At 40.9% G+C, this 115,484-nt stretch overlaps 5 protein-coding genes across 25 annotated transcripts; 1 reads left to right on the forward strand and 4 right to left on the reverse strand.

Moving 5' to 3' along the window:
- Positions 1–1,756: 1,756 nt before the first annotated feature.
- CPNE1 (copine 1) lies at positions 1,757–36,820 on the reverse strand. Of its 6 annotated transcripts, XM_082746188.1 has the most exons (17): positions 36,619–36,697; positions 30,649–30,701; positions 7,529–7,657; positions 7,251–7,430; positions 7,029–7,103; positions 6,876–6,947; positions 6,643–6,723; positions 6,384–6,473; positions 6,202–6,288; positions 5,978–6,064; positions 5,825–5,884; positions 5,612–5,745; positions 5,472–5,526; positions 5,171–5,222; positions 2,679–2,812; positions 2,293–2,529; positions 1,757–2,093 (listed from the first exon to the last, which is right to left on the reverse strand). In XM_082746188.1, exons 3-17 carry the CDS (start codon positions 7,655–7,657, stop codon positions 1,953–1,955), a joined length of 1,614 nt encoding a protein of 537 aa, XP_082602314.1. In that variant the 5' UTR covers positions 30,649–30,701; positions 36,619–36,697; the 3' UTR covers positions 1,757–1,952. The 6 variants fall into 6 exon arrangements, with proteins under 6 accessions (XP_082602314.1, XP_082602316.1, XP_082602315.1 ...); XM_082746190.1 differs by lacking the exons at positions 30,649–30,701; positions 36,619–36,697 and adding an exon at positions 36,737–36,820; XM_082746189.1 differs by lacking the exon at positions 30,649–30,701 and having other exon boundaries at positions 36,660–36,790.
- RBM12 (RNA binding motif protein 12) lies at positions 22,804–27,954 on the reverse strand (the record flags this gene model as incomplete). The annotated part of the gene is made up of 1 exon (XM_082746186.1): positions 22,804–27,954. The coding sequence occupies one exon, from the start codon at positions 27,952–27,954 to the stop codon at positions 25,108–25,110; it is 2,847 nt and encodes a 948-aa protein (XP_082602312.1). The 3' UTR covers positions 22,804–25,107.
- A 3,955-nt stretch (positions 36,821–40,775) lies between the features above and the next one.
- NFS1 (NFS1 cysteine desulfurase) lies at positions 40,776–65,955 on the reverse strand. 2 transcript variants are annotated; one of them, XM_082746194.1, is made up of 13 exons: positions 65,826–65,955; positions 64,666–64,775; positions 63,836–63,952; positions 61,604–61,687; positions 54,562–54,714; positions 50,840–50,933; positions 49,992–50,126; positions 47,011–47,168; positions 46,480–46,585; positions 46,319–46,400; positions 45,577–45,660; positions 44,912–45,001; positions 40,776–41,449 (listed from the first exon to the last, which is right to left on the reverse strand). In XM_082746194.1, exons 2-13 carry the CDS (start codon positions 64,690–64,692, stop codon positions 41,386–41,388), a joined length of 1,194 nt encoding a protein of 397 aa, XP_082602320.1. In that variant the 5' UTR covers positions 64,693–64,775; positions 65,826–65,955; the 3' UTR covers positions 40,776–41,385. The 2 variants fall into 2 exon arrangements, with proteins under 2 accessions (XP_082602320.1, XP_082602319.1); XM_082746193.1 differs by lacking the exon at positions 65,826–65,955 and adding an exon at positions 65,391–65,523.
- ROMO1 (reactive oxygen species modulator 1) lies at positions 65,392–67,210 on the forward strand. Its single transcript, XM_082746195.1, has 3 exons — positions 65,392–65,650; positions 65,841–65,971; positions 67,019–67,210. The coding sequence occupies exons 2-3, from the start codon at positions 65,841–65,843 to the stop codon at positions 67,125–67,127; spliced, it is 240 nt and encodes a 79-aa protein (XP_082602321.1). The 5' UTR covers positions 65,392–65,650; the 3' UTR covers positions 67,128–67,210.
- A 2,117-nt stretch (positions 67,211–69,327) lies between these two features.
- On the reverse strand, positions 69,328–102,200 carry RBM39 (RNA binding motif protein 39). 15 transcript variants are annotated; one of them, XM_082746258.1, is made up of 18 exons: positions 101,750–102,070; positions 101,057–101,120; positions 99,249–99,298; positions 95,903–95,978; positions 94,602–94,793; positions 92,216–92,281; positions 92,066–92,119; positions 89,487–89,604; positions 88,866–89,018; positions 85,061–85,198; positions 82,357–82,422; positions 80,311–80,515; positions 79,632–79,709; positions 75,776–75,826; positions 73,647–73,728; positions 70,990–71,095; positions 70,400–70,478; positions 69,328–70,310 (listed from the first exon to the last, which is right to left on the reverse strand). In XM_082746258.1, the coding sequence occupies exons 3-18, from the start codon at positions 99,265–99,267 to the stop codon at positions 70,210–70,212; spliced, it is 1,584 nt and encodes a 527-aa protein (XP_082602384.1). In that variant the 5' UTR covers positions 99,268–99,298; positions 101,057–101,120; positions 101,750–102,070; the 3' UTR covers positions 69,328–70,209. The 15 variants fall into 15 exon arrangements, with proteins under 15 accessions (XP_082602384.1, XP_082602381.1, XP_082602391.1 ...); XM_082746255.1 differs by having other exon boundaries at positions 75,776–75,808; positions 94,602–94,796; positions 95,907–95,978; positions 101,750–102,069; XM_082746265.1 differs by having other exon boundaries at positions 94,602–94,796; positions 95,907–95,978; positions 101,750–102,069.
- Between the last annotated feature and the right edge of the window lie 13,284 nt (positions 102,201–115,484).

Raw genomic sequence — 115,484 nt, forward strand, 5'->3', positions numbered from 1 at the left:
TAAATGTACAGAAATATTCATTACAACACTTTGTAATATTGTAAAATTGGAGGAGACCCAAATCTCAATAAGTGAAAGACTGGGGGCGCTTGGGTGGCTCAGTGGGTTAAAGCCTCTGCCTTCAGTTCTAGTCATGATCCTAGGGTCCTGGGATCGAGCCCCACATCGGGTTCTCTACTCAGCAGGGAACCTGCTTTCCCCGTTCTCTCTGCCTGGCTGACTACTTGTGATCTCTGCCAAATAAATAAATAAAATCTTTAAAATAAATAAATAAATAAATAAATAACTGGCTAAATAAGCTGTAAGATACTCATACACAGAGTAATTTATGCATTCAAAAGAATAAGGTCACCAATAAGTTCTAATAGGTAAGGCACCCAAAATATAATAAAAACAAGGTACAAAGAGTATGAGTAATATAATATCCTAATTAAATTAATTAATTTAATAATCAAATTAAAATAATATAATATCCTAATTAAAAATTGTCAGACCTAGGAAAGATAGGAACCCTCACCTGCTCAATTATCTATTTTATAAAATATTTATATTTGAAATAATTTTGTACTAACATGCATTTTAAAGCACGTTAAAATAGTATGTATAATATGACCCCATATTTGTAAAATAAAAAACATGTATAGGGCGCGCCTGGGTGGCTCGGTGGGTTAGGCCACTGCCTTCGGCTCAGGTCATGATCTCAGAGTTCTGAGACTGAGTCCCACATCGGGCTCCCTGCTCAGCGGGGAGCCTGCTTCCCTCTCTCTCTCTCTGCCTGCTTCTCCATCTACTTGTGATTTCTCTCTGTCAAATAAATAAAATCTTTAAAAAAAAAAAAAAAGAAAAAAAACATGTATAGATTAGAGTTTTGCAAGACAGATTAAAAAATATCCCCAAATATTTTTTTGGCATATGGGAGTCTGCATATTTTTTTTTTTCTGTATTCTTGCTTTTATAATAAAAATACATTATCAATTTTCTAGTAAAAAAATTAGCTGTTAAAAAGATTCAGGATTCGGGACGCCTGGGTGGCTCAGTTGGTTAAGCAGCTGCCTTCGGCTCGGGTCATGATCCCAGTGTCCTGGGATCGAGTCCCATATCGGGCTCCTTGTCGGCGGGGAGCCTGCTTCTCCTTCTGCCTCTGCCTATCATTCTGTCCGCCTGTGCTTGCTCTCTCCCTCTCTCTCTGACAAATAAATAAAATCTTTAAAAAAAATAAAAATTCAGGATTCTAGGGGCGCTTGGATGGCTCAGTGGGTTAAGCCTCTGCCTTCAGCTCAGGTCATGGGCTCAGGGTCCTGGGATCGAGCCCCGCATCTGGCTCTCTGCTCAGCAGGGAGCCTGCTTCCCCCCTCTCTCTGCCTACTTGTGATCTCTCTCTGTCAAATAAATAATTAAAATCTTTAAAAACAAAAAACAAAAACCACCACTGCTCCCTCCTCCAGAAGACTAGCATAGTCCTTAAACTCATCCCTCACCTAGCATGTTCCACCTTATCTGTGTTCCCAGCTCAGCCCTGTCCTAAGGCAGGGCAAGCTGGCTGTTTTGCTCACATTTGATCCTTGTATTTTAAAAACAGAAGCATTTCTAGACTTTTGGCCTGGCATACCGAATTTCTTTGCCTAGGCCTATCAGAGGTATCCTTCACTCAACGACTCTAACGGGATAAACCAAGGCTCAGGAAAAATAAATATGGCTAAAAGTCAAAAGTCGGACTTTTTCAGTCCCACTCAAAAAGAGAGTGGTGGCAAATCAGTTGGTCTTCATTGATCTTTATTAAATGAAGGACTCCAGGTGCAAGCAGGAGGGATCAAGAGCAACAGCAGGAGCAAATATAAAAGTATAAAATGTAAAGTGCAGCACTGGGGAATATGTGTAGGGCTGAACCATGCCCACAGAGACCTTGGGGACACAAGGCTGAGGACCAGCCATAGCCCACCCTCTGAGGGAATCTAAGCCTGAGGAGCATGTGCAGGGCTCTTGGCTGAGGGTGGAAGTGGCTTGAATGGGGCCCAACCTTGGGCCTTGAAGTAGGAGACGAGTTGCGTGGGTACTTCTGCAAGCACAGTCTGTGCCAGTGTCTCCCGAGGGGCCTGCCAGGAGAAAAAGGGCAAGGTCAGTGATGACCCCTGACAGCTTCCCGAAGTCTACATTTCATACCCAAAAAAAGGATACAAAGAATATAAACCCCAACACCCAACCCTGCCCCAGTGGAAAGGTGAGAATTCCCACTCAGAGAGGTGGAAAGATAAACTCCCAGATCCGGTCTGCCTCCAGGCTTGCCCCACTTACATTCTGGAAGCGGCGGTAGGGCACAAACTGCACTATGTCACGGGCAGCTGCCTCCCCAGAGCGTGCACGCAGGGGTCCACCATCAGCATCCAGCTGCTCCATGGCATCGAAGTCAGCACCACCCACACCCACGATGATCACTGACATGGGCAGGTGGGAGGCATGCACCACAGCCTCACGTGTAGCCTCCACATCTGTCACAGCACCGTCAGTCAGCAGCAACAGCACGAAGTATTGCTGGGGATAAGTCCATTCACAAACTGAGGCAGACCTTCTAAACACCCCAGCCACACATTCCCAGACTGGTAAGAAGACTATTGTTACATATCCCTGAAGGGAACCCTTGACCAAGACTGCCCACCACCACTACCTCCAATGATCCTCACCGAGGCAGTCCTTTGATGTGCAGCCTGGGTTGCCAACCTAGCCACATGGTTGATGATGGGTGCAAAGTTGGTGGGGCCATAGAGGCGAACTTGGGGCAGGGCTTGGCGGTAAGCATCCACAATGCCCTGGATGCCTAGAAAAGGAGGGCAAAAAACACTGTAAAATACCAATCCTGACATCACCATCCTGGCAAAGCAAATCTGGGAACTAGGGTGCATTTCATTCAATCACCACTATAAACCCAAGGTACTATACTTTATCCTAATGATAAAAGAATTAAGACCAAAGAGAAGGGCACTTCCCCTAAATCACAACTTGACTTAAATCTGATTGGGGGGGTCCCCTGAAAAATCTAAGATGGTTAAGCATCAGATTATAACCTGCATAATAAAATTAATTATAATCCATTTAACAAGAACCCCTAGATAAGTAATTAATGGGAAAGAAGAGAAAACTTTTTTTTTAAAGATATTTATTTATTTCATGGGGCACATGGGTGGCTCAGTGGGTTAAGCCGCTGCCTTCGGCTCAGGTCATGATCTCAGAGTCCTGGGATCGAGTCCCGCATCGGGCTCTCTGCTCAGCGGAGAGCCTGCTTCCCTCTCTCTCTTTCTCTGGCTGCCTCTCCGTCTACTTGTGATTTCTGTCAAATTAATAAATAAAATCTTTAAAAAAAAAAAAAAAGAATTTAAAGATATTTATTTATTTCACAGACAGAGATCACAAGTAGGCAGAGAGGCAGGCGGGGGAGGGCAGGCTCCCTGCCGAGCAGAGAGCCAGATGGGGGCTCAATCCTAGGATCCTAGGATCATGACCTGAGCGGAAGGCAGAGGCTTTAACCCACTGAGCCACCCACGCGCCCCAAGAGGAAACTCTTAATAAATGCAGGAGGAGGAATTACAAAATCATCTGACAAACACTGCAAAGATCATCAATGGGTGCTAATACTATAAGATACTAAAACTACAGGGTACTAGTTAATGAGTAACTGGATATTGATATAGTCTCAAGGCATCTTCCCCAAAGACACTTATTAATTACAAACAGTGGACAAACCTGGCAGACTCTGCCTTAACCAAATGATCAAAGTTAACATGACTAGTAATAGGATAAATCAACATCAGGGCCTCCTGACATGGTATACTGAGAGAACACATAGCATTGCTTCTATAATATGCCCACCAGAAGTACATAATCTCAATCTAATCATAAATATCAGATAAACCCAAACTGCAGGACATTCTACTTATCTAGGCTGTAATATTAAAATATTTCAGCATCATGAAAGATAAGAACTCTGGAAGACAGACAAATGGATTATGTAATCTGAGATTTTCTTTAACTGTAAAAGACAACTGGCAAAACTTGAATAAATTCTAGACTGGATAATGGTATTGATGTTAATCTCCTGATTTTGAGAATTGTACTGTAGTTACATAAGAGAATGTCTTTGATTTTAGGAACCATCCACTGATAAACAATGAAGGGCGCAAAGTTGGTACGGTCATAGAGGCACACTTTGCGGAGGGCTTATTCACTGTAACTCTCAAACATTTCAGGAAAAAAATGTGTACACACACACACACACATATGTACATGCACCTAAAGATGTAAATATATAGCTATTTATATACATAGCACAGGGGATAGGGAGGGAGAGGAAGGGAGATAGAGAATCTGAGTAACACAGAGAATCATGAAGCAAATGTATTTATGGTTGGAGAATCTGTGACCTAGGGCCTGTGCTGAGCTCCAAAGACCTAAAGCCCCTATAACTACTCTCACAACTTTTATCTAAGTCTGAACTCATGTCAAAAACCCAGATCAGGTCAGGTCAAATTTTCCCATTTAGTTTGTTGCCCACTTGGGGGTACTGGGGTGCTACAAGGTTTGGCCCTCTCTAGACAAGAGTGTGGGCAAAGGGCGCCCTGAACGCCCGGACAGGTACCAGTGAGCTTCCAGGCAAAGGTAAAGTGGTAACAGCTACCACTGCTTAGAGAGAGCTTATACATATCCTCTCCTTAAATATTCAACATCCTTTAATATGTATCACTTTTATGAAGCCAAAGTAAATTGGCCCCAACTCACATGGTTTTATAAAGAGGCAAGATAAAAGACCTGAGATGTAGATTTGAGTCTAAAGACCTAGCTCCAAAATCCCCTCCTCTGGGGACGCCTGAGTGGCTCAGTAGGTTAAGTGGATGCCTTCAGCTCAGGTCATGATCTTGGGGCCCTGTGATCAAGCCCTGCTGAGCAGGGAGCCTACTTCCTTCTACTGCGTCTGCCTGCCACTTTTGCCTACTTATGCTGTCAAATGAATGAATGAATGAATGAATGAATGAATGAATCTATCTTTGAAAAAATAAAATCTACTTCTCTGGACAACAGAATCAGATATCTACCACATTACCCCCACAATCCCTTGTCTGCATGGACTGGGCCTTCTTGGTGTAGACAGATCTGCCTCACAATGGAGTTTGAAGGAACTTACCTGTGCAGTAGGGGTTACTGGGGTTGAAGTTCAAGGCAAATTCATGGGAGACCTGAGGGCAAGAATCAAAAGGAGGTTCTTTTCCGATGACCATCAATGTACAAAGAAAAATGACACTGTGGTATACAGCAAGCATTGTGGGGGAGCTATGTAGTCCTGAACAATCGTTGTACATGTGTCTGTAGGGATACATCCCTGCATCACCACATAAAGCTGGGTGCCACACAGCAAGTCAACCACATTCCCCCAAATCAGGACGCTGACACTGAAAATAGGAGTTGGGGAAGGAAAGAGTACTCACCTGCCAATCAGGGGGTACCTGGGCCCCAAATCCAAACGCTGGGAATAGCTTGTCCCTGTGGGAAGACAGTGAGTTGAGAAGAGACAGAGAGGGGACTGTGAGTCCAGAGGCTGAGGGATGGGCAAAAGAAAGTTACTCACGAGTCATAGTCCTGAATCACGCTGCCCACACTCCACAGTGCTGTCAGGTACTCGTTGACCCCTGTTGGGCTCAGGTAGTGCAGGGAGTCCGGGGAGGAAGGATCTCCATTGGAGCCCGTGAAATCAATGCCTACCTAGGAGGAGGAGAGGAGGGGAGCTGAAGGCCACTCCGAGACCCAGATCTGTTCTCTTATTCCTGATAAAGCAACTTACAGTGAAGTTGATTTGACAGCCTCCCATCACATAATCCAGGAATGAATACTGTGTTTCTACCTGCAGATGAAACCAGGATCATGGCTGGGGTGAAGGGGTTGGGGCCATGGAGCACAGAGGTCAGAGCCTGGGTCCCATGGGCTATTGCCTCACCTGGCAAATCTTGACACAAACAGTCCCAGAGTTCTTGTAGCTTTTCTTTTTCTGCTGTTTCTCAGGGTGGATACATTCAAACTCAGCCTGGTGAGGAAAGAAAAAATTAGGGCAGGAAACTCCCAGAGCATCAGCTGGAACTGGTCTGCCCCCCCCCCCTCTCTCCCTGGGGCTGCAGTCCTTTAGAGCCCACCTCCGCACTCCTGAGCAGGGCTGGCACTCACCGGGACTGCTTGCAGCTGGGCCAAGCTGGTGTAGAAGGTACCAATAAGATCATGCGAACCATCACTGTCATAGTCTGAGCATCGCACCTGTGCGTGAGGAAGGTGTATGTGTATACAGAGACCAGGGATGGGGGCAGGTGAGAATAAATCCCTCCCCAGGTACATTCAGGAGGCAAACTCACCTGGATGGGTGTGTTGGGATCTCCCCCACAGAAATGCTGAAGGGGAACAGAAAAGCGCTTCCATGTAGGGTTCAAGTTGTTCTTGATTACCTGAAGATGGAGGGTAAGGCCTCTAGTGAGCTCTGGGCTGGCAATATGGGGAGCTGTCACTCTTCTCTATCCATACGCAGTCTATTTCTCCCTGTTCCAAACCTTGGTAATCACAAGCCCCAGGAGAGTCTCTCCTATCCCTCTTCACCCAATCCCAGGGGTATCACACCTCAGATCTGTATGTCAGGTGCCATTTCCCATCACCCTGACGGAAGAACTCCAAGAACGGATCCGATTTCCCCAGGAAGTCCTGTCAATGACACAGAGACCCCAGTGTAAGACTCAGGGAGAGACAACCATTTTGCCAGTCCCCAGTCCCACCCCCGTAATTCTTAACCCCCCCCCCAAACACCATTCCTGCCCCTTAATTCTTAACCCTCCAGGGCTTCTTTCCAGACACACCTTCTTATCTAGGTTTCTGGCCTCCACCTCCATGGTCACTATACGACTATCCTTCATCTCCAGAGCAGATACCTAGGAAGGGGAGGCAGGAGACTGTATCCTTCATGAATTCCTCACTGATATAATCCTCCTCTCCTCAGAGTTCTTTCTTACCGTGATGGTCCCCCGCCCAGCAGGTCTTCCAGGCTTCAGCATCAACGGCAGAGTTACTGTCTGGCTGGACACTATCTGGGGCAGAGTAGAGTGGATGGGGGAGTAAAATCTCAGGCAGGGTTAGGTCTTGCTTACCCCCACCTTCACGTTCCAGACAGTCTAGGCTGTTAGGGCTCTTACTGAACATGTGTCTAAAGTATTTTAATCCCTAGCCCCACATACCTGTCCTAGGGAACACTCAGCCCCTCCTAGGAAATCATCATCCCCCAGCGCAGGTGTCTTGTTGTCTATGTCGTAAATGCCAAATCGGAGCTTCTGGACTGTTTCAAAGTGGTACTCAAGCTGCAGAGTCTTGGAGAACTCAGGGCTCGAGCAATTCCGTACTCGCTCAGTTCGGCCAAGCTGTGGGCAGAGGCCAGCAGTATCACAGTCACATACCCTCCACCCCCAAAAGAGTTCTAATCTTCCTCCACAACATTAACCCCCAAGACCCTTCTCACCTCAGCCCAGCTGCCCCCTCCCACATCCTGTAAAAGGACGCAGAGTGGGTCAGACTTGGAGCCGATGTCCTTGTCAATGAGGTGGTCACAGGAAATGGAGAGCTGAACCAAAGTCACGCAGTGGGCCATCTGGGAAAAAAGGACCCAAGTCAAGCACTGAGGACCCTTCTCTACCCCTCCCTGACTATATGTCCCAGCTTGGGAAGCCCAGTAGGCTTCCCTGCAGGCAGGGCTGAGCCTGTATCCAGCTCCATGACACCCAAGAGAGGATCTTAAGAGCTTCCATACTCCTCTATTTCCCTCAGGTGAGCTCAATGGGACAAGACACAGTGAGTACAACCAACCCTGGTATGATGGGAAGATGTAGAAAAAGTACACTGGCCTTGATTGACAACTTTGAGCCCAAACTGGTCCTCAGCCTAAAATCCCTATAATGTTCTCAAGACCCAGAATCCAACCCTGATCTTCTGAGACCAATGAATCTCACTCTGACCCTTTACTGAGCCCAGATCAGACCCTAATCCCAACATGACCATGATCCAGATACAACTCCCCAAAAAGTTTCTTCCTCCAATGATTTCTCACTAACTCTCAGGCCCTGCATCTTGAGGTGGTGTTTGGATTCCCCCAATTGATTCTCTGAGCAGGCAATCAGCTGCTCATGGCCAGCTCCTCACTAGTATCACTGCCACCACCCAGTCCAAGCCACTGGGCTTATCGCATTAGCCTCTTTACCTGGTCTCCCTTATCTGCCATCCCCACCTCCACCTCCCTCCTCACACCAACAGACTACTCTCAATACAGCAACCAAGGAGATCCTGTTAAAACGTAAGTCAGGTTATGTTACATGTCTGCCCAAACCCTCTAATCATTATTGCCCATTACTTAGGAAAAAATACAAATTCTACCATGGTCTCCAAGGTCTTAAAAGATCTAGATCTCTCTAACCTGATTTCCTAACACCTCTCTTGCTCACTCCATTCTGAACACACAGGTCTGCTTGCCTGCCATTCCTCAAATAAACTTGATTCTTCCTTCATATTATCCACATTGCTTAGTGTTTCTTCACTCCTTCTAGATCTTTATTCAGAATCATCTTATTGTGAAGAAAAAGGTTCTCCTTTTCTAGGTACTTAACATTTCAACCCTACTGATGCATCACATACCCCTTTCCTGCTTTTTCTCTTTAGCATTTATCACTTATTGTCTAATATATAACCTCTCTTGCCCACTAGAATGTAAACTGAGGGAATGTAAATGTGGGGGAAGGGATATTTTGTCTTGTTTATTGCTCTATCCCAAGCACCTAGATAATATTTGCTGAATGAAATCCAAAAGGCCATCTTCAGTCTCAGCTCCCAGCTCAGTCACTGCCAAACTGACTGGCAATCAAGGAACACGAATTTTTCCAATTTACCCATCTCCTTGGCTGAAACACTATCTTCTTGCATGGATCTCCTTGACTCCCATGTAACCCCTCCTCCTACAGTCCCCATTAATAATTACCCTCAGACTCCTTACTATCCCTGTGTCCCCGCTGACTCATACACCCGCTGACTGTACCAAAACTGCACTTGACGTCAGATCTCTCATCCAGCTTCACTCAGCACTCCAGACTTCCCAGCACTATACCCCAGGATGCCTCTAGCCTTAGCCTCCCCTAAACTGATCCTCAATCAATCCTTCCCCCAACCCAGTCCACAGTTTGTGCTGTTCCCATCTTGGTGTCTCATGGTCTCCATCTGGAGTGCTATTATCTACCAACGTTAGAATGACTCTTACACTTTGGTTTGCTTCACATATTGCCTGTTCATAGCACCTCAGTCTGTGCTTGACAGCATCCAATGATGGAAAATCCACCACTCTTCTAATCCATTAGATAGTCCTGCTTCAAAAAGTCCTACCAAACCAACTCAAGTCTGTTAAATTCTCATTTCTATGTATTTGTCCTATTTCTCCCCAGTCTAAACTTTCACAAGGAAAGCCTCTGAGAAACCATCTGATACTTGGAAGCAGTGAAATCCCCAGCTAAAAATCTAGAAAAAGAGCCCCCGTTCTTTTTGAATGTTGCCCCTCGTATGTGGCTTTTAGACTTTGACCAGCCTTATCATTCCCCCTTTGGAGGTCCCTAAGAACAGATCCAAAGAAGAACACATACTCCCAAAGGAGTGGGACCACAACTTCCCAAAGTCACAATCTGACTCCAGGCTTCTCACATCACATGTTCTTCTGAAGCAATGTTTGCACACAACAGAAACAAACGAAGAACATTCATTTCACTATTGCTGAGAAGAGTAAAACACCCGAGACTGCCAAAGGTCTATCTATTGGGCACCAAGTAAATTACAGTACATTAAAACAATGAGATGTTGAGCAGCAGGTAAAATACAAGGCAGAACTATATTATATTGGTATTCTATGAAAAAATAAAGTCACAAAAAATGGTAAGTAGGACTCCATTTTAAACTTTAAGTGTATGTGTATGTACAATAGATTTGAATAGGTACACAAAATAAATACACAGAAAAATGGAAGGCACACCAAAAATTGCAACTTTTAGGTACACCTCAGGGAAGTGGAATGAAGGTGAGGATTTTATAATCTATAAACACTTATCTATTATTTCAATATTTTAATTTATTTTGTATTTTTAAAGGACACCATTAGCTTTTTCCCCCCAATCCACAACTCAAGTCCTCTTAACTATTCAAAGTCCAAAGCCTCTACGTCTGGTTTAACAATCCCTAACTTCAGGGCTCAGTGTCTCTTGCCTCTTCACTGGCTTCTCAAGGCTCCTTAACAATGCCTCAGCTAGTCTTCCTGTGTCAGCTTCCAGAGTCTCTACCTTAACTAGAAGTCCTGCATAGATGCCCATGGCCCTTAGGTTCAGAGCCAAGCTCCCTAGCAAGGCCACCTTGTGGCATAACTCCAGACAGTACATCCATACAGAATTCAGTAGGTGTGTAATATGGTGACCCTGCATCCCTAAGTGAACCTTCAAAGCCCTTCTCAGTCTGCTTTACCTCCTGTTATTCTACCACCCAACCAACTAGTCATCCAAATCTATTTTTGGCTCCTGGAACATACACATGCTGATACCTCTGACTTTCCTGTCTAACATATGCCTTGTCATCCAAAGTTTTGCTAGGACATTATTCCTTTATGAAGCCTCACCCAAATTCCCCAAGTAAAATTTATCATCTCTCCTCTGGATGATTACATGGTCTCCTCATCACATTCCTGCAAACACACACAGACACATTTCTGTGCTTATTAGCCAAACAGAAACTAGACCATACCATTTCTTCATTTAAAACTCTGGAATGGCATCCCCAAATACTCAAAGCCCAAAGTTCTTTCCCTGGTCTACAAGGCCTTCCCTCAAAGACCTGACACTTAACTAATCACCTAGCCACATAGGTATGTTTCAGCCATGTTTCATTTCTGACCCTCATACACACAACTTCAATCTCATTCTCCTTATCAGGGCTTCTGTGGTGTCTTTATCCACAAACACCCAAGAAAATAAGCTGGATTAGAGTAGGAACCACGTGTAGTCTGCCTAATCTATCTCCAGAATTTTTAACAGTACCTATCCTATAGCAGGTACTCAGTAAATATTAGTGATATAACACTGAAACTGCCATATCAAAAATTTGACTTTTGTCTGTCTATTCTCATTATCTATGGCCTCCTTGGAACTAGGGTTGGGTATGACTTCTGTATCCCTAATACCAGTGCTTAGAACATAGTTAGTACTCATAACCATTTGCTGAATAAATGGTAACATGTGTTTTTGCTCAACTCAAATTTTGAGGCCTTTTTCATTTGAATTACTGTCCCAGCAATAAGTCTTCTCTATCCTTATCTTGTACAACTGAGCTTTAAAATTTAAATGCAGGACTCCTCCAACTCAATGACAATTTAAAATGGGCAAAAAATCTGATCAGTTACTTCATGAAAGAAAACAGAATTGGAAATATGCAAAGGAAGAGTAATCAAAAGCACTAGTCATCAGGAAAATGCAAATTAAAACCACAAGATATTATCACATACCCACCACAAGGGCTAAAAGTAGAAAAACTGACAATGCCAAATGTTGGCAAGGACATGGAAATCTCATACATTGTTAGTGAAAGCATTAAATATACCACTTTGGAAACTGTCTGGCAGCTTATTAGAAAACCAAACACACATCTAGTCCAAGACCAATTTCACTCCTAGATTTTTATCCAAAAGAAAACATTATGTCCACAAAAAGATTTGTATAGGAATGTTCATAGCAGCTTTATTCATAATAGCCAAAAATATGAAACAGCTCAAGTGTCCATGAATATGAGAATGAATAAACCATGTTTATACATGTAATAGAAAACTGCTCTGGTAACAAAAAAACAAACTATTAATATCTGCAACAAGGAGGAATCTGAAGTGTAAAATACATATATTCCACTTATGGAGTTTTTAAGACAGACAAAACTAACCTACAGTGAAAAAAATTCAGAATACTGGTTGTTCCTCCCATGTACCCTGAGGGCAGGTATCAACTGAGAAGCAGCAGGAGATAAGGGGGAGCGGCAGACAGAAAAGTTCCTTATCTTGACAGGAATGTGAGTCATGAACACATTTTTCATTTTCATCTAATGGTACACTTAAGGTGTATATATGTTATTATATATGTAAAGCTTACCACCTCCCCCTCCCCAAAAAACCTACATGAAATAATGAACGCAAGACATGATGAAATATTTATGGGTGAGGTGTGATGTTCACAATTTCTTTGAAACGCACCAAAAAAGTAAAATGGTATGTTGAATGGATACGTGGTAAAACACATATAGGAGCATTTAAATTGTAGGATCTAAATGGCAGATATATGGTTATTTCCTATATAATTTTTTTAAAACTTTTCTGTACGTTTTAAGTTTTCACAATAAAATGCTGGGGAAAAATTTAAGTGGAGGACTCCAAGTGGAGAACTCGGTGTTTATTCCTGACACTTTGTTGTTAAGTACAGAAGTATTGCCAGGAATTATCTGTAGTGGTGAGGTTACAGGCAACAACGGGAACTGCTGCCTTTTCCACCACTCTTGACTTCTCAAAGATCCCAGAAAGAGGCTTTTCATCTGGGGAACACCCATTAGCAGTGGGTCAGGTGCTGCTTCTGGTAAGGCCTCAATTTGTGGTAGACAAGAGCATTCTTTCCTAGTCTATTAGCATGTTTACCCTTTCCCTACAATTGGTTCTGTTCTATACTTTTTCAGTTTCTTCTGGGATCAAACTAAAATCCCAAACAGAATGATGTGGGCCCACATGTGCATATGGGACTGGAATCAATTTCTAAGAGACCACAGCTTGCTGTCCTACCAGTTGTTTTCTCCTCAATCTCCCCGCTTTGCTTCTCATTGGAATTAGCAATCCTTTATAAGCAAATCTTTACAATGTACACTCTTCTATCCTTTGTCATATTCCCTTTAAATTATCTAATGCTTGGGATTATTAATCTCTCCCAAATCCTAATCTCCTTTAAGATCTATTTCCAAGCCTACCTCTGTTTAGAAATCTTAAAGAATTAAAATTCCTAGTTCATGTCACGTTTCCATCCTATATCCTTTGAACAGCTACATCCTTAAGCCAGACTCACTTACTTTTCATCTAGTGCCATTACAATGAATCTCATGGGACTTTCAGCCTCCTTTATGGGACTCAAATTTTATAAAACCATTTTAAATATGACATTTAAGTGAGTCAATAAAAATCTCAGAAATTTTATTTATTTTTTAAGACAGGTCTAGCTAATATTTGCCAGGTCTTTGTGTCCAGTCTCTTCTGAACCGACATATCTTGCCTGGATGTCTCTAACAGTCTTCTAACTAGTCTCTTCATTTCCATTCTCAGTTCAACCAAGTCGAAGACCCTCCCTGACTCCAACCCAACGAAGCCCAGCTTCTCACAGACCTATCAAAATGTGCAACTTGTTTATCTGTTACATCTAATAGACTATAAATGCAACAAAAGAAGGGACCAGATCTGTCTTGCTCCCATTCTAGTGACTCACACATAGCAGGCACTTTGTAAATATTTGTTGAATTACTGCTAGGAAAGGAGTGATAATCCAAGGATCCTTGAAATGACCCAAATATAGACCTAGCCTGCTGCCAAAACCATCAAGGGAGAAATGAGCTTTTTAGGAACACTTAACACAAGAGACTAGCTTATTATTTCTATGTGCTCCCAACACTCCCAACCTTTCTATTTGGTGCTAGTCAGGAACTGCAAACAGAAACAACCAAGTATATAGGACCGATCTTTTCTGCCTTGTAGGCTGTTTTCCTCTGCTTTTCTCCATTGACAGAAATAAAAAGGAATTGAGTTATCATTTAAATCAAGTCCTTAAATTCAAGACAGAGAGGTAAAATGTGATTTAGCTAAAGCCACATACACGGCTAAACAAAATGAGGACCAAAACTCAAATATTCTCCTACCTCGTGTCTAGAACTTTGGAGTACAGTCATACCATCCTCTCCTGAAGAACTTTCCTTCTTATATCCAACAGCAGTGTGATGTAGTGGGCAAGAGCATGGGTTCTGTTGATGAAGTGATCAGGCCCCAAATACTGGCCTTACTTCTCTCCCTAGCCACAATGAGATATCACTACACACCCACCAGAACAATTGTTCTACCTATGAAACTTAGGCAAAATACTAAGCCTTAAGGTTCCTGAAGAGTAAAGCGGGGGATATGATCTTTTTTGGAAGATTCATATAATGTATGCAAAGTGCTTAGCACAGTCTGAACTATTATTACCAGTAAGTGTTAGCTATTATCATCCTCCTTCAAGCTCAGCTCTCAGATGCTCTTTTTCACAGTATCTCCCATCACTCAAAAATTTATTACTCTGGCTACTATACTCATCCACACCACAACTGTAGTGTCAATGTTTCTAGCTCAACTGTCTGTAAAATAACATCTTTAGAACATTGCTATGCATCTCCTATTTCACACAGCACAGACCTAACCATATGATAGCAATTCAAAGCACCTCAAGGAAAGGTTACAGCAATGTGCTGGAGCAGGCTTGTATGGTTTCACAGCATGTCTATCCATATTTTAAGCCACAGAAATTGGACAAATGCTAAAAATCAGAGCTTCCCTTCCCACAGCTAGCTGGTTTACCATCGTTGATAGGGAAACCCGCTCTGGCAAAAAGGGAGTGATGTGTCCATTTTCTAGGGCATCCCCTCCACGGTCTTGGAGATTCTAACTCTGCTCTTCATAAATCCATGAACACATCACTCCTCTTAGATCCAGTTCATGCCAGTCAAGCTGAAATTCATTGGCCTTTCATGCTCAGGTATTAGGCTACCATCTTCCCTTCCCAAAAGACTAACAAAGAAAGGAACCAGCTTCCAATTCCATTTCCAGGCTTTGAAAAGGAAGAAGAGAGCACCAAAATGTCTGGGTGGCAGGATCACTCCAACAAACCAAAGCCATGCTCACACTCCTGTTGCCTACCTTGGCATGCTGGAGCAGCTCAGATGCTCAATCAAGTCTTGAAAGCCAATCAGGAAATTCTCCACAGGCTCCCAAACGGCAGAGCACCACCCATGGAATATATTCTTTTCCCTTCAGATTAAAAGGATGAACTACGCCCATCACCATTGTTCCTTTCCTTCTCTGCCTCAAGGGACATGAATAAGGTTGACAAGTTTTTCTTTACCCCTGCTTCTCCCTTTATTAGCTCAGAGATGCCCCAAATTTAACAGCCCCCGAAGACAGTCACAAACGGAACCAATTATGTAAATCCCTACCATAAAACTGTATGTTCTTTATTCACACATATGACTACAGGCTACAAAAATTGTATTTAAAACTAAAAGTTTAAAAAATAATTTGGTTTAGATCCTTATAATACTAAGTAGTCTGGCTGCCACTGTATTTGGCAATACTATAAAGCTTAAAAATGTGAACGTCACACAAAAAGTGAAGCGCAGAAAATATGGTACAGTAAATGGTAACAGGGTGTCCCATCCTGCTATATTCTGTGAAGGTCAAAAAAGTTTGGAAGTCGAACTACAATATCCCAAGAAGACTTATCCCAAGTTGAACTACAACCTGTGTTCAACTCTTCAAAGAGAACCTAGCTTGAGCAGCAAATTGGGTATGAGTAAAGAGGTAAACTGAGGAAGAACATATGGCCTTCAAGCAAGATAGGACAGTACTGGAACCAGAGTTTTTCTCTGCCCTAGAACTCTGAATGTGTTTACATGAAGCCTCCACCTGCCTACTTCAAAATAAACATTGGTCCAGAATCCTTTCCCAGCAGGCTCAAGACCCCTGACAGAAGAGTGCTGCCAGCGGCCTCCCATGTCTTCTCCCAAAAGTTAGGGACAGGCAATGGTTGAAGGAGGGCTCTGCTTCTGGAGTCATGCAGACAGCCTATGACTGAATCATCTCTGCTTACCCTTACTATTAATTAGACTTCGAGCAAGTTATTTTGCTTCTCTTCCCCTGATTTCCCCACTTGAAGGTAGGGAAAATAAGAATATCAACCTTACAGGGTTTTTGTGAGGATAAAATGAGGACAACCATGCAAAGTATCCCCTGCCTGACACTAACAGAGTAAGTGTCGAATAATCGTTAACTGCTCCTCTTCTCAGTGCTCATAAATGGATCCTTTGTACTATTATCTAACTAGCTGGTTCATGGACAACCAAGAAAAATGCCTCTGGGTCCACCTGCCCCAGAGGACCTAGCTGGTGGGAATGAAGAATCTCCCTACTTTTCTCTTCTAATGAAATTGTGAAGCTGCAGTGTGACTGCTGTCAAACTCAGAAATGCATCAAAGCAGTACCAGACCAAAATACTGAGTTCCACGGGCTTTTCTGTAGTTTAAGGTTCAAATTACCTACAAACTTCCATAAAGAAACAGAATGGCTGGGTTCGTAAAATCACAGAAGCTTGAAACTGGACACAATGAGATTCTCTCATTTAATCATATTGCTTAAAACACTTAGGCCAGAGAAAGGAAATGACTGATCCTGGGACATATAGTAACAAATGAACCACAACTCTGAGAATATGATTTCTATTCCATCCATTTTAGCAACAGGTCACACCTTGTAATCCAGTCCAATCTGAAATCAATCTGGACACTCCACATGAGGACTGAGGCTCACGTGGCCTCTTCCCATGACCTATACCAACTAGCCTTATACTAAGATGGAAAAGAATTCTGCATCCACCACGTTTCCTCTATTTGTCCGTCAAGCAGGAAAAGAGGAACTGCTAGATTCTGCATGTATAGGACTAGAATTTAAGTTTATTCAAAGTAATAAACCTTAAATAACAAGCGCCCACTCTGCAAATAAAGTAGAACTCAGTTCAGGAAAATGTGATTTTTATCAAAATTTTCAGAGACTACCTATTAGGCACCCAATTCTGCCCCTAGTCAGCTCTGCTGGAACCTACACTCAGTTGATCTACCTTCTTTTAACAAGACCACTGCCTATCATCTGCAGAGTGTAGAAGACAATAGTACTGGACCACCTTCCTAAGCATCTCCAGGGCAAGGACATCAACAAGAGCTTGTGCATTTCCAGTGTGCAATGTGATCTATGGCATAAAGAAGCCAAGTAAAAAGCAGCAGACCAGAGCCCTGGAAAAAGAAACCAACCTAATGTTCATAGTGCAAGTTCCTCTTACTGGAAAAAAATAAATCCACTTGGGATACATAGGAGATCTTAAAATGGGTTGTTCTTCAAATTTTGTGTTAGGCAAGTTGAGAAAAGAGAGGGTCTGAACAATAAAGAAACTGCATTACACACACACAATGACTTGCTCACTTCCCACTGTAGGTGGGGTGCAGGGGGTGGGGGTCAGCAGGGGATAGGGAAGATTCTAGTTCTGTTGCTGAACTCTGGTGGATTAATTTCACAATAGAAGACCCAGTTAGCCAGTGAAAAAGTTCATTGTAGCCCATGAAAACGGGTAACTGAGGCATGTTAACCCCTTCAAAAAAACTGCCAACATAACCGGAATGGGAAAGGTTAAGAGGAACGCAACAAAACTCAAATACTGAAAAGTAAAGAAACAGCTGAAAAAGGCAACACCGCTTAGAGAGAAATGACAGAGGATAACCTAGCTCATAAACTAAATCTGTACTGTCCAGGATGGCCTCCTACCCACAAGCAGATACTGAGCACTTGAAATATGCATAGTTCAAAAGACAATGTGCTGTAAAGTATAAATTGGAAACAGTATCCCCCCAAAATCTTAATAATTTTATAGAGTATACACTGAAATAGTAACATTTCAGATATACTGGTCTAAAATTTATTATTAATTTCACTAGTTTCTTTTTACCTTTTTCATGGCTACTAGAAAAATTTAGATAACATAAATGACTCTTATTTCTATTGGTCAGTGTTACCTAACATGGTGATCTCCAAAGATCAGATATGAAGAGGAAATTTTCTGTTCTGTGAATCTAGGATTGCGCTGTTCAATAGGTGCCACTAGCTTGCTTTTTAAATTTAATAGTAGCTACAGTAGCAGGGCCCCTGGATGGCTCAATCAATTAAGCATCCAACTCTTGGTTTTGGCTCAGGTCGCGATCTCAAGGTTGTGAGACTAAGCCCTGCTTTGGGCTCCATACTCAGCATGGAGTCTACTTGAGATTCTTTCTCTGGCCCTCTGCATCCCCCCTCTGCCTGCTCACATGCACTCTCTCTCACAGAACAAATAAAATCCTTAAAAAAAAAAAAGTAGCTACAGTGGCTAAGTAACATGAGTGCTAATGAGAACATTTCTGTTGGACAAAATTCTTAGAACAGCACTGCTCTAGAAGAAAAAGAACAAAGAGGTAAACATTTTATACAAAAAAACTAAAACTATCAAATCAATGCAAAACTGGAAAAGAATCAATTTCATATAGTCAACTGTGTAAGTAGTGAAACTGATGGGAAAATTTACTTAAATCCAGCATTTATGAATGTCTTATTAGGCCGTTTGTTTATAAGAATTGGTACATGGCAGCTGGTCAAAGGGTTATTAAAAAGATAAAATGTTCTATCCCTCTGATAGGTCAGGACACCCCTAGTACAGCCCTCACCTGCCTGCCTTAGTCACCATTCAGCTCAGTCACGCCACTCAGGTTACACTGTTAAACACAACTTTAAGAGCTTCCAGGACAAACACCATTTTAGGGAGTGCCAGTATTCTCTCACACTACTAAACATTTCATTTTACTAAATTAACATACTCAGCTTACACCCAAGGCTTCCATTATACTTCCATTACACTTGTTCAGCAACTAGCCAGGAAACCCCTCTCCATCCAGTTCCTGTAGGACATGAATGGTCCTCGTACATGCGCAAGTACAACTGAGCACTTACTTGTATTATTTAAAACCTTAGGTTTTTAAGAACAAGCATCTTATTTTGCTTCCTTTTCTATCAGTGTGGAAGTGTTGGGTGCACAGCACTGCTCAAAAAATATAGTTAACATGGGTTACTGCTATGGCTAAGGTATTATCCATGTGAAACTGTCTTAAAAGCTTGGAGGCAACAGACATTTCCAATTCTAACCCGTCAATTCAATGGTCATAGAAGCAAAGATAATTGGCAGGATCTACTTCAGAAAGTTAAAAGCTGCATTAGTCTTTCCACTATAGCCAGATTTATAGCAGAGGGACCCTACACCACAAAAGAGAATTATGTATAAAGGATATAACCATCTCTGTATAGCAACACAGTATGTGGGAGAGTACAGTGGAGGATGGCATTCACTCAGAAGTGCAAAAAAAAAAAAATGACATCAGCAACAGCACCAATTAGTATGATTTAAGATCCCTTAAGCAGCTGAGTATCTCTACCCTTAAACATTCTTCACTCTGCAAGGACTAACAGGTGACTTACAGTAGTATCACAACGTGGTTGGTTACATCTGGCATGTAACACAAATGCTTAAGTGACAAATCTTATTCACTAATCGAGAACTATGAATGAGCTCACATTCCCCCCTACCCCCCCAAGTTAGGCAGCCAGGCTACAGAGATAGACAGCAGTGAGAAACTCATAGCCCTGGTTACCAGCCGACTTACTAATGAAAGCAGGTAAAAGGGAAAAACTGGCAGCATCAGAATGGAGAGGGGATGAAACACTAAGGGGCAGACTGTTTGAATATAGCACATTCCTGGGAGTGTCTTATGCTTCTTCAACATCTGACTGTCCATATTAAATTGTGTTTTCTTGCTGGTCATGGCTGTTTTTCTCCAGTAGTCACTTCCTCCTCCTCTCAACATGAAATAGCAAGCCACCTGCTGACTAGGAAAAATGATTTGAAATATTAAGCTACTAAAATCAGAATCCAGATGTCTGGTACAGCTGGGATGCCAATTCCAATGTCTGCTGTGTCATTTAACCCACAACTTGGGTTTCTTTAGGTTCTAGGACTTAACTATCAACTTTTTCACCAGGGGAAGGTCCCTGGGCCTCTGAGAATTAAAAGATGATGGTTAATGAGGTTTTCCCCAGCACTATTTGCTGCCCCCAGATTTTTAGAGTGCTGCCCTTTTGCCCCTGGGGCTAGAATGTTTTCTTTCATCAAGTGGCTTTTTTGCCCCTTCTGGACTCTTCAGTAGTAGAGCAATATGTAGAAAAGCACTGCCACCTTAGTTGTTCATTGTTAATTATTATGATCCAGAAAAGGAGCCAAATTCTAAGATGCTTGAGAGATCCTCTGGCACAAAGTAGTAAAAGGCAACAAGAATAAATCCAGGAACAGAACAATAAAGAATTAACATTTACAGGAACAGGCACCATTAAGAGATGAACTTGCTCTTACTGTTAAGAAGTGTTTTTCCAGAAAAGTCACTACAGCATCAGAGAACTATGCCACCACCAGAATACACTCTTTCCAGAAATTTCAGAGTAAATCTAAGTGATCTATCAGATTTTATACTAAAAAGACAAAACTGAAATCAAGCAATTTTTTAATTAAAAAGATAGTCGTAAGTTTGGACTCTACCATATCCCATAAAAGCTCTAATGTGGGGGGGGGGGGTAAGGAGAATGGTGGCGATGCACGTAACTGATAAACCATTTCCTGCTGTAAAACACTGGAAAGCAGACAACAATGAATTAAAGTGAGTTTTCTCCTGAGCAAGAAAACAAAACATATTATTAGCATCAGTCTATCCTTTTTAAGATGGTAAAGACCATTCTGGGTATCTGTAGGCAGCTGATTTCACTCTGTGATTTTTCAAATACTTAGTCAAACCTTCATAATTTTAGAACAATTCAGCAACCACCTAGAATTAAGTATGTTTAAGTCTAAACCCCTCTAAAACAACCTGGGTATTGAAACTCAAAAACAGGCTAAAAACTCTTTTGTGGTAAAGGAAAAAGTTATATATATTTTTCAAGAGCATTGGTTAAAAGGAATAGCACACTAATTTCTCTGCAACTCCAATCCAGAATTTTTTTTAAAGGACTCCAGAGTTTATGGAAACTTCTCATTTGCTAATGTTTGTCTTTTAGCAGCTGAACAAATGTGGAAGGGACAAAACCAGAGCATCAATGTCAGAAAGCACCAATATTTTTGATTCCTCTCCCCCTTCCCCACCTCAAAATACCTCACATACTAATTCAAGAGTAAGTAAACAAAAAAAGAGAAACCTCTAATTAGAAATATGTGCAATTGACAATGTATTCTGAAGATTTCTTTTCCCATTTCTTAATCAGTTTTTTAAGAAGACCATCACAGCCCCCTTTAAGACACCTCTGTAAAAAGGAGCACCTGGTTTCTGTTTCTTTCCAAGTCCACAAAACGAAGTGGCTTGCTATCAAACCATACAAGATTAAAGTCTGAAAAGGTGGATACCACAGATTTGACCTAGAATCAAGTTTCCTCCCTGCCGTTCCAGGTTATCTTCTTTCCACACTTCAGCATTAGCAGACAAGGATAAACAACAATGGTTACCTCTGAGATCACCAAATCCACCTTTCCAAAGGCACAAAATATTTGTAGGATTTAAAAAAAAAATAACAAAGACAACAACAAAAACCTGATGGTATAGCTCAGTGGAGTACTTTTGTGTAAAGCATTAAAAGCATCAGCCTCTTTTATTTTGTGACAAGTTTATTGAACAGTATTCAAGACTTCATCTTTATAAACAAAAACCTCTGCTGAATGATGCCAAGGCAGTATTTGCTGGCAATGTTGTGGCCATATTGGCAATGAATCATTTTATTGTGTTTGGACTGCTTGGACTACTACAGAACTGCCAGTAAAACTAAATGTGGTTAATTTTGCAAGAGTGGGAAGTTTTAAAAGTGATCACTGCTAGAAATCCTTTACAGATTTAACTAGCAGCAACTTTACGGCTTCTTTACTCATTTTTAAAGTATTCTTGAAATTGAAGAGTGGATTTATTTTTAAACATTTGACCCACACCTGTACACAATGACAGAATCCAATAAAAAGGACTTTGAGTTTGATTAAGGCTTTCATGGATCCTTATTTCATCCAAGGTATGCTTGTTTATGTCCATACACACCCCTAGATTTTCATCCAGTGGGTTAAGACTAACTAATTACACTGGACATTATTCTCTGAAATTCTGAATAAAAATTTCCCTAATGAAATTTTCATGGTTGATGCTTTGACAACTTGGAGCACAAAGCTAGGAACTATGTTTCACTCAACAGTGTTGCATTTTTTTAAAGCCACTAATAATTAATTGTACATCCAAACTACAGTATTAAACACAAAATACACCTCCAAATTTTGCTTGTGGACTAAATGTTTCACTAAAGTTCAGAAAAAGTTTACAAATTTGCTTATTTATAAAATACATTTTGTAGTATCTCTAATCCTTTAAACTAAAAAAAAAGAACAAAACCCAAAACAAAAACGCCCAGGCAAGGGGGTGGGAGGAATTAAACCTAATGGAAAAGATTCTCTTCCATTCATGTCAGTCACCAAAGACAAGATTTACACATAAAATTGAAAATATCATGATAGTGTTTACAAATGCACACAACTTTGAGCAAAGCTTTACAAATCCTTCATACCATACAAAGCAAATGAGAAAATTCATTTTCACCCCAAACCTAGTTCTTCTGAGAAAATTTGCAGGAAGAGAGGTATGAGTGATTGCACAGAACATATTTTCAAGAATTTTTTTTAAACTCAAACTCCAGTGCCCAGAACAAGATGAACAGTACGCTTAGCAGTTAGCACTATATTAATAAGTCTCAGATACACAAATATCAAGTTCCAGAGGGCAAAGCATTTAATTACATTTCACAACAAGAGAAGCACTGTTGTGACTCAACCAAATATAGAACATAGTTCTCTCCAAATTCTACACAAACCACTATTTTCTTAATTTATTTAATTTGATGAACAATGAAATCAAGTTTTCCTTTTCAGCATTTATCTAAGATGTAGAAATAACAAAGTAGTTGCAATAAAGTATATGAAATATTTAATAAGATTGTACGAACATATAACCAAAATAAACTGTGAAAAAAGATAAAAGGCTTTCATCTTCAAACAACCCATTTTTCTAAAATGAAAACAGTCAGCTCTCCAATGGGGAAAATAATCTGCAGTTGAAATAAGACTCCCAAGCAGCGCTGAAGTTTTCTGCACTCGGTCTTTGGAATGAGAAATGATTACTTAACAGAAAACCTAAATTGAACAGCATATATAAACATCATATTGCTTTTTTTAGTTGAGGAGGCAATATCTAGCGATCTGTCAAAGCAAATTTGTATTCATAAATTGTCAAAAGACCCACAACACAGCCATGTCTTCTTTGAAAGTCTAAACAATCCTTTCCCTAGACAAAAAAATCCTGTACTGTCAAACCTCTAAGATTGTAGTGATGAAAAAAGGCTTTCCAAATCTTATCACGCAAATGAAACTGCTGCCACTCTTAACTCTAAGTTACACGAGACGCTGTATTTCAGTGTTCCACTGACTTGCAACACCAAAAAGGCACTACTTTTTTTTTTTAATAGGAAATAACTCTTTTAAAAGGCTGACCCCTTTGTAAGTACATTGATTTGCAGGAAATGTTGGGGATGTTTCAAACCAAGACAGAGGCCCATGTTAAAGACAAAATTTGTTTTTCATGATATCTCACCAATCTCCTATTTCATGTATGTTTATAATATAATGTGACACATCTTTCTTTAGAGCATTTTAACTAAGAAGGAAAGTAACCATAAATAGAGCCTTTTGTAGCAGTGGGCAGGATCTTGTAAGGCAAATGTTTTTATGACAAGGACACTTACCAACCAGAACCCACTTGGTCCTCCTGCCTTAGTGTCCTGAATGCCAAAGAAGAGTATTAAAGGGCAAAGAGTCTCAATTCTCTCCCCTCTGGCAGCTGCACTTGTAGTCGGTATGAAGAATTTTTATGAACAGGCTCCTGATCAAACAACTAGACCAAAAAGCCTCCAAATAACAGGATTAAAATGCACATCTATGGAACAGCTTATGAATCTTTTATTCTATAACACTACTGCTAACAAAGCTAACAATTTCAACTTCAGTTTTTAAAAAAACATAGATATAATGCTCTTTCTTATAAATGGACTCTCTTTGTTTAGTTACAGGCCAAAATTTCACATAAACTTGGGACAGAAGGAAACTGCCAGAACATTAGTCCACCATGGACAGGACTTCAAATCTGGCATTTTAAACAATGATCATTAGAAGTGGTTTCTGGTTTTCAAAGCCATCCAAACATGAACAATTTTTAAACTTACTAAACTAAAACATGGCGGTCAAACCAAAAAGGCTCTGGTAGGTAGAGGACTCTGTATTTTATTTTTGTGGCAGAAGTTCTTATTTCACACAGTTTTAAGTGTGACATTAGAAATCAAAGTTCAAGGTTATAGCACAAATCAAGTGTGGAGTTTTATATTAAAACAACAACAACAAAACAGTTCTGCTCATTTACAAATGAGTAAATTAGGCAAACAAAAAAGCAGCAACTTCAGAAGCAGGACTGTCTATACAGCAAGAACCCTCAAGAAGCAATAAAGGTACATACAGTGAATCTGTATACAGAGATTTTATTCAATTTTAAAAGAAAATGAGGACTTTAGACAAAGCTTTGACCCTATAACAAAGCAAATCTGTCCAGCTTTAAACCAAATTCCAAGAGTAGCCAACTTCTATTTTTCAGCAGCTGGCAAGAGCACCCTTAATGAGCTCTATTGACATTTCTATTTTCTTCATCCCATATGGTATAAAACAAAACCAATCTAAACTCCTTGATAAGCTTTATGTGGTCATTTGTATTTTACAAATGGTTTCTCTAATGGTACGCCAAAATCATTTTGTGTTCTCTCCAGACAGCTTTACTGTAACATACAGCAATATTTATCCTGGTAGTGAGTCTTCTGTAAACAGTCAACCAATGCTCTATGTTACAGAAACCAATCTATATGCAATTGAAACAATCCACAGGTTCTAACCTGGAAATACTAGGAAAACAATCTGGATGCATTAATCACAGCACTATGAAGATCTACCCTATAAAGAATTTATGTGAACAGCTACCCTAAGACAAGTTTTACTTTCCTTGAACCTATAGGTCTGTCATTTAAGTCAATGACAGCAGCTGTGGCTTCATCCCGAGATTCGAAGGCCACCATGGCTTCGCCTGTGGGCATACCTTTTTCATTGTATTTTAAACACACTGAGCCTGGGATCACTTGATAGCCATAAAAGAAATCTAAAATCTCATCAATAGACACAGTGAAGGGCATATTCTGAACTTTAATTACTGTTGGTCCTGGTTTTCCAGAACTAGATCCAAAGCCAGGGGGACCACCAATGTGAATTGGGCCAGGGCCAGGGCCAGGCCCAGGCCCAAAGGCTGGTGGCCCACTCAAATGCCCAGGGGCACTTCCAAGACCAGGAGGGCCACTTCCAAAGCCCGGGGGGCCACCTAAACTACCAGGGCCATTTCCAAAATTCTGAGGGCCTCCTCCAAATCCTGGCCCACTTAAATTATTTGGTCCACCTCCAAACCCTGGAACATCCAGTCCTAGACCAGGCAAACCACTATTTCCAACTGAAGGCATAGCAGGCCTAGCATCACCAAAGGCTCCTCCTAATCCTGGAGGAGGGAGTGGTGGCCCAAAGGCATTGGACCCACCAAAATTACCAGGAAAGTTAAATGGAGGCCCATTGTTGGCCTCCTTAGATCCTACAGTCAGGAAGGCATGCTCTTCACCTCCTGCACCAGGCATTCCTGCACCAGGCACTCCTGCACCGGGCACTCCTGCACTGGGCACAACGGCGCCGGGCACGCCTGCGCTGGGCACGCCTGCGCCGGGCATTCCTGCACCGGGCATTCCCGCACCGGGGATGCCCGCACCGGGCATTCCTGCACTGGGCATTCCCGCACTGGGCACTCCCGTACTGGGCATTCCCACACTGGGCATTCCTGGAACTGTAGGATTACCTGGCACAGGCATCTTTAACCCTTTTTTTCCTTGGGCAGGGGGATTTTTTTCAATCTCTCTCATATCTTCTAGAGTAACTACATGAACAAAAGCTTCTCTCCCATTAAGTTTTTTACGGTGTAAGCGTTCAGACTTACGTGCATCATCTTCATTTTTAAACTGAACCAATGCCTGTCCTAGACCTTGCCCATTGTTATCAACAAGAACATGTACAGCATTTTCATCCACTGGGATTCCTTCTAGGAACTGAAGAACATCCATCTTGGTAATGCTGAATGGAATATTTGTTATGTGAGCACAGACTTTGGCAGAGCTGACATCCCCCTCCGGATTTAACATCATTTCCCTCTGGTCATAGCTGAAGTTCTGCAGTCTTTTACGAATCATATCTATCTTTTCTAGCATACCTTTCTTAGTAATTGGATGAACTTGAATAAAGCGATTGCCCATGTATTGTTTATGACGACACAGAGCAGCCTTATAGTCAGCCTCATTCCTGAATTCTACGAAGCCTTCACCAGTTGCTTTCCCATTGGGTCCATAAGCAATATAAATACTATCTTCCACAATATCCAACTTTTTAAAAAAATCAATGACATGTTTGTTTTCCGCTTCAAATGGCAGCCCTTTCAAGTAAACACAAAAACCAGCCTCATGTGGTGATCTTGACCTTGACCTTTTCTGCCCACTGGGCGATTTTGACCTGGGAAGTGTCTGAGGAGGGGGATGGGTTTGTCCAGAAGGTCCTATACTTTGCTTAAAAGTGATATGGCCTCCAGCAGCTACCCACTGTCTCTCTGTGGCAGGACTAACTTCCACATAGCGTTGAATCATCAGCATTCTGTTTCGTTTCAAAGCTTCAAATGTATCTTGAGGGGAGAGAAACTTAACCAATCCATTCCCATTATTTCGACCTACATGATCTTTCAACAAATGCACTGCATCAACACGGAGCCCATGGAAAAAATCTCTGACATCATTTTCCATTGCAGAAAAGGGCATTCCATGCACACTGACATATAGATCATCGGGGTTGATGGGAAGTGGTTTCACACTGCTTTGAGAGTTCATCTGGATAGGGTTAACAGGATTCAGTGGACCCAGAAACACAGGGTTCAGGTTATTGTTCAGATTCATAGGTGCTCCAGAGCCATTCATTCCAGCAGGCAGAGGTGCCACAGGTGGCGGGTTCAAGGGTGGCATGCCAGACATGGGTGGCAGTGGGGTCATGGGTGGCACAGAAGGGACTGGGGGAATTGGGGGCACAGGAGGCACTGGAGGCAATGTAGGTACTGGAGGAGGAACTGGTATTGGGGGAATGGACGGCATTGGTGGCAAAGATGGCATCGCTGGGATTGGAGGAATTGGTGGTGGTGGGACTGTGTTCATTGGAGACGCTGTGCTCGGAATGGTTGAGCTAAACGTTGGGCTCCCAAAAGAAGCCCCCATATTTGGAGGAGCCGATCCTATGCTGGCTGTGGAAAATGTCTGTATATTTTTGTTGCTTTCATGAACAGACGTGGCGGCAGTAACTACACTGGGTGAAGGATTATTAAAGTTAGGTACTGTTGTAGGCAAGTTTACCCTGCCACTCATTCCTGAGCTAGGCGGCGGTCCTGATCTACTAGCATTTGCTGGTGGTATATCTAAGTTGGCAGTTTCAAAACGCCTACGACTCAGTTCAATCATATTCTGCATTTCCGTTTTACTACTCAACAAAAGTGTTACTTTTGACCCTTTAATTGTACCACCTGTGCGCATCATACCAAGCCTTGCATCTTCATCAGTGGCAAAAACGATGAAAGCCTCACCCAGTTCACCCCCTACAATATGCACGCCCCCATCAGGGATGGTCAATCCAGAGAAGAAGTGGCGAATGTCCATGGTCCCCGCCACAATTGGGAGACCTTGCAAACGGATGACCACAGCCATGCTGCGCTGAAACCACACACACCTGCAGATGAGAAAAGGCAACGGCCAGGTCAGACTCCTGTTTATCACACCAAGTTTTTAACTAAAAGAATGACCAGCTACCATACTAGGCCCTCAAATATACCCTCAAACTATCACAAGCAATGTAGATTTTTTTTTATTTGAGTATTCTAAAAACTGAACATTATAGGCCATTTACAATGTAAAACCTAGACAATTTCAACTTCCAAAGGCATTAATTCTGTGAACAATTACAAGTTCAGTGCCATGACTCAAAGTTTCAGGGAAAAAAACCACCATAAGAAGTAGAATCACCAATAACATTCAGACCACTAATTATTCAGTAAGATTTAAAAGAAATGTGTAAGTCAAATCAGGACACAAAGTTGAACAATCTGCAGGGGAAAAACATGCAAAGGATGTATCAAAGTTAATATTTAAAAGTGGCTTAGCATTTTCCTTATAAAAATGACAACTGTAGAATTATCAGGGTCATTTTATAACACTCAGTCTCAGAAGGCAAACAGAAACAGAAAACTGCAATACTAATGAATTACAAATAATACTTAACAATAAACTAGGCTCAAGTCTCAAAAAAAAAAAAAATCCATATTTCAACCTAAAACTCTTCAAACTGCATTACAGCTCCATTTATTAAGGAAAACTATATATGGAATTCTTTATTACAAAGTTAACACACACGAAGAATCCAAAGTAAATACTGAATAAAATAGCCAAAATCTTAGTTATCTATATTCATCACTCCAAAAAGTAGAACCTGGTTGCAGTGCCATTCACCACAGCTGTTTTAATTTAAACTCAGATCCAATGACTCATTTCCAAACTCACCATAAAAATAATAATACACACACACACACACACTACCCCCCCAAAAGTCTTGTTTTCCCCAAAGAAGGACGATAACGAAAAAAGGGTATTATCACGTTTTGCTTTTGTTTTAAAAAGAACTAGGGTATGAACTTTTATTCAGTGGCTGTTACAGTCTCTACTCAACATAACTCCTGTGGAATTTCTGGGAGCTCACTGCTGTCCTTAAATAATGTCCCATTCTGAACTTTTCCTTTTAGAGACGTTTCTCCCAGATTTAAGTAAAATTTCAGTATTTCAGTTCTTATGGCTTCCAAGAGCAAATTCAAGGGAAGCCCTTTGTAAAGCGGTATAAAATGAATTCTTGTGACTGGAAAATATTAATTTGAAATTTATGTGATCAACAACATAGGGTGTTTTCCAAGCCATCTTATAAATCAATATTTAAATATAAACCTATTAAACTAGTTCTGTGACTTCAGAAAATTTATATGATTTGAGCTTTGGTTTTATCGCTTCTCAAACAGGAATAAGAAAAGAGCAAAGTTTCCTGCTGAAAGCTCTAAGAATCCTCTAACTCCATGAAAGCAGTTTTTCCATGTCAAATACTGTGGGCTATTAATTTGATACAACAATACCTGTAATTCTATCTCAACTATTATGACTGCTGTACACAAAACAGAAATATGTTGTTTGGCTTCGACAGTTTTCTCACACGCATACACAAAAATAAAAGCCACTTTCAAATTTAATCCAGAAAGATGGACTGGCAAACAGAAAATGCTCTTTGAGGGACCACTATAAAACACTAGAAATTTGGGGGAGAAGGGAAGCTTTTCATTTTTGGTTTGCAAGAGTCAACAAAAAAAATAAATACTAAAAACATAAATCACACCAACAAACTCTTTTCTTTGTATTTACTACTATTTAGCAGTCTATAGAGAAGCTCATCAAAATAATTTCAAGATATTAAATCAAATTCTCATTCCCTACTGTCTGTAGCATATTGACTATGCAAAATTAAGACAGCATTCCTGTTCAACTTCAAAAAATGTTTAATAACTTTATCACATCTTGGGGAAGTAATCTAGGCACCCAAAACAACTTGAGAGATAGGGACACTAAAATGGGAATTTGATACAGTCCCAAGAACACAAAAATTAAACACAGGGCTAAAGTGACATACACAAGAATTCTTCAAAAACCATCTGCTACTAAGAGAAGGGCTTTAGTTGAAGTCTGCACAAGGTACATTTGAAAACATGATATTGAAAAATCTGCCCAGATTACCAGTTAGAAAAGGGCTGAGAATTAAACCAAAGAACACATGAATTATTCATAAAGTCATCTAAAGAGAAAATCAGTTTTTAGGTTCTGAAAAAATGTGAAGTAAGATCTGCTATTCTTCTAAGTGCCTATTTGGTAAGTCATTTCAACTATCTGGAGCCTACCTTTGTTACTTAACAAGAGGGTTAGAGTCCAATCACTTAATTCCATCTAAAGTCAAAATAGGTACTCTAGAACATAGAACCCATTACCTCTAAGGAATATTAAAAAACCATACCAATAACAAGCACCTACATTTGCAATTAGCCTGGAATGCTACACTGAGGGGAAAAAAAAAAAACAGCCTACTGCCTAATAATCAGCAATTCAGCAAAAGAAATGCATCCATAAAAAACTGAACCCTGAAGAAAGCAACAACTGTTCAAGGCACCCAGTCCACCCCATCCCCATCCCTTAGAAAAGACTGTAAAAAAAAGAAAACCCCCCACAATTCAGTTACTACACATATTTTCATGTTACTAAATAAGCTGTCTCATTTTATTTTGAATAAAAACAAACCTTCTATTCAAAATCTCTTACCTGATAAAACAAGAGATGTATTTTCTTAACAAGAAGTAGAGGCCAAGTCAATCCTGTGGGCAACCAATTAAAACCAACTTTTAGACTGCAATAGAGAATAAATGGAGGCAAAAATCAATGCAGGAAACACAAAACAACACGCACAGGCCACACTGAACTGTACATTATGAAGGCGAGTCTGAAACCACCAGAGTACTTCGTTAGAATGCATATTTTAAAAAACGACAGAGAAAAGAAAGAAACACGTGTACCAAAATCCCACACATGCGTTACTTGGTATTGCTTTCAAATTTGGTATCTCTCAAAACATATATATTTACATATATCAAGAATGTGCCATAAATAAGTCCAAGAATGAATCAATTAAAAACTAAAACAGTCATAAACCTCAGCTTCACAGCTGGTAATTACTTTTATCATTTGATGATTAAACCAGTCCAGAAAATTCCTTAATACAAGTCCAACTACAACCTATTTCCTCAGGTCCCACCAAACACTTGATGAAAAAGCACAAGTTCACACATAAACAGTTCCAAGACAAATGACAAAATCATCAATTCAAGGGTACTTATGGAAATTCTTGCAGTTGCTCTTTCAAAATATTTTCCTTTGTACCAAAATAGCATCAAGCATCAAGAAACATAAATGAAGTGACAGTTCAGGCTATAATGATTAATTCCTACTTAAAACCACTGGGGTTCAAAATCTTAAGGAAAAGTGCTTTTTCTTCTAACACCAAAACTGTTCCAAGAAACTTGTAAAAAAAAAAAAAAATCCCTAAAAATGGCATATTAAGAAGACTTCCCAAAGTAAAAATGAGTCACTTATCTCTTACTGGAATTTCTCCCAAATCAGTGAAATTGTGAACAATTCACAAGCAATATATAAGACCAAATAATTAGACAACTATATGCAAAAGATCATTTTTGAATTCAGAGAAAGAAGAAATCGTCACTGTTAAGTATAAAGATACCAACAGAACACTACTTAGAATGATGCTCATTTTTTAACTATCTTTCAAGTTCGAGATATCACCTGTGAGCTTCATATTCATCATCAAAAAGTAAAACGTATTAAAAAATTCTAGTGTTACTCCACATTTTTTCTAAAGGACAAGCTAAACATCTTCTAGACAGCTACTCAAATTACTGAAGATTGTTTTGCCACAAAAGCTACGTACGTATGTCATAAACAAGCCTTTCAAAAGCCCAAAGCACTGTATTAATTTTTTTTATGTTGTACAAATCAGTTCTAATTAGGTCTAAAGAGTTTTAAAACTCCTTAAAAGACACACCTAGAAGTTCATCTAACAGGTCACAAAGGGAAACTTGAAATACCAAAAAAAGCATGCTTTTAGGTAAAGGCTATGCTCAGTGAGGAAGAGCATGAATTCTGCAATATTATTCTCTAAACATTCAAGTTTGACTCTATAGCCAACAGAACCACAGTAGTTTCCGAGTTAAGCATTTAAGATTAACATATGATCCACCACTGGAAATTCCAATTCAAAGGGCCTGGTATGGGGCCAGGATAAGTGCCCTGAAGGGAAACAAACAGGTTCCTCAGCCTCTTCCCTTCCACACCCAAGAAGACTCCAAATGTCCATCTGGATAGCAACAAGTTTAGAGTCAGCTAGTTATGCCCAAAGGGAACAATATTAGACCTACTATCAAAAATTTCTAAAGGGTTCCCAGAAGTTACTGTAACAAGAAGGAAGTCTCATGTCACAAGAAAAAGTTTAAGTTCCAGCTTAATTCGGCAAATGGCTCATTCAAATTTTACGTTGTTCAATTTAAAGTAAAACAATCAATCCATGGGCGCCTGGGTGGGTTAAGCCTCTGCCTTTGGCTCAGGTTGTCATCCCAGGATCCTGGGATCGAGCCCCTCATCTGGTTCTCTGCTTGACGGTGAGCCTGCTACCCCCGCTTCCACGCCTGCTTGTGATCTTTCTCTGTCAAATAAATAATATCTTTAAAAAAAAAAAAAATCAATCTAGGGCGCCTGGGTGGCTCAGTGGGTTAAGCTGCTGCCTTTGGCTCGGGTCATGATCTCAGGGTTCTGGGATCCAGTCCCGCATCGGGCTCTCTACTCAGCAGGGAGCCTGCTTCCTCCTCTCTCTCTCTGCCTGCCTCTCTGCCTACTTGTGATCTCTGTCAAATAAATAAAATCTTAAAAAAAAATCAATCTAGAAGTAAATTCATGAATCTTATCTATTTAAGCAAAGGGGAAGGCCCACATCAACCCATACCAAAGAAAAGTACCCAGAAACTTCAGGCTTGAAGCTAAAACTTCACAACTCTTGGTGTTACGCTTCTTCCTTGATATGGACAACGTAAATAGAAACCGAGACTGAAGAAGTACTTTTGTTCTCACCCCCCCCCTTTGTAAAGAGCACAATATTTAATAGAGGCACCACTGTTCTCCAGGAACTACTCATTCCTGTGTTCTAAGTGTCAGCTAGCAACAGAATGCAGGATCCCAAAATGAAAATTCCACTCCAACCACCTAAGACTTGGTGAATTTTAGTTAGAAGGATAAGACAACCAATTGTATGCAAAAAAACATCTAACACACGTTTTACCTATTTATAAAGTATAAAGGTACAAAGGAGAAAATGGGCCTGATTTGCCACTGAATTCGCTGATATATATCAGAAGATCTAGCTCACTTTAGGGTACAGGTTGAAAAGGCGCCTCCTCCTAGTTCTCCGCCATCTTGTCTCCCTCCCCACCCCGTATCAGAAGATCTAAAAGAAGATTGCTCTAGTATACTTTTCCACTTCGTTAGGAATTAGTCCTAACATAATGGCTTTGCTTCAGCTTTAGAAATACCACATACATGAACAAATTATAAATATCTGCTATGAACATTTTGCATATTATCATGACACGACATATATTCTTATTTACTAGTCATTTCAATCACTTGGAATTTCAGAGTAAAATGTCCGACAACAATCCTCTTTTATCAGAAAGCCAAAGCACAAACCAGTTCAACTTAACTGTTTCACTCTTCATCTGGTGATAAACATCAAAAAGTGAATTTTAACTCTGTTCAGTCGTCAGTCTTTAATCAAAAGTAACCAGGGTACAGCAGAGCTCAGTTCTTTAGATTCAAAATAGAAAACCAGCACCCCTCAAATGTTCACCCTCAGAGATGAGCAACAGAGAACCAATTATAATGGGCACAAAGCTATAAGCCGCATAATCACATTATGGAAAAAAACCACAACTTCATCCACATGGTTTTGTCCCCATCCCCAAATGAATCACATTTCAGATTCTGGGATCATTCTTAATGAAACAATACTTCTGACACAGAGGGACATGAATCCTTTAGACAGCTTGTTATTCCACTTCCCCATTAAGCTCCAGAAAGTTCTCAAAAGTGGCAAGCCGAAAGACATTGCTAAATAAGATACATATATTCCTCCTGCCAAAAAGACTATAATATTAAGTTATTTTTCAAACCCTCCCCACAAATGCCAACAAATATGTTCACTGTCTTGACTTAAAAGCAACAGTATCACTTCTAACCTAGCCAAGCACATTTACCCTCACTGTTGGTCTTAAAACTTAAAAGGTGGCCAGAAACTTAATGAAATAAACTCGTTGCAAACCAGAAGGTTTATGAGTGGTGGTAGTAAAATCTGATAAACTATAAATCAGATGAGGTTATTTTTCTGCTTAATTCTAAACATTTAACAACATTCATTTATACCACGAACAATTATTAAGCATTTGTGGCAGGGACAGGAGATGTAAGAATGGAAAACAGTCCCTAGATTTTAGGGAGAGGTATCTAAGAGCATCTTTTGTGCAATTACGGACACTTAGAAATTCTTTCTACAATATCTGCATAAGAAAATATTCATCTAAACCAAAAGATGGAGTAGCTCTCTACAAAATGGAATAAACACGTTATGAACATGGTCACTGGATTCCAGCACCTGTAACACACTGGTCCACAAAATCAAGTTTCACATCTAAAAATTGTACCAACAACCCCCAAACTCTCAATATGCAATCATAAAAACATTTGGCATGTCACAAGAAAGTGAAAGAAGCCAGAAATAAGCTGATATTAGCACATAACAATAGGTTCCAAGGAACAACCATTTTGGTTTCTAAAGCTTCACATTTTCACCTAACAGATATGAACTTAAGAAAAACACAAATTATGCATTACAACCCATAAACAAAATATTTAATTGAGCATATAAAGATGATATAAAATGCATTCCCTGTTTCATCAAAAAATCTTCCAGGAATAATACTGAGCACATCCTCAACCTTTATATAAACACACCAAACATTTCATTTCCTTAAAAAATTACCATAAAATTATTTTAACCACCTGTAACAGTTCTTCCCAACTTTTTAATATTCTTGGAAAATGCCTGAACACAATTACTTCCCACTATCTAGCCAAAACCACCAAAGCTCAAAAATGATTACAACCAGTCTTACTTTACATTTCTATAAAACAAAACAAACAAAATCAGCCCGTATGTCCACGCTTGTAGGACATTTCTGAACTGCAAATGCTCTGAAATACATTAACAATATAAACTATGTAACAAAGTCTAATGCAATTCATTTTACTAATACTGCATTTAACAAAAACTACTCGATTTTAAACCATTCAAGCAAGAAGCTCGAAGAATACTCCAGCTGTAAGTTCCTCTTTCAACAATCTCTCAGTTGCAATTACATTTTCTTCTCAGATTATACTGGCTGGATAGTACAGAACAGTTCCTGACAACTGTCACAATTTACATTAAATCATCTCTGGAAATTGAGGAGTCAAGGACAGTTTCAGAGTCCAGAAACCTCTCCTACGAAGCCTGCAAGTCAGGGTACAAAACTCCCAGCATGTTTTGTTCTGAATAACGCAAAGTTACCTTCACCGAAGCCGTTGAGATGTTTCACTACAGAGTACACATTACTGGCAAACATGAAATCCATGCATTTACAACCTGGCAGCTAAGCGTCCTGCACTGTCCATCCCCGACACTAACCTGTAGATTCTCAAAGCCCCACCCACCTATTTCACGTGGCTGCCAGCTAAAACCTCCAGCCTCCACTAAAGAAACTCAATTCACTCATCGAAAGCACCCTCCTCCACCACCTATTGGGCCTGCTCCTCTTCCAGTGCTGGAGGCTCTCTCCCAAGGGATATGTTAAAGGTGGTGCTCTTTGCAGGCCCTTCCCTGCTTGGGGTTCAAGGGCCTGGCATCTTACTACAATTCTTAGAGGTCTGGGAGGCGTACTCACCCCCACTTTCTCGCTACAGAGGCCGGCTTCTTAAATCGCCGACACCCTCGAGGGTAAGCCCCGCCCAACGCTGAGCCCTGGGAGCATTTCCCTGCAACCCCGTCCAGGCCACCACGGCGACCAGCTCTAAGATTTCCTTGCTAGACTCAGAGGAGTGTACCGACTGCACCTTCTTCCCCACAGGTGTGTCTAGACTCGAGTTCCCTTTTCCTGTTAGGCCACGGGAGCCTTCCTTCCACCTCAGATCGAGGGAGTGTCCTCACTACGTTTAATCTCCTCACTACTGGGCACAGAAATGCAGTTTGAATCCCTGTCCCTTTTGGGAAGCAAAGAAAATCTCGCTCATTCGGGATATAGGTGTGCTTTTACTGCAATCCCCGTTAATTCGCAGGCCGCTGGGCCACCCAACTGTGGCCTCCTCCCTCTCAGACCACGGGGGCGTCCTCCCTATGGCCTCGTCCCCACTGCGGTATGCAGGCTCATCCTCTCCTGCGTCCTTCCTGCATCCTCTCAGGCTTCAAAGGCGCAAGCGGCTCCCCAGGCCCTTCCCCACCCCGGCAGCCAAGCCGCGACCCTTTTGTGTGGGGCGCTCGCTGCGGCGGGCTCGGAGGCCTCCGAAGGCCCCGCCCCGGGCCACCAAGGGGCGGCTCGAGCCCCGCACAGCCCCGCCCGTTCCGGGCTGCAGGAGTCTTACCGGGGAGAGCTGCGCGGCACCCGAACCCAGACCCGAGTTACCCCCCGCGCGAGTGCCTCCGCCCCGCGGCCGACAGCCCCAGCCCGAACGGCTTCCCGGAGCCCACTGCAGCCACCACCTCTTTCGCCGCTTCACAAAATGGCCGCCAGCCCGCTCAGCAGCTCCGCGTTCCAAAAGGGGAGGGACGGAATGGAGACGTCAGGGGGCGGGGAGGCGCAAGCGCGCTACGGTTCTGGGCAATCTCCCGGAAGTTGCGGGTGTTTGTGGCGAGAGGAACTTTGAGTCTGAGTGCGAAGATTTGCGCACTAACCCCGCCTAAGGGGAGTGACGCTGTGGTGGGTTGGGTTAAGAGTGCTTGGCTCTGCCCCTCCCTGCGGGACTTTGTGCAAATTACTTGTCTTCTCTGATCCTCTGAGAAGGGGAAGAATAGTGCTTTCCTCATGTGATTGCTTTAAGGATGAAATGGACCACAAAGTATTACCTGGTACTATTGATGATGCCCTGGCAGAAGAACCCAAACCTGTTTGTTTTTTTCCCATTTAAAAATATCAGTCCAGGGAGCCTTACCGGCCAGTCCTCGTTAACTCCATCCACGGTTGCCCTTTAGTATTATTTTATTATAGAAAAAATCATTCTCGGGGCGCCTGGGTGGCTCAGTGGGTTAGGCCGCTGCCTTCGGCTCAGGTCATGATCTCAGGGTCCCGGGATCGAGTCCCGCATCGGGCTCTCTGCTCGGCAGGGAGCCTGCTTCCCTCTCTCTCTCTCTGCCTGCCTCTCTGCCTACTTGTAATCTCTCTCTGTCAAATAAATAAATAAAATCTTTAAAAAAAAAAAATCATTCTCATCCTGAGTTGGTCCTAGCCTCCCAAATTCCACTGCCCCTGCCTAAACTGTTACCGTGATTGAAGCCGCTATAGAAACATAAAGATGGGTAGAAATTAAGATGGAGGGGCGCCTGGGTGGTTCAGTGGGTTAAGCCGCTGCCTTCGGCTTCCCTTGCTTCCCTTCCTCTCTCTCTGCCTGCCTCTCTGCCTACTTGTGATCTCTGTCAAATAAATAAATAAATAAAATCTTAAAAAAAAAAAAAAAAGAAATTAAGATAGACACACTAATGCTTCAGCAATACTTTTTTTTTTTTTTTAAGATTTTATTTATCTGTTTGACAGAGAGAAAGAGATCACAAGTAGGCAGAGAGGCGGGGGGGGGGGGGGGGACGCCGGCCCCCCGCTGAGCAGAGAGCCTGATGCGGGGCTGGATCCCAGGCCCCTGAGATCACAATCCCAGCCAAAGGCAGAGGCTCAAACCACCAAGCCACCCAGGCGCTCCCAAGACTGACTTTATTTTATTTATTATTTTTTTAAAGATTTTATTTATTTATTTGACAGAGAGAAATCACAAGTAGATGGAGAGGCAGGCAGAGAGAGAGGGGGAAGCAGGCTCCCTGCTGAGCAGAGAGCCCGATGCGGAACTCGATCCCAGGACTCTGAGATCATGACCTGAGCCGAAGGCAGCGGCTTAACCCACTGAGCCACCCAGGCGCCCCCCAAGACTGACTTTAAACTGAACAATTTTCCCCCTCTCTTACTGATTCTTAAAGCTTTTCTTTTCCCTTCACTTGTTTTTCTGTCGAATCCTTTGTTCCGGGAACTCTGCGTCGATGTTGACATCTTGCTTACCTCAAAGTATACTTAGGAATGAGACGCAGATGGCCATTGCCAGGGCTAATCATCAAACCACTTTGAAGACATAACCAATAGGACTGGCAGTACTAACAGATTCCTATCCAAACCGCCCAGACCCTGTGTTTTCCTTAAAACCACTCAGCCTTTTACCCAGAGCGGGTCTGCGGTTTTGAAGGCATTAGCCTGCTGCAGCCTCTTTTGCCTGGAAGTAATAAAACTGTCTTTCCTCTTTACCCCAAAGCACTATCTTTGTGTTAACATTTCAGCTCTGGAGCACTGAGCCCAGTTTTTAACAGCATGACTATCACCAATACTGAACTAATCTTCCAAATCAGAAAGTGAGGAGTCTACTGAGCAAGAAAAATCTGGGACTAAGGTCCCACGATTCCAACAACTTTTGGGGAAGATTTGTGTGGCAGACTTGCCTGGTACTAGCCCAGTATACCAAAAACAGCAAACTAGAAAACTAGGCCACCTTTTAATGTTTTTATTTTATTATTTTTTTAAGATTTATTTACTTATTTATTTATTAAGATTTTACATATTTGTTTGACAGAGAGAGAGAGTGCTTAAGCCGGCAGAGGGGCAGGCAGAGAGAGAGATAGAAACAGGCTCCCCGCCAAGCAAGGAGCCTAATGCAAGACTCAATCCCAGAGCCTTGGGACCACAACCTGAGCTGAAGGCAGCCATAACCAACTGAGCCACCCAGACGTCCCCTAGGCCACCTTTTTAAACAGGACCTATACTTTGTTATATATACTCTTTGCAGGTATAGTAGAGTGCATTGAAAACAAAACCTACATGCAATGTTGTATTGGGATTGCCTCCTGGAATAGAAAAGGGGCATTAGTGAGAAAACTGGTGAAATCTGAATAAAATCTGAAGTTTAGTTAATACTAATGTACAGATGTTACTCTCTTAATTTTGACAAATATATCATAGAAGTTTTATATTAGATGTTAAAATTAGAGGAAATTGGGTGATGGACATCTAACTCAACTATTTTTGCAAACTTCTCTAAATCTAAAATTATTCAAAATAAAAATTCTTTTTAAAAAACCTTCTTCCTGGGCACCTGGGTGTCTCAGTCATCAAGCATCTGCCTTCAACTCAGGCTCAGGTCATAGTCCAGGGGTCCTGGGATGCAGCCAGTGGCCAGCTCCCTGCTCAGCAGGAAGCCTGCTTCTCCCTCTCACACTCCCCCCTACTTGTGTTCCCTCTCTCGCTCTCTCAAATAAATAAAATCTTAAAATAAAATAAAAACCTCCTTCTCCTATCCATCTGCATTTACATACTGCTAGCTAGTAGCTTTCAAAATTTTTTACCATCACTCACATAATACATTTGCAACCAGGTATACACATTTAAATATATAATCAAAATAAAATGGTTAAGGGGTGCCTGGCTGGTTCAGTGGATGGAAAACACGACTCTTAATCTCAGAGTTGTAGGTTGGAACCCCACATGGATGTAGAGATAACTTAAAAATAATTAAATAAGGGGTGCCTGGGTGGCTCAGTGGGTTAAGCATCTGACTCTTGATCTCAGCAGGTCTTGATCTCAAGGTAAGGGATTCAGGCCCCACATTGAGCTCCACAATGGGTGTACAGCCTACTCATAAATAAATAAATAAATAAATAAATAAAATCTTTTAAAAAATACCAAAATAAAATAAAATACTTAAAATATGTGTGATATACTCTAATGTATTCTTTCTCTTGCTTTTTTTTGTTGTTCTGGTAACTATTCACCTACAGTGTCATACCCACAAATGGAAAAACTACTCTAGCTATATTAGCCTATTGGTTTCTCAAACGTATCATGCTTTTTTTTTAAAACTCAGGCCCTTTATTCTTCCAGCTCCTTTTCATTTCTCATTCATCTCTAGCTCTTTCCATGGCTGGAAATCACATTTTTTTAAATTTTTATTTATTTATTTGACACAGAGAGAGAGAGGGAAAGAGAGAATGTGTGTTAGTATAAGCAGGGGGAGTGGCAGGCAGAAGAAGCAGCAGACTCCCAGTGGAGCAAGGAGCCTGATGAGGGGCTTGATCCCAGGACCCCGGGACCATGACCCAAGCCGAAGGCAGACGCTTAAACGAATGAGCCACCCAGGTGCCCCTGAAAATCACGTTTTTGCTTATGTAATATCTCCTTCAAAAGTTACCTACAAGGTGCCTGGGTGGCTCAGTTGGTTAAGCGACTACCTTCAGCTCAGGTCATGATCTCGGAGTCCTGGGATCGAGTCCCGCATCGGGCTCCCAGCTCCATGGGGAGTCCGCTTCTCCCTCTGACCTTCTCAGCTCTCATGTTCTCTCTCACTCTCAAATGAATAAATAAAATCTTTTTAAAAAATAAAAGTAAATAAAAATTTAAAAAGTCATCTACAGGAATAAAGTGGTGTGGTAGTTTGCTCCCGGTTCCCAAGGACAGGTTGAAATTTTCTCTGAGATTTTCATAAAGTCACAAATTAAATAGAGGAAGGTGATTTTATTTCTCTAATCTGCAAATTAACAATTTTTAAAAAGAAACATAAATTATTAGAATAGTGGGTGGAGTCATAGATATTTCTAGCTCCATTCGGTCAAAAAAAATAAAGAGGGACAAGAACAGGAGATAAGCCTTCTAAGAAACTTGCTTCAGTCTATAATCAACATGAAGAGGTGGACTGTGAAGACAAAAAAGAAATTAAATAGTAGATTATGCTTGTTCCTGAAGGAATCAGTCTTGCTGAGCAGTAGTAATAATTCAAAATGTCCACACAAAGCACTGAGGTCTCTGAACAAAGAACCTTCTTCCAGTTGCTCTGGCTCTCCACACCAAGAACATCCATTCACTGTAAGACAAGAGGACTCCTGGAGAGAAATGGTGAGTGTTCCCCACCAAAGGAGCTGAGGCTCAGGAAAGGTATTTTGTGTTTCTATTTTGGGTTGATGGTGGCCTGATGCTGAAGTCAACTGGGCTACAACAATTCTGGTTTGAACATGAAACACCCACTGGGTATAACAAGGTACCCAGATGTTCATGGCTTGGTGAGGCAGGAGGAAGCAAGGCTGGCACAAAGTCAGAGTCCCAGCCCATTCTTCTAGTGTTGGGTCCACTTGATGCTCTTGAGATCAATGCCATCCTGCACCATCTCCCAGAGAGGGCTGCCAAGGAAAAGAGATATTGGGTGAGTAAAGGCTTAGATAGGAAAAAAATAACATTGCTCTCTGACCCTTCAGTCCTGAATTATCTCCATCTATTCTTCTCACTCCATTTTCTTGCCCTGAAAGACCCAACATGGTGGTTAGCAAGTCTTTCCCAACTCTCTCTCTTTAAAGATTTTATTTATTTATTTGAGAGAGAGAAAGAGAGCACGAGCAGGGGGGAGGGTGAGAGGGAGAGGGAGAAGCAGACTTCCTGCTGAGCAGGAAGCCTGATGTGAGACTCAATCCCAGGACCCTAAGATCGTGACCTGAGCTAAAGTCAAATGCTTAACCAACTGAGCCACCCAGGTGCCCTCCCAGCTCTCTTTGAACCCTTGTCAGCTCTAGCAGATCCATAGCTGCCAACAAACAATAACTGAGTACCCCAGGCTCAGCTCCAGTGGGGCCAAGCCAGTGGCATAAGTTTGTAGTTATATTCGAGAAGCTCTCATCCCATTCGTGAGAGACTATGGACACATTTTCCCTGGTGGAACCAAGACCACTGGAACTGTGTAAGCAGCAAGTTTCAGCCTCTACTCATCCCCATCACACAAGAACCACTTTCAACACTTCTCTCTGGTTTTTGCTCTACTTCTCAGTTAGTTCTAGACCTTAGTCCTAAATTACCTAGGTATACAGCAATCGTAACCAATTCCTATCAGGCTCATCTCCCCAGAGTTGGACTGTGCTTCCAACATCCCTGGTTCCAATTCAAAAGTACCTCTTGGATATTAGACCTGAACATCCCATCTCACACAAGAACTACTGCTGATAAATCTACTAAGCTCCGATTCCCTTCAGCTTCAATGCCTTAGATGATATTCCCAGAACAGATATTACCTTAATGTGTTATGACTATGAGATTCTGGTTTGGATTTTCCCAGTTAATCTTCTTCTACCCAATTTCATTCTGTTCTTGCCTTATCTCTCTCCTTTATGTCATGCATTCCCAGCATGCCTTTTTTTCTTTAAGATTTTATGTATTTATTTATTTATTTGACAGACAGATAGCACAAGAAGGTAGAACAGCAGGCAGAGGGAGAGGGAGAAGCAGGCTCTTCCCTGAGAGAGGAGCCTGATGTGGAACTAGAACCCAGGACCCTGGGATCATGGCCTAAGCCGAAGGCAGCCACTTAAGCGACTGAGCCACCCAGACACCCACCAGCATGCCTTTCTATTTATGACATTTTCCATGGCTTCTAAAGTTAGTCATCTCCTTTCTGTCCTTTCTCTTAAGAGATCACTTACTGTCATAGACGTACATTATAAAGCTTCAGATGAGGGCTAATAAGACCAGGCTGAATTTAGTTTGTAATGGTCAGAAGAAATAGGGTGGAGACACTGAAGCCACAGATACGAAAAAAAGGCTTTGCAGTATGGTCTGTGGAAATGCCCCTTCAGTGTGCCAGAGAGTAACAAAAGCCAAGCCAAGGAGGAATCTTTTTTTTTTTTTAAGATTTTATTTATTTATTTTACAGAAATCACAAGTAGGCAGAGAGAGAGGAGGAAGCAGGCTCCCCACTGAGCAGAGAGCCCGATGCCGGGCTCCATCCCAGGACCCTGGGATCAGAACCTGAGCTGAAGGCAGAGGCTTTAACACACTGAGCCACCTAGGCGCCCCAACCAAGGAGGAATCTTAAGCCTAAGAAAACTAAGCAACCTGTAGATATTTAAGCAATACAACTAGACATTGGGAAGGAAAATCCAGAGCCCAGAAAGGCCTAGTAAAGTTCATAAAGGGAAGAAGGGAGTATATCCGAACTTCCTCACTCAATAACTAGACCAAGAGAATCCTGAAAGTTGAATTTAAGCAGAATAGAGTCAGACTCTGAAAAACTCCAGAGGCCTCAATGTCCCCTCAATGTTGGAGGAAGTGGAGCTCTACAGCTACTATGGGAAGCCCTGGTGGCAACAGCTGACAAAGCATCTCTTGACCTTGTTTATAAAGCATCTTTACAAAGAGCACTCTTAGTAGTTCCCAACCTTTTGAGAATTTGATGAAAACTATGAACTTGCTTTCAAAAAAAAAAGCAAAACAACACAATATTTAGAATAAAATTTCAGGGCTATCATGTGCCTCCTAAAGTTGAGCCACAGAATCCAAATTAAGAATCATCGGACGATGGGGCCCCTGGGTGGCTCAGTGGTTAAAGCCTCTGCCTTTAGCTCAGGTCATGATCCCAGGGTCCTGTGATCGAGCCCTGCATTGGGCTCTCTGCTCCATGGGTAACCCGCTTCCTCCTCTCTCTCTGTCTCTCTGCCTACTTGTGATCTCTGTCAAATAAATAAATAAAATATTTAAAAAACAAACAAACAAACAAACAAAAGATCCCAGGGCGCCTGGGTGGTTCAGTTAAGTGTCTGCCTTTGGCTCAGGTCATGATCCCAGGGCTTGGCAGGAGGCCAGCTTCTCCCTCTCCCACTCCCCCTGCTTCTGTTCCCTTTCTCGCTGTGTCTCTCTCTGTCAAATAAATAAAATCTTAAAAAAAATTCAGAATCCCTATTTTTCTTTTTTTTTTTTTTTAAAGATTTTATTTATTTATTTGACAGAGAGAGATCACAAGTAGGCAGAGAGGCAGGCAGAGAGAGAGAGAGGAGGAAGCAGGCTCCCTGCTGAGCAGAGAGCCTGACGCGGGACTCGATCCCAGGACCCTGAGATCATGACCCGAGCCGAAGGCAGCGGCCTAACCCACTGAGCCACCCAGGCGCCCCCCTATTTTTTTTTTTAAATAGGGATTCTGAATTTCTTTATTTAAAAAGAAAAATAGGGATTCTGAATTTTTTTTTAAGATTTTATTTATTTATTTGACAGCGAGAGAGATCACAAGTAGGCAGAGAGTCAGGCAGAGAGAGAGGGGGGGGGAAACAGGATCCCTGCTGAGCACAGAGCCCAATGCGGGGCTCGATCCCAGGACCCCGAGTTCATGACCTGAGCCGAAGGCAGAGGCTTAACCCACTGAGCCACCCAGGCGCCCCAAAAATTCCTATCTTGAAGGGAATTTATCTCTACTTAGTCTACAAATCACTAATTTTGTATTGATAATAATACTATAATAATGAAAAACATCTGAATTTATGTAGTTCTTTAGTTTTTAAAAACTCTTTGTCCTATTCTGAAAACAAGTAGCCAAAATCATCCACTACCAGGTTTTGTGGAACTTTTATTTATTTATTTATTTATTTATTTATTTATTTAGTAAGCTCCATACCGAATGTGGGGCTTGAACTCACTGCCTCAGTATCACGAATCACATGGTCTACCAACTAAGCCAGCCAGGGTCCCCAACTCTGTGGAACTTCTAAGTCCTAAAATCCAAGTATTCTCAAAGGCTGGTTTGTGGCAGGGTGAACACACAGCCTGAGGACAAGAGAGGAGCCAGCATTACAATCTCTTTCAAAGGCTCTCTGCTACATAGTGCATACCTCATTTCTCGAAGACGCTTCACATGGTGAATGCACTTCTCCACTGTGTAGTCCACTTCCTCCTCTGTGGTGAAACGGCCAATGCCAAACCTGAAAAAAGGCATAAGAGAAGAGCTCCACATCTGAACTCTGGCACCAGGGCAAATTCATTCAGCAGATACTCAATGAGGATCTATTCCACAAAAGACATGAAAGAACAAAGCCAGAGCATCTCAGAGCGTGGGTCTGTGGATCACCCACATTAGTATCACCACAGTTTTCTTTCTTTCTTTTTTTTAATTATTTGAGAGAGATAGCATGAAAGAGAGAACATGAAGGGTGGGGGATGTCAAAGAGAGAAGCAGACTCCCCGCTGAGCAGTGAGCCCGAAGTAGGACTCAATCCCTGGACTCAATGGTCATGACCTGAGCTGAAGGCAGTCGCTTAACCAACTGAGCCACCCAGGCGCCCACCAGTCCTAGTGAATCAGAATCTCTGAGTGTGGGACTCAGAAAACTTCACAAATTTCCCAAGTGATACTCAATGAAGTCTGAGAGCTGCTGCTCTAGCAACTTTCAAGAAGAATCAGGAAGGGATAAGGAAAACAAGTCTGAGGAGACTAAAATAGGAGATGCATAACATGAAAGAGGATGCTTTTCATAAATGTTGCCTCTCAACTGACTGACCTGATAGAAGAGTGAGCTAAATCCTCATCAGTGCCAATCGCTCGGAGGACATAAGAGGGCTCCAGGGATGCAGAGGTGCAGGCACTGAGGAGAAAAACAAGGAGGCTTGCTCAGTTCATCATCAATGTCTGCTTTTAGCCACAAACCTCTTGATCCCACCCCCAGGTTCCTGAAGTCAGTACGTGGAGATAATAGAGACATTCTCATCTGGTAGAGCCAAAGGGCCTGATGCTGCCTCCATTTTCTGGAATGTGACCTACCTCCTCTGGCCCTTGTGGAGGATATCCTCCTTGAGCAAGGACATTACCAAAGCACAACAGAACACGACACCACGTGAGCTGGGTCTGACCAGCAGAAACAGCGGAGAACCAAGTGCTTACTCCCCTAGGATTGAACACACCATCAGTACCAGCCTAGAAGGCAGCTAAACCCTAGGTGGTCTTTCGAGCATCATTCAGTTCTGGAGGTCTGTAACAGAACTGCCAGTGTAACACAGAACAGATACATGCATCTCCTGGGGCCACAAAAGGCACAAAATTCTACCCCAGGAAGCCCTCTTATGGTGGCAAACTTCAGCTAGTGGCAAGCCAGCTAAAAAATCAGCACTTATAAAATACCTCTACTTAACCTAGAGCTCTTGTGCGTGTCATCTCCACACTAGGAAGCTTAATAATCTGTTATACCACTTAGAGGCCAGGCTAATGAGCCCTGTCATAGTTCTGGTCTATCCAGTCCAACTCACCTCCCTGAGGATAAGGCGACATCCTTGAGAGCCATCAGCAGACTCTCCCCCTCCACATATGCAAAGGAGAGGTTGATACAGCCTGGAGAGAGAATTACTATGAAAGGAGGTTCAAAGACTCAGACTCTTCCAGAACGGGGATAGAAAGGGCATGTTCATACCTGGGTAATGGTGCTCAGGGTCCCCATTCATCACCACATCTGGAAGGCTCTTCATTATCTTCTGTGTGAGCCGCTCTGCTAACTTGGAGATCCGCTTATGGTCGTACTGAGGAGCAGGTAATGGAAGACTAAGCATAGTGACCAATAACAGCTCAGAAACACACAAGATGAGGAGTCCTTTCCCTGTGCTCAGAAGTGATTGGGCATCAGACCCACCTATCATCCCATATTACCCATGGAGACCACTGTATCCTCAGCACAGAGCACAGTACCTGGCATGCAAAGCTGCCCCATAAATGGACTCATGGTTCCAATAAGCTAGAAATAAATGAGCTGATAACTACTAAAAGGACCCATATTTTGGAGCCCATAACACCTCCCTCAGAGCAAGATGCCAGCAGCCCTGGGACAAGGACGGATTTTCTAAATCTCCTCTTCCGGCAGAGATCGGACTCAGTTGTGCTGAGAAGCCTCTAATGGGAGACCCAGCACAGGGCAAGAAGTTCAGGAAGGGAACTGCTCTCCCCATACCTCCATCTCTTGCTGTGCCACCTCACATGCGGCCCCCAGCCCCACCACCAAGGGTGTGGGCACTGTCCCAGACCGCATACCCCGCTCCTGCCCCCCTCCACTCTGCAGGGCCTCCACACGCACACGGGGCCGGCGGCGAATGTAGATGGCACCAACCCCTGGGAAACAAAGTTTGTTACAAAAGAGAATAAAAGAAAAACGCGAGTGAAACAAACTATCACTTTTAAAAGGAGTCAAAATATTCTTTCAACTTTTCTGTAAGCTTGAAACTTTTCAAAGTAAAAAAAAAGTGGAGGAAAGGGAGAAACAACAGTAAAAGCATAATATTTATAAAAATTATTTACCATCACGAAGGTAAATACTAAGAGTAATGACCACATGGTTTAAAGTAGCTCCCTATGAACATCTGAAATGAGATCATACAACTCATCATTATTCTTAAGAGCGAAATAACCAGAAACAACTCAGATATTCATCATCAAGGGAATGGGCAAATAAATTATGATACAGTCAACACAGAGAAATACAAAGCTGGTGTATACAAGAAAGAGGAAGCACCTTGTGTACTGCTACTCTAAAATCGCCAAGGTGCATTGTTAGAAAACAAGTGAAATCTAAATAAAGTCTGTACTTTACATTAAAAAAAATATGCATTATTAGGTGAAAAAAGGAAGATGCAGAACAATGAGTATACTATGCTATTTTTTGAGTAAAAACAGAGAAGGAGGAGGGGTTAATATATATATATATATTTGCAAAAGCATAGAATAATTCGAGAAAAATATTCAAAAAACAGCCTCCCCAGAGGAGAACTACATTAATGGCAAAAAGAGGTGACAGACTTTCTGGCATTGTACTTTTTATAGCTTTTCAATTTGGAACCATGCAAATATATTACCTTGTCTAAAGAGAATAAAAAAATTTTAAGATTGATTTATTCATTTGAGAGAGAGAAAGAGCAGAGGGAAGAGTGAGAGGGAGAAGTGGACTCCCTGGTGAGCAGGGAGCCTGACATGGGGATTGATCCTAGGACCCTCGGATCATGACCTGAGCCGAAGGCAGGTGCTTAACTGACTAAGCCACCCAGGAGCCCCCAGAATAAAATTTTTTAAAAAGGGGCAGGTAGGGGCACCTGGGAGGCTCAAATGTTAAGAGTTTGCCTTTGGCTTAGGTCATGATTCCATGATTCTGGGATAGAGCCCAATTTGGGGGCTCTATCCCAGGGCTTCCTGCTCAGCAGGAAGCCTGCTTCTCCCTCTGCTTATGTTCCCTCTCTCTCTCTCTCCCTCTCTGTCAAATAAATAAAAAATAAATCTTGAAAAAGAAAGAAAGACAGGCACCTGAGTGGCTCAGTGGGTTAAAGCCTCTGCCTTCAGCTCAGGTCATGATCCCAGGGTCCTTGGATTGAGCCCCACATCGGGCTCTCTGCTCAGTGGCGAGCCTGCTTCCCCCGCCCCCCTGCCTGCCTCTCTGCCTACTTGTGATTTCTATCTGTCAAACAAATAAATAAAATCTTAAAGCAAGCAAGCATTAAAAAACAAAAACAAAAACAAAAACGGTGGGGGGCAGGTCCCTGGCTGGTTCAGTCAGTGGAACATATGACTCTCAATCTTGGGCTTTTAAGTTCAAGCCACGTATTTGGTGTAGAGACTACATAAAAATAAAATCCCCCCCAAAAGAAAAGAAAAAAGAGAAGAAAAGAAAACAGGTCCACCTGGGTGGCTCAGTGGGTTAAGCCTCTGCCTTTAGCTTAGGTTATGTTCTCAGGGCCCTGGGATGGAGCCCCACACTGGGCTCTCTGCTCAGCAGGGAGTCTGCTTCCCCCACCCCCTGCCTGACTCTCTGCTTACTTGTGATCTCTCTGTCAAAGAAATAAATAAAATCTTTAAAAACAAAAACAAAAACCAGAAACCAGAAAACAAAAAACTGTGGGGAAAAAAACAGAGAAAGATCAGAGTGGATTTAAAAATTACCACAATCTCCCAAAGTGTATCAAAGCTTAAAAATGTATATAACTTAAGGGGCAGTTAGGTGGCTCAGTCGGATGAGTGTCTTGACTCTTGGTTTAAGCTTGGGTTATGGACTTGGGGTTGTGGGATTGAGACCCAGGCTCTACACTCAGCAAGGAGTCTGCTGGAGATTATCTCTCCCTTCCTCTGTTCCTCCCCCTGGTTGTGCACTCTCTCTCACTATCTTTCAAATAAATATAAATAAAATCTTTAAAAAAAAAAAAAAAAAAAAAAAATATATATATATATATATATATATATATATACATACATACATACATATAACTTAAGACTTGCAAACTAACTTACAGGAATTTCATGCCAAAATATGAGCATGAATGTGCAAAGATATTCACAAAATAGTCACAGGTTTTAAACAGAGTGGCCACTTCATCTTCTTCTACACAGAACTTCTTAGGCAAAGATGGTAGTTACTACCAAAACTAAGGCAGTACTCCCAAATTTATGACAAAGGACCCCAGTTTTGAAATAATTTATGTAACAAACTACACTTAATTAAGAAATATTTTGGGGGCGCCTGGGTGGCTCAGTGGGGTAAAGCCTCTGCCTTGGGCTCAGGTCATGATCCCAGGGCCCTGGGATCAAGCCCTGCATCAGGCTCTCTGCTTAGCAGGGAGCCTGCTTCCCCCACCACCACCCGCCTGCCTCTCTGCCTACTTGTGATATCTCTCTCTCTCTCTCTCTGTCAAATAAATAAAATCTTTAAAAAAAATAAATAAATACAATTAAAAGAAAAGAAATATTTCATTTCCTCATCAAATATATACAGTTAACTTCAAGAGCCTACAAACAAGTGTTCCTGGTTATTGCTAAAGGACACTTGCATTCTGCAAGACACTATGAATGTAAACTTCCTCTGAGAGCAACCGTAGTCCCAAATGAGTTCAAGGAACTTCTGTCAAGGAGTTTACTAGGAGGTCTGAGAGAAGGAACTCTAGGAGAGGCTGGTACCTTTGGGACCATAGATTTTATGACCACTGATGCTCATGAGATCAATTTTCATGTCATTGACGTCAAGTGGGATTTTTCCAACAGCCTGGGCTGCATCGGTATGGAAATATACCTTTCTGGAACTGCAAATCCGCCCTAAGGAAACAATAGAAGAGAAGAATCATAGCACAATGATGGGAAGTCACCTGGCAGTGACCTGGCAATGTACCTTGAGTTCTAAGGCAAAACTGCATCTGGCACTAGCCTCTAGCCATAAAGTAAAGAACTTCTCGTTCTGTCTCTTCCTTTCTTTCCCTCTCTCCCTCCCACTCTCTCTGTCATTCTCAGCTAGCTTCCTTTACTAGAAAAAATAATACACATCACCAAATCAAAACATCCCTGATATTCTGATGCCTAAGACTCTTCTTACCTTGTTAACACAGCCTTTTGATATACCAGATTAGCTTTTATATCCCTCTTAATTTAAAGGAAGCAAAGATTAGCAGATCTATTGGCTAATGTGCCTTAGGGGTTACAGAGTGAGTCTCCAGCTGTAAGTGAGCATAATAAAGAGATGTACTGAAGTGACAAAGGTGAAAGAGGAAGAGAAGAAAGGGTGGTGTTGTGTTTTGGGCAGCAACTGCAGTTAAATGAAAAGAACAAGAAGAATACTAGACCCAGATTCAAATACTGCTATGCCATACACGGGAGGTCTTTGAACAAGGATCTGAAACTCCCTTTCCCTTAATCTCTCTCCACTGCTATGCCATACACAGGATATCTCTGAACCTCCTTTTCCCTTAATCTCCCTCCCAGATCATATGGATCCCAGTGGTGGGCAAGCATCAAGGTCTACCCACAGTACTCACCTATTTCCGCAATGGGCTGCTTCACTCCAATCTCATTGTTCACAGTCATGACTGAGACCAGGCTGGTATCTGGCTGGATGGCAGACTCTAGTTCCTAAGATTATCAGGAGCAAGGAGACTATATAGATCCAACAAAATCCTCCCTAACTCAGAATGTAGGCAAGCTTAGTCTTGGAAAGGGGCCTTTTGCCACCCACTTACCAGAATGGTTAAAATAAAAATGGTGACAACCCAAAATGCTGGCAAGGATTCAGAGAAACCGCATCATTCACACACTTGGTTATTACTATTAGTAAGAAAGCAAGATGGCATAGCCATGCTGGAAAACAGTTTTGCAGTTTTTGTCTCCTACTAAACATGAAATTACCATATGGCCCAGTAATTGCACTGCTGGGCATTTATCTCAGGGAAATGAAAACAGATTCACACAAAAAACCTACACATAAATGTTCATAGCAGCATTTGTCAAAAAAGCCCAAACCTAGAAACAATCCAGAAGTCACTCAACAGGTGTATGGTTAAACTGTGGTACTTCCACCACATGGACTATGACTCAGCAATGTGGGGGGTGGGGGGAGAAGCAGGCTCCCTGCCGAGCAAGGATCAAGATGCAGGGCTCTGGACCCTGGGATCATGACCTGAGCCGAAGGCAGAGGCTCAACCCACTGAGCCACCCAGGCGCCCCCGACTCAGCAACAGAAAGAACAAACTACTGAGTCATATAACAACCTAAATGACTTGCCAAAGTCATTTAGTTATGGCTAGAGGCTAGACTTGTGGTAAGTAAAAAAGGCTAGTCCCAAAAGGTTACATACTTTAGGATTTCATTTATATAACATTATTGAAATGAAAAAATTAAAGAAATGGAGATCACATTAGTGGTTTTAAAAGAACAGCATGACACATCACTGTGATGATGACACTAATTTGGTGGTGGCAGTAGTTACACACACCTACACATGATGAGTGAGTCCAAGTTAAACTGGGGAAAGGAGAAGAAGACTGGCAGACTGTGTCAATGTCAATACCCTGGTTGTGGTATTGTACTATACTTCTGTAAGATATTATCATGGGGGAAACTGGGTAAAGGGTACATGAGATCTCTCTGTACTATTTCTCACAACCACATGTGAATCTACAATTATTTAAAAATTCAAAGTTTAATTAAAAAAAGAGAGGGAGAGAACCTTTCCTATGTAAGGTTGTCAGAGTAAGCTGCAAACAACAAAGTAAGTAACAAAAAACAAAGTTATTGGTGACAACACTGAGGAAGGGACCTCATCAGACTAAAATGTTCCTCTTAGTGGAATTATTAATCAGCCTCCCAACATCTTGCTTTCCCAGACACTGGTCTATTAGAGGGGCTCAATGTCATGTTTCTTTCAGCTTCTTGTTTGCTTCCTTCATAGCATTTATCCCAATTTCTAACTACTTCATTTATATGTTTGTTTATATGTTAACTGTCCCCTTCACTAGAATGTAAGCTCCCTGAAGACAGGAACTAAGCTTGTCTTGTTCATCCCACTAACCCTAGTGCCAAGCACTATGACATAATAAATATTATAAGGTGAAAGAAAACCAAAGCCATTAAGGAATTTAAGAAATTTAGTTCTTTAAATTATTAAATATATTTATTTATATAAATATAAAATATTAGTAGGGGTTGGAGCAGCCAAAAAGATTTCAGCAAAAGAGCAGAACTTGAGCTAAGTGGTTAGAAGAAGGAGAGAATTAAGGAAAGTGCAAAGAAAAGAAGAAGAGCTCAAAGGTGAGGGGCTATGTGAGAACAGGCCCACAGCAGGACTGGCCAGGGCCGATCAGGGAGATATGAAGGCAGTGTGGCTGAAGTGGAGGGTTTTAAGAAGGGGCACAGTGGTCAACAATACTGAAACACTAGGTGACAACCACCATGCCTATTCTGAGACCATTATTACCCTCATATCCAAACCAGACAAAGATACCACAAGAAAACTACAGATCAGGATCCCTGATGACTATAGAAACAAAAATCCTTAACAAAACACTAGCAAACCAGATGGCTCAGTAGTTACACATCTGCCTTTTGCTGAGGTCATATTCCTAAGGTCCTGGAATCGAGCCCCATATCAGTCTCCCTGCTCAGCTGGAAGCCTGCTTCCCCCTTTTCCACTCTCCCTCCTTCTGTTCCCTCTCTCACTGTCTCTCTCTGTCAAATAAATAAATAAAATCTTAAAAGAAAAAAAAGAAACACTAGCAAACTGGGGCACCTGGATGGCTCAGTCATTTCAGTGTCTGCCCACAACTCGGGTCATGATCCCAGAGTCCTGGGATTGAGCCCTACATCAGGCTCCCTGTTCAGTGGGGACCCTGCTTCTCCCTCTCCCACCTGCTCTTACTCTCTCTCAAGTAAATAAAATCTTTAAAAGACAAACAAAACAAAAACAGTAGCAAACCAAATCCAGCAACCTATCAAACAATGTAATATTGTAATATTAATAGAAAACAGGGGCGCCTGGGTGGCTCAGTGGTTAAGCCGCTGCCTTCGGCTCAGGTCATGATCTCAGGGTCCTGGGATCGAGTCCCGCATCGGGCTCTCTGCTTGGCAGGGAGCCTGCTTCCTCCTCTCTCTCTCTGCCTGCCTCTCTACCTACTTGTGATTTCTCTCTGTCAAATAAATTAATAAAATCTTTAAAAAAAAAAAAAAAGAAAACAAAACCCCCTCAATAAACACGAAAAAACTGATGAAACCAAAATGCATTCATGATAACCAAAAAAAAAAAAAAAAAAAAAAAAATCAACAGCCTTGGAGAACCTCTTCGATCTAATAAAGGACATTCATGCAAGAATGGCTCTGAAAAATCGACAGTTAAGATCATACTTAATGAGGAAAGCTTTCGCCCAAGATCAGGAATAAAACAAGAGTGTCTGCTCTCACCACTTCTATTCTGCTTTGTACTAGAAGTTCTTGCCAAGCAACTGGGCAAGGGGAAAAACAAAAAAAAGGCATCCAGGTTGGAAGCAAAGTAAAACAATCTCTACTTGCAAAAGAAAGGGTTCTATCCACAAACTGCATCTCAGGATTTGACTAGGGATGCTAATACTCAAAATGTGGTGAACAACGGGTGCTGGGTGGTTCAGTGGATTAAAGCCTCTGCCTCCAGCTCAGGTCATAATCCCAGGGTCTTGGGATTGAGCCCTCCATCAGGCTCTCTACTCAGCAGGGGGTCTGCTTCCTCCTCTCTCTCTGCCTGCCTCTTCTGTCTATTTGTGATCTTTGTCTGTCAAATAAATAAATCTTTAAAAAAAAATGTGGTGAACAAGACGTGTGAACTCACTACGCAAAATGTACATATAAAGATATGGGCCATATAGGGAAATATTCTTCACAAAAACTATACCTCCACTTTAGAGGGATAAGAAACATCAGCACAGGGGAGGAAGAGGCCAGAGCTTTTCCATGGTGAGTGTTGATTCCCTGGCATCCCGCACACACACCCAGTGGCCCTCAGACACACCAGGAAGCATTGACAAAGCTGAGAAACAACTCCTCCAGAGAAAAAGAAGATGGTACACACTCAAGGGGAACATATGTTCATATGCTCAGTTTCTCTCCCGGGCCTATTTCTCTAAGCTTCCCCTCACCATTAGATCTAGTCCTTGAAGATCCAGCTGAAGCTGAAGACAGTTACAGGCTGAAGCCAAGCTGCTCCTATTTTGCCCCTCCTGCCAGTAGTCATTCCTACCTTCAGGTCGATGATCCCACTCTTCTTCACCGGGAGGTATGTGACCTGAAAGCCCTCAGCTTCCAGTGAACGGCAGGAATCCAAAACACATTTGTGCTCTGTCTGAGTGGTGATCAAGTGCTTTTTCCGTGACCTATAGAACCTGGCCACCCCCTAGAAATTGGTGGTGGTGGAAGGAAGGAAGGTATACTCAGATAAACAGCAAGGACTTCAATCCCACTTGAAAGAAAATGTGGGAAAGAGCTGTATGCTCCAACATCAATTCTGTGACACCAAGTGCATGTCCTACAATTCAACTGAATTCTGACACTAACTACCATGAGTTAGTACAAATCCCACAGCTTAAGGGGCTCAGTCCCATGAGACTAACTCCACTTCAGATGTTAGTCACAAGGTCCAGGTGTCACAATCCAGCTTCCAATACTTTCGCTCAGCTGGCTACAAATTCAGGACTTCCACAGCCCCCCAATAATTCACCCGAATAACTCTCTGAAGTGGCTGAAAGCACTACACTATTACAGTTTTATTATAGAGGATACAATTCAGGAACAGCCAAATGGAAGAGATGCATAGGGCGAGGCTGAGGAGGGGATGGGCACAAAGTTTCCATGCCCTGTCTTTGTGAATCTAGGCATGCCACCTGCCCAGCACATCCATGGTGAACATCAACCTGGAAGATTCTCTGAGCCTTACAGTCTGGAGTTTTTATGGGGGTTTCATTACCAAGACATGACTGATTAAATCACTGGCCACAGACCTGAGCTCAATCTTCAGTTCCCCTCTCCTACTCTGAGGGAAGTAGAGTCGAAAGTTCCAGCACTCTGAACACATGTTTTATTCTTCTGGAGAGGGCAGCCAGTCCCTTGCAACCAAGAGTCCACCGTGAGTCACTTCATTACCATAAACTCAGATATGAGGGGTTTGTTATATGGGGCTTTTTTAAAAAAGATTTTAAAACATTTTTAAATATTTTAAAAGATTTTTTTTTAATCTTTTTTTAAAATTATTTATTTATTTGACAGACAGAGATCACAAGTAGGCGGAGAAGCAGGCAGAGAAGGAGAAGGAAGCAGGCTCCCTGTTGAGCAGAGAGCCCGATGTGGGGCTCAATCCCAGGACCCTGGGATCATGACCTGAGCCGAAGGCAGAGGCTTTAACCCACTGACTCACCCAGGTGCACCTCAAATAAATAAAATCTTAAAAAAAAAAAAAAAGCTGTATGCATACTCTTTAGCTATGATTCTTCATTTGGGGATTTACCTTAGGGAAATATTTCAAAAGACAGGTCAAGCTACAGAGATTAAATAAGTTTTTGCAGTATTTATAATCTTTATTTTCTTTTCTTTTTTTTTTTTTTTAAAGATTTTATTTATTTATTTGTCAGAGAGAGAGCGAGCGAGAGGGAGCACAGGCAGACAGAATGGCAGGCAGAGTCAGAGGGAGAAGCAGGCTCCCTGCAGAGCAAGGAGCCCGATGTGGGACTCGATCCCAGGACGCTGGGATCATGACCTGAGCCGAAGGCAGCTGCTTAACCAACTGAGCCACCCAGGCGTCCCAGTATTTATAATCTTTAAAAAAAAAAGGAAAAATTATTGCTAACTGAATTTAAATTTTTTAAAAAAGGAAAAATTAAACACATCTAACAACAGAGAAATAAAAAGTAAAATATGATAATACAACTCCATGAAAAAGAAGGTAGTTATATTAAAAATTATGAAGTTTGAGGGATGCCTGGGTGGCTCAGTCACTTAAGCATCTGACTTCGACTCAAGTCATATTCTCAGGGTCCTGAGATCGAGCCCCATGTGGAGCTCCCTGCTCAGCGGGGAGTTGGCTTCTCCCCAACCCCTGCTCCTTCTCCCGCCTTGTTCTCTCTCCCCATCTCAAATAAATAAATAAAATCTTAAAAAAAAATTTTTTTTAAAGTAATAAGAAAAATAAAATGTGGTGGATCTCAATCTTGGGGTCATGAGTTTAAGCCCCACACTGGCTTCCACATCCAGCATGGAGACTATTTAAAAAAATAACAAACAAAAACCATGCAACCCAATTCCCCCAAGCTTATAATAGAGTACTACTTTAAAAGCAGAATATGGGGGGCGCCTGGGTGGCTCAATCACTAAGCGTCTGCCTTTAGCTCATGTCATGATCCCAGGGTCCTGGAATCGAGTCCCGCCTCGGGCTCCTTGCTTGGCAGAAAGTCTGCTTCTCCCTCTCCCTCTGCTGCTCCCCTGCTTGTGTTCACTCTCTTGCTATGTCTCTGCCAAATAAATAAATAAAATCTTAAAAAAAAAAAAAAAAAAAGAAAGAAAGAAAGCAGAATGTGGGGTGCCTGGATGGATCAGTCAGATAAATGTCTAATTCTTGGTTTCGGCACAGGTCATGAGCTCAGGGTTCTGGGATCAAGTCCCTCCCTGGGCTCCAAATGCTCAGTGTGCAATCTGCTGGACATTCTTTCCCCTCACTCTCCCTCCCCCTCTGCTCCCTGCCTGCACCCTCGCTGCCCTCACACTCTCTCTCTCAAATAAACAAAATCTTTAAAACACAGAGTATAGGGGTGCCTGGGTGGCTCAGATGGTTTAGCATCTGCCTTCACCTCAATCATGATCTCTAGGTCCTAGGACAGAGCCCTGCAACAGGCTTCCTGCTCAGCAGGGAGTCTGCTTCTCTCTCTCTCCCATTGTCCCTCCCCACTGCTCATTTTCTCTTTCTAATAAATAAATAAAGTCTCAAAAAAAAAAAAAAAGGCAGAATATAGGGGCACCTGGGTGGCTCAGTCGGTTAAGCTCAGGTCATGGTCCTGGGGTCCTGGGATCCTGGGATCTAGCCCTATGTCAGGCTCACTGTTCAGCGGGGAGTTTGCTTCTCCCTCTGTCTCTGCCTCTGCCCCTGACTTGTGGCTTGCTCTCTCTCTCTCGAGTAAATAAATAAATTCTTTTTTTAAAAATTTCATCTATTTGGGAGAGAGAGAGAGAGAAAGAGTGCACAAGCAGGGAGAGCAGCAGGCAGGCAGAGGGAGAGGAAGCATCAGGACCCTGGGATCATGACCTGAGCCGAAGGCAGACTCTTAAACAAATGAGCCACCCAGGTGCCCCGAAACAAATAAAACTGTTTTTTAAAAAATTTTAAATAAAAAAGCAGAATATAAAACTAATTAGGCCAAAATTATAACTACATAAAATTTATATGTTCTGGAGGATAAGGATCATAACAAGGAAAACATTTAAAAGTTCCCCACTCCTGGACAACCCATTCAGGACCCCTCTCACTCTAGAGAGCTTTCTTTCTTTGCTTTCTGTTCTCACCTTCACTTAATAAATTTTCACATCACTTAACAAAATAAAAAAACAGAAAAAGTTTCCCACCCCTTTCTACTCTCTCCTATCTCAGTTACCCACAGTGTTGAATCCTCTAACAACAGATTTACCCATTTAGGAGACTAAGGGGAAAACTGGTTTTTGGTTTTGTTTTTTAAGATTTTATGTATTTATTTGACAGAAGAATGAGAGAGCACAAGCAGGCAGAGCAGCAAAGGGAGAGGGAGAAGCAGGCTCCCCACTGAGCAGGGAGCCCAATTCAGGGCTTGATCCCAGAATCCTGGGATCATGATCTGAGCCGCTGGCAGTCACTTAACCAACTGAGCCACCCAGGCACCCAAGGGAAAAACTGTTACAACTATTTTTAGCAATCCTGCGCCTCTAGGTTTGAGTAGGAACAGTAGAGAGTTTCAAAGTTTTAAAAATGCTCCTCATTCCAGAAATCATCCCCATTTCTGGAGGGATCTCCACCCTGGTTCTGTAGTTTCTGCATTCCAAAGGATGGACACCTTCCAGCTAACAGAAACAGACAGATGACTCTGGAGCTCCCCTACACCCACTCTAAGCTCATAAAAACCAAAACTGGTGGGCGCCTGGGTGGCTCAGTGGGTTAAGCCGCTGCCTTCGGCTCAGGTCATGATCTCAGAGTCCTGGGATCGAGTCCCGCATCTGGCTCTCTGCTCAGCGGGGAGCCTGCTTCCCTCTTTCTCTCTCTGCCTGCCTCTCCATCTACTTGTGATTTCTCTCTGTCAAATAAATAAATAAAATCTAAAAAAAAAAAAAAAAAAAAAAAAACTGGCAGCACAGTTGAGACACAAAGGTGAGACGGGGTGGAGCCAGTTGAACCTAGAGCAGTACACCCTTTCTCAGAGCCTCGGTATTTACCCAAGTGATACTGGCAAGCAGGCCCAGTACAATGTGATTAAGTTGCATGAAATACCAGCATGACTACTGAGAACGGAGCTGTACTTTTGTTAGCACCAAAGACCCAAAGATAGACTGACTGATCTCAGAGTAGGTGGTGAATGTAGAGGTTGCTTTTAGACAATAGGCTTGAGCAATAGAGACCTGATCAAGGTGAAAGGGCCCACAACAACTCCCTGGCTAAAAACAGACATCATGAGACTCACCTCAATATACCCATAGGCCCGGAGTAAACAATGGGCTACTTACAACCAGGCGCAGTTGCCAATCCATCCCCATACCTCCTCACCTTCCCCTTTAACAAGTAGCCTCCACCCACTGCCTTCTTGCAGACCATCTCTCCTTTGCTCTCTTGCCCGCCACTTTCTTGGTGTGTATTCAATAAACTTCTATTGCCTTTGTTCTACCTCAGGTGAATCCTTTCACCACCTGTGAAACCAGCTTCGACCCAATCAGTTCACCCCATATTTTGGGGGCCCCCATCTGATTGAGAGAGACACCACAATGCAGTGAATGCCTGCAGAAGTACAGCAAACAATACCTCAAAATGGGAACATCTAAAGAAACAGGAGGGGCACCTGCCTGGCTCAGTCGTAGAACATGCAACTTTTGGTCTTGGGGTTATAAATTCAAGCCCTACGGTGGGTGTAGAAATTACCTTAAAATATAAAATCCTGGGGTGACTGGGTGGCTCAATCGCTTAAGTATTTGACTTTTTTTTTTTTTAAGATTTATTAATTTATTTTAGGGAGAGAGCACACAATCAAGTGGGGGAAGGGCAGAGAGAGAGGGAGAGAGAGAATCCTCAAGCAGACTCCCTGCTGAGTGGGGAACTTAACATGAGGTTTGATCCTAGGACTCTGAGATCATGACCTGAGCCGAAAACAAGAATCAACCGTTTAACTAAATGACCCACCCAGGCACTCCTTGGTTAAGCAACAACTCTTGATTGGGCTCAGGTCATTGTCAGGTTTCATTCTGGGCATGGAGCCTATTTGAGAGTCTCTCTCTCTTCCTCTGCCCTTCCTCCTCACCAACCCCCACTCGTGTGTGTTTTCTCTCTTTCAAAAAAAAAAGCAGGGGAGCCACCTGCGTAGCTCAGTCGTTAAGCATCTGCCTCTGACTTTGGCTCAGATCATGGTCCCAGGGTCCTGGGTTTGAGCCGCACATAGGGGTCCCTGCTCAGCAGAGAGTCTGCTTCTCCATCTCCCACTCCCCCTGCTTGTGTTTCCTCTCTCGCTGTCTCTCTCTGTCAAATAAATAAAATCATTAAATAATATATGTATTTATATGCACAAAATCCTATTTTTAAAAAAAGATTCTTATTTATTTATTTGACAGAGATCACAAGTAGGCAGAGAAGCAGAGAAAGAGGGAGAAAGCAGGCTCCCAGCCAAGCAGAGAGCCTGATGCGGGGCTCAATCCCAGGACCCTGAGATCATGACCTGAGCCAAAGGCAGAGGCTCTAACCCACTGAGCCACCCAGGTGCCACCAAATGCACAAATGCACAAAATCCTTAACAAATTTAAAATTTTTAAAAGGGGTACCTGGGTGACACAGTCAGTTAAACGTATTCTTGGTTGGACTCTTGGTTTCTGCTCAGATCATGATCTCTGAGTTATGGGATCAAGCCCCATGCTGGGCTCTGTGCTCAGCATGGAGTCTGTTTGGGACTTTCTCTCCCTCTGTCCCTCCCTCAACAAAATAAGTAAATCTTTTTTTTTTTTTTTTTAATAAACCTTTAAAAATAAAGAAATTGAAAAACTTGTTGCAAATAGATCTCATCAGAAAGAAAAAGGAAGACTGAAAGGAGGGTTAGCCCTGAAATCACATATATAAGAGTGAAGCTGGTAACCAGAAGCAGAGGAACATGCTCAACTACAAGTGGATTTGGGGCTTCACTGTAATTAGATCAAAAGGATGGTGAAGAGGCACCTAGCTGGCTCAGTCGGTACAGCGTGTAACTCTTGATCTCGGGTTTGTGAGTTGGAGCCCCACAATGGAAGTAGAAATTACTCAAAAAAACAAAATCTTAAAAGAAAAAAAAGCACTTCACTTAAAAGAAAAAAAAAGCTACTTCACTCCCTGAAGTAGCTGCCATCCAAAACACCAGTGGTTTTTTGTTTGTTTGTTTAAGATTTTAGTTATTTACCTGACACAGAGACAGCAAGAGAGGGAGCACGAGCAGGGAGAGTGGGAGAGGGAGAAGCAGGCTTCCTGCTGAGCAGGGAGCCCGATGTGGGGCTCAGTGCAGGACTGGATTCCCAGGACCCTGGGATCACCACCTGCGTGGAAGGCAAATGCTACCTAGGTGTCCCCAAACACAAATGGTTGATGGTTAAAAAGCTACCCTTTTTCATGTCCAACTACCTCACTGAACTTAGTTCAACAAGAACAAAGATTTAAGATAGAGTAGATCACAGAGGGTTGAAGGAAGCAACAGATCAGAAAGAATGTATGTCTTTTATTTTATTTATTTATTTATTTTTAAAGATTTTATCTATTGATTTGATAGAGAGATCACAAGTAGACAGAGAGGCAGGCAGAGAGAGAGGAGGAAGCAGGCTCCCCACTGAGCAGAGAGCCCGATGCCATGCATGGCTCAATCCCAGGACCCTGGGATTATGACCTGAGCCGAAGGCAGAGGCTTTAACCCACTGAGCCACCCAGGCGCCCCTGTGTCTTTATTTTTAAACGGGGTAGGAGTAAGTAGCTGGGAAATACATATATGAGGGCAAATGATGGAGGGACACCATCTCCCATGTCAGGAAAGCCCAGATATGCCCTCTTGTTCTCTTACCTTAATTGCTATGTTGTTAGATTCAGTAGCGCCACTAGTGAAAATAATCTCACGAGGATCAGCCCCAATCAGAGATGCTACTTGCTGAAATCCAAGAAACAGAGATAAGTAACATCAGTTTCCCAGGCAGGAGTGTAACTGCAGACATAGCTTGGACAGAGCTCTGGTTCAAGAGCAGCTCCACTGCATCCTATCAACTACCCAAGAAGCTCTGGACCCACCACAGTCAGACAGTGAGTAGATTCAATTCCATCCCAGATTTGAGGCTCTTTCCTGCCTCATATAAAATAACAATAACAATAACAGTAATAATAATAATTCTTTTTTTTTAATTTTTAAAAATTTTTATTAATTATTTTTATTAACATATAATGTATTATTTGCCTCAGGGGTATAGGTCTGTGAATCGTCAGGCTTACACATTTCACAGCACTCACCATATCACATACCCTCCCCAATGTCCATAACCCAACCACCCTCTCCCTTCCCCCCGCCCCCAACAACCCTCAGTCTGTTTTTGCATTTTTTCTTAAATTTTTTTTTTTAAGATTTTATTTATTTATTTGACAGATCACAAGTAGGCAGAGAGGCAGGTAGAGAGAGAGAAGGGAAGAAGCAGGCTCCCTGCTGAACAGAGAGCCCTATGTGGGGCTCCATCCCAGGACTCTGGGATCATGACCTGAGCTGAAGGCAGAGGCTTTAACCCACTGAGCCACCCAGGCACCCCTCTCAGTCTGTTTTGTGAGATTAAGAGTCTCTTGTGTTTTGTCTCCCTCACAATCTATTTGTAAATTTTTATAAGATTTTATTTATTTATTTTTTTTACAGATTTTATTTATTTGAGAGAGAGAGAGAGAGAAAGAAAATGAGCAGGGATAGGGGCAGAGGGAGAAGGAGGAGCAGAATCCCCACTAAGGAGGACACTGGGATCATGACCTGAGCCGAAGGCAGAAGCTTCACTAACTGAAACCACCCAGGCTCCCCAAAGATTTTATTTTTAAGTAATCTCTACACCCATGCAGGACTCACAACCCTCACATCAAGAGTCACATGCTCTACTGACTAAGCCAGTCAGGTGCCCCTACATTGGCTTTTTAATTATTTATGTATTTATTTATTTATGATCTATTTATTTATTTGAGAGAGAGCATGTGCAAGCAAGTGAGCCCAGCAGGGAGGAGGGGCAGAGAAAGAGGGAGAGAAAATCTCAAGGGGACTCTTCACTGAGTGTGGCTGAGTGTGGAACCCAACATGGGTCTCCATTTCAAGACCCTGAGATCCTGACCAGAGTTGGAATCATGAATCAGATGTTCAACCGAGACACTCAGGAATCCCAAAATACTGGCTTTTTAAAAAAAATTTTTAGGGGCGCCTGGGTGGCTCAGTGGGTTAAAGCCTCTGCCTTTGGCTCAGGTCATGATCCAAGGGTGCTGGGATCGAGCCCCACATAGGGCTCTCCGCTCAGCAGGGAGCCTGCTTCCTCTTCTCTCTGCCTGCTTCTCTGCTTACTTGTGATCTCGGTCTGTCAAATGAATAAATGAAAATAAATAAATAAATAAATAAATAAATAAACAAAAATAATTTTTAAGGTTTTTTTAAAATTTATATGACAGAGAGAGAGAGTGCAAGCAGGGGGAGCGGCAGGGAGAGGGAGAAGCAGGCTCCCACAGAGCAGAGAGCCCGATGAGGGTCTTGATCCCAGGAGCCTGGGATCATGACCTGAGCTGAAGGCAGACAGTTAACCAACTGAGCCACCCAAGGAACTGAGTCCTGATCTCGGCTCAGGTCTTGATCTCAGGGTCATGAGTTCAAGCCTGCATCAGGCTCCACATTGGGCATGAAATCTACTTAATCTAGTTAAAAAAATAAAAGAATAAAATAAAAGGCACTTACTGAGCTTAGTATGTATAAGCATTGTGTTAATAAATACATCATCAGCAGTTTCTCACTAAATCCACACAAAAACCCTAAAGAATAGGAACTATTACAATCTCCATTTTCAATGTATGGAAATTGAGACTTAGAGAAATTAGGTAACATTCCAGAGGTCATTTAGCTAGGAAATGTAAAACCTAATAAAATCCCATCAGAGAGACTCCAAGGCCTGCTCTTTAAATCTCTTCCTGAAAGAGCCCCAAAACATTTCCACCTCCATCCAGTGCTATCAAGTAAATGCCTCCCACAGTCCACTAAACCTCTGACATCAGAACCTCCTAGGTCTTCTATACTCACCTGGCGAGCATGTTCCATGGCTGCCTCACTCTCCCAGCCATAAGCATGTGTCCGGGAGTGTGGGTTCCCATAGTAGTTGACTAGGTAAGGGATCATGGCATCAAGTACCCGAGGATCCTGAGCACAACAGAACAGATCAGTCCCCTTGAGTCCATAGATCACTCAGGCCCCACTCCATCCCCTCAGAACTGTCCAACCTGCCTCAACACACTCCGAGCCCTTCAGACACTACCTAGATTGAACCTCAAACATTCTTCCATCCCATTAGGTACTAAACAAATATCAGCCTAATATATGCCCACTCTCAACCCACCTTAAATCATTCTACCAGATGATTATTCTACCATCTCCTCAGGTAATCTACAATCATTGCCTTGTCCTTGCAGCTGTTTCTGCATCCTGCCAGGTGATGTGATCTACAAGGGCCAGCATATGACAAGAGACCACATGTTGATGAAATCTACTAATATCGAAGTGTTTATCATGTGCCAGGTTCTGTTTAAAGGGCTGCTTTATGTCTTTTAACCCATTTAATATTTGCCCAAATTCACACAGTAAGTAGCAATCCAGTTAATTCCAAAGCTGATGCTTTTATTCCTACTATAGTGCCTATACTGAAGTGACTTGACCAAGGTCAATAGCTAACAATTAGTAGAGCCATTTCTAGTTTATTACAGCTTAAACCTCCTGACTTCTGGCTCATTGCTTTTCCCAACACATACTTCACAATGGCTATCACTTCTGGAGGATCCAGTCATTTCTGTGCATTGTCACTTCTGCAATATAATTGTTATAAACAGCCTTGGGGAGAGCTGTCCCTCCATCCTTACCAGAGGAGTTGTAGCTTGCACATCCATATACAGAGGTCGCAGCTCTGACTCGGCCTGTGGAGGAGTGGCTGTAGCTGAGGGAACATCAGACTGGGTAGCATGGTCTACAACTGACCAAGGGAAAAAAAAGAAAAAAAGAGGTATGGAGTGGCCAAGCTGAGAAAACCTATGGACACAAGGTATCCAAGACAGCAGAAGGTGAAAGCTGGATGGAGGTGAGATAAGTTGAAAGGATGCAGGGGTTGAAGCTTAATGGAAAAGAAAACAAAACATCAGAGAACTTAAGCAAACTGTAAAAGGAAGAGAGGGAGACCGTGGTCTTGGGGTGGGGGGGGGGATGGGACAATATTCGAATTGCTTCGTTGGGAGCAGGAAGGGATCCGAAAAGGCAAAGCCATTTACAAGGACCGAGGAGACAGAGTAGGTTAAGATCTCCCTCAAAAATTACTGGCTGGACAACTAGCATCTCTTAAAGTTGGCCAGGAGAGGTCTGACGACCGATCAAGCTTCCAAGGATCCGAGGGCCTGTGGGGTAGGATCTGAAGGGCGACACGGCGAAGTCAACCGATCTGAGGAAGTCTGAGGGGTGCAGCCAGAAGGCAGGGTCAGGGGTCTGGGTAACTGACGGAAGAGCGAGGCTGTGTAATATTCAGGTGCGTCGCCACGCCAAGGGGGAAGGTCCGCGCCTGCAGGGACGGTGGCGGCGAGCAGGGCCCGGAGCGTACCGCGCAGGCGCAGCCCCCGAGTGGGCGCCGTGGAGTTGGGCCCCGGAGCGACCGGCACAGCCGCGGCCGCTCGCCTCCAAGCGGTTCGCAGCAGCATGGTCCCGCAGGAAGAGCCCCCCGCCCGAGGCGGCGACAGTCCTCAGCTACGGGCTCCCGGAAGTTCTGCTCCGCGCCCCGGAAACAGTTCCTCCGGTCGCGGGCGCGCTCCGCCTCGCGTTCTGTGTGAGACGTAGAGCTGAGCGACCGAACCCGCGAACGAGGTGAGGTGGGGGGCACCGCGGCGCGGGGACCCGAACACTAAGAGGGTGATGGAGTCGGGTTACACGCTTATTTTCCTCCCTGGACTTCCCCGAACCCTTGGATCCGCTCCCCACCCCTCCCCCTCCGGCCCCCGCCCTACTCGGGGCCGGCGGCTAGGCCCCACACTCCCTTAACCTTCGAACCCCGCAGATGCCGGTGGCCGTGGGGCCCTACGGGCAGTCCCAGCCGAGCTGCTTCGACCGCGTGAAGATGGGCTTTGTGATGGGCTGCGCAGTGGGCATGGCGGCGGGGGCGCTCTTCGGGACCTTTTCCTGTCTCAGGTGAGGGGCGCGGGCGGTGATCTCTGGGCGGGACTACCGGACCTGCCCGTCCCGCGCCTCTTGGCCGGCAGCCTGGATAGAGCCTACTTCGTTTCAGTTACCTTGCTGTCCTTTAACGAGCGAGACAGATTTCCTACTCACCTTCAGTCTGCAAGGAAAGGTTGGAAGCCTCGGCGCTTGAGAATACCAGTTCTGACTCAAACTGAAAGTCAGAAATTCTGACTCTACTCCTTCTGTAACCTTAAGCACGTTGGAGTCTGGGTTTCCTTAATTGTGGAAAGAGGTCAGTAACATCTACCTCATAGAGTTGTAAGGATCTAATCAGAGCACACGTACCAGAGAATGTGGCATATATTAAGTGCTCAATAAATGGTTGTTGCTACTGTCGTGCTATTTTTATTTCTAGTTGCGCATCGTGAAACTAAGTTGAGCAATTTTACTGTCCGGCAAACAAGATATAGATAGGAAGCAGATAAACTCTAAATCTACACCCTAAATGTCATTTTCACGTGTAGTAATTATTCCTTTTCCACAGTGTAAGTTACCATTTACTGAGCACTTACCCAGTGTGAATCACTGGTCTAAATGCTGCATGTGTTCTCACAACAATCCCGTGGTTATGATCCCCATTTCAGAGTTAGCACAGCCTGTAAATTGCAGAGCTGAGGCATGAACACAGATCGTCACAATCATTGCTTTAAACCGGGAAACCATCAGAAAGACAAATGTCTTTATTGGAGCGTATGGATGTTTTATACATAGCTTATATCCTGGAGGTAAAAGCAAAACAAAAAACTAGTGTCTCAATCTACTTTGCATCAGTTGCCTCCCACAAACTGAAGGCAGGTCATAGGATAATTCATCAGAATACCCTTAGAGACCCTGATGCATTGTTTTCTTAGTTATTACCCACCTCAGGTGGGAAGATAATGTCTTGGCAGGTTTCAAGAGTAATTTACTAGGAAAACAAATTGGAAAAGGGCAGTTAATGCCATTTCTTGTATTTTTGTTCCCAGTTGGCCCCATCTTCGTTTCCTCCTCTTTTAGGATCGGAATGCGGGGTCGGGAGCTGATGGGCGGAATCGGGAAAACCATGATGCAGAGTGGCGGCACATTTGGCACATTCATGGCCATCGGGATGGGCATCCGATGCTAATCAGAGCAATGGTTGCCTAGTACAGCTACCCCTTCTCATCAGTCCCAGCTCATGTACTATAATAAAACAAGTCTTTGAGTAGTCGGAGTGTGTTAAAGGCATTTTTTTCTTCACTTTCCACCTATAACCCATCTTAGAGAAAGGCGGGCCAATGAGTAGGTTTGTGATCCGTTTCTTAAATCCTGTTAATCCAAAATCCATGCCTGGAACTTACTGTGGATTCTAATAAACTACTATTCAACCCCATAAGGTTGATGCTGTTCTCACCATTTTAAAGATTTATTTGACAGATCACAAGGAGGTAGAGAGGCAGGCGGGGATGGGGGGACAAGCTCCCCGATGAGCAGAGAGCAATGTGGGGTTCTATCCCAAGACCCTGGGATCAGGACCTGAGCCGAAGGCAGAGGCTTTAACCCACTAAGCCATCCAGGTGCCCCTGTTCTCACCATTTTAAAGGTGAAAAGCTAAGTCTAGATTTCCTCAAGGTTGCACTGCACAAGGTAGTGTTAACCCAAGTCTAATTTCCAAAGTTATGCTTCAAAAATTATCCTTCAGATTTTGTGCAGACTTCAGAAAAACAAATCATCCACTGGAAATCAAATTCAACAAACTGACACAATGTAACTTAATGTCATAAACCTTCCAATTTTCTAACCAACTATACAGGAGTAGGTCTATTTTATAAAATGACCCCCTTATATATACACACACTTCAGTTAATTGGGCTCATAAAATCGGTTCTTTGTAATAAGGCCAAGCACCTCTCCCCTACTCCAGCCACACAGCCCTTGACAGACTTTGCTTTGAACTGAATTGCCCCTCAAGGAAAATGGTAACATAATGATGGACATAAGAAACTATACTGGCAGGGGTGCCTGGGTGGCTCAGTGGGTTAAAGCCTCTGCCTTCAGCTTGGGTTATGATCCCAGGGTCCCGGGATATAGCCCCACTATCCCCAATACAGGCTCCTGCTCAGCAGGAAGCTGGCTTCACCCTCTCCCACTGCTTTTGTTCCCTGTGTCTGTCAATTCTTAAAAACAAACAAACAAACAAACAAACAAACAAACTACACTGGCATTATTTAGGGGGTCATAAGGACACTACCAAAATAGCTCCAGCTAGCTTTTCCAGTGTGGGATGCTGTCTCAGGAATGGATCACTTCTAACATTCACTTTGAATTCACATAAATTACTTTGTCACACTACTCAGATTACTTGTACCACATTTGCTTTAGTATCATTTACAACCCAAATTTCATTCTGTGGCAGTAGGGAAATGTTTTAACACCACCTCTTTTTAACATGAGATTATAATTAAGTTTGCTGCCCCAGCTCCCCGGAAAGTAATGACAGAACAAAGCAGATAGAATATCAATCAAGAATAAAAAATTTAATTATGAAGATACTTTGGGAAAGAAAAAACTGTTAAAGTAGTAAGTCTGCCCCCCAAAACACTGCTGCCTATTGTTGAAAAATAAACTTGCATCTTGAAATTTTTCTTTAGGTTCAGTAACTGAAGCAATTATGTAATTTTCAGTATCCATCAGAAAGGATTGGTTGGTATAAAATCGTGATGCCTCCAGATTCAACTGATTATTTTCACAAATGAATAAACCTATAAAATTTGTGCCTTACCACTAATAAATCAATAGAGTAGAAAGCAGCAGGTGAGGAAATCAATACTGGAAGTTAATCATTCCATCAGGAGCAACATGGCCTATTCAAAGGTTCAAGGTAGATACAAAACCTCGAAGCAGAGTTCAGAATATAAATGGCTTGTTGCCTAATACACTTAAAGCCCAATTCCTTAATAAAATAACATGCAGCTCAATCAGTTTGGGAAAATCAGTTAAATGTTTCAACTTTTAACCATTTTGGTATTTAAATAGTGAAACACTTTTTCACAGAGATGACCTAACATAGTAGAGACTTAAGAATACCCAGGTTTAAGGGCTAAATAAATTTCATTTTCTTGTTGGAAAATCCCTAAGGTTTTGATTCATTACCCTACATAGTACAGTGCTAAAATATGGTGAAATGGAGAAATGTACAAAACAACTTTTTTGTTTGGGCAACAAAAAACTCTCGGCACACTACGCATTTTCCCCAAGAAGGAAGTCTTGAATAACTACTAAAAGTCAAAGAAACTAATATTCTACTTTCAAGTTTCTATGACTTCAAAACATTTCAAAAATGAAGATTTCTTGTGGCCTTTTTAAGAGAATTTTATTTGAGTGGTTCTTACAAAGGTTGTTGCAATATGAAAGTCATTTGTTTGATAGAAATATCAAGCTGTCTTGTCAAACACACTAAGTAACCCAAAAATATATTTCAGAGCTCACAGAGCTTAAAAAGAGCAAAGATTATATGCAACCAGACAAAACCTATTTCTGCATTTCCCATTTCTTGCTCAGACTGCTCTGCTTACCAGACTGTCACTAAACATCTTGAGGAAATGCAGGGATCATTTTGTTTGGAATCTTAGACACATCAGAACACATATTTACAAAGAAACTTTTACAGATACATTAATTGAAAAGATAGCATCCAGAAATGTAATCTTGAAAACTCCTTTTCTTGCCAATTGATCACGATGCAAGATGAGATGTTAATCAAACAGCCCTTTAGCTGTCTTGAATTTCCATACACTAAATGTGTACTCCAGAAACCTCTGCTAAACCATTAGCCAAGTATCAACATTAGTGAAACGTGTAATGTAACTGCTGTGTAAAAAGTTAGGCTTCTGAAACATTAAAAACATAATTACATCCCTGTCTGCCTTTTTACATTAAGCACATCTGTTCCCCCCCTAGAGCTATTCCTATAGATCCTTAATGTAAATTTCTACATGTACATTTAAAAGGCAGAACAAGAGAACAGCTTTGTATACAGTGGGATTTGCTAGTTAGGGATAATGAGCACACTGCATTCCTGTTAACATTTTTATTTTTTCAAGGTAACAGGAATTGTATACAAATGACAGTAGACCCTTGCCTCTTTATTTTTATCTAAATAAAAGATAACTCAAGATGAATTCTCAAGAAAGAAAAAAAGCTATGTACATAAGGGACTATATCTTCCTTCATCGTCTACTTGGAACCAGTAGTTGTGTTGCTGTCATAGAATCAGGGAAGAGGTTGTGATAAGTTGGAAGAGGTACATATGCTGCTGTTATCATTTTACCTGTTGAAAGAAGCAGATACGAGGGTTTAGCATTTTCACTTAAATTACATCCTTCATAATAATCACGCAGAAAAACAGATGAAACTCACCAGCAAACCACCTGCCATGCAATGCATTGACAGCAGCAATGGCTGCAGCAATTGATGGGCACTTCACATACACGTTGCCCTGAAATACAATTAATAAAAAGATAAGGGATGTATATAATTTTTCCAAATTTCCTGTAAATAAAAAAACACACCTCAGAGCTCTATAATCAAATACTTTTGCATTAGCTAGTATGTACACCTAGAAATTTAATGAAATTAATTTACCCTCCCTGAACTTGTTGTGTTCTTTTTTTCTATGACTTGAAAGCAGCTAAAGAATGAAGATGCCAGAATTTCATGGCAAACTTTCAACACTACCAACAACATTGCCACACTATGGTCTGATCTAATCTTATTAGAGGAGTGTCCTTATGTTGGGAAATATATATTTAGTCACTATGTTAAAATTTATCAGAATTAAAAAACAAAATAAAAACTTCCAGGGACAGCGGTGGTATGTCCCAAGTACATGTATGAAGGCTAAGTCATAAAAGAGTAAAACATCCTATCTTTATTAATATCAACCACCTGAGATGAGGTGCATAAAGGGCAGATTAAACTTTTCTGGCTTTAGAGGGGAAAAAAAATACCTGAGCTGAATTTTTGTCAACATAAATATGAATAACTCCTCCATGTTTATTACATTCTTCAATCACATCATCCTTAATCTCTGTATCCCATCCAACTTCTTCTTCTCTGTTAAGAGACAAGTATTAAGATCTATTAGACACCATTCAAACTTTTAAAAAAGTTACATATTCATCTGTATAAAAATAGGTCAAGTATGAATTCACTTAACTAATTTAAAAATTGATGTTAGCAGTGTAGTGCATTGGAGAAAATAACCAGGATTTAAGGAACTGTTTAGAAAAAAGCTTAATGAATTTTTTAAAAAGACTTTGAGAGAGCTGGTGCCCAGGTGTGCACACGAGCATGGGGAGGGGCAGAGGGAGACAGAGAAGCAGACTTCCCACTTATCCCAGGAGTCCAACATACCAGGCTTGATCCCAGGAACCTGAGACCATGACCTTAGCCAAGTCAGATAATTACCAACTGAGCCACCCAAACATCCTAGATTATGAATTTCTTAACTCTAAATTAACATTTAAAGTAGTTATGGACACACAGCAAATAATATGTATGTACACCAACATTTTAACATTAGCCAGACAAAGCTTTAAAAAAAAAAAAAAAAAGATTTTGATATTATCTGGACACCTGGGAGGCTTTATCAGTTAAGTGTCTGCCTTCAGCGCAGGTCACCATCCCAGGGTCCTAGGATCGAGATCAACATCAGGCTGGCTCCTTGCTCAGTTGAGGAGATTGCTTCCTTCTTTGATTTTTTTTTTTTTTTAAGATTTTATTTGAGAGAGACTGAAAATGAGAGAGATTACAGAGGGGAAGGGAGAAGCAGACTCACTGCTAAGTGGAGTCTGCTTCTTGCCTGCCACTCCCCCCTGCTTGTGCTCACACTCTCACACTCCCTCTCTGACAATAAATAAAATCTTAAAAAAAAAAAAAGAATCTAGTGTTACCAAAAGAACACAAGAATCCAAAGCTCGCTCTCTATGGTAAACCATGACTATAAACAATGCGAAGAGCATGTGATAAACTACTGATATAAAACAATGTTTCATAACATGTAATGGTTCATTTATCAAATCAACTGAAGAGGTTATCTTCATTTACCTCAGAATGTATTACAAATACGATATATTAAACAAAACAGAAGAGTTTGGACTGATAAATAAATGGCATTCTAATCACTGTGCCTAAGCATTAGGAAAAAGAAATTTCTAATTCCTGGACTGCATTAATCTAGGAATATTTTCCAAAGATCCTCTTCTGCTACATAAAATTAAAATAATATGAAAATCTCCAAGGCAAGAACTGCTAGCAGAATAAAGTGGCAATAGAAATAAACACAAATACAAATGAACAAACAAAACAAGCAAGGGACACCTGGGTGGCTCAGTGGGTTAGGCCACTGCCTTCGGCTCGGGTCGTGATCTCAGGGTCCTGGGATCGAGTCCCGCATCGGGCTCTCTGCTCAGCAGGGAGCCTGCTTCCTCCTCTCTCTCTCTGCCTGCCTCTCTGCCTACTTGTGATCTCTCTCTGTCAAATAAATAAATAAAATCTTAAAAAAAAAAAAAAAAAAAAAAAAACAAGCAAAAGCACACCCATAGAGAACAAAAGGGTAACTGCCGGAGGGGAGGAGGTTGTAAGGATGGGTAAAATAGGTGAAGTGGAATGGGACATACAAGCTTTCAGTTATGAACACAGTATGTCCACAATGATGAAGAGTACAGGATAGGGAATATCAATACAGTATCAATGATACTGTAACAGCCATCTATGGTGACAAATGGTAAGCTACAGTGAGCATAGCATAAGGTGTAGTGTTTAACAACTATTATGAGCCTGACACTAATGCAACACATTGTATGTAAAATTACAAGTGATAAAGACTGATAGAAAACTTCTGAGAAAAATACTTAGATATAACTGGTAAACAATATCTGTATACCTTTTACATTGATTCCAATCTTACACATACCCAAATTTAGCAATAAGGTTATTAAAATACCCTAAGAAAGGATGAAAACTGTTGCTTACTATTTGAAATGTAAAATACATTGAAGCCTCTGGAATGTTAACTTAGAAAAGCTGAATATTAATACTTTCACAGTACAAGATGGCTTTCAACTGCATAAGTCCACCTATACAGTACTATAAATGTAGTTACTCTTTAAGGTTTTCTATTCTTTTATTTTTTAAAGATTTTTCTATTCTTTAGCTTAATGTAAGAATGCAGTACAGAAGATATTTAACATATAAGATATATGTTTATCAACTGTTTATGTTACTATAAGGATTTCAGTCAACAGTAGGCTGCCAGCAGTTAAGTTTTAGAGGAAGTAAAAATTTACACAGATTTTTTGACTGTGCAAGCAGGGATCTGCACCTGTAATCCTCACACTGTTCAAGTGTCAATGGTACACATACCCCCCTTTCTTTTTCTTTTTAAGTTTTTATTTATTTATCAGATAGAGATCATAAGAAGGCAAAGAGGCAAGCAGAGAGAGAGGGGGAAGCAGGCTCCCTGCTGAGCAGAGAGCCCGATGCAGGGCTCAATCTCCGGACGCTGGGATCATGATCTGAGCCAAAGGCAGAAGATTTAACTCAATGAGCCACCCAGGCACCCCTATATACCCCATTTTCAACTTGACCAAAGTATATTACTTACGTTTGAGGGTTAAACATGTTAGAAAGTTGGAAACACTGTGTTGCAAGAGGCTGAACAGAGGCAGCTGCAGCTAAAGCTGAAGCTAAAAAAATAGAAAAAACAAAAAAAAACAAAAAAAAAAAAAAAAGAGAGAGAGAGAGATAAATTAGCTTCATGGAAAATGCATCAGAATAGCTCTGATGAATGTAATAAAACCAAAAACCCCTCTAAATCCCAACTGGGAAACTAGGATAGTCAAGTCACTTCCCTAATTTGCTTAATAATGCTATCAAAGTGTCTAATGGTACCCAACTGGAGTTGTCAGAAAACTGAAACAACTGAACATTTGAAATAGCCAATCTTCAGTTGGAAATTTTATTTTTAAAAGGAAAATTAACCTTTAGGTGTAATCAAAACTCTTTCAATTAGACAAATTTAAAAATCAATCCAGAAAGGCAAAGGATAAAATAGAAGATTGATTTTATAGAACTGCTTGAGTTTATACCCTAAGAAGCAGGGAACAATGAAAATACCGTCTTCTGTTTTTGCCCATGAATATAGTTACGTATTTTCTTTTAAACAAACATTAATAAAAGGACTGTTTAACAGAGAAGATGCAGAAAACCATCCATTTAAAATTTAATATCCAGAAATATAAACCCTATTTCAAAATCAAATGAGTATTTTTTAAATGACTAGGTCACAGCACAAGAAACACTAAAAATACCATATATGTTATTATACTACTAAGATACTAATATCCAGGAGGAACATTTAAAACCCATACTGGTTTTAGGTTTGAAATGAGAGCACTGTCCAAAACAGTTCCCCCATTGCTTTTGTATGGGATTCACAAAACATTACCAGTAGCTGTTACAGAACTCACCGTAATCAATATATTTGACCAAATTTCATTCCAATATATAACAACAAACAAAGCTAAGGATAAAACAGTGCATTAGAAATTATGGTAATTAAAATTAACAATCACCTGAGGAAATATCAGATATTATTCCACTGAATAAAAATTAGGGCCATGCATGAAATGCATCATAAAAAATGATTACTTGTTTTAATTACAAAAGTGCTTTTTGCCCCTTTATTACTTCAATAAACAAGTTTATTCTTGCATGAAGCTTTGCATGAAAATATAAATGCTTAATAAAGCTAACATGTCCTATTCCATTCAGAAAGGGTTAAGATGTAACCATGCTTATGTTATAATGAATATAAAAATGAGACCCATCGTGTACTTTATCATAAACAAATGGAAATATTCTTGAAAATAAACACTAGCTTATTATAAAACTGAGAACTACTTTATTTTTTTTCATTTTCTTAAATGAATTAGGACAAAAATTTAGAAAATATGTGATAGGAACATTCCAGCTCCACCTAGATGAATGCAGAACACAATGAATTCAGCACAGAAATATAGCGAATAGAAAAATCCACTATTTAAACTTTTTAAAATCTGTTGCAAAAAGAATTGTTAACTGTCTCACTTACTGGAAAAAAATTAAAATATACATTTAATTCCTATCATGGAACATGGTAGACATTTTCATATAGAATCATTCTCCTAAACAACTTTTAAGTACAACCTATGAAAGATGGGATACTGAATTAGCTCAACAGCAAAATACTATAAACAAATGGCAGAGATTTGGCAATCAAAAACAAGATAAAATAGCCTACTTTAGAAATAATTATTTCAATCTTTGAAATATGCATGCAATTTAGTTCTGGCTAACTGCCTCATTGCTTCGTACTGTTAATATAAATCACTGAAGTTAGAGTCCTTAACCTTACGTTAATTAAGTTCAGACTCCTGAAAGATTTATGTGCTGAAACAACAAATTCCATTTTCTGACTTCTACACAAAACAATCAGAACACAAAAATAAACATACAAAACTAAAGATAATGCCAAATTAAGCAACAAATGCACATGCACAGACATTTTAATTTTGGTTCCTTGGAACTGTTATGGTTTGGATTAAGCCAACTGAAATGTACATTAATTGATGGCTTAATGTATACACACCATATGTCATTCTTTAAAAAAATCCAAAATGTAAAAAGTGATATAATAACTATGTCTTGCTACATTGACATCTATTTCAAAGACAAATAAAAAGCTCAACTCACCTTCAGTCTGTTGAGAAAGTCTTGTTTGCAAATCTATAACAAAAGAGAATTCTACAGCTCAGTGCAGGAACAATGAAGAGCCTCAACTAACAGGGTAAATGTCAGGAAAGCATTAATAAAAGAGGACTACATAGCAGGGTTTATCAAAATAAACTTCTAGTAAAACCTGGCAGCCAAACCTCCTTCCCCATTCCTCATTGACAAGGCTTTGGGGCCTTTGTGTCTTTCCTCCTATCCTAGAAAACTTCTTTTGCCTCTGTCCTCCTACTCCTAGTACTCTACCACATCTCCTATGTATTCCACATACTACTCTTCACATGGGAATAATGGGAAATGGGGAAAGGGAAGCACACCGGTCAGAAAATCCATGAAAACCCTGATCTTGAGAATTCAATTCCAAGTACTTGGGATATTCAACTCTAGCGAGAAGATGACAGTTTAATCAGATCTAGTTTCCTGGCATAGTATGGAAATTTAATGAAGCAGAAATAAATTTTAACCAAGATTACTATAATCTATGAAATACAAGAAGAATTCAATCATCTAGTCACTATCAAAAATAAGAATAAGGGGGATGTTTACCAGTGTATTTCCCCATATAATCATTAAATTCTCCAGGGGAAGTGAAGTTAACAGAAAGCTGCTTAGCACTGAAAACAGCAGCAAATGTTAAAAAAAAAAAAAAAGTCACTGTGCTATCTTGAAGTTAAAAACTATGAAAATACATAACATAAAAATTATTTAGATCCAGAAACTAATTTTTATTAACATGTGATTTAACTGTAACACGTTATCATCATCATCTAGGTGTCTTCCTGAGTACAGAAAAAAAAATTTTAAATGGGCAAAAATGACACCTGCTTGCTCAGTAGACAGTGCAACTCCAACTCAGGGTTATGAGTTCAATCCCCTCAATGGACGCAGACATGCTTAAAAATAGAATCTCAAAAGGTAGGGCAATAACGGAAAGGAATCGGCACCCCAAGTTATGCTGAGATAAAATATACTTGGGTCCTAGGGGCTCAAAACTGGTATCTGAGGGAGTTCAAGAAATGTAACTGGTTTATACTGAAGGAACGTGAAGATATGACCATAGAAACACTGCCAAACTTTATAACACAATTTGTCTTTTCTTTCCATATAATAGGGAAAAAAATCTACCATAAGGGATGCCTGGCTGCCTCAGTCGGAAGAGCACAGGACTCTTGATCTCAGGGTTTTGAGTTCAAGCCCCACAGTGGATGTAGAATTTACTTGAATAAATAAAAACTTAAAAAAAACAAAACAAAACAAAAAACTCACACTATTTTAAGGGTATGTAAATCCCTATCAAGATTTCAAAAATGATTTTAAAGGTCATTTGTAACAAGTTAGGAAACAAAGTACAGGATTCATAAAGATAAGGACTCTACTTTAGGAACAACTTCTTAAATTTCTAAAATAAAGTGGATAGAGTAAAGACTCACCCTTGGTTTTAAAAAAACAGCTTTAAAGAACTTAGGAGAAAGGGCTTTGGACACACTGAAAAGCAATTTATAGCATTTCAACAAGAGGTAAGATTTTAAATGATGACTATCAGGAGAAAGATACCAAAGGTAATGTAAATATTTACCTAAAAATTGAGAGATTATTAATTCAGTAGCGATAACAATCTATGGGATTCGTAAGAAGAAAGAATCAAACTTTATAATCATCTCAATAAACACTAGTAAGGGTGAATATAACAAATACAGATAACTGGCTACTCAGCCAATCCACATGCACCTTTACAGAATTCTAGTTGATCACAATCAGCCCACCTTAACTACAAACTGCACAGTAAATGTGCCCAAGAAGGTGTAGCCATACATTATGCATTGAGAAATAATGGCTAAGGATAGTTATGTCTAATTTTCAAAAATCTTCAATTAGGTGAAGATACTATATTTATGAAGAACATCAAATCAACATATTTGATACCGCACCCAGGATATAACATAAGATTGTTGAGAAACAAATCCTATGTTACTACACCAAATCCCCAAAGACAGCAGACAAATATTCACTACCCTCTAGTGAAATAACTAGAATATGATAAACAGTCAGCATTTTCTAAAATTATTAAAGGAATGATCTGAACAATGGGAAGCAATATAAGGTTAGTTTTCAGATTAAACAGCAAGTCTATTTATTGACGTAAAGACTTTATTTATTATAGACAGAGAAAGCAAAGCAGAGAACACAAGCATGGGGCAGCTGGAGAGGCAGAAGCAGGCTCCCTGCTGAGCAGGATGTCCATTATGGGGCTCCATCCCTGGACGCCCAGATTAGGACCTGAGCCAAAGACAGATGCTTAACGAGTAAGCCACCCAGGTGCCCCTGAATAGCAAGTTTAAAAGCATAGACTGAGTTAACACTTCTGGAAGGGATGGGTTCCTTAATGTCCTTGATTAAACCAAGTGACATTCGTTGGCTATTTGGTGACTCAAGCAATTAAATGTCTAATACTTGTTTATAGAGTCGAAACAATTCAGTGATAATTGGGGGAGTTTTCCAGCGACTCAAAACACAGAAGTCCATTAATGGTTATGATTTTTCCCCATAAAGACAAGCAAGTATGGTTTTATCAAAAAAAAAGATTCACTTATTTGAGAGAAAGAGAGGGAGAGACAGTGTAAGTGCTACCAGCAGAGGGAGAAGGGGAAAGCATCTCAAGCAGACTCCATTGCCCTATGCAGAATCTATGATGTGGGGATGATGTCACGACCCTGAGATCATGACCTGACTGAAATCAAGAGACCAATGCTTAACCCACTAGCCACCCAGGCACCCTGGTTCTGTCAAAAGTTTTATAAATACCTATCAGATTTCAAAATAAATAATAGAATCTGACAGGAGAAACACTAAAACAGAAAAGGCAGATTTTCTCAAGTTACAAACGTGGGGACATCCACTAAAAGGGAAACAATGAAAAGGCCCTTCTCTCTTAATAACAAAATAAAAAGCAGAAAGATTCTCTCCTTTAATTAATAAGCTTTTGATTTAAATGAAAATTATAAATCACTCAACTACATAAAGAGGTCCATGAATCAATCATGGACATTTCTGTATATTCAGATGCAGTACTGTGGTCTTAAACTTACAAGCTGTGATTTACAGAGTCTCACTTTGTAGATAGTATTCATAATACAAAGTGCCATACTTTCATGGGATATAGATTTTCTGTTTTCCAAGGTCCAAAATACAAATGGTTCTTCTTACATGTTCTAAAAGCAAGTTCTTCAACATTTCAAAATTAAATGCTACCCTGGCTGTCAGGTTTTGATTAGCATCAAGGTTTATAAAAGGAAATTTGAGGAACTTAAGCCAAACGAAAACAGTGTTTATCATAAACCAAAGCCCCTGTTACACAACTACAATAGACCATTGCTTCTCTATTTTCCGGCCCTGTTCATGAGTTCCCATTCCCCTAACTGAAAATCTCAAAATACCATGTACTGTTTAGATGAAAGCACTCTTGGTATTGTAATTATTTTACATAAAGCTTGATTTAAAGGTCCCTAATAGTTTAATCAACTCAAACATTACAAAGAAACAGTTCTTGAAAACAATATACATTTTAGTATTTAAGGAAAGTTATGGATTTACAAAGGTCTAACAGGTAATTCCAACTAAAAATGGTTCAAGAAAATGCCCTGATAGCCTATTATTATTAGTGAATAATTCTATTCTGTATTTCCATTTCCTTTAAATTTACAGGCTAAAAAGTACTTGATGAATTGAATTCTCAGTAAGTCCTTTTAAATGCAAAAATTTGGCAAATTTTCGAATTAGGTGAAAAACAACGATTTCAAATTAGAAAAGATTCAATTCCTACCTGCCACAGCACCAAATGCCAAAGAGCCACTCATTTGTAGAGCCTGCTGTGCTGCTGGTGGAATCTGCAAACCTGTACCTGTGTAAAAGAAAACAGATCTTACAGTCCTTACTATGTTAAGAGTAGAAAACCCCAATTTTCTGGGTGCTTACTACTACCAAAGTTACTTCACTATAAGTATTTACAAGCAAGACTTGTAATCTGGGCAACTGAGGATATAAATATCATTAAGAAAGCAAAAGGAATCCTGTAACGTATGCTATGGCACTTAAAAGGCACCACCACAAAGTAGATTCCATTAGAACTTTTTAAAGTAGCCTCATCTATGAAATTGCATTTACCACCCAAGAATAGTAAGGTCAGGGGCGCCTGGGTGGCTCAGTGGTTTAAAGCCTCTGCCTTCGGCTCGGATCATGATCCCAGGGTCCTGGGATTGAGCCCAGCGCCCGGCTCTCTGCTCAGCAGGGAGCCTGCTTCCTCCTCTCTCTCTCTCTGCCTGCCTCTCTGCATACTTGTAATCGGTCTCTCTGTCAAATAAATAAATAAAATCTTAAAAAATAATAATAATAATAATAAGGTCAACCACAAAGTAAAAAAAAATATTTTTTGAGTCTGTGTCGGTTACCTTACTCATTACCATATCCACAATAAATCATTCAGAACACATGTGAAAACTTACCTTCTGCAAGTCTTGCCATTAATTGGAGACGACCAGTTGTTCCCAAGTCAATTCCAGTCCTTTCCAGTTCATCACTGTCCAAGAATGAGCTAGCACTGGAAGCATCAGTACGTTCAGTAACATGACCAACTTTCATTGGTCTTCCTGCTAACTCAAATCCATTAAGCTGTTCCAAAGCCTTCTTGGCACATTCTGAATCAGAAAACTGTAATTGAGGTAAAGGTGAAGTCCAGTATGTGAGTTCATGTATACACCTAAGGTAAGCTTACTTATTAAGTCTAGTCTATTCAATAATTATACAAGTGGGTGGATGGGAAAGTAGAATTTCTAGCTTTAAGTAATATAACCAGATCACAAACTCATTCAAATTCGTTTTGTTAATATGATGGTTTAAACAGCAAGGTATTACGAAATGACACCAAAATTCAGAAATAAGGAATCTTAGTAAGAGAGCATATGAATGAAGTAATTTTCCCAAAATCAGATAAACTAAAATGGTGCTTTATTTCCTATCATAAAAAAAGAGCTATTGGTGTGCTTGGGTGGTTCAGTTAATTAAGTACACTGCCTTCAGCCTCAGGTCATGATCCCAGAGTCCTAGGATCGAGTCCCACAACAGACTCCATGCTCAGCGGGGAGCCTGCCTCTCCCTCTACTGGCTGCTTCCTTTGCTTCTGCTGTCAAATAACTAAACAAAATCTTTAAACAGAAAAATTAAAAGTTCACTCAGCTGTTATTAATACAAAATTGTGGGTCATTTTATTGCCAATAAAATCATAAAAATATTTTCTTTAAATCATGGAAATTCTTAATGCCCAGGATGCAAACACAAACTTAGTTGCACATTAATTCTCATTTTTAACGGGACACACACACACGACACAATGATGACAACAACCTCCCAGAAATCCCACAGCTTAGTATCTCATCAGTATGACTCAAAACATTTTCTACTGAGAAAATAAAAATTAGACACTTAACAAAACATTTATGAACACACAGCAGAACCATGTAAATTAAAATAATCTAAACTTTGTACATAGATAACTAAATCATAGCAAACAGTTCACACATTGTTGGTATTAAAGAGATTTGTTTTTTCTTATTAACATATAATGAATTATTAGCCCCAGGGGTACAGGTCTGTGAATCCCCAGGTTTACACACTTCACAGCACTCACCACAGCACATACCCTCCCCAAAGTCCAAAACCCAACCACCCTCTCCCCTACCCGCCTCTCCCCAACAACCCTCAGTTTGTTTTGTGAGATTAAGAGTCTCTTATGGTTTGTCTCCCTCCCTATCCCACCTTGTTATCATTTATTAAAGATATTTTTAATAGGGGCAGGTCATGATCCTGGACTCTTGGGAATGAATGAGTCCCAAATTGAGCTCCCTGCTTAATAAGGGAGTCGCCTTTTCCTTCCCCCTTCCCCCTGCTCCTCTTCTCTCTCTCTCAAAAAAGATCTTTTTTTTTTTTTTTTTAAAAGTTACTAGCAGGGGCGCCTGGGTGGCTCAGTGGTTTAAAGCCTCTGCTTTCGGCTCAGGTCATGGTCTCAGGATCCTGGGATTGAGCCCCACATCGGGCTCTCTGCTCAGCAGGGAGCCTGCTTCCTCCTCTCTCTCTGCCTGCCTGTCTACTTGTGATCTCTCTGTCAAATAAATAAATAAAATCTTTAAAAATGAAATAAAACCCATTTATGAAAAAAAAAGAGTATCAAGACACTTGCATTCAACTGCCAGAAACATCACAAAAAGTATTACAGACCAAAAAAACCTCATAATGGGGTCATAAATTTCAATCTTGTGGATACTAGCTATATAAATTAACTATATTCACGGTAAGAGAAAACTGGCTAAGCAAGCACCAACATTTGGTATAAATGCCTACTGAAGACAAACTATTTTAAACCATTTGGAAAAAGAACCAAGCACCTTTTCCCACTATCAATAACTAAAGTATTACTATAGTACTTTGGTCTATAACCTTAAGTCATTCAATCAATCAAAATTTATATCATAATGTTAACAACAGTAACTGCTTACCGTAATAAATCCATATCCCTTAGATCGACCTGTTTCACTATCCATCATGAGCTGGATACTTTCAATCTAAAAAATAAAAATAATTATTATGTAACTGCAGAGGAGGAAGCAAAAGCATTTTATTCCTTGAAACATGATTTAAAGTCTCCCCACCTAAAAACAAAAACAAATCATCTCAACCCATCTCCAAAAGTACTTCTGAAAGCCTAGATGCTTCTCAAACAAGAAGTTATGCACTGTAGAATAAAAAGTACAATTTTCTGCCTCAAAAAACAAACCACTAGGGGCGCCTGGTGGCTCAGTGGGTTAAAGCCTCTGCCTTCAGCTGAGGATGGAGCCCCACATGGGGCTCTCTGCTCAGCAGGCAACCCGCTTCCTCCTTTCTCTCTCTCTGCCTACCTTTCTGCCTACTTGTGATACCTATCTGTTAAATCAAAAATAAAAAATAAAAAGAAAAACAAAACAAAACAAAACAAAAAACCCCACAACACTAAAAACCAGAGATCCTTTGTAAACTACAATCAGGTGCTAGAAATTAACATTTTGTTTTCTTTCCATTATGCTAAAAACACAAAATTCCCAATTATATCAGACATGACAAATTATCCAAGATGCTGGAATAACTAAAAACAAGGGCACCTGGTTGGCTCAGTCAATAGCCCATGCAATTCGTGGTCTCATGGTTTTGAGTTCAAGTCAAATAGTGGGTGTAAACATTATTTTAAAATCTTGGGACACATGGGTGACTCAATCTGTTAAGCATCTGCCTTTGGCTCAGGTCATGATCCCACCCCGGAGTCCTGGGATGGAGTCCCACAGACTCCTTGCTCAGGGGGAACATGATTCTCCCTCAAACTGTATTCCCCCTGCTTCTGTGCATGCGTACTCTCTGACAAATAAAAAATTCAAGAGAGACAAAATAAAAAATAAATAAAAATCTTACAAACAGGGACACCTGGGTGGCAGTTACGTGCCTGACTCCTGGTTTCAGCTCAGCTCATGATTTCATGATTTAGAGATCAAGCCCTCCGTCATACTCCACATTCAATCTGCTTGAAACTATCTCCTCTGTCCCCAACCCTGCTTCTCCCAAATAAATCAATCTTCTAAAAAAATCTTAAGAATAAAATCAACCCTGAATGCAGATGATCACTGCACAACTCTGGATAGCCATTTAAAAGGCAATGAATTGTTCACTTGAAGCAGGTGAAGTTCATGGTTTGTGTACTACACCCCAGTATTTCAATACAGCTGTTCATACACAGAGAGCATAAAAAATTAAAATACAGCATGGATGTACTCTATTTCTTTTTTTTTTTTTAAACTTTTACGCGGCAATACTATCCTTTTTTTTTTTTTAAAAGATTATTTATTTATTTGACAGACAGAGATCACAAGTAGATGGAGAGGCAGGCAGAGAGAGAGGGAAGCAGGGCCCCACCGAGCAGAGCCCGATGCGGGACTCGATCCCAGGACCCTGAGATCATGACCTGAGCCGAAGGCAGCGGCCTAACCCACCCAGCCACCCAGGCACCCCCTCTATTTCTTCATGTCCTAATTTCAGGAATGCACTAACTTTGTAGTCACTGACCAAAAAAAAAAAAAGATTTGTATGCGAAGTGTGTGCTCATTTCTAATTTAATTTAATAAAAAGCCCACAGTCAACACCCAACTTTTACCATTATGCACTCTTTAAACAGTTTAACAAAGGGGCTGAATGGAAATAGTGAAAAAGTATATCCAAGGGAAATGAAAATTAGTAGTGGATGCAGTATTAACAGTTACCAACATTTTTATCCACAGCCACATAATGAAAATTTTAAATTACAGTACAACCCACTATTATTAACATTTATTCTAAAATAAAATGTCATGATAAAATGAGGACCAAGTGAACACAAAGTCTAACTACTTAACTGAGTAGATAGAGAAAAAGGTTCTGTACATATACCTTAATGTTCCGAAAGGCCAAAAACAAGCATCCAAAGAACATCAACAGGGGGTGCCTAGCTTGCTCAGTCAGAACATCATGCAACTCTTGATTTTGGGGCCATGAGTTTGGGCACCACATTGGTAAGATAGATTACACTTCAAAAAAAAAAAAAAAAAAAAAAAACAAAACAAAACAAAACAAAAAAAAAAAACAACCCGGGTGCATGGGTGGCTCAGTAGGTTAAAGCCTCTGCCTTCAGCTCAGGTTGTGATCCCAAGGTCCTGGGATCGAGCTCCACATCGGGCTCTCTGCTCAGCAGGGAGCCTGCTTCCCTTCCTCTCTCTGCCTGCTTCTCTGCCTACTTGAGATCTCTGTCAAATAAATAAATCTTTAAAAATAAATAAATAAATAGATAGATAAATAGCCCCCCTTCCCCCAAAGACCCAAGCAAGGAAAACAAAATCTCTCGTTCCAAATGCACAGGAAACTCTCATCATTGATATTGACTTGGAAAAAAGTGATTGCTTCTAATACTCTATGCGTTTCACGGCAGCATTATGAATGACAACACTAAGATTCTTATCTTCAAATGTTATCCTTCTTTCAGAGATACTACCTTAATCTAAGATGCCACAAAACCCTCTTAGAACCACTCTTTCCCATCTTACTATTAAACCTCATTGAAACATAACAAAGTAGAAACACAGAATTATTATGCAGTTATATTGTAAGAAGAACCTATCAAGGATCACTGAAAATAATGGGACTTACCCTTCCAAAAGGCTCAAAGATTCCCCGAAGCATATCTTCAGTTATGTTAAAGTGTAACGAGCCCACATAAAGCCTCATAGGTCCAGCACTTCCCTTCTGTAGATTGTTCGCCATTGCTGCAGCTCTGTTTTTTTCTGCCTGCAAGTTGTAAGAAAAAATGCACATCACAGAGCACTAATTCAAATCATTTTTTTACAGATTTTATTTATTTATCTGACAGAAAAAGAGGGAATACAAGCAGGGAAAGGGAGGAGAAGCAGGCTTCCAACTGAGCCGGGAGCCCGATGAGGGGCTTAATCCCAGGATGCTGGGATAATGACCTGAGTGGAAGGCAGATGCTTAACAACTGAGCCACCCAGGCACCCCTCAAATCTTTTTTTTTTTTTTAAGATTTTATTTATTTTTTTGACAGAGAGAGAGATCACAAGTAGACAGAGAAGCAGGCAGAGGGTGAGGGGGAAGCAGGTCCCCTGCTGAGCAGAGAGCAGGATTTGGGGCTCAATCCCAGGACCCTGGGAGCATGACCTAAGCTGAAAGCAGAGGCTTAACCCACTGAGCCACCCAGGCACCCCCCCCTTTTTGAAGATTTTGTTTATTTGACCAAGAGAAACACAGCAAGAGGGGACACAAGCAGGGGGAGCGGGAGAGGGAGAAGCAGGCTTCCCAGGGATCAGGGAATCTGGATGCAGGGCCTGATCCCAGGACCCAGGGATCATGACCCAAGCTGAACGCAGATGCTTAACGACTGAACCACCCAGGCCCCCTAAGCCAAATCATTTTAATCATAGTAAAATTCTATTCATTTTAGCTTTGCTTAATGACAAGTAATATCAAAGGCTAGTAATGAAATTACTAAATTTACTAAGTCATAACAGGACAAATACCCCCATTTACATGTGATTGATTAAGGGCACTAAATTAAAATTTTAAGAAAATGGTTCAAATGCCAATTTTCTAAAAAAAAATCTTCAGTATTTTATCCAGCTTAAGATAGATATTTTGCCACAATAAAAAATTTTGAAGTTTTACAAGCATTAAGTCATATATAAAGATTTTATTTATTTATTCGACAGAGAAAATCACAAGTAGATGGAGAGGCAGGCAGAGAGAGAGAGAGGGAAGCAGGCTCCCTGCTGAGCAGAGAGCCCGATGCGGGACTCGATCCCAGGACCCTGAGATCATGACCTGAGCCGAAGGCAGCGGCCCAACCCAATGAGCCACCCAGGCGCCCCACATTAAGTCATATATAAAGCAATCATACACTCCATTTCATATGTAAAATGAAATCAATCCTGAAAGTACACTATGTCATCTAAATGAGATGCATCCTGATATCAGACATACTAAAATGCGGAAAATAAGACTGTGTCACGGAATTCGTTGTTCATCAAAATTAACGTATGCTCAAAATCACGGTTACTCAAAGTAGAGTACACACCAACTGGCTGGCTGCCATAAAGGGGCTTTTTTGTCAATATAAAATCACATCGAGCAAAGCATTCAGTTTAGCCGTCTTTTTTTTCGAAAGGAAGTCTTTCTCAAAGGTAATGGTTATCAATTCATATTCTACCACAAGTTCCTTTTCATATTAACAGATTGAGGAATTTTGAGTATCAATGTCCAAAAGAGGTTAAAGTTAAATCAACTCAAAACCTCATTTTAGGGGCGCCTGGGTGGCTCAGTGGGTTAAAGCCTCTGCCTTTGGCTCACGTCATGATCCTAGGGTCCTGGGATCGAGCCCTGCATCGGGCTCTCTGCTCAGCAGGGAGCCTGCTTCCTCCTCTCTCTCTCTGCCTGCCTCTCTGCCTACTTGTGATCTCTGTCTGTCAAATAAATAAATAAAATTAAAAAAAAAAAAAAAAAAAACAAAAAAAAAAACCATCTCATTTTAGGGGCACCTGGGTGGCTCAGCGGGTTCAAGCCTCTCTCTTTGGATCAGGTAATGATCCTGGGGTCCTGGCATAAAGCCCCACATTGGGGGGGGGGGTCCTCCCCCCTCAGCAGGGAGCCTTGCTTCCTCCTCTCTGCCTACTTGTGACCTCTGTCAAATAAATAAAATCTTAAAAAAAAAAAAAAAACCTCATTTTCATCTGAAGACTCTAGCCCTCTTCATGACAATCTATGCACCATTTAATTCATTCTCCAGGGCGCCTGGGTGGCTCAGTTGTTAAACATCTGCCTTTGGCTCAGGTCATGATCTCAGGGTCCTGGGATCAAGCTGCTTATCAGCCTCCCTGCTCAGAGGGAAGTCTCTACTCCCTCTCCCACGCCCCCTGCTGGTGCCCCACCCCCTGCGTCTCTCTGTGTCAAATAAATAAAAAATTTAAAATAAATAAATAAATAGAAATAAATTTGTCCTCCTTTGCAGGAAATGAGTCAAGGATTCAAGGAAGTAATTTTTCCCATTTCCTAACAATTATTTTCCCACTGTTATAATAAATAATATTAAGTGTTTTAGAAAACACTAAACAACCTATTATCTTTTAGATATGACAAAAGCTACAAACTTGACCAATGTTACATACAGCTTATTAACAGTGAGTAAAACTGGAATTTAAGTCAGATCTGGTTCCAAGGCTTGTGCATAACTTTAGAATATAAAAAATTTGATGAAGTAACCAGATTATTTTAAGAGTTGGTTACTTATTTCAGTGGTTTGTAAAGCTATCAAAATGACTATTTTATTATGTGTTGCTCGAAAATATTCTTTAAATCCTATAATCACCATTTAAAAAACACCTGAGCTAGCAAGCAGTGACAAATTATCAATAATGGTATCCTAAAAAAGCTTTCTTGTAATAAAACAACACATCTCAGTTTTTCCACATTTAAACACACTAATGTTACTAACGCTAATTTCATTTCCCAAAGGCAGTATAGGATTACTATAAAGTACCAGCAAAGAGGAATTAAACAGAAGAAATTTTAAACAGAAAACATTCACAAGATTAGTTCAAAACATTTTACCTTTAAAAAATGGTAGAAATAAAAGCTGCTCAAACTACTCTTAACGCTTTACAAAATCCTACACAGATGTATTAAAAAACACTGAAAATACTAAATTGATTAAAAATGTCAAAATCATTCCATTTGAAAGAGTAAATGTGTTTTTAAATGTTTTTCTATCCCCAATTAATAAATTATCACAAATCAAAAAAATATCTAGGGCGCCTGGGTGGCTCAGTGGGTTAAGCCGCTGCCTTCGGCTCAGGTCATGATCTCGGGGTCCTGGGATCGAGTCCCTCTGCTCAGCAGGGAGCCTGCTTCCTCCTCTCTCTCTGCCTGCCTCTCTGCCTACTTGTGATCTCTCTGTCAAATAAATAAAATCTTAAAAAAAAAAAAAGAAAAAAAAATATCTACACCATGTTCTCATACCTTTTTCATAAAATAGGTATTTAAACCTTGTATTAAAACAGGATATTGGGGCGCCTGGGTGGCTCAGTGGGTTAAGCCGCTGCCTTCAGCTCAGGTCATGATCTCAGAGTCCTGGGATCAAGTCCCGCATCAGGCTCACTGCTCAGCAGAGAGCCTGCTTCCTCCTCTCTCTCTCTGCCTGCCTCTCTGCCTACTTGTAACCTCTCTCTGTCAAATAAATAAATAAAAATCTTAAAAAAATAAAACAGGATATTGTTGAGAATATACGATTTTATCAAAGTGACCAAAAGAAAGTTTAAGGGAAAAAAAGCTGTTCTGAAAACATCTAACTCAAATAATTAATGATTATGCAAGACACTATAACGTAATACTAAGCAACAGGTTTCTTAACACAATTGTTAATCAAATTCCTAACCAAGCAAATGATTACCTGTGATGCTTGTACTATGATTGGCACTCCTAAAACACGTTGGCCAGTTAATCCTATTGCTAGAGGCACTGAGCTAACATCAACAAATTCCACATATGCAATTCCTTTGGAACGTCTTGAATTTCTATCAGAAATCATTCTCACATCTCGAACCTAAAAACAAAACACAGGTAACATAATCTTCTGTTTATGCAATCATCCACTGTAAACCATTAAAAAAAAATTTTTTTTTTTTAACAGATCACATGGTTTAAATTTACTTTTAAGTAATCTCTACACCCATAGTGGGGCATGAACTTGTGACCAGAGTTAAGAGTTCCATGTTCCAAATGAACTAGCCAGGTGCCCCTCAATGTTTTAACTAAGGGAACATGTCAGTCAACTTTTTTTTTCTACTTTTGATCAATGTGTGGTTAACAGTTATTAATTCCAACACTATTAAATTCCAATGGAGGCAAAATAGCAAAATAGAAATGTTCCCCAAAAGTTTCCCTAACTGAATTCTACTAAATTAAAAGATTCAGTGTTTAAATATTCTCTAATTTAATCTAACACACTGACAATTACATTTTGTTCACGATTCCCATTCATTCAACCTCCCTAAACAGACTAAAAACTTACCTTTCCTACTGTAGAGAAAAACTCTTCCAAATCCCTTGGCCTAATTCTTGCTGCCAGCTGCATGCAGAAAACTGTCCTTGCATCTCTTTCTTCAGGAGTTAGATTATCAATAGGTTCCCTAACAGGAAGTACAAAACAATGGACTTTTATAAATTATTCCAAAAATAACCTTATGATTTTCAGAGAACAGAATAAACTTTGCAAGTAGTTTATCATTATTCCCAAACCCATTTTCTTCTTTCAAGATTTTATTTATTTGAGAGTGAGGAAGAGAGAGAGAGCATGCACAAGCGAGGTAAGAGGCAGAGGGAGGGAACAGACTCCCCACCACCTACTGAGGAGGTGAGATCACTACCTGAGAGGGAGAAACAACTGCCTGAGGCACCCAGGTGTCCCTTGCAACCCATTTTCACTAAGATTTATACAAAATATCCATAAAATTATTCAATGTGACTCTATTCCTTCAACAAGATAACTACTAATGTTTCTTCTGCTAGTATCTTACATGACATTAGAACAAAAGTCCATTGCCATCTCAAGTCTTACAAATGGTAATTTCTCCAGATTAGTAAAAGACCAATCTGGAGCCTTAGAGTTTAAGAATAGTCTTTAACCACTTACTAGCTACAATGTCAAAATAGTCCAAAACCATAAAACCATGAAGTGAAATAAAGTTTGACAATCATAAACGACTAAACTGAGATGATAAGAACTATTTTATTCTCATTTTTCCCCTGAATTTTTAACAAATTGAGACAGATATATAGAATCATGACCTGGTTGCTTATTCTATCAGTCTTTTTTTTTTTTTTAAGATTTTATTAATTTATTTGAGAGAGAGACACTGCAAGAGAACACAAGCAGAGGTACTGGGAGAGGGAGAAGCAGGCTTCCCTCAGAGCAGGGAGCCCAAGGAGGGGCTTGATCCCAGCACCCTGGGATCATGACCTGAGCCGAAGGCAGAAGCTTAACAACTGAGCCACCCAGGTGCCCCTATTCGAATCAGTCTTCTAAGACTCTATAAACCCAGTATACAAACCAATGTTTCTTTTTCTTTTTTTTTTAAAGATTTTATTTATTTGACAGATCACAAGCAGGCAGAGAAGCAAGCAGAGAAAGAAGGGGAAGCAGGTTCCCTGCTGAGCAGAGAGCCAGATGCGGGGCTTGATCCCAGAACCCTGAGATCATGACCTGAGCCAAAGGCAGAGGCTTAACCCACTGAACCACCCAGGCACAGTCAAAGCAATGTTTCTTAATGGTTGTAAAATACAGAAACCATACCTATCTACAAATCAAGTATGAAAAGCAGGAAATTAAATAAATACAAGCAGTGGAATTCAATTTATTCATTTTTAGATAGCCTTGACAATCAAGAGCACTTCTGACTATATGGATGAAATTAAAGTGCCCAAGTAAAAGAGCACAAGAGATCAAATTATATGAAGTGCCTATTAACGTTACTTCTTATAAAACATCACTAAAGGTTAAGGTTCTACGTGAATAGCTAAAGATAAAAGCACAAAATGCTCTTATCCAATTCTGGACATTTTCAAAAAGGTGCTTTTTCCACCTACAAAATTCTGGTGCATTTCTTTGGTAAATTAACAAGTAATTTTAAACTATAAAACGGAGGTACAAAGCTAGACTACATCCAGAAAATGAGAAAAGGGGATTTTCTTTTCTTTTAAGATTTTATTTATTTATTTGGCAGAGAGAGATCACAAGTAGACAGAGAAGCAGGCAGAGAGAGAGGAAGAAGCAAGCTCCCTGTTGAGCAGAGAGCCCAATGCGGGGCTCCATCCCAGGACCCTGAGATCATGCTGAGCCGAAGGCAGAGGCTTTAACCCACTGAGCCACCTAGGCGCCCCAAAAGGGGATTTTCTTATAAGAGTAAGTATTAAAGAGTTTAAAAAAAAAAAAGCTCAGTAGGTACAAAAAGAGCTTTTAAAATCATTAAGGTTTTCAAGAAATCCTAGAATTAGAATATACCAAGTAACAAATATAACAGATAATGAACTCTAAGTTAAGTTAAAAGGTGCCCTTTAAGGGAAGCCAGAAAGAGTATCAGTGCTGCCATTTATCAAAACTTTCCTTGAATGAACATAAATGATAGACTTAACAAGTAAGTCTCATTTCATTTAAGAAGAAAATAACTCACAAACATAAGGTTACTACTACTCAGAAACAAGTCAACTTGGTTAAGACTTTGGAAATTAATAGAGAGTCAGATTAGTGAAACTCATGTCTGTTACAATCAATTTCCCATGATGCAATTTTAATAACTCAAAATTTATTAATTTGAAAGATAAGCAGAGGCAAGTCTATTTCAAGTTTCTATAGTTACCATTAACTTTTATTTTTAAAAGGGATTTAAGAGCACATGTAATACCACCTTGTATCTTAACACTGTAGTTACTACTCCATTCTTCTAGGAAACTAAAATGAAAACTTACACAACCACACTGATTTAACACAGTCCAAATTATTAAATGCTAATAAATTTAATAGCAGCATAAGTTGCAAAAGCTTTATAAAAGCTGAAAATGCCAAAAGAAAAAAAAAATAGGGACAACAGCTACCTCACAGGGCTCTTGTCTTTTCTGAATGGACTTTTGCTTCGGGAACGTCGTCTGCTGCAAAGTTAAAAAGTTTCAGAAATTACCCAAACAGGTACACCACATTAGTTCCTTGAAAAACAATTTAAACAATTCAGAAGTATGTTTAAAAACCTTAATTTGATGCTATGAGGCAACCCAATCTTTCCTCGGATGGCACTGTTAAATTTTGGTCCGGAGCTAAAAAGGAAACACAAAATTACACTAGTTACAGGGTTAGGGTCTTGCTAAGATCGCGTTCATGCGCTCTCCAGCAAGTTTAACATTGTTTAGGCTGATTTTTTTTTCCACCTCAATTATGAAGAGGAAATAAGAGACTTTTTTTTCTTAACGTTATCCCAGGCAACTGCTCTTATAGTTATCCATCCTGGACCACTGAGAGGTGCCAAGACCAAAGGTTACAGCCTCAGTATTTTTCAGATTCTGAAAATTCTATCATTTTCAGTCTACCGTTTTTTCTTAATTACATTTATGAATACATTCCTGAGGTTTGGTTTATTTTAAGTGAAAATAAATCTTATTTACAAGGAGTAACTACAGTTAACAATTTTGTATGAATCTTTGCAGATCCATTCCCAGGAATTTATGTATTTGTATGTGTATACACACAAAATTCATAAATATGTTTCTTGAGAAATTATTAGAGAGGGACTAAACTCCAACTTTTCCATTTAACAATAAATCTCAGAGACTGCATAAAAGCAGTTTGTGTCATACTTCACTTCTTTGTGACAAAATATTCCATAGTAAAGATGTAAAGTTCATTAGGATTTCAAAAAAATTTTTGTGAACTTGACATAATAAAGGAATGTTTTCAAAAGAGATCATATAATTATTCTAAGATCCAGTTTTATTCTGAATCCTAAAAAGGCCTTACAGTTTTAGGGCCTTTTTTAATTTTGAAAGACCAAATTAACTTAAATGGGACAAGTCATATGTCCCTTAGTGCTCATCCTACTCTCCTTTTCAAGAAGGGTAGCAAAATCGAAGTACCTAGTGGTATGTTATCCACATTTGGACTTGTTTTCATGGACTCTAGGCATACCTGAAACACCCAAGCAGCTCCAAATAAAATTTTATATTAAATGGGTCCTTCACAATTCAAACTAACAATCACAGTTATGAATATAAATTTACTGACTAAATTAAAGATCACATGAAACCAGACATAAGAACTAAATCATTTTTTAAGTCAGACCAGGATTATAGGCCGACTTCAAATATTCATTACTAAAACAGATACATAATACACAGAATTTATTAAGGTAGGCCCTTTCCCCCCTATTTAATTCTGATAAAAACAAATATGGTAAATCTCAATAAATTCGACCCAGAAATAATCATTCGGAATTAAAACATTGTGGTACTCTTTCAGCTCTTAATGTTTGTGAAATTAACAGCTAGGAAGAACTCGAGAACAAGGAGTTCAATCCTTTTTATTTTAAAGGTTAAAGAGCCAGAATCAGAACCCAAAATGTTACTAACTTTAATGGCTTCAAATAATACCCAAACATTTCGTGAATAGCAGTTAAGTATTGTGCATCCTTTATTTTCATTCTCTTGTCAATTCAATACTCATTGAAGTTCATCTGTCAGTTGTTACTTTTCTTAAGAATGAGAAAACTAATGCTTAGAGCGTTAACTTGTCCAAGTCAAAGAGTCAAAACTCTTATGCACGTCTTTGTCTTTCAATTCCATCTCCACCCATTCAACTTAGGAGTGCTTATTTTAATACACTCCCCCCCCCCCAGTTTACAGTAGTATATTCATTAAGACAAAAGAATAAAGGTAAAGGGTTAAGGACTGCTAGATTCAATCCTTGTGTTAAAAGTTGTAGGTAGATTCCTTCCAAACTTATTAACATAGTTTTTTAAATGACTATAATAAACCATGTTTCCAACTTATTAAACTACAATCAAATTTCCACAGGGATTTCAAAGCACTTTGAGTGTTTTACTCATTTTAAAAACCTCAAATACAATGTGATGAGCCCCCAAATTCACCATTATCAAGGAGCATGCACCAGATTCATAAAGTATCTGTCATTTCAGCTGTTAACAGCCAGAAAAGATTCATAAATTACATATTTGACTGATCATATGTATTAGTAATTTATCTATTTGAGCTTTAAAATCTTAAATAAATTTATGTTCAGCAAAGAGTATTTGAAATAGCTCACATACCTTTAAGCTTTCAAATTCTGGCACTACAGTATCAAGTCTTTTAAGCATTCTAGTGCTTTGGTCTAGTTTGGATTGGCATACAGTTAAAATATTTTGAATAACAGAAAATAATCTGTATGCCTAGTAAAACAGAAGTTACGTATTGGTCCATGTGCTGTTTTTCTAGGTCTTTTCAACGCCAATATCCTTATTTAATGCTTCTTAACTAGACATATTGAAAACCAAAAATTTTATAATGTACATTACTCAGATTAAATGTTTTCCGGATACCTAGAGAATGACTCTCAAATCAAAATCATCAAATTATAGTTACATACTAAGGACTTCTGTAGCGGCCTCTGAATCTGCGATCTCGACTTCTTGAGCGGCTCCGCCTCCTTTCTTTGCTCCTACTTCGCTTCCTTTCACGGCTTTTGCTCTTTTTCCTTTCTCTATCTCTACTTCGTTTCCGTTCCTTACTTTTGCTTCTTTTCCGTTCATGACTACGACTTCTGCTCTTGCTTTTTTTCCTCCTGAGAAGAAAAAAAATTACCATTATCTTGCTGGTTTGAAAAAGTGCCCAAATATACTTCCTCTTATGGTCAGAAATCTTAATCTTTCTGTAAATTTATCTTGCTATTTTTACTATTATACAATGATACATAATCATACTTATGGAAAAAATAATTCCTAGGTAATGCAAAATTTGTCTTCTATACTGAAAATCAGAAGTCAGTTGACAATCAGTTGAGAGCAGGAACTCTAATGATTGCTCCTGAGAGTCAGGTACAGCTTTAACAAGGAAATCATTTGTTGAAACCTGAACTTTTAAATAAACTGACCAACATGTAACTGGCCGAGTATTACTGTAATCCACTAGATACAGTAATAAAATCAAAGTTACAATAAGTATTAAGTAACAATGGGTCATACATAAAAATTATTGAAAACACTTTAACTTCCTTTACATGAGCCAATTTTGACCCTACTTACACATAGGAGTATTTTCTACTTGAAAGGGCCATACAAGCATCAATACTTTGGTTTTCATGGGCAAACTTACAAGTATTGACAAAGAACAATGCAACTAATGCAATAAAATGCATTCTGAGACACCTAGACTTTTGTGACCTTTTTGGATGTGTTCTATTTAAAGCTATAATGAATACACCAGAAAATGGAGCATGCCAGTTTATACAAGCCTGTGGGATACAATCAAAAACAAGGATCAACACCTTTAATCAATCTTTATAAAATCTCAAACTCTGAAAGGTAAAAAAGCCAGTCAGTCATATCTTTCTGTTCATTTCTGTATTTTTCACAGTATACCACCCGTTCATTTTGTAATTAAATCTTACCATCTGTACCTCTTTGTCATCACCCAAATTTTAGAGGTGCCTTCAGATATTTCAGTATAAATTCAAAGACATTTAAAAATAAACTTATTCTGCTAAAATGTCAATTTGTAGTGGCTAAAAAGATAATTAAACATTTTGACAACTCTACATCATTTGGAAAATTTAATTAAACTGTTTAGTCCTTATCAAAGCAAAGTTAGCATAAGAGCAATTGAAGTCTGCCTCAGAGAACCTGTAAGCAGGTCATCTTAGAGTGCATTGAAAATAGAAAATGAAGACACCCACCTTCTGGAATCTTGAAACCCACACTCCAATCACAAGGAGATGTAGAGCTTTCCAAGGAGGCAGAAACTTTGTCTAAAATTTCAAGATAATCCACCTGACTGTCAGAAATGTATATGCTAGGTAGCACATGACAGAAAATTAGGCTACACTCATTATTTATATAGAAGTCATCAAAGCAATGCCCAAAAGGGCAACAGATTACATTCCAACTTTGTTGCCTGCAACACCTGACACTGTCTTAGCCTAAGAATTCTGTGAGATAGCTATCATCAAAAGTCCTACATATAATCAATCAGGGGACAAAGTAAAAAGTAACTCCATCCCCCACAAAAAGGACAGACAAGTCAAGTATTGCTCTGCTCATAGACGGTCCACAGCAGAGAGGCAGCCAACCTCCCAATCTATGTCTTTTTAGGCCCAAAACTTATTCTGCCAAAGGAAAGGACTAGAAAATTGGAGCTAACTTCAACTAAAAGTCTTCCTGAACTTTTTACAAGTGAGTCCCCACCCACATCTGAAGGCAACCCCAGACAGGTAAAAAGACAGCAACATACTAAGACATTCAGAAGCATGATCCTCTTCATAAAAGCCCAGACAAAAAATTAAGAAAGCAATATACTTCTCTATTAACAAATTGCAGCTTGAAAGAACATTAAGTTAACTAAAGAAGGGTTATCAAAATCCACACTAATAGTCAAATCCTGTTACAACTTAAAAGGGACTTTCCAAAGTCTTTAGTGGCAGTGGAATTTTGTACTGAACATCATTGAAGTAAATGGTCCACTGGGCTGGGCCTTTGGACTTTTTGGTTATATGGCCTCTGCTGTAAAGGTGTTTTGCTATAACTGGATTTGACCTCTTCCATGTAAGAAGATCTAAAATTTAAATGCAAAGTACTCTGGAAAATAAGAAAAAAAATAGAAAAGTCATTTATTCCAAAATTTATAGATAATCCACACACAGTAGCCAATATATTTCAACTGTGTCATTTTATTGTTATCCTTTTGAGTAATTCCTAAAGAGCTTAACTGAATGGATGCTACTTTAGACTTTCTGATAATGGTTACACTAACAAATAATATTCCCATGAAGGCAAGCTCAGATACTTAAAAGATATACTCTGAGTTCTTGCCAAATTCAGGGGTATAGCTCTCAGAAAGCAGGCTGATAACCAATTTAAACTTAGTTCCTTCTACTACTACCAGAATACAACTGAGTGTAGGTATTGAAAATCAGAACTATTTTTTTCAAAGGAAACATTTACTAGTTGGTCAACTTTAAATTCCTCGGGTTGTACATTTTTTCTTAGAACTATATCCCAACACTCAATTGTTTTTAAGACAATGAAGTTTTAGGATGAAAAATGCAACATGGCACTTTCCTTTTGGAGAATTCATGCAGAACACTAATGTGCAGAACACTGTCATTTTACATTTTATCTAAACTTAAATATGAAAATTTCTACATAACTTTAAAAGAAATTTGAAAGCTCAATTCCCTTTAGAGAAATGGGTGAGAAGTTCCTGATTGAACTAAAAAGCCATTTATTTAAGCAGCTTTAACAGAGAGTGAGAAATATGACAAACAATTTGTACATTTAAAACGATACTAGGTGGTAGTTGGGATATTTCAAAAGGACATTCCCTTATATTGGCTACCCTACAGCCAATCAAAGAAAATTATCCATTCTTCTATTCATTATCACAAGACTCTACATTAAATAAAGGCCACAAAGCATCAGTCATGGAGACCTTGATGCTGAATTTCCTGTAAAAGCTTGGTAGCCTTAATGAGCTTAGATGCACAATGAAAACAAATACAAGCCGGAGATCAAGTTAGTAGCAAGGAGTGACATCTGAGAATGGTCAAACAAAGAAAACTCTGTGACCAAAGTGCATGTCCTCATCCTTTTGGCACTTAGGGTAAGATCTTTACCTACCCAATAGGCCTGATACCTAGATTGAATAATTTCAATTTATGTGGATAGTCCTCTCTAGATTTTCATTACAAACTGGGAATTAAAACTATTAATTAGGAAACTCTTACTTTGGGAAAACGTCTAAAACCAGGTAACATTAAACAATGCAATAATTGGCTGACTGCCTTAAATCGTAACAATTCAAGACTAAACCCTATGTGATTAATTCCCACAATCTGTTGTGACTGTAACAGACCCTCTACCCAACTTTGAACCAAAAAAAAAAAAAAAAAAAAACAACAACAAAACAAAACCCGACATTTTCTGCAAACTGCATCATTTTAAATCCATTACCTTTTTTTATAGGAATTGTTAAGAATAAAATAATCAGCATAACAAAGCCCACATAATCCAATTTAAGAATTTTCTCATCTCTTTTGTGAAATTCTATCAACCTACCTAATAAAAGTTGTGAGGAATTTAAGGTAGTGTATTATGAAGCATTTTGAGCTCTTATTAGGAAAAGAGCCAGAAAATCAAATAAGGGACTATGTTATCATTTTGTTTTCGTTTTCCATTAGATGGAGTCACGTACATTACAAATTAATGACATCACAAAATAGGCTACTGAAACAACTTGACGCTTATAACATGATCACGTGATGTTAAGAGTCACTAATTTTTAGAGCAGGAAGAATACTCTAAAAATAGGATCCAACTTTATAAAGTGATTCTGGTTTATGCTGTCACTGAAACATCAAATACTGTATTCTAGTCGATAGCACTTAGTTACTATTACAGATTACTCAGTTAACATAGTAAATTGCATTAATATGCACAATTTTTTTTAAAAACTCCATTTCCACTCTTCAAGTAATAAAGTTTTAAAAGTTTAAGCAACAAAAGCCATGTAAAAGGCACCTAAAAAGTACTTTAAGTATGCTATAATGTTGCTACAAAAAAGGGCCTTTAAGCAGCAAGATGCATAAATAATTCACAGCTCTGACTCCTTTAAAACAATGTTTTCCACAGGCCTATTATTTGTTACCTTTTCTTCTTCCTAACCCATCTGCAATGGATATGGAAGTTTTATGGATACACCACCAAAATATTAAGCCCAGTTTATAAATTTAAGACAAAGACAAACTCTAATACAGGAACTCTTATCCAGATTGTCGTGGACAGACTTGGAGGGGAAGGTGTCCAAAAGATCCCTGAAACTCTATCCTGAGATCTAGGGAAAGAATTCATAGTTTCATGTCCTCAAATAGTTTCTCATCCCTTCAGAAGGTAAAGAACGACTTCTCTAAGAGAGACAAGAAAAAGCTTCTGAAGAGAACTTTGATGCTACAGCCACAGGAGCACAACTTAAGATCTCAATCATATAAAGGTCCCCCCACCCCAGGTCCCTTCTTATAACTTACTTTTTGCTACGTTCTTCATGGCCGTTAGCACTGCTCAACTTGTTCTCATCCTAAGCAGGGTTGATAGAAGAACATCATGAGGACGAAGTGGTAACATTTCAAGTTGTCAAAGGGTAAAGGGAATAGGAATAAGAAAATACAAAACAATTTTAAAACTAATTACTTGTTTATAGTTTAACATGGAAGGCTATAAAAAAATTTAGATGGGAACGTGTTTAACCACTTTGTTGCTTACAATTAAGTCATCAAGATACAAAAATAAAAATGCATATTAACATGTTAAATTTTACTTTCTTAAATAGATATTAAGTTATCCACATTTACAGTTGTTGAAGTGGTTAAATAGAATTTCTAAAAACATGAATGAAGTCCTGTTTTGAGTTTTATTCCATGTGCTATGGTCCCTTTGGTCAGTACCATGGCTCTATTTCTGCCTAAGCCCCAAGTGGCCATGCTAGCAGCCAGCCACTATCGATTTCCTGTGACCGATGCCATTCCTGAGATCTTCGCCCATTTCCGTTGGAGGGTTGGGACTGTAAGAGCTTGATGCCACCTCTGTCACACATCTCGCCCTGAAGCAAACAGGGATTCACACTGCTTTAGTAATGTTGACTCCCAAGAACCCAAGAAAGTCAATTAATAATCCACCAGTCCAACCTAAACATTTCCTACTTCCATACCTGTTTACATGGAATTACATCCATGTTAAACTAAGACACAAGAATCTTAACATTAAAACAGAAGTAGTTCTTCAAGAGTCTAAGCATTACAAAACTACATACAGTATTTAAAGCTAAAAAGAATTCATCCAAACTGGTACCACATGGTCGTGCTATACACTCCAAAACAGATGTATTATTTTAAAAGGTTTAGCGCAATGTTTGTTTTTTAAAGTTTGATCACATCAGTTATAGAAGTACAAGTGCTAACTTACAAAGCTTACAGTTTGCGACACCAGTGATAATGCATGCATACTGCTATATTCACCACCAACTGGTGAAAGAATGAAAAGACACTTTACTTTTACTGTGATACTGAAATGGGTCAGACTATACTACTAGCCAAAATAATTCCTTTGTAGCTTTTAGTGTGAAATATTATGGCAGGGACTAAGTAAAAATAAAACAATTCGGAGCACAGTAAAACAGTCATCAAGTGACTCTTAAGTTGTGATACTGCCTCCTTTGCTTTAAAAAAATTTTTTTTCTATTCAGGGATCCAAGAATTTCAGTAATTTTTAACTGAGCAGATCATCACCTGCCTGTTTCGGTATTTACTATCACCAGTCATATATATATAGAAAAAAAATTTAAATCTCACCCATTTCTTCTTGTAAAACTTAGAGATTTGCTTGCCATAGACTGGTTATGCTTTGTTATTCTTGGACCCCTGCTATTTTCCCAAACCACTACATTCACCTTTTTGCTATACCAAACTGGAGCTGGTAATTCTTAGTTGAGTCATTTTACCTAGGGGACCACGGTACAGCGATAAGTCACTCAATTACTACCTTATGATTGACAGTTCACACTGGAATCAAAGGTGAATTCATGGGAGTAGAGGTGAGATATCGTTAGGCAAGTCTACAAAGAGAGATAGATGGGCATTTATTCATCACGCTGAAGTGAAACTACTGCACAATATTATTACATCAATAGCATATATTTACTTTTGTAAGTTACACGTAATGCATCTCTGATAAGATAAATCAAGAGGGCTCCGGGGATGTTAGTTTACATTTCAGCAGTAGTTTCGTGATAATGCTAAATTAAGAAATATATAAACCTCACCGACATGTTTTTTCTCACCTTCTTGTAAGGAGCCTCAAGCATTGCTTCAATATCAATATCGTCTGCCATTTTCTCTAATCGCCTAAAAAATAATAAAGGTAATTCAGGTGAGTAAACATTTTTCAACGGCGCTCAATCTCCTTACCCGACAAACTCCAAAACTTCAGAAAAACCTTCAAAAAGCCCTCGAATGAGTCAAGTGGCACGATGCACTTAGCCAGGCTTGATAATTAAATCTGAAATGTCTCCAAGACTAAACACACGGAAATACATTAAATGTACGATTAAAAAAAAAAAAAGGCCCACAATTAACTCTAAAAACAGAACCCGCGCGCCGCGAGTTTAGACCGCCTCTTTCCGCGCAAAACCCGCGCTGCCATTTTAGGGGCAAAGGGAAACTCCCTCGGTTGGGAGGGGTTGTATGCCGTGGTAGCGTTCGGCTGGCGCCATGTTGGGAGGTCGCGGCCGGCCAGGCCTCGAAGGGACCGGTCGCCATCCGCCCGAAGCCTCTCTGGGGTCCTTGCCACCCAAAAACCCCAAAATCGAAGCGACCGGAAAATAAGGGCGCGGTCGCCGAAATGCAGCCGATTTCTCGAGCCACCCCCCCCCCCGCAGTGTTTAAAGACCGCCGAAAGAGTGCCCGTCAAACCAGACAAAACCCAAACCTCTGAAAAGCTCTGACAATACACAGGCCCCGCGACATCTCCTTACCTGTGCGGGCTTTCGGGCCCCTAGGGTGCTCGTATTCGGAAAGGGGGGGGGGGGCTGCTGCTGCTGCCGCTGTTGCTACTGTTAAGCCGCTAGGCCCAGGCCGCGATACCGCCCAGCCCGAATTTCGGGCTCCGAGGGCGGATAGGCCCGAGCGAATCTAAAAGAAACAATGGGATTAGAGGAGCCCGCGCGGAAGTTCAGGACGGCGGCTTCGGCAGCTCAGGATCCACCCCTGCGACAGCTTCGGCAAGCTCTCTGAAATGGCGGCCGCTGCTTCCCCGTACTCACATCCACCAACACACATACACACACACAAACACACGGGGCCTCACGGAGCTCTCAGCACGGGCTCTCGCGAGAATCTGCCTCCAGTTCCAAACCAGAGCAACTGAAATATCGCGAGATATAAGCATAGCCCTGGCGACCAAGGCCCAATCTCGCGCAATGATTGCGCCACAGATATTCCCATCCCCCACTCAGAGAGGAGCCTTTGACACCCCCTCCACATAGACGTTCGTATCTCGCGAGACCGCGCAAGAAGCTAGAGCTAAGACAGTTGGTACACATCCCGTCAATCTTTTTAAAAACTGAACGCTGAGTGGACCTTGGTGGTCTCCTCCTCCTTGTAGCGCCTCCTCACAGCGGTCTGAAGGTTTCTCTAACAGAGCTGACCGCCTCTCCCCTCCCCCGGGCCTCCCACCCTGGTGTCTGTCAAGGTCGCCATAAGGCAACCTAGTCCATATGGCCATAGACGACAACGAAAACCGTCATGTATGTAGAGATTATCTGTCACGAGTGAGGAAGTGAAAAAGCATGCAAAAGAGAAGGCAAGAAGAGACCATAGGGGGCTGTGCTGTGGAATAAAAGTTAGATATTCCGGCCTCTTGAGCCAGTGGGCTAGACACCGCTAACTAAACACCCTTGGAAATGGTGAAGAAAGGCAAAGAGAAGGTGAAAAAACAAACTGCTTCCCTCGGCAATAAGCTTTTTGCCCCGAACTTTATAGTCTGTCCTTGTGCCAGGGATGCTATTGTTCCTTCAAAAATGTCCATTCTCCTGGGACTTGGCTTTTCGCCCCTTTATTCTCCAGATACCTGGCAGTTAAGAGTTTAAAAGCACCACCTGTTCTCTAGTCAACACTATGAAAAAAGAGGCAGCAGAGAGATTGACTATAATGCTAGTACTCCAAGATAAAAGTATTTGAAAAATTTTTTTGAAAAAAAAATTAGAGGACTTAGGAGCAAAAAGTCTTACATAAAAGTCCATTAACAGCTTAGTGATAGGGAATAAAGATTTGACATGAGATAATTCGGTTCTTACAAGCTTCCAACACTGTGTGACCTTGGACAGGTAATCTCTCAGAGCCTATCCTCCATTTCCTCTTAAGAAGGGGGTAGCTTAATTACTAGGCTAAGCTTCTAATGAGACTGACCTAGGTTGATAATGCGCACTCCTAAATTCTCAGTGCTTAGCCTGGTGCCCAGCCAGTTGGATACCCAATAAATGAATGAAGACCTAATAGGAGTATAGTGAGTATTAAATGAGACAGCGTCTGCAAAGTACCTGGCCAATATTTAATCCTCAGGAAAGTTAACTTCAGTTATTGCTAAACATTTATTTAGAGGAAATGTAAGTGTAAAGGAACTTTACATTCCTGGTTAATTTTCCACACAGGTGTTTCTCTTAGAGGATTAATAGATGACGCATAGTTAGTAGTATTCCCTTACTCCTTTTCACAAAAATTCAGATCCTCTTTAAAATTTTTTAAGTGTTGAAAATCACAGAATATTAAAGCATAATATGTTCAAGCTAACAAAAAACCAAAGTTAACTTTTGCCTTCTCTTTGCCCCTTTAATTCTATTATTGTGACTTGTTAATTGTGCAGATATCAAACCATACAGGTGTCCCTTTAATATGTTTTTGTTTGGTAACATGACAACACAGAATTTGACTTAAACCTCTAGAGTTATTTGGGAATAGGAAAGTTTTAAACTTTCAGTCACTCGATTATTGAATGTTTCTTAAATTGTTTTCTGTTCAAGAGTGATAAGAATTAACCTGGAAATATAGAGCACAATCAAGAAACATCAGCTGGAAAACTCTTCTCTAAAACAAAAGTATTTTTTATGTTTAAAAGAAAATATTGGGACGCCTGGGTGGCTCAGTTGGTTAAGCAGCTGCCTTCGGCTCAGGTCATGATCCCGGCGTCCTGGGATCCAGTCCCACATCGGGCTCCTTGCTTGGCAGGGAGCCTGCTTCTCCCTCTGCCTCTGCCTGCCATTCTGTCTGCCTGTGCTCGCTCTCTCCCCTTTCTCTCTCTGATAAATTAATAAAATCTTTAAAAAAAAGAAAAGAAAATATTAACGTAATATGCTTTTCATTCATTTTGCAAAATCTGTCTCTGACTGGCTTATAGACATTCTGCATAAATTAATTTCCTTTTCATGATTTTGTTCTTATTTGAACCAGATGGTCATTGGTTTAAATCATCTCCACCACCAAAAATATTATTCTGGGGTACCTGGGTTGCTCAGTCCTTAAACATCTGCCCTCAGCTCAGGTCATAATCCCTGGGTCCCCTGGGATCAGGGCCCATATCGGGCTCCCTGCTCAGCAGGAAGCCTGCTTCTCCCTCTCCCACTCCCCCTGCTTGTGTTCCTTCTCCCCCTCTCTCTCTGTCAAATAAATAAATACATAAATAATCTTTTAAAAATAATAACAATAATAAAATATTTTGCCAATGTCAGGACACCTGGCTGGCTTAGTTTGTGGAGCATGCAATTCTTCATTTCAGGGTTGTGGGTTCAAGCCCCATGTTGAGTGTAGAGATTACTTAAAATCTTTTTTTTTTTTTTTTTGAGATTAGTTAAAATCTTAAAAATACATTCTGCCAATATTTTTTTATATCAATATATGACTTTTATGGACAGAAAGTACTATTTTTTTAATTTTTAGGATCATTTATTTATTTATTTGACAGAGATCACAAGTAGGCAGAAGGCAGGCAGAGAGAGAGAAGAGGGGAAGCAGGCTCCCTACTAAGCAGAGAGCCAGATGTGGGACTCGATCCCAGGACCCTAAGATCATGACCTGAGCCAAAGGCAGAAGCTTAGCCCACTGAGCCACCCAGGCGCCCCAGAAAGTACTATTTTTGATGCCTGCATTTTTTTTTAATTAAGTAGTTTCCACACCCATGCAGGACTTGAACTCAACAACCCTCAGATCAAGACCTGAGCTGAGATCAAGTCAGATGCTTAACCTACTGAACCACCCATCCACCTCTGCATTTTTTTTAAAAGATTTTATTTATTTATTTGACAGATCACAAGTAGGCAGAGAGGCAGGTAGAGAGAGGAAGGGAAGCAGGCCCCCTGCTGAGCAGAGAGCCCAATGCAGGGCTCCATCCCTGGACCCTGGGATCGTGACCTGAGCCAAAGGCAGAGGCTTTAACCCACTGAGTCACCCAGGCGCCCCCTCTGCATTTTTTTTAAACAAATGTCTATATTATTTTATTTTTTAAATTTTATCTCTTTGACAGAAAGAGAACACAAGTAGGCAGAGGAGCCGAAATAGGGAGAGGGAGAAGTGGGTTCCCCACTGAGGAGAGACCTAAGCCGAGGCAGAGGCTTTAACCCACTGAGCCACCCTGTCGCCCCCTTTCTAAAAATTTATTTATTTATTTATTTGAAAGAGAGAGACAGTGAGAGAGGGAACACAAGCAGGGCAAGTGGGAGAGAGAGAAGCAGGCTTCCTGCTGAGCAGGGAGCCCGACTCTGAGCTTCATCCCAGGACGCTGGGATCATGATTCGAGCCAAAGACAGACATTTAACTGACTGAGCCACCCAGGCGACTGCATTTTTTTTTAAGTAGGTTCAACACCCAGTGTGAGGCTTGAACTCATGACCCCAAGATCAAGAATTGCATGCTCAGGCCCCTGGGTGACTCAGTTGTTAAGCCTCTGCCTTCAGCTCAGGTCATGATCCCAGGGTCCTGGATCAAGACCCAAGTCCGGCTCCCTGCTCAGCAGGAAGCCTGATTCTCCCTCTCTCTTTGCCTGCCTCTGCCTACTTGTGATCTCTCTCTCTGTCAAATAAATAAATCTTAAAAAAATAAAAGACGGGACGCCTGGGTGGCTCAGTTGGTTAAGCAGCTGCCTTCGGCTCAGGTCATGATCCCAGCGTCCTGGGATCGAGTCCCACATCGGGCTCCTTGCTTGGCAGGGAGCCTGCTTCTCCCTCTGCCTCTGCCTGCCACTCTGTCTGCCTGTGCTTGCTCTCGCTTCTCTCTCTATGACAGATAAATAAAAAATAAATAAATAAATAAAAGACATTGCATTCTCTACAGACTGAGCCAGCCAGATGTCCCTTGATACTTGCATTTTGGGTGAAAATTAATATTCAATTTCTAAAGTAAGTGCATTTTAATAGTTATCCTTAAAACTTTAAGACTCAGGGGGCACCTGGGTGGCTCAGTCATTAAGTGTCTGCCCGTCAGCTCAGGTCATGATTCCAGGGTCCTGGGATCAAGCCTGGCATTGGGCTTGCTGTTCCACAGGAGGCCCGCTACTCCCTCTGCTGTGTTCCTTCTATAGCTGTGTCGCTCTCTGTCAAATAGATAAATAAAAATCTTTAGAAAAACAAAAGCTTTAAGACATGAAGCAAAAATTCTTTTTTTTTTAAGATTTTATTTATGTATTTGACAGACAGAGATCACAAGTAGGCAGAGAGTCAGGCAGAAAGAGAGGAGGAAGCAGGCTCCTGGCTGAGCAGGGAGCCCGATGCAGAACTCGATTCCAGCACCTGGGCAAAGGCTTAACCCACTGAGCCACCCAGGCGCCCCTGAAGCTAAAATTCTAAAATCACCTTTATCTTATCCATTGAGTTAAATTCAAGTTGAACATGGATACCTAGGTGGCTCAGTTGGTTAAGCATCTGCCTTTGGCTCAGGTCATGATCTCAGGCACCTGGGATCAAGTCCTATATTGGGCTTCTTGCCTGGCGGGAAGTCTGCTTCTTCCCCTGCCTGCTGCTCTCCCTGCTTGTGCTCTCACTTTCTCTTTCCCTCTCTCTCTGACAAAGAAGTAAAATCTTTTAAAATAAAATATAAATAAATTCAAGGTGAACAGACCAAACTCTCCTTAAAAAAAATTAGCCCCGGGGTGCCTGGGTGGCTCAGTGGGTTAAAGCCTCTGCTTTCAGCTCAGGTCATGATCTCAGGGTCCTGGGATCAAGCCCCACATAGGGCTCTCTGCTCAGTGGAGAGCCTGCTTCCCCCTCTCTCTCTGTCTGCCTCTCTGCCTACTTGTGATCTCTGTCTGTCAAATAAATAAATAAAATCTTAAAAAAAAAATAGCCCTGTTTACATTAGGGAAATCTCCTCAAATTTAGTATGCTTTTATCATTTTGGGGGGTGTAAGTTCTACACCCAACATGGGGCTTAAACTCATGACCCCAAGATTAAGAGTCGCACACTCTTATCGACTGAGCCAGCCAGGCTTTTATCATTTTAACATGTATTATTTTTGAGCACTTTAAAACTTTCCCAAGTAGGGGCAACTGGGTGGCTCAGTGGGTTAAGCCGCTGCCTTCGGCTCAGGTCATGATCTCAGGGTCCTGGGATAGAGTCCTGCATCGGGCTCTCTGCTCAGCAGGGGGCCTGCTTTCCTCTCTCTCTCTCTGCCTGCCTCTCAGTCTACTTGTGATTTCTCTCTGTCAAATAAATAAATAAAATCTTTAAAAAAAATAAAAAAAAATAAAAAATAAAACTTTCCCAAGTATGTAAACCATTATTTCAAATCCAAGATAATAAAATTATGGAGGGGTGCTTGGCTGGCTCAGTTAATAGAGCATGTGATTCTTCTTGGAGTTTCAGGTTCAGCCCTGTGTTGGGTGTAGAGATTACTTAAAAATAATTTATTTTGGGGGCGCCTGGGTGGCTCAGTGGGTTAAGCCGCTGCCTTCGGCTCAGGTCATGATCTCAGGGTCCTGGGATAGAGTCCTGCATCGGGCTCTCTGCTCAGCAGGGGGCCTGCTTTCCTCTCTCTCTCTCTGCCTGCCTCTCAGTCTACTTGTGATTTCTCTCTGTCAAATAAATAAATAAAATCTTTAAAAAAAATAAAAAAAATAAAAAATAAAACTTTCCCAAGTATGTAAACCATTATTTCAAATCCAAGATAATAAAATTATGGAGGGGTGCTTGGCTGGCTCAGTTAATAGAGCATGTGATTCTTCTTGGAGTTTCAGGTTCAGCCCTGTGTTGGGTGTAGAGATTACTTAAAAATAATTTATTTTGGGGGCGCCTGGGTGGCTCAGTGGGTTAAGCCGCTGCCTTCGGCTCAGGTCATGATCTCAGGGTCCTGGGATCGAGTCTCGCATCGGGCTCTCTGCTCAGCAGGGAGCCTGCTTCCCTCTCTCTCTCTCTGCCTGCCTCTCCATCTACTTGTGATTTCTCTCTGTCAAATAAATAAATAAAATCTTTAAAAAAAATAATAATTTATTTTGGGGTGGTGGAGGGGCAGAGGGAGAGGTAGAGAGAGTATCTCAAGCAGGCTCCATGCCCAGTGTGGAGCCCAATGTGAGACTCCATCTCACAACCCTAAAGGTCATGACCTGAGCCAAAATCAAGAGTCAGATGCCCAACTGATTGAGCCACCTGGACACCCTAAAAATAAAATAAATAAAAAAAGAAAATTACAAGTATAGTTACTCTTAAAATTTCTAAAAAATTTCTGATGTAGTCTTCTATACCTTTCTACATAAAATCTCAAATCTCACTCAATCATACATATTTAACTAGAATCTCTAGTATGTAAAATTCTCTTAAACATTATAATTTAATTATAAATATATACAAAGTATCCCTAAACGTTTTTTTAAGATTTTATTTATTTATTTATTTATTTTTAAAGATTTTATTTATTTGTCAGAGAGAGGGAAAGAGAGCGAGCACAGGCAGACAGAATGGCAGGCAGAGGCAGAGGGAGAAGCAGGCTCCCTGCCAAGCAAGGAGCCCGATGTGGGACTCTATCCCAGGACCCTGAGATCATGACCTGAGCCGAAGGCAGCGGCTTAACCCACTGAGCCACCCAGGCGTCCCAAGATTTTATTTATTTGACGGACAGAGATACAAGTAGGCAGAGAAGCAGGCAGAGAGAGAGAGGGAAGCAGGCTCCCTGCTGAGCAGAGAGCCTGATATGAGGTTTGATCCCAGGACCCTGAGATCATGACCTGAGCTGAAGGCATAGGCTTAAGCAACTGAGTCACCCAGTCACCCCTAAAGGTTTTTTTTTTTTTTTAACATGCTATTTATTGGACAGAGAGAGAGAGAGAGAGCACGAGTAGGCAGAGCAGCAGGCAGAAGGAGAGGGAGAAGCTGACTCCCCACCGAGCAGGGAGCCCAATGGGGGGCTCAATCTCAGGACCCTGGGATCATGATCTGAGCCAAAAGCAGCTGATTAACCAACTGAGCCACCCAGGTGCCCCTAGTATCCCTAAACTTAATATAAAAGTTTTAAGGGGCACCTGGGTGGCTCAGTCAACAGTGTGTCTGATTTCAGCTTTGGTCATGATCCCGGGGTTCATGAGATCCCACTCTGCATCCAGCTCCATGGTCAGCAGGGAGTCTCTTTCTCTCTCAAAATAAATATAATAAATCTTAGAAAAAAACATTTAATATAGAAGTTTCAAGACCTCAAAAAAAAAAAAAAAGAAGTTTCAAGACCTCATATCTATGTTTATATTTAAACCTCTCTGTATAAAAAGACACCCATAAGAGAAGGACTTTGTTATCTCAAAAAACTTGTGATTGGCATTACAAAAGAATGCAGATATGCAGACACTAACTCAGAAGACCAAGATTCCTTTGTTTTTTTTCTTTAAGATTTTATTTATCTGTTTGACAGACAGATATTACAAGTAGGCAGAGAGGCAGGCAGAGAGAGTGAGAGAGGAGGAAGCAGGCGCCCCGCCAAGCAGAGAGCCGGATTCGGGGCTTGATCCCAGGACCCTGAGATCATGACCTGAGCTGAAGGCAGAGGCTTTAACCCACTGAGCCACCCAGGCGCCCCCCACAAGGTTCCTTTTTATTTATTTATTTATTTATTTATTTATTTGACAGAGAGAAATCACAAGTAGGCATAGAGGCAGGCAGAGAAAGAGAGAGCGAGAGGAGGAAGCAGGTTCCCTGCCGAGCAGAGAGCCCGATGCGAGACTGGATCCCAGGACCCTGAGATCATGACCTGAGCCGAAGGCAGCAGCCTAACCCACTGAGCCACCCAGGTGCCCCCAAGGTTCCTTTTTGACCAGAGTTTTTTACTTGGATCAAAGACTGTGGTTGCATAGTCTGCCTGATAGTTTCCAACAATACTATTGAGCCACTGACAGGCACAATGAACCTGTTTTTCCCCTAAGTCATTATGACAGCAAGAAACTCAAGCCTCTTCATACGCATGGAATTAATTTTGCCACCCATATTCAGGTGTATGAAATTATCATTTCCCCCTTGGTACTTGATTATTTAATCAATTTACTGATTGAATTTGGCACTTGTTTCAAAAGCTCATCTGTCTACTGGACATAATGTCAGGGGCATTGTAGTGACATATCCCAGAAGAATTTGCATCAATTTGAGAATGATTAGTTCTTAAAAGAAGAGGAGATATTTCAGGGGTACATCACTAGCCACTTATTTAAGGCTGATACCATGAACTGCAACTCTCATCATTTTGCTAAGTATTACCAACAGAGAATCCTGCTCCTCAAACTCAAGATGCATTTTTTAAATTAATTCTTTAAAGATTATTTATTTATTTATTTGACAGACAGAGATCATAAGTAGGCAGAGAGGCAGGCAGAGAGAGAGAGGAGGAAGCAGACTCCCTGCCGAGTAGAGAGCCTGATGCAGGGCTCGATCTCAGGACCCCAGGATCATGACCTGAGCCAAAGGCAGAGGCTTTAACCCATTGAGCCACTCAGGCACCCCTTTAATTAATTTTTTAAAATAATTTTTTCAGGACAAACCATAAGTGACTCTTAATCTCACAAAACAAACTGAGGGTTGCTGGGGGAAGGGGGGTTTGGAGAAGGGAGGTGGGGTTTTGGACATTGGGGAGGGTATGTGCTTTGGTGAGTGCTGTGAAGTGTGTAAACCTGGCGATTTCCAGACCTCTACTCCTGGGGATAAAAATATATGTTTATAAAAAATAAAAAATTATTGGGCACCTGGGTGGCTCAGTGGGTTAAAGCCTCTGCCTTCGGCTCAGGTCATGATCTCAGGGACCTGGGATCGAGCCCCGCATCGGGCTCTCTGCTCCACAGGGAGCCTGCTTCCTCCTCTCTCTCTCTCTCTGCCTGCCTCTCTGTCTACTGGTGATCTCTGTCTGTCAAATAAATAAATGAAATCTTAAAAAAAAAAAAAAAAAAGATTCAAAAAATAAAAAATTATTAATAAATAAATAAATAGGCAAAGAATTTGAATAGACATTTCTCCAAAGAAGAAATGCAAATGGCCAACAAGCATATGAAAAGATACTGAACATCACTAACCATTAGGGAAATGTACATCCAAACCACAAAACCGTATCACCTCACCTCCCTTAGGATGACTGTTACCAAAAAAACCCTCCCTAAAACCAAAAAACCAAACAGAAAATAGCAAGTGTTGAAAAGGATTGTGAACAAGATGGAATTGGGAGGGAGACAAACCATAAGAGACTCTTAATCTCAGAAACAAACTGAGGGTTGCTGGGGGATGGGGGAGGGGAGGGATAGTGTGGTTGGGTTATGGACATTGGGGAGGGTATGTGCTACAGTGAGTGCTGTGAAACGTGTAAGCCTGACGATTCACAAGCCTGTATCCCTGGGGCAAATATTACATTATATGTTAATAAAAATAAATAAAAATAAAAATAATTTTTTCAGGGCACCTGGGTGGCTCAGTGGGTTAAAGCGTCTGCCTTCAGCTCAGGTCATGATCCCAGGGTCCTGGGATAGGGCCCCATGTTCAGCAGGGAGCCTTCTTCCTCCTCTCTCTCTGCCTGCCTCCCTGCCTACTTGTTGCTGTCTGTCAAATAAATAAATAAAATCTTAAAAATAATAGTAATTTTTTCAATGTGCAGTTTCTTAAGATCCTAAGTGAACTAGATGAGGAAACAACAATTGATGTTCTGGCTGGAGTTTAATATTTGGTCAAAAAACTACAATGTCGGGGTTGCCTGGGTGGCTCACTCCTTAAGCATCTGCCTTCAGCTCCGGTCATGATCCCAGGGTCCTGGTTATCTAGCCTCAGGTCAGGATCCCTGCTCAGTGGGGAGCCTGCTTCTCCCTCTGCATGCCACTCCCTCTGCTTGCTGCTCTCCTTGCTTGTGTGGACTCTCTCTTAAATAAATAGATAAAATATTTAATTAATTAATTAATTAAAATATCTGCCAGACTCTTAACTATAGGAAACAGTGTGTTGTTGCAGGGGAGGTAGGTAGGGGGATGGGGTAACTGGGTGATGAACAAGGAGGGCACTTGATTTAATGAGCACTGGGTGTTACATGCAACTGATTAATCACCAAATTCTACCTCTGAAATGACTATTATGCAACATGTTAATTAATTGTATTTAAATAAAATTTTTAAAAATACCTGCTAAGGGGCATCTGAGTGGCTCAGTGGGTTAAAGCCACTGCCTTCAACTCAGGTCATGATCCCAGGGTCCTGGGATCAAGCCCCGAATCAGGCTCTCTGCTCAGTGGGGAGACTGCTTCCCTTCCTCTCTCTCTCTGCCTGCCTCTACTTGTGATCTCTGCCTGTCAAATAAAGTCTTTTTTTTTTAAAGATTTTATTTATTTATTTGAAAGACAACAGATCACAAGTAGGCAGAGGAGCAGGCAGAGAGAGAAAGGAGGAAGCAGGCTCCCTGCTGAGCAGAGAGCTAGATGCTGGGCTCGATCCCAGGACCCTGAGTTCATGACCCGAGCCGAAGGCAGAGGCTTTAACCCACTGAGCCACCTAGGTGCCCCCAAATAAAGTCTTAAAAAAAAATACAGGGGTGCTGGGTGGCTCAAGGGATTAAGTTTCTGACTCTTGGTTTTGGCTCAGGTCATGATCTCAGGATTCTGAGATTGTGTCAAAACTCGATGCTCAGCATAGAGTCTCCTGGAGATTATCTCCTTGCTCTCCCTCAGCTCCTCCCCCTGCTCATGATCTCTCTCTCTCTCTCAAATGAATAAAACCTTAAAAAAGTGATATCTGCTAGGGTGCCTGGGTGGCTCAGTCATTAAGCGTCTGCCTTCACATGATCCTGGGGTCCTGGGATCGAGCCCCATGTCTGGCTCCCTGCTTGTCGGGAGGCCTGCTTCTACCTCTCTCACTTGCCCTGCTTGTGTTTCCTCTCTTGCTGTGTCTATCTCTGTCAAATAAATAAATAAAATCTTAAAAAAAAAAAAATAGATACTCTTAACAGGGTGGGTACCTGGCTGGCTTATTCAGTGGAGCATTTGACTCTTGATCTCAGAGTTATAAATTCAAGTCCCACTTTTGTGTAGAGATTACTTTAAAATAACAAAAAATCTTTAAAAATATCGGCTAACAGGTCATCCTGAGGGGAGTAAAGGAAAGGTCTTGCATCAGACTAGTACCTCTCCCATAGCAGCCCTTGGGTCCAGATCACTTTCCTCGAGAGCCTCACTATTTTCTGAGAAATGGGTCTGATGCTAGGATGACCTGTTCATCTGAATGGCAGACATTTGTGGACACTGAGCATTGGTCCCAGGGCAGAGCAGAGCCTCACACTGTGTGACCACCTACCCCCTCCTCCCATCCCTCTTTTTTTTTTTTTTTAAGATTTTATTTATTTATTTGACAGGCAGAGATCACAAGTGGGCAGAGAGGCAGGCAGAGAGAGGGGAGGAAGCAGGCTCCCTGCTGAGCAGAGAGTCTGATGTGGGGCTCGATCCCAGGATCTTGGGATCATGACCTGAGCTGAGGCAGAGGCTTTAACCCACTGAGCCACCCAGGCGCCCCACCTCTTTTTTTTTTTTTTTTAAGACTATTTATTTACTTGACAGACAGAGATCACAAGTAGGCAGAGGGGCAGGCAGAGAGAGAGAGAGGGAGAATGGAGGAGGAAGCAGGTTCCCTGCTGAGCAGAGAGCCCAATGTGGGGCTTGATCCCAGGATCCTGAGATCATGACCTGAGTTGAAGGCAGTGGCTTTAACCCGCTGAACCACCCAGGCGCCCCTTCCCATCCCTCTTTTGCAGGGCCCAGGGGGAGGACGCCATAGGGTTGAAACTGGCTCATGATTGATGCCAAATAAATGGTGGTCGAGTGGAAAAAAATGTTAACAGCAGCAAAAAGAAATGCAATTACACATTGCAAGAGATTTGGGATTTAAGCAAATCCAGCAGCAGGAAGATCTTGCTGACAGGACATCACTGGATAGAGATATACCTTGAAAATGTTCGATGAGGGGTGCCTGGGTGGCTCAGTGGGTTAGGCCGCTGCCTTCGGCTCAGGTCATGATCTCGGGGTCCCGAGATCGAGTCCCGCATCGGGCTCTCTGCTCAGTGGGGAGCCTGCTTCCTCCTCTCTCTCTCTCTCTGCCTGCCTCTCTGCCTACTTGTGATCTCTGTCTGTCAAATAAATAAATAAAATCTTAAAAAAAAAGAAAGAAAAAAAGAAAATGTTAGATGAAAAACAAAAGAAGCATCAACACACAACGATTTTTAAAGAAAGCTGTGATTACATGATATGAATGAATAGCCCTGTTCAATGAATAGCCCAGAAGAAAAGATGTATTTTGTAAGCTCATTCTTTTCTGGAGCTGGAAAAAAATAGGTCTTTAGCAGTTATTTTCTGGAGGGGGCCCAAAGAGACATTATTTGTCTAAATATCTCTAGATAGGGCGCCTGGGTGGCTCAGTGGGTTAAGCCTCTGCCTTCAGCTCAGGTCATGATCTCAGGGTTCTGGGATGGAGCTCTGCATCGGGCTCTCTGCTCAGCAGGGAGCCTGCTTCCCTCTCTCTCCCTGCCTGCCTCTCTGCCTATTTGTGATCTCTGTCTGTCAAATAAATAAATAAAATCTTAAAAAAAAAAAAAAGTATCCCCCCCCACAAAAAAAATCTCTAGGTAACCAGGTCCTACTTCCATACATAAATGAGGCATCTAAGTTGGAACATATGACTTGTATGTAGTGGTTGTAAAAGAAACAAGTGATGTCAGCAAGAACATGGAAAAAGTTGAACCCTCAGACAAGCATGTGTGAATGTGAAATGGTGCAACTCCTGTGGAAAACAGTTTGGCAGTTTCTCAAAAAGTTAAATATGGAATTAACATATGATCCAGTAATTCCACTCCTAGGTGTAGAAACAAGAATTGAAAATATATTTTCAGGGACACATGGCTGGCTCAGTTGGTAACATGTGACTGTTGATCTTCTTTAAAGGTATATATAGGAGGTGTCTGGGTGGCTTAGCTGGTTACGTGTCTGCCTTTGGCCCACAGATCATGGTCCTAGAGTCTTGGGATCAAGTCCCTCATTGGGCTGAGCAGTGAGCCCACTTCTCCCTCTGCTTCTGCTGCTCCTACACCCTGCTTGTGCCTTCTCTCTCTCTGACAAATAAATAAAATATATTTTTTAAAAATCGTTTAAGGGGCGCCTGGGTGGCTCAGTGGGTTAAAGCCTCTGCCTTTGGCTCAGGTCATGATCCCAGGGTCCTGGAATCGAGCCCTGCATCAGGCTCTCTGCTC

Source organism: Mustela nivalis (assembly GCF_964662115.1).
Source record: "Mustela nivalis genome assembly, chromosome: 8".
NCBI lineage: Eukaryota > Metazoa > Chordata > Mammalia > Carnivora > Mustelidae > Mustela > Mustela nivalis.

Excerpts from the sequence above, each read along its gene's own strand:
- CPNE1 (XM_082746190.1), bottom strand. The coding sequence starts at position 7,657 with ATGGCCCACTGCGTGACTTTGGTTCAGCTCTCCATTTCCTGTGACCAC. Across the intron at positions 5,885-5,977 it reads TTTGTGTCAAGATTTGCCAG|GTAGAAACACAGTATTCATT; the intron begins GTGAGGCAATAG and ends TTTCATCTGCAG. Across the intron at positions 5,223-5,471 it reads AGGTACCCCCTGATTGGCAG|GTCTCCCATGAATTTGCCTT; the intron begins GTGAGTACTCTT and ends TCTTGCCCTCAG.
- NFS1 (XM_082746193.1), bottom strand. The coding sequence starts at position 65,487 with ATGCTGCTGCGAACCGCTTGGAGGCGAGCGGCCGCGGCTGTGCCGGTC. Across the intron at positions 54,715-61,603 it reads CTAACAACATAGCAATTAAG|GGGGTGGCCAGGTTCTATAG; the intron begins GTAAGAGAACAA and ends ACCAATTTCTAG. Across the intron at positions 50,934-54,561 it reads GTGGGATCATCGACCTGAAG|GAACTAGAGTCTGCCATCCA; the intron begins GTAGGAATGACT and ends TGATAATCTTAG.
- ROMO1 (XM_082746195.1), top strand. The coding sequence starts at position 65,841 with ATGCCGGTGGCCGTGGGGCCCTACGGGCAGTCCCAGCCGAGCTGCTTC. Across the intron at positions 65,972-67,018 it reads GGGACCTTTTCCTGTCTCAG|GATCGGAATGCGGGGTCGGG; the intron begins GTGAGGGGCGCG and ends CTCCTCTTTTAG.
- RBM39 (XM_082746251.1), bottom strand. The coding sequence starts at position 101,107 with ATGGCAGACGATATTGATATTGAAGCAATGCTTGAGGCTCCTTACAAG. Across the intron at positions 92,120-92,215 it reads CCTCATAGCATCAAATTAAG|CAGACGACGTTCCCGAAGCA; the intron begins GTTTTTAAACAT and ends TTAACTTTGCAG. Across the intron at positions 89,605-92,065 it reads AAAGACAAGAGCCCTGTGAG|GGAACCTATTGATAATCTAA; the intron begins GTAGCTGTTGTC and ends ACTTCCTGTTAG.